The following is a 144179-nucleotide window of genomic DNA, read 5'->3' as shown; positions in this document are numbered from 1 at the left end:
CGTGTGCGTGTGTTTACACATTACTCGCATAAACACCCAGTACTATCACGTGAGCAGCCTGCAGGAATTGCCAGGGCCCATCTAGTTAAAACTAACCATAGCCGCTAGCCCCTCTGACTTCACCCATCTGTTCCAAGTCCTGGCTGTCCAAATTTCTCCTCTCCCCCACCCCAGTGCAGCTCACTTCCAGCCTGCGCCACTGAGCTCCCCAGGCCCGCGAGAGGAGCCTTTACTGTTCTCAGCCCGGAGTGCTGTGAAGGAGACAGAACGCGAGTTGGGGAGGAAGGTTGCTCAAGGGAAGAGGCTGAGGCCAGACTGCGCCATGGAGAGTCCTGGGTGTTTCACTGGAGAACCGGCTCCTTGGATCTGCTCTCCCTGGCACGGAGCAGGAGCGCTGGAGTCAAGGCAGGAGCTGGTGTGGAGCCAGGAGCTCCCTTTAGGGCCATCCCCAAACTCCCAATGGGGGATTTCTCCCCACACTTCTCAGGCCGTAGACAAGCCCTTACCTAGTGTAGAAAACTCATTGCTCTTCCCCTCGGCCATCAGCTGTGCCTGGCCCAATCAGCTGCTGCTGCGCTAGAGACACCTGAGCCAATCCTGATTCACCACACACTCCATAGCGCGAGAGACATCCCTACATCACAGCAGCTGTACTCCAGCATGGACTGCACAGCTGCGTCATGATGTGCCATGCTTCTCACCAGAGACCTGGAAGCCAACGTCTGGCACCCACCCAGCCTGTGAGTTGTGTGCCATTGTAGGGGGGGCTGGCGTTTAAACCACTACAAGCAAACAGCTAGTTCTGCAGACTCAGCGGAGCTTTCTTCTCCCACTCACCTCCTGATAGCCTGATGGGATATTAGATAGATGGTGATGTACAGTCACGTACCAGCTCTCAACACGTCTCAAATTGTAGCACTTGTATTTTAAATTAACCCACCCCAAATCCCCCTATCCCCCCAAACACCCCGCCACTGAAATACCTGGGGATAGGGGAGAGTGTACTTGCTGTATTATAGATATTCACATATCACGTGCATGCAAATCCCTGCCCACCCATCCCAGCGAGGACTGGGACATAGGGTTCTCAGCAGGAGTTTGGGGGGCAGCATCACTGACCAGTGGCACAGCCGAGAGCTCTGCACTCACTGAATGACTGCCCAGAAAGCCATTCCCCCCGCATTGCAGAAAGCCTCTTACACAAACGTCTCCCACTGGGATTATTTTACAACCCTGCACCTGGCACCTCCCTTGCCATGAGGCCAGCTGTATAGTGCTCATCTATGACTGAAGGAGATAGATGGCGCTCCCATTACCCATGATGCACCACAATCCCAGCCCCCAGCTCCCGATAACACATGGGCTTATCAATCTAAAGCTGGGACAATCTCATGCCCAGTGGCCCAGGCCTGTATCTTGCCCCACAACCTGGGTAATTCTGGGAGAGAACTGCCATGTTTGGAGGGCGGAGGAAACATCTGTCTGGCAGCCTAATTTATTTTTTTTTAAACTAGTGATTTGCAGCTTCTCCTGGGCTGGAGCCATTAGCTGGCAGCTTGGGGGAGTATCAGCAAGCAGAGGCCAGGTGCTCAAAGGTGCATGATAAATTCATTATTACATGGCTCAGGTTCAGCGCCGAGCCCCCCTTTCCTCCCCTCGCTCCCCACACTCAATATTCTTCAAAGTACCCCTGAAGCTACCGGGCACATACCAAACTCTGACAGTGGGAATCCAGTGAGTTTGTCGCTGCCACTCCCCTGCTCCTGTCTGTGCACAGCGAGCCTGATCCTGACGGGCTGTGTTCACCTGCAGCCCCAGTGTGGTCGGTCACCTGCAGCCCCAGCCACTCACCCCTCACAGGAGCTGGTCTCAGAGCCCCTGCTCCTACTCCCATTAATGCTGATGGCAAAACTGCCTTGATTTCCGCAGGAGCCGGACTGATTCCACAGCCAACACTCCCAGCGCTGTGCCTGGGAACCCCAGGGGCTGCAAAAGGATTAAATACAGCAGACAGTGAGCCACACACCAAAGGCCTTTTCTGTCCTACGGCTCTGCCACAGTAACCAGGCCTTGGACTTCCTTATCTCTGGCTAGAGGTGGCCTCCACTTCCCGGGGGCAGACACCTCGTGGGCTGGGTGCTAGGGCATCGCTAGCATAAACCACAGGGCTGTGATGAGCAAAGGGAACCGCCAGGGCGCTTAGGTAGGTGTGTGTGCGTGCAGAGGGGGGTACAGCACATTTAAAGCAATGCATCCCCATTTCTGCTGTGAATTTCAATTAACCCTCTAGCCTGTGCAGACGCTGCTCGCTCCTGCTTCATGCCTCTCTCCACGGACCAAGGGATGGAAGTGGGGTCAGGGCTGAGTGCAGTTCTGATGCCAGAATGCACCCAGGGTATCTGAACTATGGCCGTTTCTCCACATACTCTCAGCATGCTGTGCCTGTTCTCTCTCCTAAATGGGTCTGGGTGAGGTTCTCTGGCCTGCATTGTGCAGGTCACACTAGATTATCACAAGGGTGCTGTCTGGCCTGAGAATCTCGGAATGAATCTGTTTTTAACGAGCCTGCTCCCGGGGAACGCTGACGCTAGGTCATCAAGAATGCATCACAGCACCAAAGCCTGATGCACGAACATAGCACTATGACTTCCTATGTCACAGGCGTGAGCAGAGGGGGCACCGATAGCTGTGAGAGTGGCAAAGGAGATTCAGCTTCGAAAATGACCAGATACAGACGCTTAAACAGAAGGTATCTTTCTCCTTTGTCCCTGTGCAGAAGTCCTTGCTCAGTGATCTGTAAGTCACTCGCTTCATTAATAGCATGATGTGCAAGGCTACATACACACACACAGAGCAAATCTTGAAATCAGCACTAAGCCCCCAGAGAAAACCACAGAATCTCAGCTGTGGATCACACCTTACACCCAGAAAGCTCCCCAAATGCCTTACTAACATAGGGCCGAATCCTGCTCCCATCACAGTCAATGGCAAAACTCCCATTGACACAGCAAGGGGAGGATCTTGTGATATGTTACACAAAACAAAAACCAAAAAAATGCAACTAACGTGGGGATTTTGACCAGGGACGGAGCTTACCTTGCCAGGGAGCTGGAATTACTCCAAACTGGTATGTATTTCTAACAGTTCACTGTTCCCACACACGGGAAAAGGCCTCTTGTCCCCATGAGAGGCTTCACCATTGCAAGGGAAGGAATGCATGGCAGAAATCGTCCCTGTCCCCCATTTCAGGCCCCTCCCAAGAGGTGACACTTCAAGGGAAGAGACATCCAGCAGCCTAAATGTGAATTAGTTTGGGGTCACACTCCCGTCTCTCCCACCGTTCGCTTCCAGAAAGAACAGAGGAGAAGCAGTTAGAGCAGAAAATGGGGCACCAGGACTCCTGGGGCTGTTCTGAAAACTCTGCCAGTGACTCTTGAGGGGCCCCTGGCAAGACTCTTCCAGCCAAAGCGCCAGAAGCTGCCTCAGATTTGGAAGCTCAGCTGGAGACACCATGGCCTGGTTTTCACGGAGGTTGGGCACCTGCAGCTCCACATTATTCCCAGTGGAGTGGTGGGGGAAGAAAGCCAGGGCCACTTCATCTCAAGCTGGGCACCCAAAATAAACAAGGCATCAACAGCCACTTGAGAGAGCGCTGCTCTTGGCTCCTCTAGTTCTGCTAGTTCCTGCTGTGTCCTGTCCCCCAGGAGCTGGCCACATTCCCAGTCACTGAGCGCTCCAAAAAGTCTGGTGACGGGAAAGGAAACAACTCGCGCCATCCTACGTCAGTCCGTGCAGCTGGCTGAGGGGGCACATCCCTGTCCAGGAAGGACCAGGACTAAGTCAGCATGAAAGGAAGGACCAGAAACCACTGGCCTGGTCTATTCTGCCTTAGTGAGTCCAGTGACCAAGGACCATTATCACAACCTTCGCCTCCGCGTGCTGCACAGCACAGAGCATTACCCAAGGGCTGCTGGGAACAGGCGAGGAAGATAAAAACTAGAACTTCGGTTAAGGCCAAATTCAAGCCAGAGGTGGCGGCTGTGGTGCGGGTTTGGAAAGGGGTACATTATCCAAGGTCAGGGAGAGGCTGCACCATACAGCAGCAGCAAAGGTTCTTCCACCCCCAGGGATGTGAACAGAGAGAACCTGGACTAGGCCAGGGTGAGAGAGCCACCTACCCTAGTCACCACCCAAATCACACCAACCTGAAAGAGGAGCACTACTGAGACAACGCAGAAGGAAGCAGGGAGTTTCCAGCTCCTGGTTAAATCAAGGTCCCAGCCCTGTCTGCCTCATGATCCCCAGATTCTTGGGAACGGTACCCATTGCTCTAGTTGATCTGCTGCCTGGTTCATGGACAATTTTTAAATGACAATTAGCCGTCATTGTCCTAATGTGATAATTCCCACTGTCTTGCCCATCATATGTCAGCCTTCTTCCAGGGAAAGGTAAGCACCGACATTTGATGGGGAAGGGATGTCAGAAGTAATTGTCTTGAACGACTGCATGAGAAGCAGCAGGAAAAACACATCGGATGGAGAATTCCCACTAGGAAGCTTGAAAAAAATCCCAAAGAATGCAGAGTGTTTCTGAAAGTAATTGCTAGAATAATCATTGGTGTGTGCGACAAAGGAGAAGGGCAGCACCGTGGGGAATCAGGGCACAGCTCCCTTAATCCTTCAGCCATTAAACTAACTGGCTCATTGATGTAAGACACTCACTTTTGCAGCTGATGCAAAGAAGGCGGCTAGATTCTCCTGCTCTGGAACGCACACTGTTTACCAGCTGGCTCTTTTCCTTCCCAGCTCCGTGCCGACAGGCAGACTGGGACTAACCCACGTTTGAAAACCAATGGCACCAGCCCAGCGTGCGCACACTGTCTGCAATGGGGGGGCATGAATAATTGAAGGAAGTAGCCCGAAGAAGAACGAGGCAGTGCTGTTTGTGGAGGAGTGACAGGGACGTACAATGCAGTAGCAGCTCCCTGCTCGGGGGCAGGGCATAACTAGCTCAAAGCAAACCCTTTGTGGTGAGGGCACAGAGAGGGAGTTTGAAAGAGATTTCTTGAGAACAGCCTCTTTCAGCCAGGTGGGCTGGGATCACATTGCTCAGGCTTGCAATGCAGAGGAGGATGGGGGGACTAACCTTCCCACATAACCCTGTAAAGGAAGACATATTGTGTATATTGCCGTTAACACCTAGGAGCTGCAGTCACAGACCATTCATAACAAACCTCTCGGAAGCCTGCTGAGCATATGGTGCATTTTCATTCCAACACCCAGCTGATGCCTTCGGGGACAGGATTTAAATATTGCATCCCTAGAGCACATGTTCTGCTTCAAACTCTCAGCTGCAGACAGGGGCACTCAGGCTGCTGGTCCCTCCTCCAAAAGCCTCTTGTGCTTCCACTTAGGTCAAAGGCAGATGCACTTCTCAGAAGCCATTCCTCTCAATCCAAGAGGCTACACGGCCCCGGCTTGCACCCACCAAAGCAACAGGCACGTGGAGAATCAGGGCCGGAATTAAGACAAAGCACACCGGGATGTTGTTTTCTGGAGTAACCAGTTTGATGTGCCCCCTGAATTGCCTGATGCCTGGTTCCAGCCCTGTCCTGCCCTGCAGGATCACTTGTTCACTCCAGGGAGGCTTCCAGGGCTCTATTCTCCCCTCCTCTGCCGCTGCTTGGGGAAAGCTGTACCAGTGACTAATGAAATGATCAATCTCCAATCTGCTAAACAGCAATTTATCCAGGCTTACAGCACACACAGCTTTTATCAAATTGGTATTCACCTGCTGAACACAAATGGCTTATTATACATGACCCACTTATTCACTGCATTTCAGGATCCTTAATAAAGGTTCTGTTGTGATTAAGTGAGTTGCTGCGGATTTGCCCATGGTACAAAGCCCTGTAAGGAGGCTCTGAAATGCACTCACCCACTCCCATCTTTTTTCTTTACAGCAACCATTTCAGTGGCTAGTCATCTATTGCTGAATTTCTGCGGGAGCTAATGGAGGCAGATCTCTGTCTCTAGCACCCCCTTCTCACAGCACCAGGGGAAGGCCAGCAATCCCAGGAAATGCTCCTGGTTTCCCAGGCACTAGCACAAATGACAGATTAGTCCTGAAGTATGACAACACATTGCTGTTCATCCCTGTTAGACTGCAGGGCATGGTAAGGATACACTGCGCAGTAAGACAGTCCTTCTGCGCACCAGGCAGCCATGGAACGTGGCTCTTAAATAGACTGGAAGCGCCTCAGGGCAGGGACCAGCTTTCGCTCTGTGGGGTCCCGGTTCTGATGGAGGCTCCCATAACTAACCCAGGCTAATAGACCAGGCTACCATCACCTGATCTGTGAGCTCCTGGTTTTCCCCAGGAAAGGGTGAGGGATGTAACATGGGTATTCACCCACGAAAGCTCATGCTCCAAAACGTGTTAGTCTATAAGGTGCCACAGGATTCTCTGCTACATCCAGCTCCCTGGCTCCAACAGGGAGGAGAACCCAGAAGCGAGTGTCCCCTTCCCGCCTCCTCCAGTGAGGGATGTGCTCCTGGGAGCTACTTGGGAAGTTCTCATGGGAACCAGACACTAACTGTGGAGCTGTGCACAGAGGGGCTCCCCCATTTCCAGCTCCAGCACCAGCTCCTGGAACCAGGCCAGGGGAGGGAGGGTTTCCGGGTTGCTCTGCTTGGGAATCAGGCGCTTTTCGCTGGAGCGAGGGCAGGAAGGGGAGCGGGGAGGGGGCTTGCAGTGGCTCGTGGCTGTGTGAACACACGGTGCCAGGTGGCCAAGGGGACACGGATAATCGGACCCTCCGGGAGGGCTGGAAAGCGGCGGCGGCAGCTGAGCCCCGGAAACGAGTCACTAACTTTTCCTCGCTAAACTCCTGGCAGACCAGGGTCTCCCGCGAGCTCCCGCGCCGGCGGTCCCGGACCCGGGTCTCTCCGGGCTCGGCAGCTCCTGACCCCCAGCCGGGCTGCCCGGGAGCTCAGCCTGCCTCCGCCGGGGCTGTGCCCGGTCCCTGCCCAGCCCGGGACAGGCGGACCCGCTCCGCTCGCTGCTGCCCCGCGCCGGCGGCCGGGCGCGGTGCGCAGCACGCAGCGGGGAGCGCGACTCAGGCCGCCCCCGCACACGGCTCCGGAGCAGCCCCTGGCCGGCTGGCTGCGCCCCGAGCTCGCTTCGCAGCCGCAGCATCGGCTCGCCCAGCCGCGACTCAGCGCCACCCCGGGGAGAAGTTCCAAAGCCCGGCTGCCCCGGACTGCCCGCCCACCTGGCCTCCGCCCTGCCCCGTCCCTGCCCCAGCGCTGGTCCCGCCCGGCTCGGTCCTGCCCCTGCCGTCTCTGCCCTGCTCGGTCCGGCCCGGCTCGTCCCGGCCTGCCCGGCCCGGCTCGGTCCCGGCTCGGTCCTGCCCCTGCCGCCCTGCCCCTGCCGGTCTCTGCCCGGCTCGTCCCTGTCCTGGTCTCTGCCCGGCCCGGCTCGGTCCTGCCGGTCTCTCTCGGTCCCCTGCCCGCCCCGGCTCGGTCTCTGCCGGCCCCGGCTCGGTCCCTGCCCGGTTCTCTGCCGGTCCTGCCCGGCCCCGGCTCGGTCTTGCCCGCCCCTCCCGGTCCTGCCGGCCCGGCTCGTCCCTGCCCGGCCCCTCCCGCGCCTGCCCGGCCTGCCGGCTCGGTCCCTGCCGCTGCCCGGTCTCTGCCCCGTCCTGCCCGGTCCCTGCCCGCCCCGGCTCGTCCCTGCCGTCTCTCCCGCCTGCCCGCCCGGCTCGGTCCTGCCGGCCGCTCGTCCCTGCCCTGCCCGGTCCTGCGCCCTGCCCGTCCCTGCCCGGCCCGGCTCGGTCTGCCGGCCCTGCCGTTCCGCCGCCCGGCTCGTCCGCCCGGTCTCTGCCCGTCCCTGCCCGCCCCGGCTCGTCCCCTGCCGGTCTCTCTCGGCCCTGCCCGGTCCCTGCCCGGCCGGCCGGTCCTGCCCCTGCCCGGTCTCTGCGCCGGTCCCCTTGCCGCGTTTCCCTGCCCGGCCCCGGCTCGGTCCCTGCCCCTGCCCGCGTCCCTGCCCGGGTCCTGTCCGCCCGGCTCGGCTGCGCCCCTGCCCGGCTCCCCGTGCTCGCGTTCCCTGCCGGTCTCTGCTCGGTCTCCCGGCTGCCGCCCCGCCGTCTCCCGGTCCCTGCCCGCCCTGGCCCTGCCTGCCTCTCTTGCCGTCCCGCTCTCGTGCCCTGCCGGTCGCTGCGCTCGCGCCGCTGCGCCGGTGGGCGTTCCGGTGCCTGCGGGTCGCGCGCGCGCTGGCGGCGCGCTGCCGCCTGCCCGTGCTCGTCGCCCCCGGAGTTTCCCTGCCCCGGCCCCGCTCGTCCCGGCCCTGCCCGGTCTCTGCCCGGCCCCTGCTCGCGTCCCTGCCCCTCCGTCCTGCCCCGTCTCTCCCGGTCTCTGCCGGCCCCGCTCGTCCGCCCCTGCCCGGTCTGCCTGCCCTGCTCGGTCCTGCCCGGTCTCTTGCCCGCCCCGCTCGTCCCCTCCCGGCCCCTGCCCGGTCTCTGCCCGCCCGCTCGTCCCTGCCGCCTGCCGGTCCCTGCCGGTCTCGCCCGTCCCTGCCCGCCGCTCGGTCCCGGCCCTGCCCGTCTCTGCCTCCGCCTCCTGCCCGGTCGTCTGCCCGGCCCGCTCGTCCCGGCCCCGCCGTCTCGCCCGGCCCGGCTCGTCCCCCCTCCCGTTCCTGCCCGGTCTCTGCCGTCCCTGCCGCCCGCTCGGTCCCGGCCCCTGCCCGGTCTCTGCCCTGCTCGGTCCTGCCCGTCTCTGCCGCCCCGTCGGTCCCTCTCCCCCCGGTCCCTCCCGGTCTTGCACGGTCCCTGCCGCCCCGGTCACGTTGGCGCGGGGCCCGCCGGGGCGCCAGCTGGAGTAGAGCCCCAGTAGTTGAGGATCCCCAGGCTCAGCCCAGGGCCCCAGGTGCTTCGGCTCCGTCCGCCTGCCGCTACGTGGCTCGGCCCCTCCGCAGAGCCGCCGGGCGGTGCCGGGCTGCTCCGCGCTGCTCCGGAGACTGCGGACTCTTCCCTGCCGCGGAGGGATCCGCGCTCGGTGGCGGCGCCGCGGTCACCCAGAGCCTCCCCGGCCGGCGGAGATCCGAGCGCTTGAGTTTAGATCAAATGTTTTCCGGGGTCCATTGCCGCCGGGCCGAGCCGAGCCGAGCCGGCCGGGTCGGTCCCAGGCCCGGGTCCAAGGCCCCGGGGCCGCTGCCTGTGCGAGCCCGCTGCTGCCCGAGGGGGCGGTCTGGATTTACCCGCACACACCCGTGCTGGCCCAAGGGGTTCGGTGGCGGAGCCCCTGCGCTGCGCCGTGCACGGCGGGCAGGGCCCTTGCGCGTTCCTGTCTTCCGGGCGCGACCGGCCCCACGGAACCAGCACCGCGACAGCGCCCGCCCGCCCGCCTCCTCCCTGCCCCGGCCGCGCTGCGATTGCGTGAAGCACCGGGGCGCCGCGGGTCTGGAACCAGGACTCGGCCGGCCCGCCTGCCCCTTCGGACGGACCTCAGCCCCGCCGGGAGCTCCCCGGCCGAATCCGCGGTGCAGCAGCCCAGCCCCAGCCCAGGAACACACAGCGGGGGGCACCCCAGGGCCCCGGCCACGCGTGACAGCCTGGGGGCTAACCCTGCCCCTCCCCCCAAGCCCTGGCACTGAACTCCCTGGAGCCCAGGCGGCAGATCGGAGCCTCTGCCCCTCCAGGGCTCGGGGCAGGCCCCGGGGCTGGGACAATCTGGCTTTGTCCTAGGGTGACCTGGCAGCACCTGTGAGAAATCGGGACAGGGCCTGAGGGGTAATAGGAGCCCCTGTAAGAAAAAGCCCCAAATGTTGGGACTGTCCCTATAAAATCGGGACATCTGGTCACCCCACTTTGTAGCTCTGGAGTGGGGGTGATGTTATGAACTCTGACCCTTCATGCTGATGGCTGCCTTCCCTGTGTTCCTCCTGCCTCACCAGCGCTAAGGAGGGAACTGGCACCTGGGGATCTGCATCTAACTAGCCTGCTGGTAAAGATCAGCAACAAGTGACTGGCGCACAAACAGTGGCTGCAGCAGCTTTCCTAGGGGAGAGGGAAGAATAGAAAGAGGTGTTAGTGCAGGCCGATAAAAACAGAAATGGAGAAGTGAAAGGCGAGAGATGAGTCCTGAGTGAGGGGGAACCCTTTGACTGTGGTATGGGTCCAAATGGGGGGAAGCTGGCTGTACAGGACAAAGAGGAGATTCGCTCCTCCTGAGCGAGGAGTAAGGTCTCATAGAAGGGGGCTAGAAACCTGAGGAGACTGACCAAATCCCAAAGAACACTCAAGAGTGTTGAAGAATCCAAGGCAGAGAGTGGAGGCCTGTAGTTATTGTTTTGCCTAGATGAATATAAATCAGAAGGTAGGGAGTGTAGAAGATTGATACGGGAAGCAAAGGGACACAGAGAAATCTGCAGCCTGCAGCATTAAGAAAAATAAGGAATTATTAAAGTATTTTAGGAACAAAAAGAATCCTAGCAATTATATTGGTGCATTACAAGATGCAAATGGTAGAATTATCAATAATAATGCAGAAAAAGTAGATGTGTTCAATAAATATTTCTGTTCAGTATTGGGGGGTGGAGGGAACAGATGATGTAGTCGTATAACAACACTGGTTCTGTTCTACTAACATCTCAGGATGATCTTAAACAGCAGATTAAAAAAAATTAATGTTTAAAATTAAATATACACAAGTTAAGAGGGAAGGTACTGTACATCTGGGGTCAGGCTTGAGTTATGAGGGATTACAGGTATCGCTTACAAGGTGTGACGGAGCAGGAAGCAGGGTGGATTTGACCTGGAAATGTTGCAGGAGAGTTGCATTGGGGATGGGGGACTTCCCTTGAAGGAAGCTCCCTGAGCTGTAACCTGAGCCAGGAGGGAGGTTGGGAGAAGTGACACCTTCTGCCTGGGAGACTGAACAAAGGAGAGGAGCAGGGGGGAGGGGGAAGAGAGCTGCTGGAGGAGGTTTTGTTTTCAGGCCTGGGCTGGGAGGTGCAACACAGGGAACCCCAAGCTGGGGTCTAAGCTCCCTGAACCCCCCAGAAGGACTTGATTGAGGGGTTCTGGTTGTACCTACACGCTCCGCTTGGGACTGTGTTCCTGTCATCTAGTAAACCTTCTGTTTTAGCGGGTGGCTGAGAGTCACGGTGAATCTCAGGAAGAGGGGTGCAGGCCCTGACTCCCCCACACTCTGTCACACAAGGATCATGAGGTACATACATATCACATCACCACCACAGACCCAGATTGGAGTGCGGGAGTTTTTAAAGCGCTGGGATAAGTGGGCTCAGGTACGCCACCCCTGGAATGTAAGAAGAGTCCAAGTCAGTATTGGTGTAGTGAATAAGCACATGGGTGGGGTGCATCCCTCGGTTCCTACATTTTAAAATCAGCAGGGCTGGTTAACTTGCACTCAAGGGTTTAGAATATTTTAATGTATTTTCATGTTTCAAGCAATGGGGTTTGTGGTGCTCTCCTATGAACCAATTTGAGTCTCTCAATCCTTGGGAGGGGAAGTTCCCTGGGTGCCCAGTATAATACACAGACAGTCCCAATGAGAACGCTTTAGACTATCCCAAGAAGAGCATCAGACCTGCCTAGTTCTGTGCACTGCTTCGCATCACACTACCCAGGGCCCTCTCAGCATTATAGGCCTCAGGAAGCCATTCCACCCAGACGTCCTGGACTCCGAAACCTGCAAGCCTCAAGTTAGCCTCAAGTTAGCCTCAAGTCCTTATTTAGACTCCTAAATTAGCATCCTGCTTCATGGAGTCAGTGGGAACCGATTGATTCTCAGCACTTTCAAACATTTAGTCGCCCTTAAGTTGCCTACCTATGGATTTAGGAGCCTAATTTTAGGCGCTATGGGGTGAGAAGCTTGGCCAGAGGTTTTAGTTCCCTCTCTCGGCAGGGGTGTGCACTCACCCCCTCTCCACTCTCTCCCTTGTCCTTTTAACAGCTGCTGGGGGGTGGGAGCCAAATCCTGCCCTGGTTGCTGCAGCAAGGAGAAGCAGAGAAGTAGCTCCAGTCACTCTCGCCCCAAAATCCTGCTGCCAGGACACCCTGGATTCAGGGAGCACTTTGCTGCATGTGCACCACTATCCAGCAGTGCCAGAACAGGAGGGCCAGGGGGCAATTGCCCTCTGACTTTTTACCAGCCATATGGGTGAGCGACCAGAGGTGGGGAGATCTTGTGGAAGAGCAGAGCTTCTGGGGAAGAGGTGGTCCAAGGGCAGAGCCTCAGGGAGAAGGGGTGCTGCAGGGGCAGGGCCTTGGGGGGCAGGTTCAGGCACCAGTGGCCCCCCCACTGTTAGGGAGCCTTCTGCTGGCCCTGCCACTGCCTGCAAACTCAGCATTTGCTGCTGCTGCTGGTAACACAGGCACTAGTGCATTGGTTCTCAACCTTTTTTTCATTTGCAAATCCCTTTGGAAATTTCACATGGAGGTGCAGCCCCCTTTGGAAATCTATCGTCTGTAACTATAGCTGAAGTCTGTTCAGTCAGTTTGCAGACTCAGTCTGTCGTGGAGCCCTTAGACGTAGTCTGCGGCCCCCTGGTAGTCCACAGGCTGAGAACCACGCCACTAATGCACGAGGAGAACAAGAGCTCCTGTTCCAAGCACCAAACAGGTGGACCTGGGCTCTGCTACCTCGTTCCACTTTCTAATGCATTGTAGCAAGATCTGACTCTGCTGGGGAAAAGGCTCCTTATGGTCCCCAGTTCCCCCCCACCCCCCACCCCAGCCTGCTCAACAGCAAAGCACAGGCCAGGACCAAGTCCTTTCCGGGTGCTCAGCCACACCCACCAGAGCTAAGGGTACCAAAGGTTCCGTCAAAACCACATGTGCACACGCTGTTAACCTCCTTACTCCGCCAAGTAACGTTTTCCATGGTGGGGCTGTGCCTGAAGGAGAAATCATTCTGGGAAGTTTGAGATAAATTCCATTATCTGTTTTCCAGTGGCAGGGGAGGGAGAGAACGCTTCCAATTAGACTACCTTATTTTATCTCCCTGATTTTCTGGTTAAGTGACATGGCTCAATCTATTACAGTCAATACAGTAACACATAGAAACCGATACCCTCAAAGAGAGATTTTAAAACACTGCATCACTGGCGGCTGTTTGCAGGTAGCACCCACAGCTTTTTGTAAGAAAGGATTTCTCATAGAAATTTGAAAGTGTGTCACAAATCACAACTCCAGCAAGTTCCTCTTCATAACAAAAAGCTTAATAGGCTCTAATACAAGGCTGGAAGTATTCTCAATCTACTGTATATTACCAAGCAGCAATACTCTAAGTAAATCCTATTTTGATTATTTCATTATGGTATTTTATAGGAAGACAGACCCTTGAATGTACTTTCCCTCCCCCACAATGGAAAATGTATTATTTATAGTGAAATAAAAGAAGCGGCAGCATTAGACTCTGATAAAGACTAGGCAATAGCTCACACACCCGTTGGCTTTAGCCAGCGGGATGCTGCATGATCCCAGCCAGCACCGGGGTTCTATAAAACAGCAGTGCTAACGATTATTGTAACGATTAGCACAACGCATTGTAATCGTGCTGCCTGGGGACAGCAAGGGCACGATCCTGAAATCCTCACTGAGGTAAGGCTCCCATCAATAGCAGTGGCCGTGCTATATGAATAATGGCCGCGAGACTTGGCTCGTATATAATCTAAGGCCTGCATGAGTGAGAAGAGACACTTTGCACCGTGGCACTTTCTTGCTATAAAAGATGTTCAGGAAATGATTTAACACAATGGGTCCGATTCTGATCTCATTTACACGTATGTAAACAGGGCCACTCAGAGGATTCAGGGGACCTGGGGCAAAACAATTTCGGGGGCCCCTTCAATAAAAAAATTTGCAATACTCTAGAATACTATATTCTCATGGGGGCCCCTGCAGGGCCTGGGGCAATTGCTCCACTTACCCCCGCCCCCCAGGGCAGCCCTGCATGTAAATCTAGGAATAACTCCACTGACATCAACGGAGTTTTCCCAGAGTCCACCAGCGTTACAGATCAGAATCAGGCCCACTCAGAGGGCACGACCTATACCTTTTTAGAGCAGGTCGACAGAAGTTAACAAAAACACAAATAGGAGCCCACAGGCAACATATCACCTGTCTAAATACCAAGCTTCTTCTCTAAGTCACAGCTACTGTCTTCACTCCTCTGATGGTATCTGTGCACTGCACAGGAATCCAAATGACATTTCCTCTCTAGATAAACAGTCAGAATCAGATTATGTCAGGTATTGCTGAGAGATGACAGACACCCCCCACTCTTCAAAGAGATTCTTTAAATTGGACTTGAAAATACAACAGTATTTCTTCACCCTTCGCCAGAGGGATTTCTCCCACAGAAGTGGCAAAAGTATTTTTCATATTCTCACCCTGGAAGGCAGGGTCCCTGGAGGTCCAGCTGAAAAAAGTGCTAGATTACAGACCATGTAACTACTGACACTGTAATACCAACATGACAAATCAATAGGTTTAAAAACATTCTGCATTCTGCAATGTTTTCCAGCTGTCAGAATAAGTCTCCCATAAGGACAGAGCAGAGAGCATTGATCTCTACTCAGGTTCATTACTCCTCTAGGATTTGGGGAGTGGGGGACAGGAATAAAGAGCAATAATTGATCATCCTGACCAGGTTGTAGTTTTGTATTTGATGATGCTCAGACAGCTGGTTGCAGTTTAGAAGGTTCTTGCTTTGTAACATCAAAAGTGCAGCAGCAAAGGCGAAGCTTAAGGAGTTCCTGGTGGATAGGCTCTTGGAACCGCACAGCAGCCTGAGCAAGTTTAGGGAGATTTAAAGTTTTAAGCAGATTATGGCAAAACCTTGGGAGTCACTTGTCTCCTAACTTCAAGGGAGGCCTTGACTGTAGAAAAGTGAGGGCATCTCCGCTGCATCAGTCTCCTTGTGCAATTTTAAATCATTTCAATAGAATCCCACTTCAGTGGAGCATTTGCTGCACTTGACCAGATCACCGAATACGGCGGTGGAGGGCAGGTGTAGCGAAAGCAGAAGCCTGCCCCACGTGGGCAGAGATTCAGAAAACAGCGAGAATACTCCACAATCAAGTAACTAGCTGTGCAATGTGGCACATGGAGGAAAACTTCTCCCCAGTCTTGGCAAAACTCACTTTACAGTCAGAGACATGAGAACTGCTTGCCTTTAGCCAAGTACAACTGGAAGAAGAAACCAGCAGTGTGTAACAAGCATACGGCAGAGTTAGCTAAACCATGGCAGCGTGACCTAAAGCGATGGACCGGGGCTCAGGAGACCTGGTTCTGGTCCTAGCTCTTCTGCTGGCCTACTGGGTGCCCTTGGAAAAGCTACTTCATCACTTGGTGCCTCAGTTTCCCCATCTGTAAAATCTGGATAATTATGTTCACCTCTTTTGTAAAATACTTTGAGATCAAAAGTTGAGACATGCTTTACATGAGCTAGATATGATGATTATAATTACAGTAATGGATAAAGCCTCCCAGTAGGTGAACGTTCACCTCTTGAATACCAGTAGGAATCCTTGTCCTGAGGTACTGAGAGCCCAGTCCTGCCAGGTGTTCTCTCTTACGTGGCTGGTCGTACCTGCTGAGTGACATGCAGGGAGCATACATATTGATGGTCTGTCTTAGGAATCTGGATACTGACATCATATAAGCACAGTTAAATGGCTGGAATCTGCTAAGATCTTTTATTGCATAATCAAATATATTTAAATGATGCCACGAAGAAGCAATGAGAGCATAAATTTCCTCTTAAAGCTCGGAACATCTCCAGATGTAGAGCCCGAATTAAGTTCCATTTCCAGATGATTTTCTATCTCCACAGCATGATGATTAACGGATAATAAGTCTTCTGTGCAGCAGGGCAACCAGCCCTGCAGAAAGAGAAAGGGAAAATGCTGGACATCTTTGCACCATGTGCACGTGTAAAATTTCCCCTTTCCACCCTGATCATAACTCACCAGTGAATGGGACCAGGCCCTACCCCCGTTGCACCCGTACAGCCCTGCTGAAGCCAATGAGGTCACCCAGCTATGAATGAGAGCAGGATTTTCTCCTTTAACCCCATGCCTGTCTCAGCCAGACAGAGGTGACTGGCATTCACAGTGCAGATGGGATCCCTTTATCTGCACATTCTGTATTTTGTTTTTCAAACCTGTGGCCACTCTTTCAGGGCTGGTCATAGTGATAATGGAACACCCGCTGCAGCCTATTCTCAAGGCTGAAGCATTTCTTATTTCATTCAGTGACAGATTTCCCGCCCTCTTTCCAATTTTGCATGTGCAATGGATACTGCTTGCAAAGTGCTCATCTGCAAAATGGATGAATACCAATAATCATTTGCATATGCAAATTAGACAACCAAGCTCCCAGCTGCACAATTTTCATATGAAATTGAAAGCTTTGCATGTGTAGAACTGGTGTGCATCTGCTTCTGAGTACACATTTAGTTGTGCTTGCAAAAGTGAGCATACAAAATTGGAAGCTGAATTTGAAACAGTCTAAATATTTGGACATAAAATAGAAAACTTTTACATTTGGAATCATTTTACCTGCAACTGAACTCAACTATGAGTGGACAAGAAACAGAAGTTCTGTTTGGTGCAACACACAACAGCATCCTTTCACACCAGACAAAGCTGTGCTTGTGCTTCCAGCATCTTTCCCCCATTGCAGTCTGTCAAGCACTCACAGATTGTGCCCACTCTTGGTTCCGTGTGGTCCGTGGGGGGTGCCCCTTTCAGAGAGACAGACCTTCTCGGGGGTTCACTCTTTCCCCTGGTTAAGCCCCGCACCTCTCTGAGCCTTAGCACGTCTGTCTCTGCCATGGGCCCCCTCTCTGGAGTCCACTCGCTCTGGACCCCTGGGGCCTCTACCCTCCAAAGGGGACGATGCCCTCTCACCCCCTGCCCTGCTCTCTAGCCCGGAGTGACTCTCAGCCAGCGTAACACAGGAGATTTATTGAGCATTGAACACAGCACAGGAAACTCTCAGGGCCCCAGGCCTGGCCTCCCTCAGCACAACACATCCCAATCTCCCTGCATCCAGGTGGGCTCTGCCTGCTCCCCCTCTCCAGGGCTCTGGGCCTGCTCCCCCTCTCCAGCCCAGAGCCCCCCTGCTTCCCAGCTGGGCCTCTGATATTCCCAGCCCCAAACCCCCTCTGTCCATTGTCTTCTCTCCAGGTAAACAGGGTCGTAAACTGGATCACCTGGGCCTCCTCTCCCCTCTTCTGTCCTCTGGCCTCCTCTGGCTGGAACTGGCTGGTCAGGTCACCGGGGTCCTCTCTTCACAGCCCATTGTCCTTCCACTGGCCAGAACCGGCTGCGACTCCTGAGCTGGGCCTCCGGGTCACCAGGTCACTAGTTGCTGGGGTCTCCATCCTCCTGGCCCTCGGCTGGGGTCCCAAGTTCCCTCTCCGGTCCTCTGTACCGACAAACTCCCTCTCCCCTCACCTTGTTAAACCAGTAACACCCACGGACCCTGAGTCCCACTCCCGCTGCACGCAACCCACTGGAAACCAAGACAATCCCTCACTTTGTCACATTGTCAGTGTTGCTCAAAATTTCATTGCAGGAGGAAAACTGGAATCGCATCTTTACCAAGTAGCTGATTTATTTGTTATGCCTCTAAGTGCTGACAACAATTTTGAACCTTAAATTCAGATTTCAAAATAATTTATAAGTTAATGGAGAAAAAACAGAAGAAGAATTAGATGCCATGCGCTGGGCTCGACAATAAATAAAAACACGGAGCACCTTCCCAATGCTGTCCAAGTGCGGGGCCAGAACCTCAGCGAGCGTCGACCAGCGCAGCTCCATTTGCATGCGAGTAACTAGGGCTCGGGAGGGGTAGAGACTTCCATGCAGTCAGGCCACTCAGGTAGGCGCTCAGCAATCCTCAGCCGCCAGCTAACGATGTGAAAACAGCCCCCCGCCCCGCCCACAAGAGCGTTACCCTGACCAAGTCCTCACTGAATGCCTTGTTTGCACTGTACATCCCCAATACAGGCCCCTCCCGCAACCGTTACTCCCTGCCCAGCTCCGTCCTCCTCACGCCACTCACCCATCTGCAGTGGCAGTGGAAAGAGCAGGCTGAGGCCCAAACCTTTCACCCCCCAGCAGCCACCAATCATGGCTGGGTCTTTGATGCTGGGAATAACAGGTGTCAAATGCTGCCTATTGCCTTGTGATCCCGGCCCAGAGAGATGCTCTTTCCCTACCAGTGGCCTCAAGCCCCTGAAGATAAAGCTTTTAACGGTATGAAGAGGGCTCTCATTTAGAATTCAGCTACTAAAGTGGACCCAGGCCCTGTTAGCATGGGCTCAGGTTAGTTTCTGCCTCTCCACTCCATGCCCAGAATGGTGGATTGGTTCGTTCATTTTTTTCCTGGGCAGAATAAATACCATTCAGACTGACACTGGACCCGTTTCTAGTCCTTGTTTTGAATCTCGACAATCCCTGTTGGAAAGGTTCCTTCCACAGCTGAAGTGTGACAGTCGTGTGCTATTCGATTATTTGCCAAGACCCGTGCGCATCGCAGGAAGGCACATTACCACTATCTATAAATAAGATATTTTATTACACAAACAGGTTATGACAATGATAAGAGCACCATGGAGACAGCTTAGGGCTGATTTAAGTGATATCAGAAAATCAAAGGCGGGTTGTGTCGACACGTCTGGGTACTGCCAGACAAGTGAGCACAGTCCAAAGCACTCCTTGAAAAGTACAGGCGAGTAGGACCTGGGTCTGGGAGAACACAGATTCCAATGTCAGTCGGGGCGAGCACAGCCTCAGGAGGGGATGACGGTCTAGTGTTGAGAGTAGGGAATCAGAATATCAGGGTTGGAAGAGACCTCAGGAGGTATCTAGTCCAACCCCCTGCTCAATCCCCAACTAAATCATCCCAGCCAGGGCTTTGTCAAGCTGGGCCTTAAAAACCTCTAAGGAAGGAGATTCCACCACCTCCCTAGGTAACCCATTCCAGTGCTTCACCACCCTCCTAGTGAAACAGTGTTTCCTAATATCCAATCTGGACTTCCCTTACTGCAACTTGAGACCATTGCTTCTTGTTCTGTCATCTGCCATACATGAAAACGTGCAGGGCCGAAGGAAGTTGGTCTCTGTGTAAAGAACTGGACCAAACTTTTTGAGTTCTAGGGGAGTGAAAAGTCTCGTGTTGCTAGCTCATGCAAGAAGTGCCCATTATTCCTCGGGAGAGGGGGAGGGCTGCTCTCTAGAGTCATTCTGAGCTTTGAAAGGACCCAAGACCATTGTCCTGAGCCCTCACCACTAGTAGGTGACTGACAGAGAACTGAACGAAAAGAAATCCGTAAATCCTGCAGTATTTCTGCACCAAGACGAAGGATGGGCTTATAACTAAGGCCCTAGTCTGGGACTCGGGATATCACGGTTAAATTCTCTGCTCTATTACAGTGTCCTTTTGTGACCTTGGACAAGTCACTTTCTCTGAGCTTCATTTCCCATCTGCAGCATGTTGTTAATACTTCCCTACCTCAGAGTGCTGAGGCAAGAGAATCATGAACTCTGCAAAGTGCTCACACACTGCGGTGGTGGTGGAAACCAACCAGATAGAGGTACAGTTTCAGGTTGAAGGCCAGAGCCAGCAGATCCTTAAAGATTATGGCTTTGCTACGTGAACATTCACCAGGAAAAGAGGCAGCCAAATTAAAGCCTTCACAGCTGCCCTTTACCAACCAACTGAAAGTTCCTGGGTAGCTTGACAGAGACTGAGGTAAAGGGAGGATCACACACTGTCTTACCACTGATGGAGCACACTTCCACTCTGGGCATATGGGCTTCTCTAAGTCTCACAGATCTGACTGGAGCAGCCCACCTGCTGCGCACGATTATCCAAACCCTAGAACCCTCTGGACAAAGAAGCCTTGGTAAAAGAACCAGCATTTCTTTAGAAATGATTCAAGTTCATTTTCGGTCATTTAACTTCTTCCTCTTCTCCAAAACCCACTGTCAATTTCCCAGCAGACAAAGGGCTGTCACGGGGTATCAGTGTCATTTCTAGGATTGTTTCATATTCCAGATCAGGATTTTAATGGCCAAAAATCAAAACACAGAAGACTCTTCCCTCCCTCCCCACAGTGCCTTTTCTGGTTTATTTACTGCTGCTCATGATAAGAGTTCCTGCAAATAAGATCCCTTAGAAAAATCCCTGGTGTAAGTGCCTGTATTTGCACGTCAGAAGGTTTGGTTCTCAATTTTGACAGTGTCTCTTTGTATTTAGTGTTGCCTTGGTCCCTGTACAAGGATGCCAGAAAACATTCCTCAGTCATGATTTGCACTCACCTCGCCCCATTTAGAGATGCTAACAAGCTGTTAGGGCGAGCCAAGCCAGAGATACATCCGGACACCCAGTGAACACAGCTATTACTGTTCTGTGCACACCAAGGACCCCCGCACAGCTTCTGCTGGGTTCTCTCCTGCAAGGAAATCAGAAAGGTTATGTTGCTTGAATTTGAAGTCTTTCCAGGTACCATTATCTGGTCCTGTTGCTCTGTGAGAGATGTTCTAACCCAGCACTTATCAGATGCCAAGGTTGGCGGGAGACTCAAGGGGTTCCAAAGTTGGCTGCTTGCTTTCTGGGTTGCTCTCACATAGGAGCTGCACCCAGCCCCAGCAACGTTTGCATGCAGGACCTTATGGCTTCAGTTGCCTACTCCCAGGTCCTGCATCAGCTCCCATGGGAGCTGAGTCTGGCTAAGGATGGGTCTAAAGCCTGAGTGCAAATGAGGCAGAAAGAAAAAATTAACAGCAGGCTCCCCACAGCCGCCACAATGGGGATGCGGCCGGGAAGCAGTTACTCCTCCCCTCCCCCCAGTGTAATGACCTCTGTAGGTGTGGGGCACCACGCTGGGAACACTGATCTCATGTGACGCGGCACATTCGGAGTTGAATAGAAGTGTCCAGGGAGGTCGCACGCATCGGAAGGGTGGTGGATGTCAGCAGGCAGGCAGGGCTCTACAGGCGGCCACGCGGAGCTGGACTCGGGCCAAGATCAGCTCCCATCTCACACGTGCTGAGCCTCAGCCAGCGAACCCTCATCTGAATCTCCACCTCATTCACCCTGCGAGCAGGTCATGTCACTGCCATGGGGGAGCCAGGAGCTGGGGCCGGGACAGCACTGCGTCCCCGACGTCTGGACTAGTCCTCTCAGTGACCCTGAATGGACCGATGGCAAGAGGAGTCCTGCCTGCAGACGATCACCCACCCACGGCCACGTGTTGGGCTTTGCACAGGAAGAAGCAGTGCCCCTAGCTGGCGACTTCAGCAGAACCAACAGGCCCTCGCAGGTCAGCAGTATTGACGTTGACAGATCTCAGGGGATCTGACCTTCATCAGCGATCAGCCAGCACCAGCAGCCAGTTGGGTGCCAGGTCTGAAACCAGATCGCTGAGGGATGGGAAGCCTGGGGACTCCAGCACAGTCCAAGACTTGTTGCCAACGGAGTGAGATGAGACCCGGGTTGAAGTGGGAAGTGTATCAAGAACAGGCCCTAGAACCAGCCCTTATGATAGGTTCTTTGGGGACAGCTGGCATGGCGGGTGCTCCACCCCCGTGGAAAGAGGCAGGGACAATCTGTGCCAGCAGAGCCCTTGTTTCCCCTCAAGCTGTCAGCAGCCAGAAAAGAGGTGGATTTGGTTGAGCACCCCCAGACCCCCCTCCCCGAGAAGACTCTGACGCCCAAGAGGCAGGCAGTGCAGCTTGGAGCCGAGTGACAGGATGCACAAAGTACCATGAAGACTGCTTGCAGCAGGACAGACTCTGCCCCGTTAGCCTAGACTGACCAGGCCGCGCCACCTCTGGGTTACACCGCTCGGGCCTGTGGGTGGCAAAGGAAAGGACAAAATCCCCATAGCTCTCTGTGCTGTGAGATGGGATACATACCTGTCCCTGGCACGGGAGCCTTGGGGCAGTGCTCTGACATGGGCAGTTAAACCCTCTTGTAGTAATATGAGGCCCTGAAACAAACTCTTGTGTCAGAGGCCCAGTCTGAGGCCTGAAGCGTGAACCAAAGTACTTCCAGGCATTGCTAAGCAAAAGCTGGGCTGTGAGCCAGAGGCAGCCCCTACTCACAGAAGTTGGTGAGAAGAGGATTGCTAGAAGCAGGTGCATCCACACGTAAGTGCCAATAAAAGGAACTTGTGCCAAGATGACATCAGAACACTCCACAGAGATAATGAGGAACAGGCAGGTGCATCTAAAAGACAGAGTCAAAAGGACAGCAGGATGGACAGATTTGTTTGAAACAACATGATCAAAGGAGGAGACAGCCCCCAATGGGCCAAGGGGCTGTCAGCAGGGATGAGTAATCTGTCCTGTAACTGTATAAAAGTAGGTCCCGGACTGCGCGTCTTTGTCCAGCCTAGAGGGCAGGGGAAAGTCCCACCACTGACTGAACTGGTCCATTGCCGGGGGCACAGATACGTAGTACGTCCTGTACAGTCTACGGGAAACTATTACTGTGCTTCGTTTGACAATAAACCTGGCTTTGTACCTTACTAGAGTCTGTGGTCTTTGGGAGTCTCTCAGGGTTTGCTGTGTCAGCTACCCGCGCAGAGCTCGGACAGCACACAGAGGGAACACGCACGCAGCCGACTGTTCTCATCATCGAACAAGAGCAGAGCACCGCACCAGCTACTGACACCTCTTATCTGTCTAGTGATGGCCTCATTGCTGGTAAAGGGCTTTGAGCTCCCTGCTCTGCAAATGCAGATTCCTTCTCCCCGGAGCAGGAGGAGGCTGGAAGCTAGGCTGTGATAACTCCAGCCTTCCTTTCGCACGGGCATGCAGGGGCCCAAAGGGCTCTTCCCAAGCAGGCCCCAGTGGTGGGACAGGGAGGGCAGACAGCATGTTCTATTCCCCTGCCTTGAGTGCAATTTCACCAGCTCCAGGGCTACAGATCCCAACCCACCCACCCAACTCCATGGCCAGAGCACTCTGCGTGGGCACTGCTGTGTGTGACGCTGCCAACCTCTCATCCGGGAAGGGATTCAGAAGAACAAGGGCTACGGTGCTGGGAGGAAGCGGGGTGGGGGGAAGGGCATCGCACCAGCCGCAGAGGCCTCCTGCCCCTCTTCTGCTCTGAGTGTAAGTTCCCTCACCTCCCAAATCACACAAAGTGTCTCATCAATCATGTTCCCTCTAATTAACTTCCAATTTACCTCTTTAGTCAAGTCTGTTTACAATCAGAGACAAGAAAACATGACCCAGAGCGAGATGCAATAAATCGGTCTCTCTCCCTGCATGCTTCGCTGCTTCTATCTTATAAATCAGCTCCCAGCTGTGTGCTGAGCTTCTCTCACAGGGGGGTGGGGGGGACACCCAGCACCCCTGCCCCAGCCATCCTGTCTTGCCAGAGCTCCGCTCTCCTAGGCCCTCTTGTCAATTCTCCCACCTCCTGTACAGTCGAAAGGAACGTGAAAAGGGATTTTCTAATCCCCTGGCAGCAGCCAGAGAGCAGGACATGGAGCAGCAGCACCACAGTGAGTGCTGCATTCTGAATGCTGAGCATGCGGCAGCAAAGGCCCTGGATTCCGGACCAGATGAATCCACGTGCCATGGGCTAGCAGAGGCCCAGCTGCTTTGGACGGGAGCCCAGTGGATTTACGTTATGCTGTCCACAGGAGTGTGATGTGAAGGAAGGGGGGTGCGACAAGACACCAGTGCCAATAATGCTGAACCCATCTGTGCCAGGACGAGCACGTCAACAGGTGCTTCTAGCCAGGGTCCTGGGTGCCCATGTTGTAGCTTCCTACTCAGATTTGAACCTTAGCATTCATAAACTGAAAAGCTAGCATGAACCCTCTAAGCTTAATTACCGGCTTAGATCTGATATCGCTGCCACCAGCCAAGGATTCCAGGGCTTGGCTCCCTCTGGTCTCCCAAAACCTTCTCTGGGGGACCCCAAGACTCAAGAAAGCCGAGTCTTACCCAAAGGCAGATAACCCCTCCCCTTGTCTTCTCTTTACTTCCTCCCCAGGCTTCCCTCCGTGGGTTATCCTGGAAGATTACTGTACTAAACTCCTTGATTACAAAACAGAGAGGACAATTCACCTTCCCCCCCTCCTCCTCTTCCCCTGAGGCTGCACAGATTCACCCTCCGTAAATCTAACACAAAGAGAATTTCCCTTCCTTCGTTCCTTAGCCTACCCAGAGAAAACTCAAACAGGTCTTAAAAAGAAAGCTTTATATAAAAGAAAAGAAACACATAAACATAGTCTCTGTATCAGGTTGACAATACAGGGTCAATTTGCTTAAAAAAAAAATGAATAAACAACCTTATTCAAAAGAAAATACAGATTAACATCCAGAACTACACACATGTAAATACAAAAACAATATAAAACCAGATTGATCTATCATCCTGTAGCCTAACACTGGAAACAGAAGATTAGAACTTGAAGATTAGATAGAAAGATCCCTCTCATAGCCGAGAGACAGACAAGAGACACAGACCCAAACATTCCCTCCCTGAGCTTTTAAAAATCCGGTTTCCTGATTAGTCCTCTGGTCAGGTGTTTGGTTCCCTTTGTTAACCCTTTACAGGTAAAAGAAACATTAACCCTTAGCTATCTGTTTATGACAGCCCAGCACTGACTGCACAAAGCTATTAGAGTCGTTTCATTCCCTGGAGCCAGCACTGCCAGCCTGGCCTGGCCGGGCGCAAAGCACAGGGCTACGCAGCCCGCTCAGGTCCAGGCAGAGCAATGGCAGTCAGGAGACTCCAGGGTCTGTTCCCAGCTCCGCTGGGACCTTGGCCAAGTCCCAACCTCTCCATGCCTCAGCTTCCTTGTGTGCCAATGGGGGTTATTGCTCCCTGCAGTGCAGAAAGGTGGCAAGAGGTTGCTTCTTCGACAGCTGTGCTGCTCCTCTGTCCTGCACGCAAGGGACTGCCCTTCGCACACCCCTCCCAGAACCCGCCTCTGTCCAGGCTGGCTTCAGCCCAAACACCTACCCGAGTCTTGCCTCCGCTCCAGAGTGGGCTCAGGCTTATCTGCTCTGCACAGCATGGTGGCTAAGAGCTGCGCAGCTTCCCACTGATTTCTAACCCTGGAAAGAAATGGACCCTGCCCCCATCGCCTGGGTGGAGAATCTGAGGAAAGGGTTCTGGCTGCCAGGGCCAAGAGGGGGCTGCGCTGATCCCAGTATCTGTAGCCAGCCTGGGGGTGGGGAATTCCCTAGTGAAGGTGAAAAGGGGAAGCACAAGGACCAGGCAAGCACACTACAGGGGAAACCCCCACCCTACCCATCTCTTGCAGTCCTCCACCCCCAGCAACTTGTGACCAAGAGCCCCAGAGCTTCCTGCTTCGGGGGCCTTGGGTTATAAACTCAGTGTGGAACTAGGCAACCAAAACCCAGCACCTTTGCACCGTGGGAAGAGCAATGCTTGGCTCAGCTCCCTTTATTCTGATGCTCAATTAGCAGTCTCCGGCACTGCTGGGTGGTGATTGTGCAGCGTGTGTTGGTCAAACTCCAAGAGACCAGACTGGAGTCCAAAGGGGATTATCCTTAACATGGCATCAGAAGGCCACTGTTTTATCGGTGCTCCACGTGACCCCCGTGTCACAGCCAGAGCTCTATTTAGTGCTGTATGTGGGCAGGCGATGTTGTGGCTCAGTCCTACGCCCGGCCCCGGGGCTACCTGCACCAGCCACAGCGCTGCACTAGGGACAGTGCTAATCTTGCGATTCTAAAGCTCCCTTTACCTCCGGAATCCCAACGCATTTAACAAACTGCCCTGGGCAATGCAGCTTCCACCCAGCATGGAGCCTGCTCCAGAAAAGGAACTGGGACAGGATGCCTAGGCCCAGACACCAGCACAAGGCCCTACTTACACAACAAGTGGGTACAGAGCCTTCCACTAGGAAGAGAGAAAAGTCCATCTGCAGCCAGGTAACAGTAGACGGTGTTCTCATTCCACTGGACTTCACTGGCACGGCACACCGGAGACAAGAGTTGCCCAAATGCTCAATAAGGAGACAGGCCCTTCAGGTGTCTGTCACAGGTAGGTGAGAGCCACCCGTGCAGGGTGACATTTCTGATCCCAGCGCAGCTCGCACTCCTCATCACAGGCAGTTGTCTTGTCTCTGCTCTCTCTCTTCTCTCAGGGGCAGGTGCTGTTTCTCTCATGGCTTTTGGCTGAGAAGGCTTTTGGATGAGAAGTCTGCTGACTCTGGACAATCCGAGACATCGCTCTGACGCTCCTTCCTCGTTTTTGGGACTTCCATACCACACTGCTGGGGCACAGCCACCTCCAGCAGAGTGGTCTTGAAATGTCAGCCAAAGGCCCATAAACAAACGAGGCTCTTATCTCCTCTGTGAGAATAGGTTCTTCGTTGTCTGCTATGGCAGCACCCGCTGTGGGGCAGTTGATCTTCCCCTGCTTGGGACTTAAATTTAACCCCCTATTCATTCGTCACTATTAACATAATGCATTTAACACACACAGACCTGCTTGCCATTTAGTTTTCGCACAGCTACTGTTGCATTGCCCTCTGAACTTCAACCCAGGGTCAGCAGTCCCAGGCAAGTTCATGGGGACAAATCCCGTCTACAACTCAGTTTTTTTCATTAAGGAAGTTTACTATTAGCTCAACCCTTTAATCCTCCCCAATTATAACAATGCTATTTATCCACAGCTGCACAGACTCTTTGTGCCTGGCTTGCATCTCGAAGGCTTTCCCGTGCCACTGAACATTAGTGCAAAAGTGACCTGGCATGCAGCAGGAGCACTTTAAGCTGCAGAATTATCTTAATTAGTAATTTAGGGCAGAGGAGAAGGGATCTCACACTTTGCCCTGTGGTGAGGCGGAGTCACCTCCACAACCCACACACAGCAGCTTAGAGAGGGCTCTGGCATGTTGCCAGAGGGAACTCTCTTGGTTAGTCTATCATGGCCACTAGAAGTTGAAAGAAGCAAGTGCCCAAGTGCTGCAGGGGCAAATCCTTCAGGTGGAAAAGCTCAGCTTGCAGCAGGTCCCAAACTCAGACCACAATTTACTGCAGCTGTTTCTCTCCCACTGCAGCTCCCTTGCCTAATGAAAATTTAGTGCAGGTGGGAAGATGACTTCCCAGCTCCACAAGACTTATTTATTCACTGAAGATATATATGTGCTGGGTGGTTCTTCAGGCACAAATGCCAGCTAGCTGAAGAGAACCCAGCAATTAACCAGCAGGTACACACTGTTCTTCAGTGTATCTTGAGAAAGGAGCAAGGATCCTGTGACTTTATCTCCAAGGGGAATGGTGCCTAGTTGTTCCAGATTTAGGAACCTCTGACAGCCTCACTGGAGTCCCCAAAACTGCAGACACCCGGGGACATTTGTGCAAGATGGTTTCTCTCTGGTTTCCACCTTCCCAGAGTTTACGTGGGCTTTGCTGAGGCAATATAGCAATGTTGCTGCTCTTCCTAGCAGAGAAGGAGCATCATGTTGCACTAGAATCACTCCACTGTTTTAAGACGACCTGTACCAAGATAACAAGCTCTGTGCGAATACCTCAGTGACATCTGGACCACCCTTCTCATCTATCACAAGGAAGAGACACTCCAATGGCTTTGTGTGCAGATAAGCACTGGCATTTTAACTTTTATAATCCCCTCAGACATTTCTTTCACTGGGAAAAAGAGTGAATTTACTCCTTTCTTGAAGCCCAGATTGGCCTGTTTGTGCTTCAATTGACTTCTCAATCAGGCTGCTTCTGAATTGCCCTCTAAGCACAAGTCCCTGTGATGGTTTTATGGGTCAGATAAGGGTGCTCAGTGACAGGCTAACAGATCAGCAGACAATGCAGAAACAGGGTATTACAGCTCCGGAGGATTTAGGCTGGTATAAGTGGTGTGATAAGGCTCCAACCTACCCCTTGGTCTGGCCCTCGATTCACTATTCCAGCCAAGCTAGTGCAAGAACTAGGGGAGGGGGTGTGGAGGAGGAGGAAGGTGGCATAACACCTCCCCAGTTCTGGAGCTGGTTTGGCTCTGATGTAAGTCAGAGCAGCCTCAAGGCTGGTCTAATTTACCCTCTGCTGCTATAGTTGTCTAGAGGCTGTTGCAGCAGCTTGGAATAGGCAGAGCACCATGTGCTCCAGCCCCAGCTCCTCACTTCCCAAGCCACAACCCTGCACTTAAGGCTGCATGGGAAGGAGAGTGGGGGGCAGACTGAAGGCCATTTTGCTGCCTCTGCATCACCAAGAGGGGGATGCCCTCCCCCTCACACTCGCCTTAATCTCTAGCTGTCCTCGCTTCCAAGTGCCAGGTGCGCATCTGTCCCTGATCCTAAAACTGAGAGCAGCTTCTGTACCTCAGACAGCTACTAGGAGGCACACAAGGCAAAGCCTGAACACTGACCTGCGAATTCAGTTCCTCTGCACCTCACAGCTTTTCCTACCGATATTCACTCAAAAAAAAAAAAAAAATTCCCTTTGCCCATCCCCTCCTTTCATAAACATTCGCAGAAGGAATTCGCGGGCATGACTGACTGTGGAGACAGCCCTGGGAGCAAATGGAGAACGTGCACCAACAGGGGTTGTGAAACTGCAAACTCAAGTACTTGCATCAGACATCTGTTCTACAAGTGACTTTAATCTAGTCAAGGAACAGAAACCATATTTTGTGGCCAAGCTACAGCAAATATAGCTGGCTGCAAGAATCTGATACTGAGCTATCTGCAGACTGAAATGTATCTGGCAAATAGCTAATTAGGTCAAGAGAACGTTTCACAAAGAGAAAGGCTGTTTAATAAAACGGTCACTGCCAGTGTTCTCTAAGCTCCATTAACAGCAGCACTTCTGCAAACACTGCAGAGCAGAGCAGAGCAGAGCAGATAGCCCTTTGGTATCTCCCAGCCCTGGGTCTCCGCACTTGATGGCCCAGCCAAGGCCATGGGTTTGGACAGAGTTAACGGAAAACAAATATTAGATAGCTGTGAACTAAGGCCACTCCACAGCAGCGAGATTGGAAAGCTGCTCTCATTCCTGCCATAGACATGGACATGGACGAATCTTGCCCCTCTGGTAGGAAGCAGAGTTGACGTGCGACTGTGCACAGAACGTGTCCCTAGCTTGCACCCACAATTACTGTGATTAAAGCAGCAAAGAATCCTGTGGCACCTTATAGACTAACAGACGCTTTGGAGCATGAGCATTCGTGGGTGAATACCCACTTCGTCAGATGCATGTTAGTCTACAAGGTGCCACAGGATTCTTTGCTGCTTTTACAGATCCAGACTAACACGGCTACCCCTCTGATACTTGACACTGTGATTAAAGACACAACTTGGGTCACTGTGCACAGAAACAGCCAATTCTGTAATTTGTGCACACACCTCCCTTTTGTGTGAATGCAGCTGCAGTAACTGAGTGCAAATTATGTGCACAACTGTATATCTGAACTAACAACCTGCCTGTGTTCAATGCTTCACGTTACTCTTCTACTCAGTATATTCAAAACCATCTTTTTTTTTTTTTTTTTTTTAAAAAACATGTAGCTCTTAGTTTTTAGATTCCTTTCATCACTACTATCACATCCCACCTACTCCACCCAGCTCTTTTCCCATCCCCTACCCCCTTGTTTCTCTGGTGCAAAATGCAGTTTCATGAAGGACCAACATGGTTTCCAGCAGGTCATCTTCCAGTATGAAAGTCCAAAGGCCAGACGCCAGCAGGAATTCACTGTGGAAAGGGAAGAATTCCAGGGCACAGCACTGTCAAGAACTGAAGCCATCTCTGAAAGGATAAGATTAAAGATCCTCTTTTCTACAGGGGTCAAGGAGGAGGGAGGAAAACAGGCAGAACAGATCGTTTCCGCACCACAAATATGTTTTTGCAGCTTTGTGCAGCTGCTGCCACCACGACTCCCATGCTGATCCCTAAGTAATGGCATTCAATACACCTAGGCCAGTGGTGCCTCCTGAAGTCATGATTGAAGGAACCCTTAAAGCTTCCCTGACAAGGCCTTTTTTTGAGATAAAATACGAATGCTGTCAGCCTGCAAATCTCTCTCAATTAGGCACAGTCCAGCTTACTGGAGCTCTGCTGTTTTGTGAGGACCATCATTAACTCTAGCAGCGCAGAAAAGGAAGCAAGGATGCTCTCAGCAGGCTGCTATCCCAGCTGGGCGCCACTGCTCAAAGACACACTTGGGTTTGGCTGGCTGACATCTGGAATCACACTGCCAGTGATGGAGGGCGAGCGAGAAAAGGGCTTTGGTCAGTTTCTTTGCAACCCACCTGCCGTGACTCCCTTGAAAGGAACAGAGACCTGCACAGTGCGGCTGTGATAGTTTGCACCTGGGGTTCTCCTTCTCACCGGCACTGCATTCACAGATGTGAAGTCCCAGATCAATAGCTCAGGGGCCAGGGTTCTGTTTAGCCACAGAACAAGGGGGAAGAGTAGGCTGAAACAGGAGGGTGAGATGTGGAGGGGCACTGTTTACCCAACTCAGAGCAAGTGCACTCTCACGCTCCTCCGTTTCTCTTGGTTTAACCCCTACTACAGCCCAGATAGGGCTCTCTAAGCCTCCCTAGGAGAGGGGAATTCTGTTTCCATGGCCCAGGGAGTCTGGCAACAAGAGCGCCCAATCAGGGCCATTTATGGAAGCTTGTGTGCTGTGGAAATTGTCTGAGACCATCCCCCAAGCTGCTGAAATGTGGTAACATTCCTGACCAGTGTTCCCCTGGGCTGGATTTGACTCTGCTACCTGGAGGTGAGCGCTTCCCTACCAGGCCCCACCTCTACTCTGCTGTCAACCCCCTCAGGCTGTGCGCATGGGATTGCTTCTCAACAGTATGCAGGAGAGAGGCCACAGGATGAAGCTGCACTAGTGTCTGTGATGCTCTGAGGTCTCTTGGCAGAAAACATCAAACAAAAAAAATAAAAAAATTAACTTTAATGTCTCAGAAATCCCTATTAGAACTGGTTTAACCGAGAAGTCATTTCTGCTGGGCAGCCAGCGGCGGACAGGCTCAGTGTGCTGGCTGTGTCCTCGTTATGAGACGCACAGATTTCAAACCCAGAGGTCTCAGAAATTCTCCAACAGCTCCAGAATCCGCTTCTGCTCGCTCTCCCGAAATTCCTGGTTCTTTCCATCCCCGATGTTCTCTGCGTACTCTGCAGAAAAACAAAAACAAGCCCTGAGCAAGATGTGATGGCAGATAAGCCTCCCCTATTGCAGCGACACCACCACCGCAGAACCTAAACTTGTATCCTGGCCTGTGAACAACTCACTTCAATACCTGATGGAGAGTTAGCCAAGCAACGGTGATGGACTCCTTTTCCTGGTGATTAAAACTCTGCATGTTCAACATCTACCGACTCCTCATTCAAATATTTTTTTTGGAAAGGATGAGGCACTAGAATCAGTGCTCTTCTCCCTCATTCCTTAGCATGACGGACATCAGCAGGGAGACTAGAACTCTAGTTCAGATTACACTCCCAGCCTCATCATCTGGAGGGGAGACCGTTTAGGAATGTCCCCAAGCTGCATTCAAAGCCCTCTCATGAGATCTGGGTCAGAGCCAGAGGCAGTTCACCCTGCACCTTTACAAATTATTACAAAACAGAAGGCAGATTTGAGGCTGAAGACACGAGCATCTCAGTGACTCGATGCTGTCTGACTAGGAAGATGTTTTCCAGCCTCTCTGGCTCCTCTCATGCATCCCCTTCTTCCTGACCAAACAGAACAGCTTGTATTCAATGTCTGAATGGCAAAGCTGCAGAAGAAAGTTTGCTTTAATATTTATGTGTTCAGCATTGCTACACATTTCTGAGTTCCATCAAAGCCCTCATTATAAGAGCACTGAAAAGGCTGGGGACAGGGAGAAGCTAGTTGGTGTGGGAGCCTTCTCTCATGCACACTCACTGTCTCCACAAACAAAGCAGAGAGCTCTTTGCCAAGGCCTCCGGGATAAATTCGTTTAATATTCATAAACTGCTATCGTCTCTGCAACAAGAGATGCCCGGTGCCACCATGTTTTGCTGCTAGTCAGTCCATCTGACTGGCATCCTGGAGACAAGGAGGTGGGGCGAGCACCAGAGGACAGAGGGCTTTCCTGCACGAAGCAGATAACAGCCCCCCCCCCTCCCAACCCAACCCAACCCTTAACAGCCCAGATCCTGTTCCAGCTGCCCGGAGCTTGAACACAGTGAGGCTCAGGGCCATGCCCTCTCTCTGCTGCCAGGCTCTCAATCACATCCCGGCCTGGGGGTGCATCGGGAGCCCAGTGACAGCCCAGCCCACTCTTAACACTCCTCTCTTGGAAGAGACCAATGCCAGGTGCTGAGCTGGGGGGAGGGAGTTGCTTTCTCCAGGAAAAAGTACCCACGGAAGTAGCAGCGTGTAGCTCAGTATTCCTGAGTGCGTTCCACACACCGGCACCCTCCCCACAGGGAAATAAGCGGAGGCGCAGGTTCTGCCCCGAGCAGGCCATTTCGCTGGCCCTTGTGACTCTGAGTGCCTGAGAGATGTAGCAAGTGGCATGGCCTTTGTTCACGAGCAGCCGAAGGGGAACTCTGCACCTCATCTGAGTGCCAGGAGGGACTCCGTCCCCAAGTGTACTGCCCGGTGGTGGAGCCATGGGACAACACCAGGCTACTCAGATCCTCTCACTTCAAGCAGGAACCTGGGGCCATTTTCTGCAGAGCAGGAGGCACTAGCAGAGCTGGATCACAGCTCAGTTAGATATTAAGGGTTTGTTCAAGGAAAAAACACCTGCAGCACTTGCCTCAAGTGATGTAATAGCCACAGGGGTCACTGACAGCCATCCTTCCCCCCCACCCCCCGAGCCAGTGAAATCTCCCATGTGAGAACAAGTCACAGATTTTCTGTTTTTTGCCCAAAGCGCAGCATTTTTTCCTCCTAAGCATTTAGCTTTGTAAGACTAAGCCTCACAACGACTTGCTGGGAAATTGTTTATTAGGTCACTACCAGCTGATGACACGAAGTGAAAAAAACCAGATAAAAACCCAATGAGAATGGGGTTTAATGTATTTATTTAAATGGGGCGTGTGTGCGCCCGCCTCACCAGCGCTTCCTCAGAGCTGTACACACTGCTGCTGCTGTGCAAACAGAAAGTGCCTAAGATTGGCTTCTGCTTCATTAGCCAAAAGAAAAGACGATGGTTACAGAACAGTCCAAATCAACAGGGAAATATTTCCAGGTTTCTAAAAGGATATTGGAAACAGCAGAGAACATACACTGAGGGAACATGGGCCAAATTTTGTGCGGTTATAAAGCATTTGCCTTTTCTCTTTGGTTAAGCACAGAACAGGCTTTGGTTTAACTTTTAACACACATTCCTCCCTCCCAGCTATCTTACTAGTGGCCCATCACTGTAGAGTCTAGGTGCTTCTGATGCCTCATTCACCAATCAGGGCATCATTCGGAAACCACGGGAGGGTGCACGTGGGGGTGGGGGCAAAGGCATGACAAGGGGCAGAGGCAGGACAGAATGGCCCCTCTATGGGTCAGCAATCACCAGTCCATGTTCCTCCCTGTAAGGGCAAGTGTCCCTATTTATACAATTGTTCCTTGAGCAGAGATCAGCTTAAAAAATATCACCACCACCACGATTTAATACAGCACTTTTCATTAGTATGTCTCAAAGTGCTTTACAAAGAGTCATTAATTTCATTTTACAGATGGGGAAACTGAGGCATGGGCAGGGCAGTGACTCAGCAAGGTCACCCAGCGGGCCAGTGGCCAAGGCATAAACACAACCCAGGTCCCCTGTGTCCAAGTCCAGTGCTTTATCTACTAGGCCGAACTTCCATTCCAATATCTGCTCCCTCCCCGTCCAAGTACTCCTGAAGCCCTGAAGAGAATACTGATGCTCCAGCTGTAAGTGCGGCTGGATCTTCAGGAGAACAGGCCAGGGGACTGCCTGGTCAATCTGCAGAGATTCACTTATCCCCTGCCCACTCCTCCCCCACTGAAAAACCATGAGAGGAACAGAGGCCTACAGCTTCACTTGCATGATAAGCAATTTGCAGCAATCCCCAGGGAACCATCAGCTGCCAGAGAAACATGGAGAATAAGTAGGCCATAAAACCAAACTAAAAAGCAGGCACCTAATTAGCACGCAAAACCAGAAAATAAAAATGGAACAAGAGAGAAGCCCACGGAGTGGAAAGCAAGACTATGCATGAAGGGGCGATCCCAGACTGCGCCCAATCCGTGAGTGAGCCAGACACTGGCGGGGGGAAGGCTTCAGCAATGGCTCTATCCACAAGGGTGGTGCTGGAGTTACGCCACTTTGCAGTGTGGGATTCCTGCTCCTGCTGTGCCAAGTGCTGGAAATCCTCCCCCTCCTTGTCACTAGCCTCTCAAGGGGGACACGCAGGGCCAGTGTGCTGGGACTCCTCCCCCAGACTAAACCCAGTACTCCAACTGGCAGGCAGCTTCCCCAAGTTCATTCCTGGGGTAACTCCTGTTAAGTCAGTAGAGTGACACCAAGGATGAATTTGGCCCAAAGTGCACGACCTCTGACATCTAAACACCAGCCTGGAGCGCAGGTTAGCCCGTTATTCCTACATGTGCAGCTTCTGCACCACGGCTGCCAGCACCGCAGCAGCTATACAGTGTCCAGAGCCCCCAGGAAGAATACTCCTAAGGACCCTGGAGTCCCTAATCACCTCAATCTTTTCCCCATGGCACCAGTGCACTGCTCACCCTTGCCCTCCCCTCTGAACGGGTGGGGAGGGGTGTGAGAAGAAACAGCTGCTCTCTCTCAATTCCTGTCTGCACCGACACTGTCAGGTGGAATGGACAGGCCAACCGCTGTTCTTTGTTCTGGACTCAGAGCCAGGACAGCCCTGATCACTGTACTGACAGTGGTACAACTCACAGCCCCACATCACATTCGAGACATTCCTCCTTCCCTCAGAGGGAAGAGACTCATCCTCCAGCACCCATAGATACCAACCCAGCTCCTCAGGATCAGCCAGCCATGGCCGCACTGTACAATAAGGAATTGCAGCCTCGGCTGTCAGGGAATTTACAGATGTTTTAGCCAGCTCTTAACAGACCAGTCACCTGGAGTGGCAAGTCAGAGGGGGAACTTTACTGCAGGTGATCATCTCTACAGCCTGCCACATGTCTCTGCCCTCCTGCTCCTCAATCCAGATGACTATTTATGTTGGAGAAGAGATGGGATGGCCTGGAGCTGGGAGGGTAATGCCCAAATAAGCACTGCTTTTTTGCAAACACTACATTAAAGCTAGGACTGCAAATCACAACAGCTACATCTTAAAACTGAAGAGCGATACTTTAATGCCCTAATCCATATTCATCTGCTGCTAAGAACAAGACTAACATGCCATGGACACAGATATGCCACAGATGGTGCGGGGCGGGGCCATGGGAACAAAAGATGAGACTCTTCTAGAACTTTGCGAAGTCTGAACAAGCTCTATTCTTTTGATTTCAGGGAGAACGGCCCTGGGCAAAGGCACATGACTGGGGTACTACAAACCAGTGAGCAAGAGAAACTCACCCTTTATGATGTGTCGAACAATTTTGATGGAGCTGCCTCTCATGTTCAGAATCTGATGGACTCTCTGACGAATCTGGCAGGGAGAGAAGAGAGAACAGACATCATTCCCAGCACAGCTGCAGAGAGATCATGAATGTCTTATTTTCTTGGCGGAAGAGCAGAAATCCTGAGCGTTCTAAACTCCCATCTACGTTCAGAAGCCCACTTCTCTCAGTGCACAGCCAGGCAAGTTTTGAAACGCTCACCCAGTGGGTTTGCAAAAGGTGTGCCCACCCCCAGCCCACAAAGCTCCATATTCGTGTGCACAAAGGACCGTGGCATATGGTTTGAGACACCCCTAGCCAGAATGAGCTTCCGTGGGAATTCACAGGAGACCTAAGTGGTGCCTACATGAGACTTCTGGGAAATGGCACTACCTCCAATGGTAAGGCAGAGCACCAACATTTCCACCTTTGGGACTGCTGGCCCTACTCACAGCTGCTCTAGCTGATGTGGTGGTAACAATGCTGGTGTTCTTGGCCCATTAGTGCAGCCACAGTTGTTACCACTGGTGCAACTGTGATTGGAGCAGATTTCTTAAAAAAAAAAAAAAAAGTCTAGTGCAGAGAAATTCCTGTAGGGATGAGGAGCAGCGGAGGGGATTCAGAGCCCTGCGTGTCATGGCTGGAAGCCCATGGCTGAAGCAGGTGGTGCTTTACCTGGGGGACGTTGGCATTGCAGATCTCTGCCATGATGTAACAGATGAGCTGCAGAATGAAGAGACCAGCATCTAGGCGACGGAGGTAGAATTCATCCTCCATATCATCATTTATTATCTCCCCTCGGCGCACCATATCCTGAAGGATGGCACAAGGAGGTGTTATCAGCTGGATCAAGAGAGCACCCTACCCCCATATTGCTATACATGTAACAAAAGGTTCAAAGTATCTGGCATTTTTGTAATCTCACTATAGAGGGTTTATCTGCTTTGCCATACATTCCCAGCTTTCCCCCACTAGGAAATGGAGTCTCTGATCGAGCTTCTAGGATCTGATCCCTCTGCTTTCCCATACCCCAAACTCTCAAACTCAGCCACTGTGTCCACCATCCTCCTCCAGGCCAAGAATCTCTGACATTTCCCCATAAAATAGGCTGTGCGAAACTAGAAAAAACGTGGAGGTGGGTTCTTTAAACAAACATGGTCCCAATTCCATTCCATAGGATTTTCACACTTGCAAAAATTTGCCAATATACTCTTTCATTGGATATACTTTATGCATCAAAAACTGCAAGTTCTCATTTACTTCTCTTACAAAATTATAGTTCTCTTGAAAATGAATTTAATTTAACTCAATTCCATTCACTTTTTAGCAAACTTTCACCCTTTGTCTCTAAAATGTGCTCACCTGCAAAGGATCATGTTTTTGTTTTTCAGTAACAAGTTTATAAGTATTTCAAAGTCAGGCTGATTTCTGATTCCATGACAAAATGTGAAAAAAATCAATTTCAACTGTTTCCAGTTTTGATGTGAAAAATGTGCATAGTTCTCTCCTCAAGGTCCCTTTTTAGTGAAGGGCTGCTACCAATCCTCAACAGACTCAAAGCCCTGTCTATTGGAGCTCCAGGCTTCTGAGGCCACGTGAACAAGACAGAACCAAGCCTAGAGGTCCTACACAGTATGCAGATTCACCACCACTAAACTATTGGCTATTCCAGCTTCATTTACTGGGAACATTTATACAGCAGATCCTCAGCTGGTATAAATAATCATAGCTCCACTGGCTTTCGTGACAGTTGCACTCACTGAAGTTCTGCCAGTCTTGGGGCACTGTAGGTACAGTGACCTACAAGGGGTCGATGCAGAACAGCACATTAAGGAATGTTATCCAAAGCACTCATTTCAGCATGATTAGTTCCCATCAGGACAGGAAGAGCATCTGGCATAAGAGAAGTGTGAGGTTGGTTTGTTTGGTTTTTTTTGAAGGGGCCAGAGGAGGATCCTTTGGGAACCTCTCTCATCTCCTTTTACTCCTTCCACTCTGAAAGGTTCTACAGCATGGTGATTTCCTGTCCTACAGGGAAGACCACACAGAGCTTCCTTTCAAAGCAAGTCAGTGCCCCCTTCAGTCAATAGGGGTTACAGAGAGCAACCTGGGCACTATTTCTTCCGCTCTTCCCCAAGGCTAAGCATCTGGACCTGTAAGCAGACCTCGGCGGGCCCAGTGCTTGTGTGCTGAGCCGACAATAGATTGTCAGGCCCAGGCAATAGCAATATGTAGGGGAAGCTGCCAAAGGAAGTTCTCACTTTTCCTACACACAGGGTACGGAGGTTAAAGGAGGCAGCTGCCAGCATCTAGCCCATCTCCGTGGAAAGTCATCACACTGCTTAGAACATTTTCTCCAAGGATAACCCAGCAATAAACTCAGACAGTCCCTTTCTGGGAAAGGCCCACCAAACCCACCTCACAGATATGTGCCCTCCATTTTCAGAGACACCAGCTGTAGCTCCTGTCACGTGTGACCTTCCACAATCGTCACAGTGGAGGTTTTTTTTAGAAAATAAAGGAAGCAGCCTGTCAGGCCCTGCTAGCTCTCTGCAGCTTGTTTGATTTATTATGCAGTGGTCTGGCAGGTGGGCACAAACCAGCAGAGCAATATTTCCTCATTAGAGCCATCGCCAGCGAGTACACTCTACCTGCAACGCTCAGCAAGGAGAGCCTCCTGTGTGTCTCTGTGTGTGTGTGTGCTGCAGACAAAGATGCACACAAGGTCACAAGTGCCACAAGCTGATTTCGGCTACCAACTTTTTCTGGCTTTCTGAGCCTACCTCTGCAGTGCAATTACAGGCAGAGTCCCTTAGTAACCAGGAGGAGAATTAACCCTTCCCACCTCTGCAACAGACTCTTACATTACAAACTCCTGAGCACAGCGTCTGCTGGAGAGGACACCGACAGTGCTCAGGAGGTGTCCCTCAGCAGATGCCTCATGCATAGCCCCTCTAACACATCTATTGGGAAGCAGAGTGTGTGTCCTGGTGAGATATTTAACACCAGGCCAGCATCAGTGACTCAAGCTACCAGGGCCCTATAAAACCCTGTAAGGGGGGGGGGGAGGGAAGGGGGCACTAAGCCATCCATCCATCCATCCCACTCCTCCCCACTGCCCAAAATACTAACAATGCTAAGGGGTCTGTCCACAGGTTGAGCCCCTGCCCCGCGCTTAAGAGTTGTCCTCCGGGACCTCCTCTGCCCTAGCTCCTTTGTTGTCTCGGGGCTCCGAGAGAGACTCCCTCCCCCTTCAGTTCCTGGCTGGAGCTAACTGTGCCCACCTCTCAGACCAGCAGAGGCCTGATGTACACTTATAGATACTGCCGACATCTGTCAGTTAGGCGTGTGGTTTAAAAACTACCACACTCCCGACAGAGTTCTTTGCTAGACACGATTATAATGGCAGTAAGCGCTTACTTTGTTCAGGGAACAGGTATAAGCTACACCAGCAACAGAGCTCTTGCCAGTATAAGCTGGCTCTCCACGAGCAGGTTTGCCAGCCGAGCCCTACTGGCAAAGCCCTGCTAGCACAGACAAGAGCTTAATATTGGCACTGCATCTTAACACAGGGTTTCAGCATCTTAACCGAGTGCGACTGGAAACCCCCATCCTGCTTTCCTCTGCAGGGTCCCACCATCTGCTACCGTTAATCTTCTTCTTCAGATGGTCAAGGGCTCTTCTCAATGACTGCTCAACATGCCTGAGACACGGAACTAGGACAACTCAATGGATGCCTCAGAAACGGGGAAGGAAGACAAATCTCCCGACCAGCCATATGTGGGATGAAATAAGTCACTCCTCTCCGACAGATTCAGTGTGCGAGACTCAGAAAAGGCTTTAAAGGCGACTGGGTTATCGACAAAACAGGGATGCCCAAGTGGCAGAAAACCCTGGACTCTAGCAGTCCCAGGCAACTTTAACACACTCCACCTCTCTGAAGAATGGACACAGACATGGCTGTGCAGAGTTCAAGAGCAGGATGTTGCTGCCTGTGGAAAGGCTTCTGAATCTTATGCAAGCACTGAGTTTCCTCCCACTCAAGTTCAGGAGGTTGGCACTAGGACAGGCTTCCTGGCATCTTGCAAACACCTTCTGGAGAGCTCACCAGATGCCACCAGGCCTCACAGTCCGAGAGTGCTCGTGAAGGATGGCAGCACTGTGGAGTGGGATGTTACAGCTCTGTGTGCTGCATGCGAGTTGTCACTCACTGGCAACCCCACAAAGGAAAAACAACTATCCCTGAGCCCAACTAAAACAAGCCTGATCGGGAGATGGGCAGGAAGACCGACTCATGCAGTGACACGCCCATGCAGTATGAGGACCTCTGCGGCAGCCCCAGCAGGGACGGAGAACTTTCCAGATGTAAAGCTATGCTCTGAGGGCAGACTTCATTCCTGAGTTCAGGGGAGAATGCCCAAACTGTCCTGTTTCCCCTCTACACTTGCCCACCATGCCACAGGCACAAAGGGCCCCAATAGCAGACCCAAAACGGGTTCTCCTGTTTGAGATGGGGGGAGGGAGGCGTGGCAGTTACAGGGGGTCACAGACCTTGCTGGGGGCCTGGACACCTTGAAGTACAGCTCTTCAGGAGCTCACTGTGACCCAGGATGTAGGGGCTTTGTAGTGGGGAGAGCTTGTGGCTACACCATTGTGCAGCTTGCCCAGACATTTCCCCCCATATGGCAAGGGATGCTGCAGCTCCAGGCGTACTCCACCCCTGGGGCTGGAGAGCCATGGTTGCCAGTCAAATGCCTGGGATGCTCGGGGGGCGGACGACTTCTGACAGCCCGCCCACAGCTCCTATTAACTTCCCAGTACACCAACTGCCTATCTGACGCATACATAGTCTGTTAGGGACCGTGCTGGCCCTTTAAATGCTCTCAAAGTTCCATTCACAGCAGCTCCTCCATCCCCCCACAAGACCCCCCATGGCCTATCGCCCTCGACAGCACTTAATTCTTACACTGAGCACACAGTAATGGGTACGATTTGCAGACTGCCAGGGCTGCAGCCAGTTGTGGATTTACAGGGGTTCGACACCCCAGCCTTTACAGTCTCTTTGGGAACACCTCATTATTCAGTAGGCCCTCAGCACAGCTTTTTACAGGGTAAGCCACCTGGCAACACAATGTGGGTGTTCCCACTACAGTCGCATGACTCTGCACAGAGTCCAAGGAGTTCAGATTCCTGACAGAGATCTGGGCCTTTTAGGGAGCAATGCAGCCAGTGTCTGCAAGGAGGCAGAACAGGCTTTACAAAACAAGGCAGCGTTTATTAGCCACCTGGACTACAGCATAGGAGGGTCCAGGTTAGAATGGCAAAGCCAAGTGTAAGTCAGAGTACACCATAACAGAGTAATCTCCCTCACTCTTACGAGCCTCCTGTGTTTCATCAGTCTCTCAGTCACTCTCTGACCCACAATGTGCAGCAGCCACAGACTGTCTGGTCACTTCTGGATCCTTTGTCTTCGGTTGGAGCCACGCTCTGTTCATATGGTCAGCTTCCTTGGCTCCCAGTCGCTGAAAGCTACTGTTCAGTCATTGGAACGTCTGTTGTCGCTTCAGGACACGCCATTCACCTGTGCTGATTCCAGTTAGTTCTTGATAGCGTAACTGGCTCCAATCTAGGCAGGCGTACATGATATTCACCTGTTTACCCTCCCCATCCCGGAGAGAAATTAACCCCTTAGCACTCAGTGGGTAGGGATACAAAGTGAGAGCACAAACTGAGGCACACATTGTTCATGAAGGTATTGCAAAAATTCCCATATTCTCCACATAAAAGCAACTTCATTATTTCTCTTACGTACGTCGCTACCAAGAAGAAGTGATCTGGGGAGCAGCACTCAGCTATTTGCTTGACTGTGCAGGCAGCAGCAAAGATGATGCTCCTACCTTCCATAGCTATAACAGGCTCTGCCACACTGACAGTGAGGCAAAATTGCTGTGTACCAGCAAATTAAGCAGATACAACTCATGAGACACATCGCAGGGAGATACATACAGTACTAAGGTGCTATTTATTCTTTTAGTCTTTTTTAACCACAGCCCCCTTTAAATGTTAATCTATCTCGCAGTACAACACCAAATAGCCACCTTTCCACTTTGTGTCTCTCTGAGCCGTCAAATTGCTACCCTCCAAATGAGACTCAGATGCCATTTCTAATCTGCCACCAATACTCACTGAGATGCCCCCTGCTGATGTGAGAAGACAGCAAGAAGATGGGCTTCTGTGAAACTAAAATGAGCTCCTCTCATACTAATGAGGGAGGACTGACAGGCCTAGAGTGTCACGTGAAGACTCAAAAGCTACAGATGATGATGGATCTGCCACTACCATGTAGAGAGATCACATTTCTCCGCACAGCATGGCAAAGTGGGCTTAAGTGATGCTCCACACCCTTCTCCTCCCTTATATGGCAGTTCATATCTCTCATCCGAGGAGAGCTAGGACTGACAGTGCAGAACAGCGTGGGAGAGAACCAGTTCAGACTGTCACGAATGCCACTGCACCATTCTGAAGGTCTGCCTACACTTAAACTGCTGCAGCACCTCAGCGTAGACACTAACCACACCAAGAAGAGGGGTTCTTCCATCAGCACGGCTAATTCATCTCCCCGAGAGGCGGTAACTATAGAAGAATTCTTCCACAGGCCTCGCACTGTCTACACCTGGGGGTGGGGTAGGTCAGACTCAGTATAGTTACGTCTGTCAGGGCTGTTGATTTTTCACCCCCCTGAGAGATGTAACAATGCTGAGATAATTCCCAATGTAAACCAGCCCTGACCAGCCTAAGGAAAGCATAGAGCTAAAAGCCAGAACATTCTACATCACTTCAGGCATGGACATGAAAAGTGCTGTTAGGCCTTGGATCCTGCACTAATGTAGGCAGCTCATCCCCTCGTTCCCTTCATCCTGCCGTGTTGCGCAGGTTCACATGGGGAGAGGGGAAAGGCAAGGAAGGAGGATGTCTGCCACATTCCTGAGGTGATTTCATGACTGAGGCACTCAGCACATCCCGTGAGTTAGGTATCCACCAGCAACTCACTCACCATTAAATGCCTCATCCAGCCCAGCAAAAGAAAAGCCTGTGGGATGGAGAGCAGAGCACATGCCTGTAGGGTTGGCAGGAGCAGCCAACAGAGAAAGGGGGTGTAAATCAGTCACCAGGAGGATCAGGAATGACTAGGACTAAAGCGTAAAGATTTGCAATTTGCTCACAAATCACAGCAGCCCAATTGCACAGTGAACTGGAACAATGTCCAAAGCAAAAGGAGAGAGGAGAAGACAGATACTACTACAAAACACCAAAGACCTGGCATTCCATCCCTACATCCCAGCAGGACCTAGCTATGCTGCTGTGACCCACATGCACTAGGGGAGTCCTATAAGCCATCTAAACTGAGATTTAAAGGTGAAACGTTAAGCTAATGCATAAGCTAATGTTCTTTAACACATACTAAGGTGGCCAAGTGAAAGCCTAGACTTCTCCTATGGTCCCCACTAGAGTTTGAGTGTGTGTTAGCTAACACCACATCTTTTATCTTAGTTTGTACACTTCAGATTGTAAAGAAACAGCGTTAAGGGCCTTGGTAAATTCACTCAGAGTCCAAAAGGCACTGGAGGCCCCATACAGTGTTACCAAAGGAGAATGACTTGTTCCATGCAGCCTGTGTTCTTAAATAATATGCCAAAGATGCACTGAGCCGATTTCATGCATCCTGCCACCTCAGTGAAAACAGACACTCTGATCTCCCAGCTTCTCTCACACACTGATTTGCCATCATGTTCCTTGAAATGCAGGCTTGGGACTGATTTCCGGATGGGGTCACAGTTCCTACTGCAGGCAAAAGGGCAGGTCTACATCTAGGTCATGTCAAGGTGACAGCTGAGTGCTCAAACCTGCATACAGAAAGCAACTGCACTGTCCTGTGAAGTTTTCTTCATTTCTGCCTACATGCTGAGATGCATTTGTGCATCTGTAAACCGAGCGGCCAATCAGCAATAGCTGAAAAGCTCACGGTTTGCTACAATGCCTAGCATCTCCAGGGAATCAGTAAACATAAGGCTGCAGCTACAGTAAACTTTGGGAGCTAGAACTGGGAAGTGTGACAGGGCATTCAACATGACTTGTCTAGAGGACCCAGCAATCCCAGCAGTGGAGCTTATAAAGCTCACTTTAGCCTCTTGGCTTGTTCCTGAAGAAGCTCACAATACAGACAGCGAGACGACCAATCAACTGCATAACTTTAGCCAGATTCTGCAATCTGAATGCCCTCCAGGGAACATAGTTATACTGCTTATACTTTACATTAACCCCCCCTCATTATCTCTGGCCCTCAATTCAATTCCATGCAATTCAAACTGAACTCAAATGCCAGACTAATACAAATCCCCATTTAAGCTATCAAAATCTGTGGACACTGCTTCAGTTCTAGTTCAGTCCATCTTGTTCTTTCAAGGGTGGAATGACTTAACTGTAGCACAATTAGCATGTAATTTGTAAGTCATTATAGTGCAAAGTATCTGGTGAGAACATTTTACTGAATAAACCTGCTGAGCATAATTTTCTGTGGAACTAAAAAAAATATTAAACTGTCTCGCCTTTTTCTTCCCTTTTCAGAGCTCGCCGCAGTTACTGCTGCCTATAATTATATCTCCTTCTAGACAGAGCTAAGAGCCCAGGGGGTTCTGCACCTTTTCCTACAGCAGGGATTAAAAAGCTCGAGAGGGAACAAGACACTTCCCTCACAAGCCAAGGATTCGATATTTTCTAGGCTTTATTTCCTACTAAGCACTAAGACGCACTGGTGTTGGAAAAGGAAGTCCTCGGCTTCATATGGCTGTTGGGATGAATGCTGCTAACTCATCGCCTGATCACTTCCAACCCCGCAGAAAGTGCATAGCTCCACCATACTGATATGAAGCCAACTCTCATACTGGACCAAATTCTGCTCCACTAAGTCAGCCTCCAAAGCGCCCTGCATAATGTGGCTTTCATCCATCTACGAAAGAAGCAGATCGAAGTCTCACTCATCCCAGCCCAGGCAGTAATGAACCTGTTGGGGGACATTGAGCTGTAGATCCAGATTCTCTGGGAACAGGGCCCTTCATTGCAGGAGATCAATCAGAAGCATGAGTGAAGCTCTGCCTAGGAAGTTACCTAGAAGGTGAAGGCCAAGAGGGCTAAGCCTCTCTAAGCATGGAATCCTAGCAAAACCTGAGGGCAGCTCCCTTCATGCCCATCACCTTGGTGAAGGCCTCGGGCACTATGTTGACCCTGAGTGGCAGAGCGCAGTATTGAAGGGCCAAGCACCAATGTTAGATGGTTTGATGATTGGTGTACAGTAGGTATGTGCAGGTAGGTGCCCTGTGGGTATCAGCGTTAGGGAAGTCTCTATTCCTGTAGAAGTAGGCAAAGAGAGCAAACTCCTTGAGCCACATCAGAGCCGAATGGGGCCCCCAAACCAAAGCAAGCAGACATCTCCAAGCCTTTCCCAGTTCCCACTTCTGCAGTTTTTAGGGTCCAATGCTCTTGTTTTTTTCTAGGCATCCAGAAGGGAGACAACTTATTTCTGGGAACTAGAAGGAGAGCAGAAATTTATTCCATAACCCCCGTGAATAACCACTAATGCGCACTATGCCTGTGTTGACTGATCCCCCTGCCTCCCTGGAAAGTGAGAGGGACACAACAGGGCCATGAACTCAAACTGTCTCTACTCCCCTCTGATGGGGGCATTTGCTGGCAGAACCATCTTGAAATGGCCAACTGAAGGAAGATGCATCTCTAACCTCTATCTACTGTCCCTCAGCACCTGCTCCCAGTTATGTGTAAAGTTGCCTCCCCTTCGGAAGTTTCCGATAGAAGGGTGGAGCCCCAGTGCCCTTCTTGGGTTACTGCATGGCATGCTATACTTTTTGCCAAAATCCGCAGCTACCTTGAGCTGCCTTGTGAAGGAAAATGGCTGGAGAGGACTTTCTGGGAGGGGCTTCCAGGCTTCTGCTACTCAGTTATGGCCTTGGCAGCACAGAGAATGCATAGAGATTTATTATTACAGTACCATCTACAGATCCCAGCCAGGATTGGGACCTACTGTGCTAAGACGTGTAGGATCAACTTATTAATGTAATAGATTCCATACAGCGTAAAGCCAGAAGGGACCATTAGATCATTTAGTCTGATCTGTGTAATACAGGCCAGTCAGTTTCACCCAGACCCCCTACTCTGAGCCCAATGATTTCAGTTAAGACTAATGCATTGCAGTCCTCAAAAGACTAAACTTGTGTCCACAGGCAGAGAACAGGAGGGACCAAAGTGCCACCAGGGCCTGAGGTCTCTACACTGGCAGGGAATTGTTTCGGTGAGATGCCCACAAGAACCTAACAGGAGAACCACACTCACCGCGGCAAAGGAACCCAGAGTCCCAGCCAGTGTGACCAGGGAAGAAGGGGAGAAGATTCCTTTCCCACCTCAAATCTGGTGAGCAAGACACACAAGCCAGGCATCAAAGGATTCTCTGTATACCTCAGAGAACTGGTCCATGCTGACCTAAGCCCCATCTCCAACTTTGGCCAATCTTTGATGCTTCTGAAGAAAGTGAAAAACCCCCAGATTGCATCAAGGCAATCGTGCATATGGGGGTGGATTCTGTCCTGAGCCCCAGTATGAGATTTGGTTATAGTCATGGTCTTTACGCAGAGCTGCAAGGCTTATGAGCGTGTTCAGGATAATTCAGGTAATCCTGTTCTTCCCCTGGCCCAAAAAGCACAGGGATAAACAGGAGGATTCACAGAGTCACAAAATCCCAGGCTGAAGGGGCCACCATGACCATCCAGCCTGACCCCTGCAAATATACGCCATAAAACTTTTCCTAGAAGCTTACAGTATAAAATGTTGGTAAGATCTTTCATCTTGGGGACCTGGGGCTGCCCAGAGGAGCTTACAATACAGCTTTCAGACCAATTACTTTAGCATTAATGTGAGTGCTGCAGTTAGGACACCTCCTGGGCCTCTTCCCTGGTGCTCACCGTGGTGGAGCCAAAAAGGACATTGCTTCCAGTGGGACCTGCCTCGATGAGACGGAGGAAATTGGAGCTGCTGAGAGCATGCAGAGGGTGCTAAAAATCTGTTAGGTACTTAGAACATCAGAACGGCCAGACTGGGTCAGACCAAAGGTCTACCTAGCCCAGTATCCTGTCTGCCGACAGTGGCCAATGCCAGGTGCCCCATAGGGAATGAACAGAACAGGGAATCACCAAGTAATTCATCCCCTTTCTATGGCCTCCATCACCAGAGGATCTGAGCAAGTCACAATCTTTAATGGATTTAACTTCACAGCACCCCTGGGAGGCAGGACAGAGCTATTCTCCCCATAACACCGAGGAGAACAGAAGCCCAGAGAGATCAAACAACTTGCCCAGTGACACACATGATACATGTGACAGAGCAAAATTTGGACCCTGGTATCCCAAAGGCCAGACTAGCGCACTAACCACTGGACCATCTCTCATCTGGTGACCTACTGGCTCTGCTGCTGCTGCCTGCCACCCTTGAAGAGGTGCAAACTGGCACCCCTGGATGCAGAACACAGCCTATTGCACAGGGACGATCCGAAGCATCACTTAATACCCGTAAAGGCCTTTGCAATGCTGAGATGAAAGGTGCTGCAGAAGGTCGAAGGACATGGGGGACATTTCTGCTCTCTCCTAAACATCCCCAGAGCTAGGGGAGGCAGGGTAAGAAGTAACCATTTATTCTAGCCATTCCAAACTACGGGGAGCTGGCACGGGGGAGTGGCAAGAACACTGCAGGGAGGGTGCAGCCTTTCTAGCTGCACTTCGCTAACAGAGGATCTGAGCTGTAAGAGAGTCCTCTTTTCCCATGCCCCTAAAATAGGAAGTCAGGCAGCAAAGCCAGCTGGGCACAGCACAAGTGGAACAGATCTGTCACAAATGTGCTGAGCTCGGTGAATGCACAGGGCTTCCTAATGCCACTCATCTCTGAGTAGGAGAGGCCCAGTCCTGGAACAGCAGGGAGTGGGGCAAACCTCAAAGGTGAAATATTTATACCTTTGGCTGGGTCAATTCAGCCCCTCATCGTTACCATGTAAATGGAGCAAGTCCTGCGCAGTTTAACTACAGGTGCTGTCTGCTCTCCATGGATGCTGAGGAACTCTGGCACAGTCTCTAAGGGAAAGGTCCCCACTCAAACATCCCGGGCCCCAAGTTCCCCTCTCCCTTCATACCACATGCTGGCTGCCTGAGGGCTAAAGGGATTCTGCAGGTGTAATATTCATGGAATGCTTTGAGAACCTTTTGGATGAAAGACGAACTATAAAAGAGCAAACAGAGCTAGTGAGGGGAGGGAGGAGGCTCTAAGCAGCAGTTGCCCACACTCTGCTAGGCACCAGAGAGTGCCCTTAGCCTGAATCTTCAAGCTCTGAACCCCACCCACCAACACTGAAATGTACAGAATCAATCATTTCTTGCTGCGTTTGAACAGAAGCAATGGAGAGGGTGGGGAAGGAAGGGAAAACGCTGTTTTGCTGCAGGCCACTGTTCATTTGTGAAGCTGCAGCTGTCCATATGGGGCCTGAACGCTGGCAGCGGATGTGACTCAATTCATCACTCATCCCTCTGCCTTTTTGAGCAGTGAGGAAGCTGCTGAGCTCGAATGCCCTCAGAACGTTTGCCCGTGCCCAGTGAACTGGCCTTGGCATTGAGGAGACAGATGTTTGTCAGAGACTGGTGGGGGGTTTGCAGCCTGTGTCATGCAGAGTCAGCTCATGTGCTAGAGAGAGACACAGCCGTGATTACTCTCCCTCAGTGCTAATCAATTTCACACCCTGTTCAGTGCAGATACCCATAATCTTGTGGGAAGCGGGCCAAACTCACTAACAGCTCCGCAAGCTGCCTCCTGACTCCAACAGCTTGTCCTCTCGTTCAGGGAAGTCTGTATCAGCTTCAGTTCCAAGAAAATACGACCTGGTACCAAAGCTCATGTCATTCAGAATGATCCACTGTAGGTGCTTGGAGCAACCATCAGTCTTTGGCTGCAGCCCCATCTAATCTGGATAGAAGCTCCCTCACAGCTGATCAGGACTCTAAAGAGGCAGGAAGGAGGCCTTGAATATTACCATGTAATTGTCACACTGCATGTCACTTACTCCCCCCCCATCTGCCAGCCCCAGTAACGTTTCAGTCTAGTAAAAGTGACTGCAAAGAGAAACAGCTACTGCAGTCGTAGACTCAGGAATCACTGTACAGTGTGTGTGTGTGTGTGTGTACACATATATACGCACATACACAAATAAACAAACCCAAATATGTTAATCCAAAACACTTTACACCTAGCCCCTGTGCATGGTGGAAGCACAGCCAAGCTAGTTACACTTGTGTTAAAATGCGGTTGTTGCTACCAGGTCCTGCTATCAGCTTCCCTAGCCAGCGACAAGGATTTTCACCAAAGAACTTGGCTAGACAACTGTGCTGCATAGTGAGCGACCCAACCCAGTAGGCTGTAGCATGATTTTACAATATGGTTCTAACCTTGTTTCTCAGACAAAAATACCATCCCCTCCCTGCTCAAAGTAGTCATGCTGGGGCCTTGCTAGCAGTAGCTGTGTGAGCACTGTGAGGATGCCTATCTGGAGAAGGCTAATGAGGCAGGACAGAAGTGCTGCGTTACAGAGCTGGAAGCAAATGAAAACCACCAATCAAGACAGCTGTAGTTGAGCAGCAAAAGGTGGCTGCCATTTGAACAGTGTGGTGACAGTTAGAAGTTAGAGGGTAACAGGAAGGCAGGAAAGGCTGGGCACGTTTTAAGAGACAGGGGCCTCGTCTACACTACGCATTTATATCGAATTTAGCAGCGTTAAACCGATTTAACCTTGCACCTGTCCACACAACGAGGCCCTTTATATCGATATAAAGGGCTCTTTAAACCAGTTTCTGTACTCCTCCCCGACGAGAGGAGTAGCGCTGAAATCGGAATTGCCATGTTGGATGAGGACTAAAGTGGCCGCAAATTGATGGTATTGGCCTCCGGGCAGTATCCCACAGTGCACCAGTGACCGCTCTGGAAAGCCATCTGAACTCGGATGCACTGGCCAAGTAGACAGGAAAAGCCCCAAGAACTTTTGAATTTCATTTCCTGTTTGGAAAGCTCACCAGCAGAGGTGACCACGCAGAGTTCATCAGCACATGTAACAATGCAGTCTCCTGAGAATCGAAAAAGAGCACCAGCCTGGACCGCACGAGAGGTACTGGATCTGATCGCTATATGGGGAGAGGATTCAGTGCTAACAGAACTCCGCTTCCAAAGACGAAATGAAAAAACACATTTGAAAAAATTTCCAAGGCCATGATGGTGAGAGGCCACACCAGGGACTCAGTACAGTGCCGTGTGAAAGTTAAGGAGCTCAGACAAGCCTGCCAGAAAACCAAAGAAGCAAATGGAAGGTCCGGGGCAGGGCCGAAACATGATGCTTCTACGCCGAGCTGCATGCAATTCTAGGGGGTCCACCACCAGTTCCCACACCTGTCCCTGGATTCCGAGGGGGGTGGTAATCACAGCTATGGCTGAGGATACTGAGGACGGGGAAGATGAGGAGGAGGAAGAGAGGACGAGCTTGCAGAGAGCACACAGCACTCCATTCTCTCCAACAGCCAGGAGCTTTTTCTCACCCTCCCAAGCCACTAGCCCAGCAATGAAGCCATGGAAGCGACCTCTGGTGAGTGTACCTTTGTAAATATAAAACATGGTTTAAAAGCAAGCGTTTTTTTAATGATTAATTTGCCTTGAGGACTTTGGATGCATTTGTGGCCAGTACAGTTATTGGAAAAGTCTGTTAATGTCTGGGGATGGAGCGGAAATCCTCCAGGGACATCTCCATGAAGCTCTCCTGGTGGTACTCCAAAAGCCTTTGCAGAAGGTTTCTGGGCAGGGCAGCCTTATTCCGTCCTCCATGGTAGGACACTTGAACATGCCATGCATGTGGCAAGTAATCTGGTATCATTGCATGACAAAGTCTAGCTACGTATGGTCCCGGTGATTGCTGGCATTCAAGCAACATCCATTCTTTATCTCGCTGTATTATCCTCAGGAGAGTGATATCGTTCATGGTAACCTAGTTGAAATTCAGGAATTTAATTAAGGGGACAGACATGGCCATTCTTACTGGGCTGTTTGCCTGTTGCTTAAAAAAAATCCTTCCTTGCAGGTAGCCAAGCAGGGGCGGAGGGGATTGGCGCTGAGCTTTTTTGCGTTTGGCTAGCAGTGATCTTCCATGATACCAGCCACATGGTGCGGGGAGGGGTAAATCAATCATCCCATAGAATCGGATGGGGGCGTGGTTTCTGCTGCTGCTGCATATTAACAGGAACGAAGCAGCACTGAATAGGATTTGCTTGGTATTTGGGAAAGGAGGGCACTGTGTATATGAAGGCTGCAGAAGCCGAAAGACAAATGGCTTACCATGGGCACATGGAAGCTGAATTCTGCTGCCTGGACCTGCGCCTGTGAGATTTCTAACACCAGAGCCGCAGGCACTCAATATTAAGATGCAAAATGCGACCTTGTAGTGAAATCACATGTGCTATGTAAGATGAATGGTGTTGTTCACCGTGAAAGAGTATAAGCATTGTTCTGTACAATGTATCTTTTTAAATACTTCTCTCCCTTTTTTCCCTCCCTCATGCAGCTACAAATTTTTCAAGCCTCCCTACTCCATCCCGAAGGCTCTCTCAGATAAGGCGGCGGAAAAAGAAGATGCGAGACAAAATGTTCTTGGAAATCATGGAAATGACCTGCAATGAAACAGCTCATCTGAATGAGTGGAAGGATGTGGTATAAAATTACAGGATAGATGCCAGGAGGGACCAACATGAGGACAGGAGGGACGCTCGAGATGAGATGTGGCGGCAGGAAGATCAGAGGTGTAGGCAGGAAGATCAGCGGTGGCGGGATGCAACGCTGGGGCTGCTGCATGATCAAACTGACATCCTCCGACATCTGGTGGACCTTCAGGAACAGCGGCAGGGTCACAGAGTGCCGCTGCAGCCCCTGTGTAACCACCCTCACCACGTTCCATATCCTCCTCACCCAGACGTGTAAGAATGCATTGGAGGAAGCGCTTTGTTCACTGGCCCTCTCCACCCTGTGGACAGCCCAACCAAAAGGCTGTCATTACTTTGAAATTTTTTTTAGTGGCCTTTTCCTCCTCTTATCCTCCTCCCAACCACATCCGGGCTACCTTGTCAGTTCTCTCCCTCTTTTTATGATGAATTAATAAAAGAATACATGATTTTTAAACGATAGTGACTTATTTCCTTAGAAAGCAAGCTGAATTTCGAAGCAGGAAGGTGGTTGCTTACAGGGAATGAGTCAATCGGGGAGGGGAGGCGGGTTCATCAAGGGAAACAAACACAGCAGACAGACCATACCCTGCCCGTGATGAAATTCATTTTCAAAGCTTCTCTGATGCCGCACCGCTTCCGGGTGTGCTCTTCTAATCGCCCTGGTGTCTGGCTGCATGTAATCAGCAGCCAGTGATTGTCTCAGCCTCCCACTTGCCTAAAGGTCTCCCCCTACTCTCACAGGGATTAGGGAGCACACACAGCAAGCAGCAATAACAATGGACATTGATTTGGCTGAAGTCTGAGCGAGTCTAGTAATGTGCGCCAGCGCGCCTTATAACGGCCGTATGCACATTCTGCCACCATTCTGCACTTGCTCAGCCTGTAGCTGAACAACTCCTGACTACTGTCCAGGCTGCCTGTGTATGGCTTCATGAGCCATCGGCATCAAGGGGTAGGCTGGTCCCCAGGAAACTACAGGCATTTCAACATCTCCAACTGTTATTTTCTGGTCTGGGAAGTAATTCCCTTGCTGGAGCTGTTTAAACAGAGTAGTGTTCCTGAAGACGCGAGTGTCATGAACTCTTCCCAGCCATCCCACATGGATGCTGTGAAACGTCCTTGTGATCCACCAGTGCTTGCAGCACAACTGAAAGTACCCCTTGTGCGTTTAAAGTACTGGATGCCCTGGTGCTCCAGTGCCAAGATAGGGATATGGGTTCCATCTATCGCCCCACCAGAGTTAGGGAATCCCACTGCAGCAAAGCCATCCACTATGACCTGCACATTTCCCAGAGTCACTACCTTTCGTAGCAGCAGCTTAATGATTGCTTTGGCTACTAGTATCACAGCAGACCCCACGGTAGATTTTCCCACTCCAAATTGATTCCCGACTGACCAGTAGCTGTCTGGTGTTGCAAGCTTCCAGAGGGCTATTGCCACTCACTTCTCAACTGTGAAGGCTGCTCTCATCTTGGTATTCTGGCATTTCAGGGCAGAGGAAAGCAAGTCACAAAGTTCCATGAAAGTGCCCTTACGCATGTGAAAGTTTCGCAGCCACTGGGAATCGTCCCAAACCTGCAAAACTATGCGTTCCCACCAGTCTGTGCTTATTTCCCGGGCCCAAAATCGGCATTCAATGGCTAGAACCTGCCCCATTACCAGCAGGATCTCCAAAGCACAGGGGCCCGCGGTTTCAGAGAATTCTGTGTCCATGTCCTCATCACTCTTGTCGCCGCGCTGCTGTAGCCACCTCCTCTTCGCCTAGTTTTGCAGGTCCTGGTTCAGCACAGACTGCACTAGAATGTGCAAGATGTTTACAACGTCCACGACTGTGGTCTTGAGCTGAGCAGGGTCCATGCTTGCTGTGCTATGGCGTTTGCACAGTTCACCCAGGAAAAAAGGTGCGAAACAGTTGTCTGCTACTTTCACGGAGGGAGGGGTGAGGCTGTACCCAGAAACACCCGCGACAATGTTTTTGCCCCATCAGGCACTGGGATCTCAACCCAGAATTCCAAGGGGCGGGGGAGACTGCGGGAGCTATGGAATGGCTATCCACAGTGCAACGCTCTGGAAATCGACACTAGCGTCGGTACATGGAAGCACACCGCCGAATTAATGTGCTTACTGTGGCCGCCTGCACTCAACTTTATACAATCTGTTTTAAAAAACTAGTTTCTGTAAAATCGGAATAATCCCATAGTGTAGACGTACCTAGGGTTAATCTAAAGCACATAGGGAACTTTTAAAAATACAGTAGAAAACAAAGAAAGTGAGTTCAGGGACAGAGCTTTTGGTAAATGAAGACCTCTTCCCCCCCCCCCAAAGGAAACCATGGCGAGATAGGTCTCAAAGCGTAAGTCTCAGCACAGAAATGAAGGCTCAGTGCACAGCACTGGCTTGGCTAGCCAGGAATTCGTTGCTATGTTCGGCCCAGAAACAATATGCCTGCTCCCAGCAGACAGAACGCACTGAGCTCTCTCTCATTACCTGCACAGTATAAGAGCTAGTGACTGTGAGAGCAACACAAAGTAGCCCATGAGACACCAGAACAGGTGCCTGTCCGTTGAGTGGTGAATTGTGTTCCCAGAGCTCGGGGATCCACTGTGGTTTGGCCAGAATTCACCAATTTGGCTGCTGAACATCTATAGACAGGAACATCTGCTTCTTACACAGAGATTCACATCTTCCTTGCCCAACAGCAGCATGCGAGTCAACCCCTGTGTACAACCTTGTCCCAAAGGATACCTACCCCTGCAGGCAAGCAGGCATTCAGCTCTTTGCAAGAGAGTGGGTAGAAGGCAGCCAACTCAAAAACGTGTCATGTGCAGGACATTAAAACACCCCTCCCTGGCTGAGGGCTCAGAGTGGGAGGAAGAAGAGGAGTTGAGACACGGGCTGGCAACACAAAGAAGCAATACATACATGCTTTTCTCCTTCTATCTTCTTGTCAGCCACCTGCATTGCATCCAAGTATTTAAAATGCAGTTCCATCAGCCTATCAACCTGTGAGGGCAGGAGAGAGACAGACCTAAGCAAGAGAAAGGCCCACTCCACTCAGTATTCAGCCCTTCCTACTCCACTGTTCGTCCTCCCAGAAATCTCACAAAGCAGCTTGCAGCTCTGCCACTCCCAGGAGAGACACGGGAATGAGTGAACGCTGGACAGGTGAGTGCTTTGGATTGAAATGCCAGTGATCTCTACACCTTATCACAATGTGATCCAATCAGCTCCCACTAGAAGGTGGACAACCAGGCCATGAGCTTAGCCCACTTCTCTGATCTGTGCTCCTCCACTTTCCCCAGCTCCCTAAAGGCAGCTGCATAGACAGCAGATATAACAGCCCAGGGAAGGCACAGCCACAGGATGCCAGGTTGTGGGTTTTTACTTATTATGTGCTATGGAGGTTCCAGGGCAGCTGAGGAGGTGGTATCTGCTATTCAGCTTCCCGAGTTCATCAGTCATCTCCCTGGACTCAAGAGAGATGACTGATGAACCCTGGGAAGCTGGGTAGCAGATACTGGCTCCTCAGCCACCCTGGAACCTGCATGGCACATATAAAAAGCTCAGCGTTCTTCCGCTGGGTGGCTGGGAGGTCTCGGGAAGGGAGGCACACCACCTTTCCCATTCTCTGGCCAGCGCAGCTGGGGCAGCTTGGGCCAGCCTGGGGCTCAGGTGGGCTGGTTGGCATGACTAGGACTGTTTGGGCCAGTGCAGCTGGGGCTGGCCCAGGGTTCCTCCAGCATTGGAGGAGTGGGGGAGGGGGCTTGGGGTTCTGGCTGGCCCGGGGCTTCTCTGGCTGCAGAAGAGTTGGGGTGGAGGGCTCAGGGCCACAGCCATGTCAGGTGGAGGGGCACGTAGGGCCTCAGTGCAGAAGGGGTGGGGTGGGGGCTAGCCTCCCCATAGGGGAGGGTCCACCCACTAACCATTGGTAGCTGTCTGTCCAGCCAGGTTGTGACCACTCAGATCGCAGTTACACATTACAGGCTAATGCTGCCCTCTCTGTTGCACTGAATTAAGCAATTAAACAAGGCCTTTCAATATGAGAGACTTTCTGGAGTTTGGAGAACCAGTTATGGGGACAGCACGTGAACAGCATGTTGAGGGTTTATGGCTGTGTTCTGCACAGAGGGACCAAGATAATCCTTAAGGGTGGGGTGGGCTGTACACCGCACCAAGGCAGTACTGGGAATTCTCAGATGGTTGGTGGGTGGGTCTTGCTCAGGCCCACACTGATCACCATTTTCAGAGTCAGAAGGAATCTTTCCTCAGATTAGACTGACAAGGACCTTGGTTGTGTTGGGCGTGGGTCACTTGCTGGGATCAGCTGGGTATATCTTGCTGGGCCTTGGACGTTCGTGCACCTTCCTATTGTCCCCCCGAGGCACACAACAGTTTAGTCTCCTGAGGCCTGGCATGCTTTAGTCTAATCCAGGTTACTGCGACCAATACAGGGGGAACTGGGTGGGTTTTAGTGGCTGTGGAATGCAGGAAGTCAGATCAGATGACCTGATGGAAGTCAGATCAGATGACTGAATTTACAATTCCCATTGGAAGAACTGGTTTGCAAAAGCTGCTTCTTTGCAGATGGCTACCCTGGCTATCCATCAGCTGGTGGTACTTCAGGGAAAATCCATGCCCAAATGCCACTCCTGCTAAGTATGAAGCACTCCATGGATTAGGGGTGAGGGATACACGTGTGGAACATAAGAGCACAAGCCCACGTGCTGGCCAGCAGCTAGCACAAGTAACTAGCATATTCCCAAGTCTCACTGCTACTGGTAGGTTTTGGTTTTTTTCCACCCCCTGGAGACACAGCAACTTAGACCCACAGCCACTGAAATGCTGGCACTATGCCAGTTCTAACCATCTTCCCTTGCCCTGTTCTCCAACAGTGAGAACAGAGTTGGGCCTCCAGCGCACTAACCTTCTCGCTGTCGTTCTCCGTGAATTTATTCAGCAGCCGCGTTCTCTGCTGCCCTCTCAGATTCCGCAGCAGAGAGGCCAGGATGGAACAGACGTGCTCTGGTGGTGAAGAGAGAGAGTTGCACACAGGTCAGGAAAACCGGATCATTTCCTCGCTGGGACTAGGTGTAAAAGAGGCACAGCTGTGGTTCCAGCTGCAGGGGTTTCCTGCCCATGATCTGGAGTGTGGTTATAAAAGAATGGGGAAGCTGTTGCAAGAATGGGTCTCTAGGTGTCTCGTCTCTTCTCCCAGCTAGTTGAAAGCTGGAAAAACCTCTAGGACTTTATCAAATTTGTGTGTCACTTTGAACCTGTTTTGGAATCTTCTTGCTGTTAATTACAGCCCTGAAAAAAAAGGACGTTATAAAAATATAGCCCAAACCTGGTTCCGTTTAACTCCCCTGGCTGAGGTCTCTCTCAGCGGCTTTCACTCTCCTTCTGGCACTTCCTATCCTAGCTAATGGGATGGCGTTGCTGCTTCTTTCATGGCTAACAGCCATACTGGACCCAAACCAGGCTCCATTCAGAAGCTGGCACTGAGCGACCCTTACGTTACCAAGCAGGGAGCAGTTGTTAGAACAGCATAGCTCAAGAAAGGTAGAAGCATGCCAGAATACAGCCTCTGCAGAGATTTAATTGGCATTAGCTAGAGCAAAACCTTCAAACAAAGCTCTTATTTACAGAAAATCCTGTGTTCGGAATACAAATTCAGCACAACACACAAGGAAATAATGAACAAATAAATCTGCTCTACAGCCTTCTAGATTCTCCTTAAGGGTCAAAATTTTCACAGCCCAACCCTGGAACAGAATAAAATATTAACTGTGCAAAAACACAAGAGGCAACCCAAGTTCATGTTCAACCCCACTAAATTTCACAGTCTGAAGGGCAACTGAACTAAGTACCTCAAATTTGTCCTGATTCTTTTCTTGTGTGTAGCAGGTCACAGCTTCAAGGTGCTCTCTTTATGAATAGCTATGCCAATGTCCCACAACAAGATGCTGCTCTCCAAAGCCACAGGAAGAACAGGGTTTTCAGTGAGGGGAGAGAGCATAGCAAGCATCACATAATTTCTTTCATTCTTTACAAATTTCCTTCAGAAGCTCTTCCCTGTCAAATGTTACAGCAGAATCTCCTCTCCAGATCCTTGCTAACAAGACATGGCAGCAGTCTCACTGTCAGGGTCCAATTCTGCACAGCACTGGGCACCTTCCATGGGAGCTCAGGTCACTCAGCATCTCATGGGAAGGGAAAGCTCTGTTCTAGGCCTCTTTGCTTGCAGGATGTGTTGTGGCTCTCTAATGCTGGTTTTCAAGGCTTCCCAGGAGCTACAGGAAGTAGAAAAGGAAGACTCCCTGCTGGCCCCCATTCCCTTAGAAGGAACACCCATGGGGGAGAGGAATAGCTCAGTGGTTTGAGCATTGGCCTGCTAAACCCAGGGTTGAAAGTTCAGTCCTTGAGGGGGCCATTTAGGGATCTGGGACAAAAATCTGTCGGGGGGTTTGCTCCTGCTTTGAGCAGGGAGCCGGACTAGATACCTCCTGAGGTCCCTTCCAACCCTGACATTCTATGATATGCAGCCCCAATCTCGCTCTGGTCTCACACAGGGTCTGGTTTTCAGCCTGACCTTAACTGGACTTCCCTCTTTGTGCCCACAATTCACTTCATGCGAGTGTCTAACTACTCGGTATGTACCTGCCTGAAAGACAGGCTGCGCTTGCCCATGTTCTGGGGGCCGGACTAGATGACCTCTAGAGGTCCCTTCCAGTCCTACAATTCTGTGATAGAATCTAGGTTTTTCAATGTATTCCAAATTAAAACATCTCCATTCCTTTCTCGCCAAGTTCTCCAATTGTAACACTTTCGTCGGCTCCTCTGTCTTGCCCATTAAGACACTGACAGTGACAGACTGCTGTGCTGACAAGAGTCTGGATTCACATATATTTTGGGGTACAAAGGTGAGTGGATGAGGAGAGACAGATTCATGGGAGGCTGTGGAAACAATAGTAGTGAGGTACATGCCCTGCATCACCTCACTACAGGCCTGGTCACTGCAGGGGGTGAAAATCATTTGCAGAGTTTGTGCCAATGTCAGATATGGGGCAGTGCACCAAAGGGCAACATTTAAATAAGGGCAGATAGAAGCAAGCACAAAGCCACAGAGAAAAAGACAGCCTTCACCTTCTCTCCCTCACCGAATCATTTGTTATCACTTCCTGTCTTCCTGTATGCATTAAGCACAGACCTCAGGTTTCATACATTTCAATGTATTCTGAACTAGAACTTCTCAATGATGTCTTTGCTTTAATCCTGCTGATTAAGATTGATGAGAAACAGTGGCCGTAAAAATCTCCTCCACTGCCTCACTGACAGGAGGGGGAAAAGGGGTGTCAAGGTTTGTTATTTTCACAGACGAAAATGCAATATACAGAGAAGAGGGATCATCTTCTCATTGCCATCAAACCAGATTAACATGCACTTCCACAATTCTGCCTAGCCTGCAGCCAAGAGAAGCCTTGCTCAACTGTGCTGGTGTACAAAGAACAAAGGACATTTATCCGTTTGCATGGCGCTTTTACATAAACTGACAGCTCATCTTTTTCATTAAAAGGCTGCAGTCACCTAAGTAATCAGTGTGCCATGCCCCAATTTGGAGTCTGCCCCTTTGCACCACAGGTTATCTGCATGCCACATAAGGGCAGCAAAACCACCACAAAAAAAAAATAGATATACACAGTTTCACTTGCTACTAATAAACGTAGCTTTCTCAGGAACAGATTTCTGCTGGAGGTGGTATCAGTTTTTCATACACCAAGGAGACAGGGAGAGCTGCTGGCAGGAAGAGCAGAGGAGATAACAGGTTTATCTGGTGGCTGGCACTGTTCAGCTGCTCTGTCATTTCGACAGGATAAAATGGAGGTGAAGGATGGCCATGGATACATCAGTGCAGCCTGTGTGAATGCAGGCTCACTGCAGAGGGGCCTTCAGGATAGCAAGAGGCAACTACACCACACACACTATATCAAATGAGTTGTCCATGTAAAAAAAGGGATGACAAAAAACCCCAAATGCTATTGAGCCCATTTGTCCTTAAAATGAGGAGGATGACATTTAAAAAGTTGTAAATATCCTAGCAGCTTGTTCTGCTGGCTTGGAAGAAAGCCAGTGTTTCCAGTGTGCCAGAGTTCACCTGCTCTGTGTCAGAGAGGAGGCTATGAGGGGGCTGCCAGTGGAGTAAGAAGTTGCTTCACTCCCTGTTGTACCGGGGTGGCCTGATCTTTTCTAATATGAGGACCCCCTGTTCCCCAATCTTGCTCCCATGTACCAACCTCATTCTCTCCCGTGCATCACCTCCCTCTTTAGGATTTGTAGTCAGTAACTGAACACCGAGCCAATTCCTTCAGGAATACTGACAAGGTGGATTTGTCACGGATATGCCCTAGGGTCTGTCTACCTAGCTTCACTGATGTATAGGCCAGAAGGGACTAGTATGATTTTTTGTCCAACCTCCTCCACAGCACAGGCCATAGGACTTCACTCAGTGATTTCTGCATCAGGCCCATTATTTCAGGATGAGCTAGAGCACGTTTTTTAGAAACACATCCAGTCTGGATTTAAAGACTGTAAATGACAGACTCCACCACATCCCTTCATAGCTGGTCAATGGTTAGTTCCCTTTACTGTTAAAAATGTGATTTCCAGTTTGAATTTTTCTACTTTCAATGTCCAGTCGCTGGATCTTGTTGCTTTTGTCTGCTAGATTTAAGAGCCCTCTTATCAGCCCTCTCTTGTGCACGGTACTTGCACACAAGGACCAGGTCACCTGTTACCCTTCTCATTGATAACCTAAATAAGCTGATCTCTTCAAGTCATAAGACAGGTTTTCCCGACTTCCCGTCAATTCTTGCAGCTCTTCTCTGGGCTTTCCTTTTTTTAACGTATAGACACCGGGATTCCAGGAGTAGAGTAACCAACATGCAACTGAATGTCACCGCACTTCTCCTCCTCAAAATTCCTCCACTTAGACATCTACATATTAGCCACAGCACCTCCCCGCAAGCTCACAATCAGGTGGTTATGTATGAGGACCCCTCAGACTTTTTCAGTCACTGAATTTATGGAGAACCACAAGGACACTGAGTCATAAGAATGTTTCAGTGTTTATTCTTTGGGTACAGCATCTATCCTGTCCACTTCCTATAGCTTCCTCCACAGACACATGGATGTGAAGTCCTATTTCATGATACAATGCATGAACAAAAACTATGAGCCCAATCACACAAACACTTACTAGTGGGTGTAGTGTTTACTACTGGAAGCTGTCTCACTGACATTAATGGGCCCATTTTTAATAGTGAGCACTATGCCAGGTAGCACTAGCAGGATCTGGCCTTCTCTATTTAATCTCTCTTCCCAAATGATGGTAAAATTATTCTCCAAGTCTAAAATATTTCTGAGCCAAAAGGAGGAGTCTCCACTTGCTTGGCCTATTTCCAATGAACATGCTCTAATGCGCCCTACTGCCCAGTTAATAGCAGTACCTATGGGCAGCACAGGAACACAGCTAATTGAACTGCCATGGACAATTTTTGGCTTATTTAAACTGAAGCTGACATGAAGCTTGGCTGAATCCACTACTTAATTAAATCAAGATGCCTGCAGGAACAATGAGAAGTACTAGCCCAAACAGACCTGCATTTCTAGGCACCATAGGGCACACTCACAGCTTTCCAGGAACCTGCAGCACTATATATCACACACACCGACACATGTAAATGGGTGCATTTTCTCACACGGACTCAAAGCAGCAGCAGTTTCTAGTCATCAATAGAGGAACCTGCAGCTGATCAGCTTTGTCCTCATCCTACATCTACAGGCCATATTTTATCATTCCCTTGGTCACATATGGCCCTCAGACTGCACCTAATGCAGCTCAATCAACTCCATAAATACTGGCCCTGTTATGTGGAAGCTTTGTAAAATCTGAATGGAAAATGTTGGTCTGGGGGAGGGAAACAAGGTTTGAGGCCAAAGGTGTTACCTACCCTGATGCCCCACCCAGAACAAAGATAGGTATATCTCCATATAGTAAAACAATCACCTTCCAAGACAGGCCTAGATGCTTCTCTTTTGAAAAAGTGTCAAACCCAGACCCACAAAAGCCTGGTCTGCACTAGGGAAAAAAAGGGTGAGATCTTACCATTACTAGCCAACCCACGATAAACAACAAGAGGTAAAATCAGAATGAAGACAAGGCCTGTTAGTAGGCTGAGATAAATAGGAGGCTCACTTCTACTGTTTCCTTTGACCTGCTAACACATCAAAACTAGCCACTTTTTTTCCTAGTGTGGATGCAACCGATTCCCAAGAGTCTGCAAAGACATGCATGAGTGCAAAGCAGAGCTGGTCACCAAAAGCTTCTGCTTTGGACCCTTAGCCATACTCTATCCTAGGAGATAACGTTGTCTTCTCCAGTGTAATGGGCCAGATGTGATTAAACTGTTAAACTCCTAACCAATGCTATGACTTGCCTTTGTTTCTGAGCAACACACAAGGCTCTTAGGTCTTCCTTTGTTCTAGGTAGGTCACATACAGAACATGCTCCCCTACTGCACCAGAGATTCTTCTCTGTCCAATATCACTTTAGAACCTCACAGACCTCCCTACTCCTCCCTAGAGAAGATGGCCATGGAAGATTTAGGATGCAAGCAGTTCTTAAAATACCTAATTAGATCGATCTTGACTTCAGTAGTGGTGGGTTGGAATACAGATAAATCTAGTCCACGGCTGGCACTGGCAGCTGCAGCAGCAGGAGGTCCTGTCAAACCATGCCATTTTCCCCCCCCCTCTTTTTAAATTTCATTATAACGGACAGCTGGCTGGCAGGGCAGGGTGCTCGCAGACAGAGCCATGCACAGTGGAATACTGATGCAGATTAAACCAGCCTCATACCAAAGACAGAGAGCAGTACATTTTGGGGGTATCAAAGCGGTGACAGCACCCACTTGGTGGAAAGGGGAGAAGAAGGAAGGGGCAAGAGCCCGCCTAGCACAAATTCTGATGAACCAGTGGAGTAAGTTTAAGAGTTTTAAATAATTTAAAATCAAAATTAGAAAGATCTACAGGATACACCCTAGTTCAGCCACCAGTTATTGGACTCAGCGCAAGAATTACTGTGTGGAATTCTAGGGCATACGTTATATAGTCACAAGGAGTAAGACAATAATGATCCCTTCTAGTCTTAAGATTTATTCAATTATGGTTAATACTTTGCACTTATACAGAGCCCTCCAGCCATGATTCTGAAAATGGTACAAAGCTGAATTACCCCTCGGAACCCCAGCATGGAGGGGGGCATCACTCCGATTTTACTGATGGGCAAAGTGAGGCCACAGTCAGCTGTCCAGGGCACATGAAAGCCTGTGGCAAGACAGGATTAGAGCACCACACTAGGCAAAGTTCCCTTCAAACCCTTAGCAATGTTATTTTCCAGAACAATCTCTTTATTACAAGAACATTAAACAAAGTTTAAAACTAATTAAACCCTATTTTAAAAACACTAATTTAGTTTTAATGTTTTAAGACTCATTCACATAAGAGGATCTTGCTGTATTCTGAAAAGTTGGTGGTAAAATAATAAATTGGTGCAATTAATTTATTTAAACAGATTGATTTCTTTAGTAGGCATTCGTTTTGGCAGACCACTGTGTGAAAAATATTTTCTGCTGGCTCACAGATGATGTTCAGTTAGAAGAACTAATCTCTATCATGTCAGTTTTCTATATATTTTACCCTTTTCATGCCCTGGGAATTTAGTCACATAGCAGATACTCATTTTAAAGGGTGTTGTTACATTTCAGTGCACGTTACCATGGATCAAGAGAGCATTTTTAGTAACAGAGCTATTCCTCTAAAGGAAAACTAAAAAGCTGTGTCACTCTAATTCACCTTTTTATTATGGGGTAGACTGGCAAAATACACAAACTGCAGATACTTGGTAAATAGGAAAGCGCGTGAACTTCTTCCAAGGTTAGAAAATAAATTATTTTTAAATAAAACTGACATTTGGGGAAAGTGAAGGCAGTTAAATTTGGATGACTTGGTATGAACGTCCTCCCAGCTCATTACAATCTCTTGGCGTGCAAGGGAAAGATTGTTTTCTCTCAGGCTGGGCACACTAGCCAACATGTGGGTCTAAAGATTTGCTTCCCAAAGGCTACCTGATGATCCACAGAGAGGAGGCCCTTGCCTCTCATACCTGAATTTGTGTTCCCTTCATTTTAACCCACTGAGTGTATTCAGGAATTTTAAACCAGTAGATTGCTCCAGGAGCAACAGCCTAATAGCACAGTTTGAAGATCAGCAGACAGGCCTCTCAGCCCTATGGGATGCTAAGGTGCCCCATCAGACTCTTGGCTTTTTTGCCAGATGAATATGCTAACTATTTTATTCAGCTTTCTGAAATTTAGGAGGAGTGCTGCTTTTTTAAAATGTTAATGTTCTGTGCTCATATACCCAGGAAAAGAACATTTTATCCCATCTACCTAGCATTTAAAAATCCAGATGGTTGTCAACCTTCTTCATAGAATTACCAAAGTCTGCCACATTCCATTTTATTCCTCAGCTCCCTTATACTGTTCAGGTACTAGACATCACTATATCTTCCTCCCGGTCCGTCCACAGCGGTGGGGCAGTCAGTCCTCCTGCGATGACCCACTATCTGGAACAAAATTCCTGACCTTTCTTCACAATTTAAGACTCACTTTAGCATCTTCCTCTCCTTGGTTTATGATTCATAACCATCTTTATAACAAAACAATCAAACCCAAATCTCAGATTCAGTTTGCTTCTGATCCATCGGTTCCTTACAACCCTGTCTACAGCTGCTAGCTGTAGGGAATGCCATACTTACACATATTACTTGCATTTAGCTGTATAGATTAACAGTCTGTGAAAGGCCATTACCAACCCACATTGTATTGTAAATCATGCATGATATTCAGTCATCTACTGGGAGGCTCGTCTGGATTACACTTCTACAGGAATCATAATCCTTAAATCAAGAGGATTATGGCAAGTAGCTAATCCTAAAAAACAAACACAAAGTGTCTAGTGGAATTAAACTTCTTTTTCTGTAGAGCCCATTTCTCCTCCCTTTCCCTTCCTTCTGTCCTCAGTAATCTCAGACAATATGTAGAAGGGCTTGGTTAACTAGGTCCAAGAATATCAAGACCTTATCTGCTACAGGGCAAACTCTCAAAAACATTCGGTTTTAGATAACAAGTAGTGTGTTAAAGAAGCAGACAAGCATCAAACTAATATTTTTTATATATAGCGAGTAGACAGGGCGTCTCAAATAAAAAATTCTCCACTTCTTTGGGAGTAGGCAGATGCGTTCCATCTCCCGTCATACCTCAAATACTCATCCGGATACAAAAATCAGAGCACATGAGTACAGCAGTAGACAGGATTGCAGTGGCTTTTTTGCAATAAAAAAATTCGAAGTGTTCACTATGATTAAATATACTCAGAGTCCCTCCTTCACAGCCTGAAGATGACTACATATACTATTGTCTCCAGTTTTAGCAAGACAGAAGAAATTTGTTTTCATCAAAGGCAGTTTTGTTTGTATGCATAAGTATCAAAGATAATGCAAACAACAAGACTCTTGCTAATGTAACATCACCAGACTTAAAGTATTAACAAAATATCAAAATAGTAATAAAATAATCAAAAAGATAACAAAATACTTAAATTCATGCATGAAGACTAACAGTTTTGCCTCAGAAAAGTCTAAACTCAACACTATTCTGGTACCAAGACACACACATGTAATAGAGTTCATAGGACTAAGTTTTAAAGCAATCACAGGCCTTCGCCAAAACACAACATTAATGGCAAGACCGTTGGATGAGGCAATAGCTCCCAGAGATCAGTTGGATTACATTGTTGGTGTGTTACAGTTGAAGTTACACATGATTATGTCCCAGAAACCCAAGTTTTAAGATCCAGCGTATAACTCAGGAAAGCATATCCCATAACAGACTTCACTTTGGCCGAAAACTGGAGATTAGAACAGGAGTAAGTCCAGGATGGTCAGTTACACAATGTGGGTCAATCTTCGAAGTTTAAGTGATCCAACAGGGCTGAAGTACAAGGAGTCTCTCATCAGTAGGACCTATTTTCTACATAATGTATAAAAAACACACCTAACCCGAACTACGAACGAGACACCTTACAATACAAATCACCCATTAGGCACCATGTAATTTTTATTGGCATCAATACTATAGAAAATTAGAGACAAAAATGTAGGTATCCCAGTCACCAGAGTTGGCACCTTCATGCTAGTTTTTAAAGCGATAAATACATTATATGAAATGGTTCCTATAAAATTTAATTTGGACTATAAAATTTTCTGTAATTAATGAAAACTGGACAAGTTACTTTGACAAAATAATAAATACTCTAGTGAAAATTCCATAACCAAAAAAAGATTTTTTTAGCTATGAGGATCAACACTATTTCACACATGAACTCCTATGTGAAAAGCACATTCCTAGTGTACGCATCAAAGTCAAGAAAGTAGAGAAGCAGGATCCTCTCTCTGTCAAAGGTGCATGTGCAATGGCAGCACCTATCTACAGACAAATGGAACATAATGCCAGGTAGGTATGAGCTGACTGGACAAGTGCTACTGATGAATGTGTTTTGTACATTGTCCAGGGTAAACCATTTTAACAGGGTCATTATTTAAATGGTAATTAGGTTTAACATTCAGATGTTTGAAGAAAGATGTGAACAATGGCACTGTAAGGTGTGAACTGTCTAGCTGCAGTCTCAATTGCTCTCTAGTGGGTTTCTTTATAGCATGAAGGCCATCAAACTTCATTTTTAATGAAAATACAGATTTTGATTATGAAACTACAGTAGTTAACGCTAAGGAATTATTATGATGTTTGATTCTGACCTCTTTTCTAGTTTCCAGACAAAGTCAAAAGGTCCTTTCCACCTGAAAGTTTGCATGTGCAATTGCCTGCTGGAACAGAATCTCTCTCTTTTTGCAGCAAGGTGTCAGGCAGATGGGATGAACTGTTTATGAACAACATCATGAAAAGTGACTACTAGTACCTGTCTGTTGGAATCACTTTTTAATGCTTTTTTGAAGAATCAGGGCTTGGAACAACTCCATGTGTAGACAATTAATTGTTCCTGATTAAGTCCAGGTGTGGACACTCTTCCAGAGTGCTTTGTTCCTGTTTATCTTAACCCACTTTCAAATGCCGCTAAGCTAAACAGGAACAAGGCACTCTGATTCTGGAATAAAAGAGTCTACACATGGAGTTAATATCAGGAACAACTCCATGGGTAGACAAGCCCTCATCTCTCAGGAACTGAAGAACTCCAGTTGTGCTGCATTCACCAGTCCACCCAAAAACTAGTGCATAAGATTGTTTTCTTTAAGCTGTTTAGTTTCGTGTTATTTTAACAGACCCCCCCCCCCCATTATGTGCACCACTGTAACAGAAAACGACAATACGTAGGCATGCTGATACAGACATGAATGTGACTGGGTAGGACCAAAGCACATTTCACAGGCTTTAATGGGGCTATATCCTGAACCCCTCCTGGACCAACAGGGTTTCTAATGGAAATGCTGATAAATCTGCAGCTACACACAGCTACTGGACACTCCTATTAAAACATTCTTGGAGGCTACAAAGGAAGTATCTCTAATATCTACGTATTTAAAAAATGAGAGCTTAGTCAGGTTTTTGGACACATCTTTCTCTCTCTCTCTCTCTTTTTTTTTTTTTAATTAAAAAGCTGTTTCCATACATCCTCTAGTTTACCCTTTACGACCTCAGAGCTTGCCCTCAGTATTCAAAGGGAACACTGCAAAGCTTTATACTTTGCTACTACTGAATTTTCCTTTTTTGGATATACAAAACGCATTCACATGTCTAAAAGTGCATCGTATCATGTTTGTTTTACACTAATCTGATGCGTGAGCTTTCTCCATGGCAAGGATATCCCAGACTCTAGCATACCATGCTGAAACAGTAGTCAGATTCTTTTTTTCCCCCTCATTGAGCCAAGACAATCTTGCTTCTACTGTGTTTACTATTGAAAGAAACTGGGTAATTTTAATGGAACACTTAATGATTAGTCTATTTGTTCTCAAATTTTGGAACAGCAGTTACTGAAAAAGGAAAAATGTGATTGGGAGATAATCTTAGAATTATTTACTACATAATGTGACCCTTCAATGAACATTGCAAAATATCCATAGATACAATTCATGAGGAGCCCATAGACTGTCTCTTTCACACATCATAGGCAAAGCTTGCCATGTTCATTAACTCTGTGCTCCAAAGCCTAAAACAGAGAACTCTGAAGCACCATGAGGCCAAGACTTGAGGCAACGTGCCAGGGTGTCAAAGTATCAGGACAAGGACATTGAGATGCCAGTGCCATAATTATTTGTGTTACCACAGCACCGAGGAGCGCTAGTCATGGACCAGGACCCCATTGCGCTAGGCGCTGTACAAGCACAAAACCAAGACAGTCCCTGCCCCAGAGAGCCGACAATCTTAGCACGAGACGACAAGAGATGACAGGCTGATACAGTCAGATGGGGAGCACAAGGGAACAATGAGAGGATACTGATCAGTATGATGGGCAGTGGTCTCAGCAAACTAGAGGCCTAGCCATGGTAGGCACCACAGAAAAGGAGAGTTTTAAGGAACCACAGAACTAAAGTTCCCCCAGAGTCCCTGGGAGGTGGGAGCCTGGGGCATTGGTGGCACTGCCAGAGCAAGTGGTCACCCAAATAAAAACAAAGTAAAAGAAAACGCAGGTCTAACTGGAAGGGAGGGAGCAGAAGAGACCGCAGGAAGATGTGCCGAGAGGGAAGGTGACAAACACCTACACAGGTGCTGATAACATCAAGGACTGAAAGGGTCCAGTGGTGATAAAGTTCAGCTCCATGGTGGCATGTGGCAATGGGAGGGGAGATGGCTTGGGCTCTTACTCACTACCACTGTCTTTTCGGACCTTCAGCACTTGGGGAGTCCCACTCGGCTCACGCCACAGAGCTGAGAATCATCAAGGAGAACCCTGCACCTAGGGTCTCTCTCTCTCTCTGCCTGGAACAGTAGAGAGCTGAGGGGACAGAGAAGGACAGATGATAGATAGGTCTGAGAAAAGAAGTGGATTCAGAAACCACTCAGTAACACTGTTTCCAAACAGCAAGAAAAGCATCAAACACACATTTTAATCCTCGTTTAACAAAGTGCCCGTTAACAAACGGCTTAATGCCATTCTTTAAATTAAATACCATTTACTCCTCCCACTGCTCATTGGCTAAGCTTCCACAGCAAGGCAGAAAACTCCCCTTTACTATTTCCAAGCTCAGGAAAAACAAAATGGAGAGCACACACATTCTCTGTGTAACATGATTCACCAGGAGGTTTATTTTAGACCCTCAGATCCCTTGCAATACAGATACAACAGAATCCCCGCTCCAGGAAGTTTCCAAACCCGCTTGAGACAAGCTGCAGTGGGGATGAAGGGTTAGAAATGTAGAAAGGCTGGGTTAGAGGGTAAAGGACTCTGCAAAAGCCAGTGCACAGAGCAAGGAATTTCTCTCTTAAATAAATGTTTTAATTGGCTAATTTCTGAGGACATCACAGAGGAAGTGGGTTTTAGGGAAGAGAGGACAGTGGCCTTTGGATCAGCTCAGAGAGCTTGAAATAAAGCCCAGAGATGTTGCGGGAGAGGTAGACAAATGAGGTACCCAGGCTGTCACTGCTTGCAGAGGGATATGATAAGTGACTAAGATGGTTAAGTAGGGAAGGACAAAGTACCATAGGGCCTTGAAAGGGAGGAAAGGAAGCTTGGACTGGAGGTTGCGGAGAAAGAGGGACCAGAGTGATATGGCACCATGGTAGGCTATGAAGCAGCTCTTTGTATAAAAAGCAGTTCTGTCTGGGATGGGGGGCCCAGGGCATGTAGAAGGGGTGAGGTTATATGACAATCAGGATAGGAAGAGAGGACTGCTTTAACTACCTGGGCAGAAGGGAAAAAGGTCAGAGCTTAGAAATGTCGTGGAGAAACATGCACTGTGACTCGTAAGTGTTGAAGCAGATCCTGAATCTGCCCTAAGGGCCCTCCTCCAAAACCCAGCAACTCTGTGCACAGGAAGGCTTCTAAAACACACCTACATCCAGGAGAAAAGTAAATTAGGAGCCGGAGTTTACTCCAGTTTTCCCCCCCACTTGAAAGCACAGCAGAGCTTGAGCCAAAACCCAACTGTAATGCTTCCTGTCCCAAACTGAACCTGGTGACTGCAACATTCCTGACAATGTGCATCTTTCACCCCCACATCATCAGGGACACTCAAACCCACCTTTCCATCCTATTGTCAACTACGCTGCCAGGACTCTGCCATAAGCTCCTGGCTCTTTTCTAATGGAAGAGCAGCTCCTATTCCTACTCGCCTGTTTGATCAGCTGCCACAGCAGAAACTTTCACCTCTGACAAAAACTCCATGATTGGCACGTGCCAGCAGGCAGAAAGCCCTCAGAAACCAATACTTCTGAAATGCTGCCACTCCACTCCCAAGTGGGCACAAAGATTATGAGAACACCACTAACAAAACCATGTACTGCAGTGCCCTGAGCATGCCCCAGAACTGTCAACTCATCTCTGGACAAGCAGGGGAAACAATGGGGTGGCATGGCTCTGGGATAACAGAGCACAGGGAGGCACTGAGAATCAATCATGACACTAGGATCCCCTAAGACTAGCGTGTGCGCGTGTGACGTTCTATACCTTGGGGGAGCATACTGTAACCCCCATATTTCTTATTTTCATATAATCATAGAATATTAGGGTTGGAAGGGACCTCAGGAGGCCATCTAGTCCAAACCCCTGCTCAAACCAGGATCAATCCCCAGATAGATTTTTGCCCCCGACCCCTAAATGGTCCCCTCAAGGATTGAACTCACGACCCTGGGTTTAGCAGGCCAATGCTCAAGTCACTGAGCTATCCCCAAGCATGCTTTGTAAGATATCAGGGGAAAGGTTAGGATCTGCTGAAAGTCATTTCTCTCTCCATAGATGTGTATCATTAATGCATATGACGTTATGAGAATTGTGTTGTATGGTGGTCACTAAAACATGCTGTAAGTTGGGGAATCAGCCAGATATTCGCTCCCCAGAGGCAACAGCAAGGAAAGTAACCGACACCCAGGTTAAAACAACCAAGAGTCCAGTGGCACCTTGAAGACTAACAGATTTATTTGGGCATAAGCTTTTAGGGGGTAAAAAACCCACTTCAGCTGCAAGGAGTGAAAGTTACTGATATAGGCTTAAATATATTGACACATGAAGAGAAGAGAGGTACCTTACAAGTGGAGAACCAGTGTTGACAGGGCAAATTCAGTCAGGCTGGATGTGGTGCACTCCCAATAACTGATGAGGAGGTGTCAATACCAGAAGAGGGAAAATTGCTTTTGTAGTGAGCCAGCCAATCCCAGTTCCTATTCGAGCTCAAATTAATGGTGTTAAGTTTGCAAACGCCCAGGCAGGGTGTCAAACAACCCATCAACAGCCACTGTCCAGCAAGGGAGCTACAATGCAATGACTCACCTGAATGAGGCCACACCAGGGGAACTGCTCAACCTTGCTTGGAGAGACTCAGCAATGGCCCCCAGACATGCCTGGACTTGTGCTCCCCAAGCACATGGACTGAGGGTATAAAACAGACAGAGTGGACACATACTGGGCCCATCTCCTGCCCTCACCTATGCTGCAAGCAACCAAGACACTGAGAAGATGACAAGACTCCAACACAGGAGACTGGCCCAGGTTTAAAGAACAAACCTGTAAATTAAGGACTGCAATATCCAGTGGGGTGAGAAAAACTGCTTCATATAGTTGCTGCCCAGTCTACTAATGTTGAGAGTTCAGACTGTGTGCTTATATTTTATTTTATTATGGTAACCACTCTGACTTTCTGCCTATCACTTAAAATCTATCTTTTATAGTCAATAAATTTGTTTAATTGTTTATATTCACCAGTGAATTTGTATGAATTGTGGGGCAAATCTGCTCAGGTTTGCAAAGGCTGGTGTATGTCCACTCTCCAGTTAATAAATTTGCACTGCCCAGCTTGAGCAGTGCAAGATGGTATATTCCTGAGGTACAATGCTGGGGGGATTTGGCTCTGGTATCTTTCTCTGGTGATCCATGAGTGGCTCTGGGAGCATTCATGCCATAGAGCTGGGTGTGGGGCTCCACATGCTGTTGTGCTGAGCGATCACACCGCCTGGATGGGGCTGCTGCTGGTCACTAGCAAGGCATTGTGAGGGACAGCCCACGCTGGAGACAGTTCAGGGGGCACAGTGGTCCCACAGTCCCAGGCTGCACCCCGGGGATGCCATCACAGCATGGACACCAAGAAGATATTTCAGTATTCCCGTTCTCCTAGTGGCTCGCAGTGGCTATCCTCAAGCTGTATTTCCCCAAAGCATAGAACTGCTATTGGGTTGTATCACTGCTGGCAAAACATTTGGCAAGGCACAGGCACACGTACACGTACACATCAGGACAATGGCCCTGACAGATTCCAGGGGAACCCCATTAAACATCCCAATTAACTTAAATGGCTATAAACCCAATAACTCACCTGCCCAAGGATGCAAAACATAGAAAATTGGACTTATGGAAATAGGATTTTTAAAAAAAAAAAAAAAAAACTCTATAAAAATCATCTCTGGACTCTCATCTCTCTCCGTCCCTCATTTCTGCTGACCAATAATGATCTAGAATTATGTGAACAAGGAGCCCAATAACTGCCACTCCCCTTCCCCCAGAAGACAGAACCCTGCTTCACTTTACAATATAAATAATAATTAATAACCTAACCCTTTTGTAGGGTTTGCAGTACACTGGCTAATCCTCACAATACACCCATGAGGTAGGTAGCCAGGCATTGTTCACAGACTAAAGAGGAAGAAACTGAGACAAAAGTTAAGTGACTTTCCCAAACGCACAAATCAAATCAGTGGCACAGCCAGCAGACCCAGGTCTCCCTACTCCAAATCGCACAGCTTGGCATAGCGATTAAGGTTCCTCCATAAAGGGAATGAGGCAATCGTTATTTCCTCCTGGGAATAAGATTCCCAAACAGCCTCAAATCTATCATCTGAGTGTGTCACCAGATCCCTCTCTCCAGTTTTATTATGCAAATCCAAGTAACAATGTAAACGAGCATCTCTTCCTCACCATCATCTATGAAAACAAGGAACACGTATATAAATAGCTAACGGAACCTGAATTAGCCAACCTTCGTATAAATCATAACTAGCCCTGGCACTGATGCGTTGGCGGGCAAGTAAGCATCCTCCTCACATCAGAGACAAGCAGCTAGGAAAGCAGCAGCCACACCAGGCCTGCATTTCTTGTTTTGTTTTAGCATCTCCCTCTCCCAGTCCTGTTGTATTCAAGATGCAGAGCTCATCTCAACAGCTATTACAGCCCAAACATGCCTTCCAGGAGCTGTCTTGCCAAGCCATTGCCTTCCTTAATATAATGTTATCAAATTTCTAATGCTGGTGCTCTAAAGCAAATGTACTGTTACCAGCTCACTACTGGCACATTTTTCAGGAGGAAAACAGCTGCTCGTTGAATCTGTCGCTTTTCTTCCCTGCCATCCAGACTCTCTCTCAAACACAAACAAGCGCTGACTCCCCCCTACCCGGCTGCTTTTCAGCACTGCTATTCTGACCATGGTAAATACTCTACCTTGACTACAGATGGCTAATGTTAGTTCAGTACGGGGTCTGAGCCAGTACGAGGTAATGTAACAGTCTTGGAGGGGTCATGGTATTCTCCAAATCAAATTGAAAGAATGTCAAGCGCAATTAAATAAAGACAAAAACCAACAGCAAAAAATGAGTAAATACATCAGAAATAGGAAACCTGCCAACCAACCAGTGGGACCACTGGCTAATCGAAGGGCTGAAGGAGCACTCAAGGAAGACAAGCCCATTGTAGAGATGCTAAATGAATTCTTTGCATTGGTCTTCACTGCAGAGCTTGTGGGGGAGACACCCACCAAACCTGAGTGATTCTTTTTAGGTGACAAATCTGAGGAACTGTCCAAAACTGAAGTGCCAGTAGAGGTGGTTTTGGAACAAATTGACACATTAAACAGTAATAAACCACAGGACCAGAGGGTATTCACTCGAGTTCTGAAGGAAATCAAATATGAAATTGCAAAACTATTAACTATGGTATGTAACCTATCACTTTAGCAAGCCTCTGTACCAGATGATTGGAGGGTAGTTAATGTAACACCGATTTTTAAAAAAGGCTCCAGAAGCAATTACAGGTCAGTAAGCCTAACTTCAGTACCAGGCAAATTGATTGAAACTACAGTAAAGAACAGACACATCATTAAACACTATCTGTTAGGGAAGAGTCAACATGGCTTCCACAGAGGGAAATCATGTCTCACCAATCTATTAAAATTCTTTGAGAGTGTCAACAAACACATGGACAAGGGTGACCCAGTGGATGTAGTGCACTTGGACATTCAGAAAGCCTTTGACAAGGTCCTTCACCAAAGGCTCTTAAGCAAAGTAAGCTGTCATGGGATAAGAGGGAAAGTCCTCGTTAAAAACAGGATCAAATGTTAGGAACAAATGTTAGGAATAAATGGTAAGTGTTCATGTGGAGAGAGGAAAAGAGCAGGGTCTTCAAAAGATCTGTATGGGATCAGTACTGTTCAACATATTCATAAGCGATCTGGAAAAGGGGTAAACAGTGAGGTAACAAAATTTGCAGATGACATAAAATGATTCAATATAGTTAAGCCCTCAGCAGATTGCAAAGAGCTACAAAGGGATCTCACTAAACTGAGTGACTGAGCAATGAAATGGCAGATGAAATTCAATATTGATAAATGCAAAGTAATGCACACTGGAAAACATAATCCCAACTACACATACAAAATAATGGGGTCTAAATTAACTGTTACTACTCAAGGAAGAGTTCTTGGAGTCAGCACAGATAGCTCTCTGAAAACATCTGCTCAATTTGCACCAGCAGACAAAAAAGCCAACAATGTTAGGAAGCATTAGGAAAAGGATAGATAATAATACAGAAAATATCATAACGCCCCTAGATAAATCCATGGCATGCCACATCTTGAACATGGCATGCAGTTTTAGTTGCTCCATCTCAAAAAAGATATTAGAAATGGAACAAGTACAGAGAAGGGCAACCGAAATGATTAGGGGTATGGAACAGCTTGTGTATGAGGAGAGATTAAAAGGAGATTAAGGGGAGATATGCTAGAGGCCTATAAAATCGTAAATGATATGGAGAAAGAAATAGAGAAGGCTTATTTACCCCTTTGTGTAGCACAGGAACTAGGGGTCACACAACCAAATTAATCAGGAGCAGGTTTAAAAAAAGGAAAAGCAACTACTACTTCATATAATGCACAGTCAACCTGTGGAACTCATTGGCATAGGATGTTGTGAAGGCCAAAATTATAACCAGGTTTAAAAAAGAATTAGGTAAGTTCATGGAGGACAGGTCTTCAACTGCCAGAAGCTGGGACTGGACAACGGGATGGATCACTCGAAATAAGAGTTACCTATTTAAGATCCACTCATACTCCTCACCGGTTTTGCCAACCATTTGAATTCCCCTCCCCCGGAAAGTTCAGCTAGGAAATCTCTGGTACAAAGCCCAAGTATCATTGTCAGTATTTACAGGTCTCCCCCAGCAGCAGGGGGAGATTGGGCCAGACCCAGCTCAGGTTGCAGGGTCCCGGCGTACTGCAGTGAAGCATTCTGTAAAGCAGAGTCTCCCAGAGGAAAAAGGGAACAAAGAGAAGAACTTTAGCTGTTACTAGTTTATTTCTGCAATGCCTGACGTTTATTGAGTCACACTTCAACGCTCAGAGCCCTGAAAACACTGCTTTTGAGGGACATTTGTAGTTGCCTCATTACTCTTTTCAAAAGAGTTTTGCATCAAAGAGACAGATCTTCAAACAGCAGACACATGTACACAAATTCAATAATTTATTAACAGTCATACAGGAAATGGAACCACTATGAGGTGCCGGTACTGAAATACGCACAGCAGCTGTGTGAACAGCTAACACTGCACCAAAGTGACTGCACAGGCTGTCATGCATTTTATGCTGCTGAGAAGTAATGAAAGGGCTGGTGTTCTATTCTTTTCAGAAATTTACTTTCCCCTTCCACCTTGCACTGTAACAGGACAGATCTGGCTGAGTCCTACCTTCATGTTCCTTTTCAGTTGTTCCGATTTTTTTTATCTTCTTTGGAGACTTCATGAAGAGTGGGAAGATAGTCCTCAGACCCAGGATGTCAACAAACTTGTGACAGTTGTCTGTGCCCTCGGGTCCAATCATGGCATGGTCCAGTACCTTCAGAGCACTGTTGCGAGAGATCTTTTTTTCTCTGTGAAAAGAAAATACCCGTGTTCAGGATTGGAGTGATGCACAGAGCTATGGAGTAAAGCTTCATTTATAGAAGTTTGAAGAGGCTGTGTGAAAAGGAAAAATTAATATGGCAAAACCAAGTGAGAAGAGTCTATACACAAATTCCTCTAAGTGTCTTGTTTTGCGATAAGCAGAAGTGTTAGCTCCCTGGATCCCTCCCTTTCAAATCAACAATGAGGGCAAAACAGCCTTCATGCTCTTCTGCTACAACAAGAGCAGTCTACCTCCAGATTGTCTTACAAGATGCCACACAAAGAGCATGGTGTGCAGCACACGAAACCAGGTACTGTTACACCATAAGGACCAGGATTCAAATTTAGTGAGAGGTCAGCTGAGAGGACATGAGTAGAGTAACCTCTGTTGGGTTCCTGCTGGACAAGAGTCCGTATCATGAAAGCAAGGAAGGGTTCCTGACGACGTTAACAAAACCACCACTAAACCTGCTACATTCAGAGGCAAATGGAAAAGGCACCTCTTTGTGCAGGCTTTCCCACAGCAGTATGCTTGTTTTCACAGCCCCATCCGCAGGCTGGCTGATGGAGGGGGCAATTACCCAGGAGCCCCCGGCCGCTGCTAGCAGCACAGCAGCACTAAGGCAGGCTTCCTGCCCGCCCTCGCTCCGTGCCGCTCCCAGAATCGCCAGGACAGCCCCGCGGCCCCTGGGGAGGAGGTGTTTTCATGCACTGCCCCCACCCTGAGCACTGACTCCGCAGCTCCCATTGACCAGGAACTTCAGTCAATGGGAGCTGCGGGGGTACGCGGAGACCTCCTGGGCTCCCCACCTAGGATCTGCTGCCAGGGGGATGTGCCGGTCTCTTTCAGGAGCCACTCGAGGTAAGCGCTGATCCCCAGACTCCCTCCTGCATCCCAACATCCCCTACCCCATCCCAGAACCCACACCCAAACTCCCTCCCAGGGCCCACACCACACACCCAAACTCCTTCCTGGAGCCTGCACCCCACACCCCAAAACCCTGCCCCAGCCTGGTGAAAGTGAGTGAGGGTGGGGGAGAGCAAGCAATGGAGGGAGGGGGAATGGAGTGAGCAGAGGCGGGGCCTCAGAGAAGGGGTGGGGGCTCAGTGAAGGGGCAAGGCAAGTGCCTTTGAGTTTGCGTGATTAGACAGTTGGCAGCCCTACCGGGTGGGCATGGGAATGCCCTGGCTTTGCCAGAACAGCGTACCCAGCAGCACAGCCTGCAGCAAGCTTGACACCAGCCAGCACAGGTGCAGCACTGCCCAAATGTCAAGCGGACCCTGGACACAGCTTGTGCGTGCGTGGGGACCCACTGACTGGTCTGCCCCGGGGCCTAGAATTGCTGTTGGCGGGCCTGCCCATTCATCTGAAAAGACGACTGACCTGCTTCTTGGTGGCAGGGAAGAAAGAGAGAAAGAAACTGATTAACTATAGGGAGGCTCTCAAATACGCTAGAGATGAGGACCATAGGAATACTGGAAGAGACAGATGTACCACAACTGCACTTATAGGGTATTGAAAAATAAACTGCCTAGCACAAATTGACCCCCAAAAATAACAGAACTGTTAGATAGATTTTCTATGCAGAGTAATATTTAATAAGAGTCCAGTCCTCAAAGTGTTACGCTAGGCACCTTAGAATGTCCCCACAAGGTTATAAACCGGCCTCTCTCTCAGCAATGAAGGAGGCTTGAAAACTCTGAACACGTGCTGCACTCACCTGAGCTGGGAATCTGGCTCTCGCTATGATGAGATTTAAAAATTTTATTAAGATGATGTTTAAAAAAAAAGTGAACGGTACAGAGTTTAAGCAAAGAAGTTTCTGGTTATCAGGGAATAAGGTACAAGATTATTAAAGGCATGTTTCAGTGCCTGCATCTAGTATGTTCTGTTCATGCTAATCACCATGGAAACAGTTCAGAGCAGGAACCATAACTTGAGAGAATCTTCTGTTTCTTGGGGTTCCACACAGACCAAGTCAGCATTTAAATAATTAAAGAATAAACTTGAAGTTTCCCCCACAAGAGGTAGTGGAATCAATAATGGTTACCATTCCATAAAGCAACCTTTTTTGGCTAAAGCTGAATTAAGAGTCTTTACCACATATGCCAAGTTCCCAGTTTGGCCTTTCTATGACAACAGTTAACAACATCAATAGCAATGAACACACTACATCTGCTCCTGTTGGGGTGATGTTAAATGTAGCAGAGAAAACTCAGTCCCCTGAAATCATGTCTTGGAGGGAAGCAGAGGGATTTTCAGCTATTTGGTTTTAACAGGAATTTGTAATTTTAATGTTTGCAATTCACATTGTAGGCAGGTACCTCAGAAGTAGTATTTTAAATTCTATGCATCTCACATCAGCAACATGATTGACCACAATAGATTTGAGACATTTAACAAAATCTGTGAAACATGAACTGCGAAAGGAGCCATGGAAACGTTTAGCTAGCAGACCAAGTGGAACAGACAACACACGCAGGGACAATATAACCAAAAGAACAAAAGAATCCATGCAGCCCCTTCCAGCCCATGCTGCAGAACACTGAGAGGCTGGCAAGAATGCATACTCAGGGCCCAAGTCTGCATTCCCATCATACCCCAAACCACAACGAAACCTGACAATGCAGGATCAAGCCCTTAATTGGTAAAATTTTTACTGCTCTTAACCGGCACATACAAACAAACAGAGCAGACCATTAGTCCATCTAGTACAGTGGTCCCCAACATGGTGCCCATCATCAAGAGGCGTCGCTGCTGAAAATCAGCGGCATTTCAGCAGACACACCTCTTGAGGTTGCCGCTTCTCGGTGGCATTTCGGCGGATGCTTGTCCGTCGGCCACGGTCCTCGGTGGCTTGCCATCCGGTGCCTGCCAGACGAAAAGGGTTGAGGACCATTGATCTAGTATATTATCCTCTCTCTGACAGCAGCCAGGATCAGATGCTTCAGAGAAAGGTGCAAGAAACCCCATAGTAGATAATTACAGAATAATATGTCTACAGTGGAAGCTTCTTCCTAACCTCTGTGAATTAGTGGTTATCTTATACCTGAAGCTTGAAAGTATATAGCCTAACTAAAAAAAAAGTTACCCTGCCTAGTGTAACTGTGGATGTTTTCAAAATCCGTTAAATGTCATTTTTTATATATTCTGCTAAGACCTTGGCCTTACTCATGCTAGTTATGCATTAAATTAAAAAAAATATATAAATTGAGATCTGAGGGTTCAATCTTTTCCCTGCCTTATCTGTTACCTGCACACCCTTCCCACTTCAAACTCTCCCTTGCACTCTGAGTCAAAGTAACAAAAAGCTAAAAAATAAAGTCCTTTTTTTGGCTGAACAGCCTAAGAAACATTTTCAGAGGGAAGTAATTGCCTATTGATCAGCATTTAGGCAGGTTGCAAAGAGCTATTTCTGGAATATTCATTGGATTTAAGTTCAGGCTTTAGAGATCAATAGCTGTTTGACTGGACTGTCTAGGGTTGATTTTATTTGAAATATTTATTCTACTGGAGGGCAAGTAGTTTATCTTAGTCTCATCTGGGTTTACTGAAGTATCTTTTAGCTGATCACTAATTCAAACACAAGCAGATGTGCAGCCCACCAAATAGAGAGTGAGCTCAGTTTAAAAGAAGGACTAACTCACTACAATGCAGAGTCTCCCCATTGCACATAGCACCCTGTGGTTTATTCCTTTGTTGCTGTTCAACATAAGAGAAGTATCCTTTGTAAAGTCTATTTCTTTAAAAGGATAGTTGCTAAGGTTTTCCAGACCCCACATTAGCATAAATGTAAAGCCAATTATTATAAACCCTGTCTCTATACATCATCTTGTCTCTTATAAGTACGGTTTTCTAAAGTTATTCAGTCCATCCCAATCCATCGCATCCCAGTCATGCATCTCTCCCATTACATTACGCAGAGGTCAGAGTACACATTGTGCAGAGAAGACACCCCCCCGGTCCCTTGAGCTGTAGTGTTATTTTTAATGACAGCACTTACTGTCAGAGTAACAATCAACCTCCTGTGCACACCGCTTTCGGACAAAGGCACTGTATGCATCTACCAGGGCCACTGCATGTGCTTTACGTTCTCCTTTCTAAAAGGATTTCATGCTTCAAATTTGTATTTTCCTTGTGTACATCAAGAGAAATAAATAATCATGGTTTTTGTAAAGGGAAATCATGCATTACCAATCTACTAGAATTCTTTGGCGGGGGGCAGGGAGGGTCAAGCAGCATGTGGACAAGGGGGATCCAGTGAGTATGTTGTATATTAGTCACTTTGAGAATCATAGAACTGGAAGGGATCGAGAGGTCATCTAGTCCAGTCCCCTGCTACTCAAGGCAGGACTAAGTATTATCTAGATCATTCCTGACAGGTGTTTGTCTAACCTGCTCTTAAAAATCTCCAATGATGGAGACTCCACAACCTCCCAAGGCAATTTATTCCCGTGCTAAACTATCCTGTTAATAAGTTAGTAAGTTTTTCCTAATGTCCAACCTAAACCTCCCTTGCTGCATTTTAAGCCCATTGCTTCTTGTCCTATCCTCAGCTGTTAAGAAACAGTACAGCATGCTTGATGGACTAATGGACAGAGCCTGCGAGGCAAATGCTGGGTAAAATGTCTATGCTTAATGAAAAAAGATACAGCAAGAAGACTAATTCGGAGCTTTGAAGGGATCATTGGGAACACCAGCTCTAGTAAACAGACGAGAATGTTAAGAGCCATGAAAGATGCACCTTGAAAGAACTACAGACAAGCTCTGTGGAGCTGTGCACATGCAGACGCATTTGTCAGATTTTGTGCCTTGTACTGCTCACATACCCTTGTTTGTGCTGCAGAGTCAAAGAGGCTTTTGCACAGGTTAAGCAAAACCACAGTGAATTTCTTCAGAATAGAAATGTCTGTCATTCAAGCAATGGAAATCTCTGTGCACCCTCTTTGCTGCATTTGAAGGTGCGGGCATGCCCGCACCTTCAGTTAATAATCAAGGCAGATACACTTTATTCTTGCTACACAACAAAGATCCCTCTCAATATGCCCCTTAAGAACACGGTGGTCGCTTCTCTTCCAAGCCCTAACAGAGTTTTACAGCAAAAGTAATAAGCCTCGTGTCAAATGTTTTCAAGGAAGCTGACAACACAATTCTGGTTTTCTCTCTTTGTTGCCTTTTTAAGAGAACTGAACCTTTTTTGTCTCAAGGCAGCGCCTGGGATTCTACACTGCATAAAGTGCTTCCTGGCCTGCAGAAACCTGAACTGTGCTGGAAGAAAGACTAATTGAATGTGACATTTCTAAACCTTCTGTGGTGGCCACCATCTTGCTGATAAATTATCTCATTCGTGAGAGGCAGCCCACACCATAAACAAGGCTCCATGCATGGGCACAAGCTGCATCCTCAAGCAATTCTATCTCCTCTGGGTCTCACCTTGTCTTAGAACTCTCTCGTCTGTCTCTACTGCCCACAATTTCGGTCACGCTCAATCCTCTATTCTCCTGCTTCTTCCATAATTGTGTTTTGCAAATCTGTTTATCCCCACCTCTACAATATCAGCCATCTGCCCCTCTGCTGAAGTGCTCATCCAGGCCTCTGTCTCCTCCTGATCTGACTGGTGCAACTCCCATCTCAATGACCCCCCACGCCCCAGATACGGATCACAGACTTCAAGAGCAGAATACTGCCACCCATCTTCCCACACATACAAAGGGCGATGCCCACCACAGGCCTCTCTTTGAATACCACTGCTGGCTCCCCATTAATTCAGGGCTCAGTTCAAAACTGTCATCATTACTGAAACAGTTGCCTCATGTGCATTGGACTATTTCTTGTTTGCTCCCTCCTCTCATCAGCTACTCTTGCCATTGTCAGCACAAGAATTTTATCTGCAGTTCTTGCCATATGGAATAGCCTTCCTGTGTCACTCTGCTTTGATTCGCCAGGCCTTTTATTTGTAACTTTAACTATATTAACCCTGTGGAACATTTTAGCATCCATTTAGTTAAACAGAATAAAGATGTATCATCTAGAGGCACAGTATATAAAGTCTGAAAATCAATTTCAGCTCTGCTTTAATAAGAACATTTGCCCAGTTTTTGTTGAATGTGTCACTTAAGAATACATTAACTGAAGACATTCAGCACTGACTATGGTTTGCTATTTAATGGGAGAGTAGATGAAGGCTGTGCGTAGTCCCCAAGGGAAGTAAGAGAACAAGTTCACACAAGGTGCCAGTTTCCTTCGCTGGTGGATATATAGTCTTAAATCTCAGCATAAGTAACCCAGACCTGTTTTCATTCTTTTGTCATCCATGGGAATCACTTGGGTCACTTTATCTGCTAAGCTAACCATTCAGCTGAAGGACACCACACTGTCTGGCATCTCTGGATAGATGATCTCACTAATGGAGCAGTTACACCAGTGATACAGACCTGCTAACGTGCTTGGAAGCACTAGACAAAGAATGTAACATGCGCCTAGGAAATAGCCAGGAGTCAAGCCACAGAACATTCCTACATAGCTCTCCTCTCTCCCACACCAGGTGAACAAAACATGTTAGAACAACTTGGGACTTGTTAGACCTTGGGCAGGTGTAAAGGGGGGGGAATACATACACTTAACATTTCTTAAACTTCTTCAAACTTAAGCTAAAGAACACCCCCTGAAAAAACAAAAGACAACAAAGGAACCAGCTGCAGGAATATAAACAGCATGCAGTCAGAAGTCCAGGAACAGAGTGGGGGCAAGCCAGTTAATTGCACCCAATGCAGCATGTATGATTATCTGCCCTATCGGCAGATGGCATACAAGTGCATTCGGTGCAAGGTGTTCCTGGCCCTCAGAGACTGTATATGGGCTTTGGAGACCAGGGTGGCTGAACTGGAGGAGCATTTCAGAGAATGCTACCATAATATATGGAGCTATACCTATCTCACAGAGCCAGAAGGGACACCGAATGGTCATCGAGTCCAGCCCCCTGCCTTCACTAGCAGGATCAAGTACTGATTTTGCTCCAGATCCCTAAATGGCCCCCTCAACGACTGGACTCACAACCCTGGGTTTAGCAGGCCAGTGCTCAAACCACTGAGCTATCCCACTCCAGGGCAACCGTATGGTGACTTGCCTGCCTGGTGCGAAGGTTGCGGATCTCTTGGACGATAAGGCCATTATGGAGAAGCTAAATGAACTCTTTCCATTGGTCTTCATGCTTGAGGATGTTAGGGAGATTCCCAAACCTGACCCATTCCTTTTGGTGACAAATCTGAGGAACTGTTTCAGATTGAGGTATCATTAGAGGAGATTTTGGAACAAATTGATAAACTAAACAGTAATAAGTCATCAGGACCAGGTGGTTTTCACTCAAGAGTTCTGAAGGAACTCAAATGTGAAATTGCAGGACTACTAACTGTAGTCTGTAACCTATCATTTAAATCAGTTTCTGTACCAAATGACTGGAGGATAGCTAATGTGACACCACTTTTTAAAAAGGGCTCCAGAGGTGACCCCGGCAATTACAGGCCACTAAACCTGACTTCAGTACCAGGCAAACTGGTTGAAACTATAGTAAAGAACAAAATTGTCAGACATATAGATGAACATAATTTGTTGAGGAATAGTCAACATGGTTTTTGTAAAGGGAAATCATGCCACACCAATCTACTAGAGTTCTCTGAGGGGGTCAACAAGTATGTGGGACTATGGGGATCCAGTGGATATAGTGTACAGTAACTCATTGCTTAACGTTGTAGTTATGTTCCTGAAAAGTGCTACTTTAAGCGAAACAATGTTAAGCGAATCCAATTTTGCCATAAGAATTACTGTAACTGGGGGGGTTAGGTTCCAGGGAAATATTTTTCTCCAGACAAAAGACTATTACACACACATATGCACAGTATAAGTTTTAAACAATTTAATACTGTACACAGCAATGATGATTGTGAAGCTTGGTTGACGTGGTGGAATGGTGGAGTGGGAATATTTCTCAGGGAATGCCTTACTGCTAAATGATGAACTAGCACTTGGCTGAGCCCTCAAGGGTTAACAAGTTGTTAATGTAGCCTTACACTCTACACGGCAGCACGAATGGAGGGAGGGGAGACAGCATGGCAGAGAGAAACAGACACAGACCTTGTGTGTGAGAGATGTGCATTGCCCCTTTAAGTAAGCTGACCCCAGTTTAAGTACACTGCCTTTTTAAGTAGATCAGCAAGTTGAGACAGCAGCTGCTGACAGCAAGCTCCCTCCGTCCTGAGCCCTATCATGTCCCTACTCCCCTCTGCGTGTGTCATCAGCATGGACACTTGTCCTCCAGAATGGTGGTTGAAACATGAAGGGACCATATGAATCTTTAGCACATCTGACACATAAATACCTTGCAACGCCAGCTACAGAAGTGCCATGCAAATGCCTGTTCTCACTTTCAGGTGACATTGTAAACAAGAAGAGGGCAGCATTATCTCCTGCAAATGTAAACAAACTTATCTGTCTGAGTGATTGGCTAAACAAGAAGCAGGACTGAGTGGACTTATAGACTCTAAAGTTTTACACTGCATTAAAAAACAAAATCAATTTTTTTCTTTACATAATTCTATGTTTGTAAGTTCAACTTTCATGATAAAGAGATTGCACTGCAGTACTTGTATTAGGTGAACTGAAAAATATTTCTTTGGTTTTTTACAGTGCAAATATTTGCAATCAATAATAAATAAAGTGAGCACTGTACACTGTAAAATATTTAAATAAATGATATTCTATTATTGTTTCATCACATGATTAATAAAAAAATTGTGAATCACTTGACAGCCCTAAAAAAACCCATACCAAGAAGGTGTAAAGAAACATGCATTAGAAATGGGAATCAAAGGATATGTCCACAGCACAGAAAGAGTAAACTGAGTATGTTCAAGTTCTTTCATATTCTTTAAGAGAGAAGTAATTATTTAACTCTTAGTGAGAGGGTCGGACTCCCAGCCCATAGAAAGTGGAACAGAACAGACAGCAAGATGACAGCAATAAAAGCTCCCACTCGGTGCCTTTAACCTTGACCAACAGGAACCACTTTTAGTGAGCAGTTCGTTCTTCAGGCCCAGCTACTCACTGCTCCCTCTGAAATGTACAACAAGGAGACAAATCAATGCCCCATGTGATGGTGGTTTGGAGATGTGAACATCTGTCTAGAAGGAATCAGGCAGAACAACAACTCCCGTTGCCCAGTCAAACAGCCAGACGACAATGACTTCTGGCTGCTGCTGACCTGCACTGGATTTGAATAGTTCAAGGCTCTGCCCCACAAGCAATCCAGTCCCCTTTATCATTGACTAATGTGCAATCCAGAGCCCTGCTCAAGCTTTGATAAGTCCCACTTTTCCTCTTTCACCACTTCGGGTGAGGAACCATATTTCCAAAACTGCAACTCCTTTCCGAGACTGCAGCAACACCACAGATGTTGATGGCAGTTTAATTGTGCTTTGCCCTTCATTGCTCCTTTATGGCCACTAAAAAAAGAAAAAAGTATCAAGGGAAAAATTTTCCCCTCGTCATAACATTCCAACTAGGATCCTGGTGAAGAAGATGGTAAACATCGCAGTCCAAACAAGGGGAAAAAAAGCCATTAAAAATTCAAATGGTAATTCCCACCCACATGGCGCAAGTACTCCAGATATTTAGTTCCACAAGACTAGCTTAGCCACTTAGTATTAGAAACAACCTAGAGGCAGAGGGAGGCTTCCCCCTTGTCCTTGGCTTTGGAGCTTTTCTTTAATTAGCCTTAAGAAAACACAGCGTTCCTATCTGAACAATCCACATTTCTGGATATTTATTCAGCTCCCCATTGCTGCACATTACCCAGCCATACGCTGCAGGAATACATTTCTCATTGGCATTTGCTAGCAACCTCCACAGGCAGCTCAGCACACCTAGCAGAACTGAACAGATAGCCTACTCAACATGCAATTGTGAGGCTTGGGCAGAGTCCAAGTCAAGTCGGAGCAGATATGCTTCACCAGCAAAGAGGAGAGGAGGAGGAGGACTGGAGAGTTACGGTGTGACACAAAATGTGCATGGATAGGAAATGCACATTTATATTCATTTCCCAAAAGCAGTTTCACCTCAGCTTTCACAAAAACACCCTTACCAACCTGGTCAATCAATGTTGCGAGGATAACATCTGGATACAAAGAAAAGCACTCTGTTCAGAGGCCCCCACCACCTGTAGTCTGTTTTTGTTGGAGTCCAAATTCTTAGTAGGTTAGTGGATTGACCTATAGTGTTCTTTCACCTGGTTTTCCAGGACAGCATTATACTTGCATCTTCCAGCAGCTACTTTATCTCAGTAATGCCTCACTAGGGGAAGTTTCACCCAAAAAAATAAATTAAAAAATGACTTTTTTTTGCATAAAATTCAGAACAGGGATTGTTACACAGAACTATCAGGGACGGAGCATTATTTCAGTGAGATATTCAGATGTGAGAGAGGGGACTGGATGGACAAACAAGCACATTAAGAATCTCTGGCTAGCTCAAAGGGGAATATTGCGTTGGGACAAGGGGGTATCACCCAAAAATGAATGTGTCCTCCAGACTAGTAACTGGATGGATTACAGGTGCATTTAGCAACCAGCTGGCAGGGAGACACCACCCAATTTGTTTCACTAGTGGTTGTACTTGTTGACGCTGCTGGACAGAAGAGGCAGAGCATGAGGACAGAGGTGTCCGGACACAAGATGCATGTGTTGTTCTGGTTAAGTGTGAATGAGATCAAGTAGTCAGATATGTACCTGAGCATGAGGTTCATCAGCTGTAGCCCCTCCCCCTTCAGGAAGCGATCTCGGTTGGAGCTTAGCATTAGACAGGAACAGAGAGAGTCAAACAGGTTCTCCATCATTTCCTGCTCTTCTGCCGTGCTTGGATTGTGTCGTTTAAACACCTGCATGCCAAAGAGGGCAAAAAAATGTAAGCCCTTACTTGGTTGCATATGAACACTGACATCAAACACAAATTAACATCAAACACAAATTTCGCAGGGCAAAGCTTCAGAGTTTAACCTGTAAATTATAATTTTGCATAAGCCTGCAACTGTGATGGCAGCAACCACTCTCTCAGTGCATTACCCCCCACATCTCTGTGCTCCTCTCACTCCATTTGGCATGACTGACTGTTATTGCGATGGCCCAAATGGCTGCTAGTAAATGGGATGCAATCGAAAGCACAACAGGAGGGTGTGCTGGAAAAATGGAAACAGGTTGGTTACCTGACCTATAGTGCAGTGAGGATACAGCTGGTTACCAGAGGCACAACTGCGGCCGACTGTGTGCTCAGATGACCTCTTCTTTGTACTAGTTTGTGTGTAGTAACGAAATCTATGATCACTTCAAATAGCCAACCTACCACCACCCCACTAGCACCCCTCAATAGTCACTTATGCCATTCCTGACCTTCTCCCAACCAGCCTCTGCCCAACAATTCCACATAATTGTTAGTTTTTCCTATGATTTTTTCTTCTGCACCCCAAAGACAAAGCCTCCCCTGTTGTCACTAGTCTTTACTCCTGGTTTTTTGCTTAATTTCTTCCTCAACCCTTCTCTGTATGCAAGCCTCATTGATTACGATACAGCTGAACAGTCCTTGATAGTGAATACCAGAAGTAGTTGTTGAGTGAAGCAAATATAAGCCTGACCCTAGACCTTACCCACGCACGTCACCATCACTTCAATGAACAAAGTAGTAGTTAAGGATACAAAGCTGAGTAAACCCCCTTAAAAGGGCAAATAGGCAATGCAGTCTAGTGCACTGAGCAGAGGATGCCAGGAGCACCCGAGTTCTAATCCTCACTTTACCTCCAAGTCTTGATGTAGCTTTAGGTGAACCATTAACTTCTGTTGTGCCTCAGTACTCACATCTCTAAAATGGGGACAACCCCCACCTGTCTTGGAGGGTGAGCTCCCAGTGGAAGTTTCTAAAGTGCTATGAAAGTGCTAAGAGTGAGCATTATAATGCAACAATGTATACAAGCTGCCAAGACAGAACAATACCTAGCAGCTGTTCCACTCCTGCTACTATTTTTGCTCATCACTATTTTCAGCCCCAATCAGTGAGTCTCTCAATGGCAGACCAGAAGCATATGAATTACTCACAGATAACTGCTGAAGCAGCACATCGATCCCATCCAGCTCCCCAAGCAATTCCCTGTTGTCTAGAGGGGGAAAAAAAAAAAAAAAAGAGAGGAAAAAATGAAGGTAACTGTCAGATTTTACAGACATCTAACACTGATACATCAGCAAACAAAATCAATACTGCTTGACAGAGTACAAAAGCTGCAGAGAGAGAGAGAGAGAAAGCAAGGGGAAGTCAGAGGCAGAAGAGTGCTGTCATGATCTGAAACAAGCCTGGATCCTATCCTAACAGAATATCAATACCAGAGCTGCATCTCACCATCATTATTCTGGAGCAGAATGGCCAGCACCTCACTGCAGTACAGCTTATTGGCATCAAAAGGCATCTTTGCCTGTTGGAAAAAACAAGGATGAGAAACCCCTCAGGGGCACTGCTCTGGGTGTTTATTTTGATTTAGAGAACGTGCTAAGCAGATCACGCAACACATGAGCAACGATTAAAACAAAACACAAACAGCAATAATCTTATCTGAATCAGTGCCAAGAAAAAAAATTAATTCTTCTCACTGATTTAAAAACAAACAAACAATCAAATCAACTCTGATCCCTGCCGATATCCTCAGAAGCAAAAGCTTGCGTAAGCAAGTATGCCTGGCAGTGGGCTTGGAAAGTCTACAAACATGGCCTGCCACTGGGCGCATACAGGGAGAAATGTGTTATGACAGATTTTCTATACCCACTTACAGAAATAAAGATTATACATAGGTCTGTACACACGTATCCTCATCCCAGTGTGAACAACCTATACCCACCTCACCAGCAACTGAATTAGGGTCAACTGAATCACAGTAAAGCTACCCAGTGGCAAACACCGACCTCACACACCCGGACGAAGGCCTGAGATGCATCAAGCAGGGCAGCAAGCAAGACTTTGGCACTGCCCCGGCCCAGACTGTAGTGGGGCTTGGGGCTCAATCCCACACCTTGCACGAACACAGCAGTCACTCAGACCTGATGAAAGCGAACAGCCTGGAACTCTTTTCCTTGGAAGAAAGGCAAGACCCTTAGACTGGGATCACGAATCGTGCTCAACCTCCCAGTTTTACCTACCAAGCGGTTTCATTGGAGGGAACAGTTACCGACTGGCCAGTAACAGTTCAGAAGCACTAATGAGGGTCAGTTCACTAAAGGCATTTACAAAACAGGCAGCCTCCTTTAGGGCTTTTACTTTCCATTGCCTGGCCATTAATCTTCCCTTGTACACAGAGAAAAAATACTACCACAAAAAGGGTTAGGTTTAAAATAGTGTTTGTCACCAGCCACACACTGCCTGCCACACACGGCTACCTGCAGCTTCACTAAGGGAGCAGTCACCACGCAAGGTGTTGTCTGCACCAATCATCTCCGTCTGTTGCCACATTAGAGAGAATAAAAGACTACTATCTGGTGCCAATAACGAGCAGTAAGATGCACCAAGGGGCACCAATGTAGCGTTTCCACTAAGCCTTTTCCCCAGAAAGATCCCACAGCGCTCTATAGACTGCAGCTCTTCATACCAATCGTCTGCCAGCTCTGGAGATGGAGCATGGCAGCCACTCTGGGCCATCTGTAAGAGTAACCAACGAAATCGGGGCATTCCCACTCCCTGGTGAGACAGGCCCTAGGAAATAACAGTCTGTCTGACCCACGCTCCTGGGCAATACATACACTACACACTAGCAACCCAGTACAATTTTTATGAGGAAGTAAATATAATTTCTGCCCTTGAGGGCGTTTTGGTGGCCAGAATGCAAGTAATCAAGTTAGAAATCAGTCAGGAAACCAGAGTTCACATATCTTTACTCTTGTGAAAGAGCCAGGTCTCTTCAGAGATCTCTGGCCAGAGCCTTTGTCCAACATCTCCTCCTGAGGATGGGACCTCCAGCAGCAGAGCCCTTACCACATGTTGAGGCACTGGCCTAACACTCTTCTCCTGGAACCAGCACTATCTACTAACTCACCAACGCCACTTCTTGGGAAAAACAAGATTCTGCTTGCAGGTGCTGACTGGACGAAGACTTCCTATGCTTATCCCAGCCCACGACGTGGTTTTGGACCAGCAGGTCTGTTTGCATACAAAGGGATAACGCACTTGGCTCAAAAGAAGCCTGAATCCATTCGGGGAATAAATCAGCAGGATGCTCTGGAGGACTGTGATGCAACTCCACAGATTGAGGGCTCGCTCACTGACACACAAAAAAGGGAACCAAAGCCCACACAAAGCAAGGAAGGTATTTCCCATTCAACACTGAAGCAATGGGAGGGGGCAGGCGTGTGTCTGCGGGGGCAGAAACGTTCAAATCAGCCAAGTATTGCCAAAAGCAAAGGTCACTGAATGAAATTTCATTAGTGTGCACCTTCCCCCCAATGAAAGCTGTAAACAAAAGCAAATACTGCCTGACCACATTGCACTTACGCCCCGCAGAAATTAAAACATGTCAGAATGAAGACAATGCCTGCCTTCAGCACCAGGCTTGCCAGCCTGTCAGCAGTCACGTCTGGCTGCACTAACCAGGGGAATCCAAGTGGTGATTATTTTGCTTTCCTAAGTTTCTAAGTCTTTCAGCTGTCAGAGTAATTACATAGCAGAGAGGAGATCCGCATTTAGTACAAACCTGCCTGGAATACAATTAGCTTTACTTTTTTTTGTTTTGTTTGTTTTTAGCCAAAAGAAATGATGATCTTACCACCTGCAGTCAGAAATTATAGGTTACTTCTGCTAACAACTACGTAAGGGACACAGAGGAACATTTGCAGACTTATGCAACTGGTGGAATATATTCTGTGGTTCAGTTGTCTTTTGACTACTAAGGTGTTCTGGGGTGGAGGGGAGAGAGGAGGAGGTTCTCCACTGCTAGAGGTGCTAATTTTCGACCACCACAAAGGCAAGGACTTGACCACTAGCACATCCTCAGCATATGAATAGGGCTGTTAACTTACTGGCTGCAGCAGCATCCCCACAACCCCCTTTTTAAGGGAGACTCACCTGCTATTTCATACAGGATGTTTTTGTGCATTTGCCATTGTTTTCAATAGACTCTTCAAGGTTAACAACATCTCAGCATTCTCCTTGTGGGCATCCAAGCACTGAACCCTTCTTAAACTTACCCCAGCCCAAGGTGGGTCTTGGCCAAACACTCCTTGGCATGCAAAGGATTAAGTACTTGGCTCTTCCTTTGACATATTTATTTCCCCTTCCTACCCCCTACTGTTTTGGGGGGGAGGGGGTTGCGCAGAAGCAGCCAACAAAGCTGCCTTTTCTTTACTTGTCCACCAGCATTACCAGGAGGAACACGTGTGACTCAGAAGACAAGTGCTTGCTAGTGCATAACGACAGTGGAGAACATTAACATGTGGTACCAATGGTCTGGGCTTATTTATTGGCAACCGTGTAATCAAAACAAAACACAGATCCTTCTGATTAAGAGAACATTCCCCACCACATCCTAACAGTTGCACACAAGGGAGTGCGGAGCCTTAACAAGTGAAAATTACTAACATAGGCCCCGATCCTGCAATTGCGGACACAAGGGTGGACTACACCACCCACGCAGAGCCCTGTTGGTATCAATGGGGCTTCTTGCAGGCAGACGGGTTGACCTACATGGCTCTCATTGCAGGATCAGAGCCATATTTACCAAACAGAACACATGAGAAACAAACAGAAAAGCAAAGTCTCAGAAAACAAATTATTACAGACACTCTACCAGCCTGAGACTCAAATTGGAACACTTCCCCACAGACTCCCTAAGCCCCATGCACAGGTGCTAACATACAAAAGCATGTGCTTCTGATTTTTGGTGCTCCACAAAAAAATTCAAGAGGCACATTTTCCAGGCTGGAAGAGGGAAGGCTTGAAATCTATTGCACTCACAGGTGTTGGGAGTAGAAGGGAAGGAGAAATTGAAGGGACTGTGAAACCTGCATTAAATGGAAGAGTGAATACTAGCCCTGGGCCTTTGGTATTTATGCCGGTCACCACTTCAAGCGCAGCAGTTTCCAGGTCACTGGCTTGTTACTTATTATTGAAGGATGAAAGGGGAATAAACTCACCTTCAGTCTCTTGAGCAACCATTGCATGAGGCCCTGCTGTGCAGCTTCCGTACACATTTCTGGCCGGAACTCTGCCATGTTCTCAACAATCGCTGACAAAAAAGATACAGATCACAGCCTGAGTCCATTTTGTTTCCATGTGTGCTCCAGTCCCCTCCCAAATAGAGGCACCTCTCCCAGCTCCACACTGCTCAGTCAGTTTTAATGTCCTTCCAAGGGCTGCAGTTCTTGTTTCAAAGTTAGAGGTCTTATTTAAGCTACACTAGGTATAGGGCACTGTCTCAATTTTCTCATTTCCACGGTGATCCATCTCCAGACCATGTGTTACCAGCTCCTGCAGGGGGAGTCTGAAGAAGCTGTGAACTACCTTTCTCTCATCCCTACCCAGAGTTCCTGCACCATCCCATGCAGCAACTCCCGCTGGGAAAGGCTGAATTACAAACATTAGTTCCCACAGAGTGATGTGAACAAAACAAAGATTCCTACTTCCAGCCTCACGTTCCTCCAGTTCTCAGGAAGGATGCAGAGCCAGAAAAATGACAGCTTTAAATGAGTACCAAAAGTCCCTGACAGCACAGCTTTGCGTGTTCTGCAGATCAGATTTGAACTGGCCACAGAAGTGTGCATGTAAAAACAATGAAATGGAGCCCACCTAATGGATTACTCTAAAGAAAAAGAATTTTTCAGAGAACAGCCTCTCATTCGCTTTAAGCACTGTGCTTACAGAGAAACAATAATGAACATTTAAAATAAGCAAATACTGTACCTCAGTTGTTAACAAATTGTGGCCCCCAGAGACATGTGTGGATGGTCAGAACGTACTAACACTCCCTGTTTTCATTTGCATGAAGAGACAAACCAAAATATCTATTTATTTTCCTAATATGATTTGTTAAGAGCCATTGCTGTGGTTGCCAAAAGGATACTACATGACTCTAAGAGGGGAAGGTGATGACAGAATAGAAGCATTCTGCAAAAGAGTTACCATATTGCGCAAAAGTTTGAGGGCCCCTAAAGTAATGTTGTTACAGCAGTGGTTCTCAGCCAGGAGACGTGGACCCTGGAGGTACTCAGAGGTCTTCCGTAGGTACATCAACTCATCTACATATTTGCCTAGTTTTGCAACAGGCTACAGAAATAGAGATGTGCATGGATCCGCATCCGATCCGCGAAACGCAAACCTGGTCAGCAGATATCCACAGATATGCAGAGCTGTATACATAGAAAGCACTAGCCAAGTAAGTACAAACTAAAATTTCACACAGATAATGACTTGTTTATACTGCTCTCTCTGTTAGTGGTTTTCAAACTGCAGGTCGCAACCCAGTACTGGGTTGCGGAATGTAAGGCACTGGGTCATGCTGGCACTGGTCAGCATCACCGACCAGGCCATTAGAAGTCCCATTCGCGGTGCTGCCCAGCTAAGGCAGGCTAGTCCCTACCTGTTCCAGGGCGCAGTGCGGCATCAGAAGCGGCCAGCAGCAGGTCCAGCTCCTAGGCTGGGTGACCATGGAGCTCTGTGTGCTGCCCTCGCCCCGAGCTCCAGCTATGGAGCGGGGTGGGGGGCAGTGCCCATGGGTAAGAGCTGCGCGGAGCCACTTGTGTGCTTCTGCCTAGGAGCTGGACCTATGCTGGCCACTTCCGTGGCACAGTATGGTCTGAGGACAGGCAGGAAGCCTGCCTTAGCATCCCTGCTGTGCCGCTGACCGGGAGCTACCCTAGGTAAGCCTGCACCCCAATCCCCTGCCCCAGCCCTAAGCCCCACACAAACCCACAGCACCTTCCTGCACCCCAAACCCCTCATCCTCAGCCCCATCCCAAAGCCTGCACCCTGAGCCCAGAGCCCTGACCCCCTCCCACAGCCCAACTCTCTGCTCCAGTCCAGATCCCTCTCCTATACCCTGAACCCCTCATTCCCAGCCCCATCCTGCAGCCCTCACCCCCACACTCCAACCTTCTGCTCCAGCCCTGAGCCCCTCCCACACCCCAAACTCTTCATCGTCAGTTCCACTGGGTCATAGGCAGCAATTTTCTTCAACTGGGTCACCAGAAAAAAAGTTTGAAAACCACTGCTACATACTATACACTGAAATGTAAGTACACTATTTATTTTCCAATTGATTTATTTTAGAATGATATGGTAAAAATGAGAAAGTCATTTTTCAGTAATAGTGGCTGTTACACTTCTGTATTTTTATGTCTGATTTTGTAAGCAAGTAGATTTTAAGTGAGGCGAAGCTTGGGGGTACGTAAGACAAATCAGCCTCCTGAAAGGGGTACAGTTGTCTGGAAGGGCCGAGAGCCACTGTGTTATAGGGTATATTTCCTGGGCTCTAGATCAGGGGTTCTCAGAACAAGTTTTTTGGTGGCCTAAGGGCCTGAAACCCAAAGCCTGCTGAACACACACACTGGCCCCATGTGTTTGCTGAGGTGCTTCCCGGAGCCCACAGGAGGCTTCGTGATGCAGGCTGCTGATCCCCTAATGGTGGTGCCAGCAAACACCAAGGCAGCCAGGAGAAACAGCTGGGAGCTGCAGGGAGGGGCCACTGCTTTGCCCTCCTTCCCCCATCTCCACCCAGGACCGCAGAAAAATCTGCATTTGAGAAACACTGCTCTAGATGGTAACAAATTAATGGCACATTTATTCCTAAGAAACACAGCTGTGATAAATGAAGATACTCTTTTGGCAGACCACAGAAAAATACATTTAATATTTTAATACATGAAGAGGAAGAAGCCTCTTAAAATAATACAGCTTCCTGTAATGAAGTTATCCGTTGAACAGATTTATGCTTTATTACATGCGAGCTAAATGAAAAAACAGTATTACACGAAATTCACGCAAGGTCTTTTCTGCCCCCTGTGGTAGTTCAGAGACAGACTACATACACCCGCCCCTCTGTTGACTGTATCAGAAAGAGATACTGTACTGTAATATCCCCTTACCAAGCGTGTTATGGACTCCGTCAGCCTCCTCTTTTACACCTTCATCTAGGCGCTCTAAATTCTGGACCAGCAAGGCAACAACCTGGCCATCAACCTAAGGCATTGAGACCACATGGAGAAAAAAAGAGGATTGGGGTGGAGATGGGAGAGAAAGGGGGAGTGGGGGGGGAAAATCAATAAGCACAACAGAAATACGCCAGAAAACATGCCTCTGATCAGGAGACATGAACAATCGTGCTCTGAAATCTCAGAGCTAGCAAAGGATACACAAAGTAAATTCACCACTTCATTTTTCTTAATTAGACAATTTTTGTGTCAGATAAAACAAACATCTGGAGGAAAAATATGAACCTTTTCACAGTCTGTTATTCCCTAAATCACCCTGATTGATTTATAATCTCCCTGAATTTCAAAGTGTGAGACACATCAGCTGCCTGTCAGCTATAAAAGCAGCTCCCCTGGTTTCAACTGCTTGTTGATGGTTTATCTGGATTTTTTCCTTGGCTGTCAGAAAGCAGCTGAAACAATGCCTGTGAAGGCAGCATCACAACATAAGGGGACAGCAGTCACACTGAGGGAAGTCTTAGTTCTAGGTGCAGAAAGACAGGTTTAAAAAAGGATGGGTTTGGCTTCCATTAAGTGTGACATCACGTAGCCACCCTGGCCAGAGCCAACTGTAAATGATTAAAAATGAATGTGACTTTTATGGCAGTTTGGGGAAAGCCTTGGATGGCGTTCACTTGGGCACTGCTTTGCCTAGGATTGAAAGGTGTGATGTAAGCTCACCTTACCTAGCTCATTCTAACGCCTGCTAATGCTCCATCACAACAAGGTGAGTCGCACTTACGCATGGGCTGAGCTAAAGCCCAGGCTCTGTGCACCATACAGGAAGACATCCCCTGCCCCAGAGAGCTTACATACCTCAACACATCGGTACATTTCGGCATGCAACACCCATGTTAAGATCTCCACTCCCCATACATGGAGATGAAATGACATGTTCCAGGTCACAGAGCAAGTCAATAGCAGAAACGGAAATCCAGATTCTGGCGTTTCTGGATCCCAGCATTACTTTAGTCCTGCTACTAGCTAAAATCTAATGTGACAATCCTCAGTTTTAAATAGGAGAGTGGAAAATGCAAGCACAGTGTCTCCCCAATCACGAATCCCATTTGCTAACTGAAGTTTTCTATAAGTTCAGCGAGTGCAGTAACAGCAGGGTTTAGCTTGCTGTAGTAGGTAATGCAACAATCTCTAAGCAGGCCTCCCAGGGTGATGCCCACATCCTTAAAATAAAGGAGCCATCTAGATTCTAGAAGTAGATAGCTCGGGTTTTCTCATGACATGGCTGACCTGTTTCTTTCAAGTGAACAATCAAACCTGGCTATTGCGGACTGGTGACAAGAAACACACAGAAATAGCTTTTGTTCAATGTACTGCTTTCAGTGCATTGTATAGAAAGGATCCTCCCTATCAGCTCCCCTCTTCCATTTCATTCATCCAGCAACCCTTCTATGAAGGGATAGTAATTAAAAACAGCCCAGAGGCCAGCCAGAGGAACTCAGCTCAGGGCTACTGTAATTAACTTGTGGAAGGCAACATTACAGCAACTAGGCAAGAGGGATTGTAGGAGAAAATACAGCTGTCTTCTCACTCTGCTCCTCTAAAAAACCATAATCCCTAGCCGAGACCAAGCCAGAGTCTAGGTGTTTCACAAACACAGCAATTCACTTGGAGAAATGCCTGAAAGGAGAATGGACTCCATCTCTTGCATACTGTTACAAATAGTTCTAATGGCATCCCTTCCCTGCAATGTACTCCTGCTCACACTGAGAGCTTTCACCTTCTACTACAATGCTGTGAAAAAGAATATCCTGCCCAAACACCAGGAAAAGAGGGCATCCCACCAACATAGCAGATGAGAGGCACTCGGTACTGTTAACTAGACAGAGAGTTTCTTCACGAGGGAAAGTAAGACGTCAGTAGTAGTGCCTTTTCAACTGGTACATGACCACAACACGCAGTTGTTTTCTCTGTGGAATAAAGGGATAATTAAACTCTCTTCCACTCTTAGAATAAGTATGTGGCAGGATGAGTTTGTTGGATTATACATGAAGAATTTTGAGCATTTTCCTTGGTAGGATCATGCTGTTGTTAGTTGGCTTGAAGCAGGCAATATTGGGTGAACATCTATGGGCTGCATTATGCAGGAGGTCAGACTAGATGATCAAAATGGCCCTTCTGCGCTTTAAAAAAAAGTAATAAAAATCTCTGAACCAACTATGTCAGATTTCAATTTTCCCAGTATGAGTAGATCGGAGAACTGCCTTGCTTTGCAAGGGAAGCACAAGAGCGGGTATCAAGATCCTATTTAATTCAACATGACACTGTGCTGCTGTCACAGAACTGCCATCATTCTCCTGCTATAACAATACAGGAAGCACAGTAAGATATATCACAGAAAAACATGTCATCCCCACACAAAGCTAATTAAAAACAAGCTCTTCCTTTCAAAAATCAGGTGGTCTGGTGATGCAGAGGAGGAACTTGCCCCAAGAATTCGTTCATACCAGAAAAGAAACCCGTCATGGCTGTACTCACAGTATCTCAACGCCTTTCAAAAGAAAATGGATTATTCAAACAGACTAGGAGCAACACAGTTCTGCCCCGCACTGAGAACCACAGGCTAAGTTCCCTCTAAGCTGCACGGCTACATAGCAGGCTATCAAAGGCCGTGCAGGCGGGGAAGGGCTGCTTCCCCTGGCCCCAGCCCCCGAGCTGCCTCGGCCAGGGAAAGGCACCTGTCCCTCGGCCCAGGAGCTACCACAGCCAGAAAGGGCTGAGAGGAGTTCTCTCTCCCCACTGCAGCCCGAGGGAAGCCTGCACCCCACGCCCCTCATCCTGAGACTCACCCTAGAGCCCAAAAACCCAGACAGAGCCCTCATCCACCCCGCAGCCCAACCCTCTCCCCAGCACTGAGCTGCCTCCCACACTCCGAACCCCTCAGCTCCACCCCCACCATACATTACCTCCATATTGGTGCACATAACAAAATTCATTCCGCACATGGGTGTAAAATATTAGAGGGAACATTGATGCCACAGGTATAAAAAATCTAAAAACACATCCTTCCCCTCTGTAAGGTGGCCACTGATCAACCTAATCTGGAGCTACTGAAATTGCTACTTACTAGAGCATCAATGAGGACTTCAGCTCCGTCTTCACTCTCATGGAGCGTGTCTATGTCCGTCAGTTCTTGAAGCAGATCCACCACAGCTATGGACACATGTGGGAGATGTTAAGGATAACCAAAGTCATAATCAAGACCTCATTTATCTTCATACTTGGCACGTGAGCGTGATTGCTCACCGACTGCCGAGACTGGAATAGCAAGGAGCGTGTGACGAGCAGAGCACAGCAAAGCAACAGAAGAAGACCAAGCATAAGTGCAGGCACTGCTTTAGCAGTCCTTGTTTTCATAAGCACTAAAACTAACTGATTTTAGTAATTGGGAGTAATCCTGCAACATGATCATCTATTTGTTGTATTTGGCAATTTCACTGTTCCCCAACTGCCATTTGCTTTTTGTCAGTTTTAAACCAATTAAGTACTCCAGAGCTGGTTCAACTGGTTACCAGCCATTTTACATTGTAGCAATTGTTAAAACTCTAGTTAGGAGCACAGAAAAATGTAGCAACTTGATTTGTGTGCATTATCCTCCCATGATACCATCGCTAACTTGGCATAGCATGCACCCCATGAACAAGGCCGTAATATGACGATGGAATGATAACCGTTTTCTGCCTGGCCCAATTAGGACAGCATGCATCTATAACCATGCACCCCACAGGAAAATTGCAAAAATCCTGCCAGCCAATTTTAATTCATTAACACTGGGCTGTAACACACATGGTTCTTTTGATAGCTACACAGCTCTTCAGTACAGCCAGACGTATTGCCTCTCATTAGACCAACTTCCTATTCTCTCAGACACACTCATCAATCCTGCCCAATTCCCACTGGGACAGAACAAGAAATCCAGTTGTCATGATGTCCTACATAACAAGAATCTGAAGGATCTTTTTAAAATCCACAGGCTAATAAACTAGGCATTCATTTATGTAAGAATGGAAATGTATTTTTATATACTTCATTATTTAATAAGGTTACAGTCCTGACTTAAACAGACCCAGGAAATTCTGTAATATGACTGCCATTTCATTCCCATGTCAAACTGCTACATCCAGGCACTGCAGAATCCTCAGATCAGTAAGTGATAGTACCTACTTCACATGCAGCAGCACCCATGTAAGGGGGTGAGTTTGGCATGAGGAGATATACCTGCACCAGCTTTAATCTAGCTAGCACGGGCAACAACAGTACTGCAGATGGGGTGGGATGGACCTTGCTGAAGCCCATCCTGCCACGTCTACACAGCTACTGTTACCCATGCTAGCGAGACTGAGGCTAGCACAGGTATCATCTACCTGTGCTACAATCACACCTTCACTTGTAGAGTAGACCTACCCTTACTGAGGCGAGACTAGTTTTGCTGATACAAAAACACAGGTTACGCTTGTAAAACATCCAAGTCAGGCCTCTGCTCACCTAAACATATAAATACAGTTTTGAAGTGTTTAAGTGACTTAGGAGCCCAAGCCCCATTAAAAGCCAGTGACAGGTTCCTAGGTCACTTTTGAAACGGTCACCTATACATTTCCCACTAAAGACAACACCAAATTGCTAGTGCTAAAGAAACTGTAAAATCCTCTAGCCACGTTAGAAATGCACCATGGCACGTGCAGGATGTTTTCCCCCAGGCTACCTGTTTGATTGTGCTGCAGTCTCTCTAGTGGTCAGGATAGTGGAGCTTCTATGGCACTTCCATCCATGGAATCTCTACTGAGCCTGCCAACAAGGATGCCAGTTGTGCAGGTGAGTTCAGGACAAAGGAAAAGGCTTCTCTGGCTCTCCTGACTTTTGCTAATTTAAGTCACAGCCTAGTCATTATCTTTTACTCACATCTTTTGCACTAACTCAGTTGAACAGCTACCTAAACAGATCACCTGGGATTCATCCCCTCCCTGCATTAGCCCCTCCAAGGCACTAATCCAAATGAAGTGTGAAGAACCTGTCCTTTGGTGTAAACCTTATCCTGTTTAGTTTTAGTAAAGCCACCAGGAGACCTGAATGAAGAACCCTATTTCCTGCACGTCTAGGAGCTTCATTTCAATAGTTTTTGCATTTTTGGCTTGAGCAATAACCTAGCATACAGAGAGGTGCTACTGCAGCCTACAGTCTGCTTCCAACACATCTGAAGAGATTTCTACAAGCCTGTAACAAGAAATACGTCTTCTCCCAGGTTTACAGCTCGCAGGCCAAATTTCTGCCCCCAAACTAACTGACAAACAAGTTTTGACTCCTTTACCAAAAAAAAAAAAAAAAAAGGGGGCGGGGGGGAAGAGAAGCTAGCAGTGTAAATACTGACAAGCCCTTAACAAGTGATCCCAAGACACACCTTTTTATGGCTGAAAGGACAAAACAAGCTGTGTTCCCATATGCTCCAGTTCTTAAGGTCACCATGAACCAGCCCTCTGATCCCAGTCAAAATCCCCACAGTTTATGTTTTCCCTTAGAATGACAAATTCAAGATAACCTTTCAGTGCAGTGCACATTGTTCACAAAAAGCCTGAGGTCTCTGGTGAAAGTATAAAATATTAAACCATCATGTCCATGAAACTGGTTATGCATGGTAGGCATTTCCTGCTGTACAACAGTAAATTGTTAACAACCTTATACTTGAGAATAATTTCTATTACAGATCACAGATAAGACAGCAGCAGTGTTGGCTTTGCAGAGATCAGCATTCTAGCAGACCAAGGTTATGTTAGATGCAAGTTAAAATAGTCAACCCTGTAAATAGCGCTCTCTGATGAAAACTGCAATGTCATGAGATTTTAAAAATATGTTTTTATAATATCACTATATCCATTTGCAAAGATTGTATCATTTTTTTAAAAAAATATAGTGCCTTAAATGCAAGAAAAAAATTGCTAAAAAGAGAAAAATGACATCCTTAAATCACAAAATAATAAATATTTAGCATTTTTACAGCACTTTTAACCTGGGAATCTCAAAGGGCCTAAGAAAAATGTCAGGCATTATCATCTGCTTTTTCACAAATGGAAAAAAGGACGCGGAGAGATTGGAAGTGACTTGCCCAGCGAGCCACTGGAAGAAACCCCTGGTCTCATCTCCCAATCCAGTGCCCTACCCTTGGATCAGGCCGCCTCATTAGTTCACTAATGCTGGTTCAAACACAGTACATGCAGCCTCCCTCCGGAATGGAAGAGGGGGAAGCCATTACATGATTTTAAGTTAGGTTAAACTAGTCTTTGCCTCTCATGCACATCACTGGTAAGCCAAGTTTCTTGTGTCAGTCTGCTTCTAAGCTGAAGGTCAGATGTCCTGGCAACAAAAGGAATTAGTGCAGTTATGGTGCTTCTGTTCAGGACAGACAAACCACTGGTACACAGCAGACACAGGCCAAAACTGAGGTTCCCTGGTAGAACCTTTGGGGAACAAGGACTGGAATAAATAGCATGAATGGATGCAAGCTAGCATTCAGGTGCCATATCCTCAGCAGCATTCGTAAAGGAAAGTGCATTGCATGCTTGTCTGTGATTAGCCCTCCATTTTATATGAGTGCCCAAACAAAACCTTTAAAAATGAAATTAAGGCTAATTCCTCAAATGAGATGACATGTACATTAACAGCTCGGCAGGGGAAAATAAGGACACTGAAAGGTTCAGGAGAGAGAGCAGCTGAGTAAAGAAAGGTTTCAGGTGAACAAAAGATGATGAAAATTTAAAGCGGTGGGAGGGAAGAGAAAAAATATCTAGCAGTTGTGACAAAGTTCCTCCTTTACCTTGGTGGGTCCTGCACTTATTGGCAGATTTGCTCACCTCAGCAATCTTCCTCTCTGGTGGAACCCAGAGTCTGGGTCAACTCCTCCTGCGTCTGATCAGGAGTTGCAAGGTTTGGGGGGAACCCAGGCCCGCCCTCTACTCCGGGTTCCAGCCCAGGGCCCTGTGGATTGCAGCTGTCTATAGTGCCTCCTGTAACAGCTGCATGACAGCTACAACTCCCTGGGCTACTTCCCCATAGCCTCTTCCAAACACCTTCTTTTCCTCACCACAGGACCTTCCTCCTTGGTGTTCTGTAATTCTCATCTTCCAGTAGCTCAGCCTCATCCTCCTTGCTGCCTCTTGGCTTCCCAGCTCCTCATACGCACTTCCCTCCTTTTTTTTTTTTATGGCTCCTTCCCCACCTGACTGGAGTGAGCTCCCTTTTTAAACCAGTGCCCTGACTAGCTGGGGTCTGCGTTGATGGCTTGTAGGTGTTCTAATCAATGTGCTATCCCATGCCTTTCTAGAAAGATCTTAATTGGCCCCAGGTGCCTTGATTAACCTGGAGCAACTGCCATTTTGTTACCATGGTACTAGGGATTTGTTTAGCCTGGGGCTAACATACCTGTTCCTCAGTACTTTACTGTAGCCATCTGGCCTTGCCCCATCACACAGTTTGTGTGAAAATGGAGCACAAGAGATTGCGGAGGTGCCTGCAGAAAGCCTTACCCCTGGGAGACGCGTTCTAACACTGGAAGGATATCTGTATTATCATGTCCAAGCAGCCCTAGGAGAGACTGTACAGCGTTCAGCTCCACCAGCAGGTGGTAAAGATCAGGCATGGTCGCAATCACATGCATTTCCTGAATGATGTCATTTAAATCCAGCTCAGACTCCATGAACCTGTGGATAGAAGCAGGGCAAAATTGGTCAGTGGGAATACACGTGCATCAGCTATTCTCACAGTAGAACACAGACCTTCCCAACACTGAGAACAAAGCAGCCACACAACCCATCAACCAAGACTCATTCATCCAGGCATCACAGTGCCACAGTATTTCCAATTCTGCGCCCCCAGAGTTTCCTACAGGTGAAAGTAACTGAAAGGACTTACCGGTATGCTGGAGTCCTGAGTGGTGGTGTGACCTCAACCAGAAGAGGTGTGGTCTTTAAAGACTGCAGAGGCAGCTGGGAGCTCCGGGGCTGTGGGGCAAAATAAAGGGCCCGGGGCTCGCCGAAGAGGCAGGAGCACCGGGCCTTTTAAATCCCAGCCCGAGCCCGGCTGCTGGGCTCCAGTGGGGATTTAAGGGCCCAGAGGCTCCAGTCGCAGTGGGGAGCCCCAGGCCCTTTAAATCACTGCTGGGGAAGCCGGTCCAGTCCAGCACTGCGTACAAGCTGTTGCCGGTACACGTATCAGACCATACCAGCTTACTTTCACCTCTGGGGAGCTCCCAGGTGGAGTTCTTAACTACAGCACAACATTCCTGTGAAATCTAAGTTGTGCAAAGGAGATGTGCCCCTGGGGCAGGGAGTTAGCATTGTTTACAAACAGAGGCAAGGTGATTAAGATAAGAAAGAGCTGGTGATTAAATGAAGGGTATGGAAGCTTAGCTTGTAAAAGAGGAATCCCTCAGTGGAGGGAGGAGAAGGAGGAGGGGTTGTTTTAGAGAGAAGAGGGGATTCAGAAAAAATACAGGTTTCAGAGGGGTATCTGTGTTATTCTGCATCAGCAAAAACAATGAGGAGTCCTTGTGGCACCTTAGAGACTAACACATTTATTTGGGCATAAGATTTCGTGGGCTAAACACTATTTCATCAGATGCATGGAGTGGAACATACAGTAGGCAGGTATACATGAAAAGATGGGAGTTGCCTTATCAAGTGGGGGGTCAGTGCTAACGAGACAATTCAATTAAAGTGGAAGTGGGCTATTCTCAGCAATAGAATACAGCAAAGCATTGAGCCTAGGTTACATTCAGAAAAGGGGGTCTAATATTTATTAAATCCTCTCTCTTTTTTTTTCACATAGGAATCAGATACAGTGCTCTTATCAGCTAATTTCTAAGTTATAATCTGCAAAAACAAACAAACAAACAAACAAACCTAGCGTTTTCAGGTGCCTAAGTAGCCCTTGGAATCACAGTTAAAGTTGCCCCCTGGCCACCAAAATCTGAAATAGCGCCCCTGCTATTCTGCTCACATCATCACCAAGTCAGTCACTGGATTCAGAACTCACTGCAAAAAATTTGTCCCTCATTTTGTCATATCACTGCACATGGGCCCCGAAAGCATTTTATGATATGGCATTCCTGCCCTCTCTAATTTATGTATATCAGTTTAAAAGAGTAAGTGTGCAGGCTAGTTCCTGCATAGAGAATTCTTCTGCTGACTCATCTTAATGTTAACGTGCGTGGGTTATATTAGCTCCAGTAAGGGTATGTAGCAGGGTGGATCCCTGCTCCGGCCCTGAAGGGGTTAAAAACAGCCCAGGGAAGGGGCCAGGGCTGGAGAAAGCAGCCTTTTAGGTTGGGCTGATTGGGGAAGTGGCTGCAGCTGGGGCCACGCCCCAAACTGAGCCACAGGCCCTTATAAAAGGGCAGAGAAGCCAGGAGCCCAAGAGTCTCTCTCTGTGTTCAGAGGGAGAAGGGCCTGGCTGCTGCAAGGGACCAGATCAGACACCCAGGGTAAAGCAGGGCTGGGGAAGGCAGCGGAGCTGGGGAGCCCCTGCCTGGAAAGCCCCAGGCTGCAGCCTAGGAGTAGGCTGAGAGGTACTAGGGTTGCAGGGTGCAACCCAGGGGTAGGCCAAGGCAGCAGGTCCAACCCCTTTGCCGATGATGAGAGGATAATACTGCAGTCTGCCCCAGGGCGTGGGGCTAGCTAATGACTGGGCAGTTGCCAAGACCCTGAGGCAAAGTGGGGATAGAGTGGGGGGGTTCCCAGGAGGGGGAAACCCTTAAGAGAAAGGGGTTACTGCCAGGGGGAAGAACCCCACAGAGAAGGAGGCACCAGGGTCCAGGGAGGGACACGGCGCCAGTAGCGGAAGCCAGAAGGCGGATCACCGGCCTGCAGAGGGCGCTCCGAGCTGTGTATGTGAGCTGATTCCCTGAAGCAACCAGCAGGAGGCGCCGCGGGGGTGAGTTCGCCCCGTTACAGGGTACAAGAGGACTTGGGTGTCTGTCTGAGACAGGGAGAATAGGGGCAGGGACAGAGACCTAGCTCCAGCCAGCTTAGGAGAAAACAGGCAGAAAGTTTACTTTAAGTTAAATAAAGGCAATCCCCAGAAAATGAGTACGCTTGAATCAGACCCAGCATCCCTGTACTGGTGTGAGGAAAGGGGTGGGGATGTCACTTGCTTACACTGAACTTCTCTCCTCTTGCTTCAAATTCAGAAAGAAGGGTTTTGTAAACGGGCCGAGTCTTTTCTTCTCACTTTAAGCAAGCTCTGACCTTCAGAAGGGATTGTCTTGGGGGTATTAGACTCCCAGATGTGTGACTCATCAGCCAGGAGAAAGGGTCAAGCTAGAGGGCAACAACATAGTACCAACACTGCCTGTTAAAACTAGAACTCAGACTTGCAAAAGGGACATGGATTCAGCCTGACGTATGACAGAATATTTCTTTTGCTTCACACTATCAGAACTCCCTTCCCGCTTCATGTGGCAGAGCGCATATCAGCAGGGCTTGCAAAGTTCAGGACTGCGAGAAAAGCAGCAAAAACTAATGAGTAGCGACTGCAGCCACAGACACACAAAGATTTCAATCCAAGAGCCTTGGACTAACTGGGAGGGAGCTCCCTGTGTTCAAACAACTGCAGTTCTGAGAACAAATACTTCATAGGAAGAGTCAGATTATCAACAGATTTGAACCATTCATTTTGCTCAGTGTAATCTTTTGAAAGTTCCCATATTGTGAAGCAGGATTCCCTTCACATACACACTTGGTAGTACAGTTACACGATTTGGCTGTGCGGAGCGTATCAAAAATTATGAAAAAAATGGATCCATTTAGGATACACCCTTAAATTCGTGGTCATCCTTTCACCTTCTGAAATGCCTGGCACCTGCATTTATTAGGTAAACAGAGCACTCTTTAGACTTTGGGGCTGGCAAGGTTAGAAATCAAGGAAAGGAAGGAGCATCAAAGTGTGGAGAAACTGAGGGGAAAGTATTAACAATGAGGAGAGATCGGTGAAAAAAAGGGGACAACAAGGAAAGGCCAAATTCAAAAAGAAAAGAAAGACGTGCTTTGAAGAAAAAGTTTTAGAGGGACAGTAGAAATGGGTGAAGAATTATAGGATGGGAGCTGAACATACTGAGAGGCACAAGACATCAGTATAGACAGGAAAGTGAAGAAGTGGGAGAGAGCAACAAATGAAACAGTACGTGTTACAGGAAGTCTCCCTGAGAGCATTCTGTAAAACTCTGATAATGGCGGTCTGGACATTCTAGCCCAAGTCCATCTGACTTTCCAGGCAACAGACAACAAGACCATCTGCTCCTAGGGGACCAGCTGGGCACTCAGCACTTTTCAAAACTAGGTCTTTATTGGGGTGTTTAAAAAAGACCTTGCAAGCCTTACTTTAAGTCCCATTTTTTAAATCTTTGCCCAAAAATAGAATACAAACTAGAATTTTAAAACGGTGGATTTTAAATAATCTAAGATATTATTAGTAACACAGCAAGGAATTTAACATATTTTTAAATAAAATTCAGCCTGTCCTCCTCTTATTCACAGCATAGCCACTACCAGCATGAGTCTCAGCAATTCCAATTTTTAAATTAAAAATGTTGATTTCTGTGATGCTGCACTCTATATGATTTTATGAAAATATGCTTATGAGTGTAAATATAATGTAACTGGATTATGCTTCATGGAAAAGGTCTCTTGTAAGTTATCATTACAAAGCTTATAATCCACTGAGTGTGATCATCCTATTTGTATGAATGTTTCATTCTTGTATCTGAAACTAGAAATATGAAATATAACTCTGAGGGCCTATCGTAATTATGCAAAGCATGGGCCATTAATGGTGGTTTGGAATCTTGATGGCTCCCATCAACCAGGACAATTGTTTTCTTACTGTATTAGGCACAGACTTGCATGTTCTATTTTATTTTGCTTGGTAATTCACGTTATTCTGTCTGCTATTACTTGGAATTACTTAAATCCTGCTTTCTGTATTTAATAATATCACTTTTTACTTATTAATTAACCCAGACTATGTATTAATACCTGAGGGGCAGGGGCAAACAGCCGTGCATGGCTCTCTATCAGTGTTATAGAGGGCGAACAATTTATGAGTTTACTCCGTATAAGCTTTATACAGGGAAAACGAATTTATTTGGGGTTTGGATCCCACTGGGAGCTGGGCATCTGAGAGTTAAAGACAGGAACACTTCTTAAGCTGGTTTCAGTTAAGCCTACAGCTGTTAGGGGACGTGGTTCAGACCTGGGTCTGGGTTTGCAGCAGGCTAGCGGGTTTGGCTCAAACCAGGCAGGGCACTGAAGCTCCAAGCTGCCAGGGCAGGAAAACAGGGGCAGGAGTAGTCTTGGTACATCAGTTGGCAGCTCCCAAGGGGGTTTCTGTGATCCAGCCCGTCACAATTTCAAACACAATTTACAGGTCATACCTGGCAATAACTGTCTTTAATCACATGATCTTTCACACAACTGAACCTGCATCTCTGATGAAGAGATTAACTTTGGGCTCAAGCAAGGAGGGAAGGCTCACAGTGGGTGAGACAGAGGGACTGCACATGACCTTACTTTTCTGGATTATCTGGGAACTTGATCCGCAGCTCTTGGTTTTTGTAAGACCTCTTCTCAAAAGTGAGAATCATCTTCTTCACCGAACTTTCATCCAGAGGCTCATCCTAGCCAAACAAAACAAATATTGCTTAGCTTTCAGAAATGGACGCAACACCAGCCTGGCAATAAGTAAGAGTAACCAACAAACTGAGCGAGTCCTGGATACAGCTGTGATATAACAGTAACCAGGAGCAAATGGCAATCAGAAGAGAACTCACCAAAAGTCTCACTGCAGAAGGCCGACATAACCCTAGTGTGAGCCACATTTTCAGATTAAGCAAGTCCAGTTAGCAAAATGTCTCCATGAGACCCACAGAGAATGTCTGCATAAACAAGTGCATCTACTCAGTAAATAAAAAAGCTATTTAATGGAACTGACATGAACTAAGCTACCAGTCAGGGGACTTAGATTCTTAAGGGATTTTTAAATTCTAGCACCTTGGGATATGGGAAAAACAGAATGCTTGGATGATATTCTTGTTGCTGGAGACTGGGAACTTGCACACTACATGATTCCCAGGATTCTAGCCAATCAACAGAGCTGTTGCTTGATCCATTCATCCTCCAGGTCAAACACTAAGGAAATCCCACATTATCTGTCTCACCATCAACCACAGCAGCAGTAGCAATAGCTCAACATCAGAAAGTGGAGGGAGATTTCAGAGATGATTAGAAATGCTGCATACAAAGGACAATGATATTTTACAAACCCACATGATTCCACTGTGGCAAATGTCACTTGTTTTTCATCAAACATAACACAGTTACTTCCTGCTGTCTATCTCCTGGATTTATAACAACCCGTTTGTTAGACTTATACAATGATCTTTTCCCTGCCCCTTAACAGAAGGGCCAGTCCCAGACTGCGTCTCTGTCTCCAAGACTTGAAATCATTTACCCTTGATAGCTGTGTGACAGAGACGGCAATATCCTGCAAAATCCTTGAAAGACCTTTATTAAGTTTATGTATCACTGCGGGCTGGGATTGTATGTAACCTCTCTAGTGGGGAGACATAAGAACTGGGAGTATGGACTTTTGGGACAATAGGGGTTAAGTGGATTTCCAGAGGAATACCAAGTTAATGCAAATTACCCAACACAGTTATGCCTTTTGAAGCTACCGAGTATTTATTACAAAAGTCCAAGATCAAAGGCCCAAGCTGTATAAAGAAAGGACTGAACTGCTCAGCCTTTGTTCTGGTTCTAAGGCAGGTGAACTTGTAGCCATGGGGAAAAGCCAGCTGTGGGTCTGGAAGGACTAAAACCTACTGAAGCCCTAGGATGGAGTTGGTGTAATCTCTGGTAAGATTTTTAGCATGTCTGTACGAACTTACATTGGTTTTTATCTGTTTCTCAGTAACGTTTTTACCTTAAGATTAAACATGCAGTGTGACAGCTTATACCTGTGAGCAATACACTGGTCATTGCCTTCAGAGAGAAAGCACAGTGCAGGAGCCAGTTGCCAAGGATATCACAGTGCAATACTGGGAACTGTGCAGCATTAAAACTTCAGATCAAAAGGGAATGAGGCCCAGGTGAGGTGACAGCTAGGAGCCAGAAGACTTTAAGTGAGTGCCCTTGGTGAAAGCAGGTGCAGTTGCCCTGAAACTGTGCCAAGCTGCTACCCTAATCCTGTGGCCCAAGTCCTTCCCCCTACAGAAGGTGGTTTGCTTCTCTGCTGCTGCTGCTGCAGAGCTAGCAAGAGAAGAAGGGTGGGTGAAGCTATGAGGCTGAGAGTACCTATGAAACTAATGGATTTAGAAAATGAATAAGAACCCAGAAGCTACTTCTGGTCACAAATTTTAGAAATAGACTCAAGTAGTTTACACCTAAAACAGAGACTTTATATTTTGAAAGTTTTTTCCAAGTCTTCTTAGGATCTTTTGTTCATTATTTCAGAAGCCCCTTTTTAAAATGAGTGTATTCCCAGAAGGGTTAGAAATGGAAACAATAGCCCTGTGATGTTCCGAGCCCCAGGAATTAAAAATGACCAGTTAGTTTCAGCATCCAAGCAGACAGAAATGTAAATCTTAGGTAAATGATTGTGTCATTCATTTTCATATTTTCCATTGTTAAAGTGATTAAGAAAACAGTCTCCTTTTTTCCTCCAAATATTTGTACTGCAGAGTAGGCTGATAGGTAGGTACAATTAGGACTATCAATAGAATTTATGGTATTGAAAGTGTCTTCCTTAAAGGGGGGACAGTTTTGGGCCCAGACAACCTTAAAGCACCTATATTTTTCTCATTAAACTTATGGAAAAGGCTCTGATTTGAATAGAGGCGACTACATCTCAGGCAGCCCATCCCCACAGAACACTGGAGATTTACCTCCTCGTCTTCCTCTTCTCCCTCCTTGTCAACCATCTGAAGAAGTTTTTTTTTCTCATCATCAGTTTCTTCCAGTGCAGCAGCTTCCTCTTCCCGGTGGCGACTGCGCTCCCGTGCACTGGCTTGTTTCCGCCGTGCTTTGATATCCTCATCTTCATCATCACGGGGCCTTTTTGTCCCTCTGTTGGGCTGAGGTAAGAGAAAGAAGAGGAAATGAAGCAAGTGAGCCAAGAACTTTTGCCTCCCTTTATCTCAGAGCCCCAGAGACAAAGCTTATTTATTTTAAGCACAGCTAATTAGATTTGCTTACAATACGTTTACCAACTTTGAAAATTGAAATAGAGATTACTTTAGTGATGTTTAATATCATATAAATAGATGACTAGTACCACCAAGAGCTGTGTCAACCTTCTTCCCTACATTGGCTCATAAACATCCATCAGGACATCACATCCTTATCATGCAAAACCCCTGGAACTTCAAATCCAAGCAGGATTTACTGACCAAGCTGACTAGGGAATGGTTCTGTGAAATGGATAAATTTTCACTTGGGAACCAAGGACTTGTATCACTTGTGAGCCAACTCTCAGATGACCCCAGGGTCTAGAGGTGAATTCACTGAATTTCCAATACTGCACCCTCGTCTTCTGACTCACCTTGGTGAAGACCGAATTCTGAATTATTAGCAGAATCAGGCTCATCATTTTTGCACACCCAGGGCAGTATTAGGCCTGTATACTGCAGTTCAGCAGAGGCAGGACATGGGAACTACATGCGCACAGTATGATTGCAACTGCCTGTTATTTTCACCTGCCGTTCCCATTCACTAGGCAAAATTAAAGTGGACCCACAGAGGAAAAAAAGGGCATAGTACTTTTTCTTCTTCAGGGTGGACAGAAAAAGCCTGAAAAGTTCTTGGGTTGGGATTTTAAGGAAAAAAAATTTACTTCTCCCCCCTTAAGAGATAGGAATGTTAAGTCCTGTCTCCTCTGCCTTTCGCTGGAAGGAAAGGGAGATGGAATGAGAGCTCTCAGCCCTATATTGAAGGGCAGCAGCTGATTCTTTCACAAAAATCTTTTCTGCCAACTGTTTAACAGGTGTCTATGTAAACTAGGTATTAATTTAAAGAAAAATAACTAAAAATTCCTCTCCTTTGCCAGCTGCTCAGGTTTTGGTTCCTTGATATTTGTGATACGATAACCCTACTAGTCTATCTTTCTCCTATAGTTTTCCACCTAACTTTCTATTGTACAAAGCAGATCTTTTCTCTGAAAAATCCTCTTTGGCCTTCTTAAGAGATCAAAAACACAACTCTCTCCTTTGCTGTTCCTTTATCTACAATCTCAAAATCACAGCTCACTTCCACAAAGGTAGCAGCTACTGTTTCAATGCAATCAGGACTATTCCTGACTTTGAGAATGGAGAATTGTAAATAAATAAATGAAAAAAAAAAATCTTTGGAGAAGAAAAAGTGGAAGTGTCACTCTCTTGCCAGGTCCCATAAGAGCACAGGCTTCCAAGTGGGAATTTGCAGCTCCACAGCATGTTGGGAACCGTAGCCCCCAGGAGGCACTAATTCTTTCAGGCTCATAAGGCAAGACCCTGCTGTGATTTTGATTAAAATGCGTATACTGCTGCAGACCAGCTACGGCACTGTCTCAGTGCAAAATCCAAAGAGCATTTCATTTATTTTCAGAGATTCCGTAGAGTTTAAGGACCATCACATCATCTACTCTGATCTCTTGTATACATCACAGGCCGTTCCATTTCATCCAGACACCCATGACTTTAGTTAACCTAAGCATTTCAGTCCACAGGAGACCAAACTATTGTGTCCACTGGCAGAGAACACGAGAGTCCAAGGTGCCACCAATGGCCAAGGCCCAATGACAGGGAATTGTTTAGCTGAGATACCGACAGGATCCTAGCAGGCAAACCACACTCACTGCTGCAGGTGAAGGCAAAAAAAACCCTAAAACAAACCAACATCCCAGCCAATGTGATTTAGTTGGAAGGGAGGGGGATGTTCCCCATCCCAAATCTGGCAACCAGTTTGACTCTGAACATATACAGAAGTCACACTAGCCTGGTATCAAAGAAAGAGGCCACCCCATCCAGTTTCCCATCTCCAACTGTGGCTAATCTTTGATGCCTCAGAGGAAGACAAAACCCCAGAATGCATCTGGCCAACTGTGCATCTGGGGAGGGAATAGGTGAGGGGATCCCTCCTGATCCCTGCAGGTGAGTGGGATGAAATGAAGCATGAGATTTGAGTATAGTCACTGTCCTAACGTAGTGCTGAAAATGTTAGGAGCACATTAAGGGACAATGCAGCAATCCTGTTCTTCCCAAGGCCCGGAAGGACAGGAATAAACAGGGGAATTCGTAGGATCCAAGGCCAGAAGGGACCTCCATGACCATCAAGCCCAGAAACACACACAGGCCACAGAATTTTTCCCAAGAGCTGGATTAAAACATACCTTCTAGAAAGGTAACGAATTTCACCCTAAAGACTCCAAGCAATGGCGAGTCCACCACCTCTCCGATAAGCTGCTCCAATATTTAGTTTCCCTCACTACTACTTTTTTTAATTAAATCAAAGACAGGTAACTGAAAACTTGGCTGTCCACATTATGCAAAAGAGACTGGAAGTTGTGACCATGTGCAAAGTGCAAATGGAACAACAGGCGCAACACAGTTTTTTAATGGACATAAAAGCAGCATAGTTAGGGGCACTTGCTGCTGAAGATGCCATCTTTAGGAGGAGACTTACAATTAAGTTCCTGTGTGCATATCATCATGAGAAATGGCTTGGCACTATGAGTCCTAAGCCCTGGTCTCTTGCCAGATTCATTCAAACTTGGTTAACTATATTCTGTCTGCCTACACTTTCCCTTGTGTTTCAACTGGATATAGCATGGTTCTTTGCTTCTTATCCCAAGACAGTAGCATCTGTCTTGTGCAGTTCTACTGCACACTCTTAAGCACCCGTTGAGGTCCATTGCAGAAATGGCAGTATTTCAGTGCCTGGTGCAGTAATGTATGTATACATTGTGAAACACTTCAGGATCCTTTGCACTGAAAAATGCTATTTATTGCTAAAAAGTGTGCTCCTTACATGCCTTCTGGGCACATTAACAACTTAGAATACCCCACAGGTCAACTTTGAAACGATGTATTGTTTGCAGCAGCCAGCAATTTAAACACTCCCCTACCAATTAGCAACACTTTTGTCTAAAACAAAAATAAAAATGTTCTTCCAGTTAACACCCTCTCAGGGAAAAGTATTGGTAAACACATATGCCTTCCCTGCTGCCCTGAAAGGCAGACCATGCTCCTGTTCCACAAACAGCGAGTTCCAGAGACAAGGATGTTCTACTGACTCCAGCCTGCTGCCGCCCACCGTTCAAACCCAAAAACTATCAGGAGAAACGGCTCAAGTCGTCCAAACATTTCTCTAAAATGATTTCCACTGGAAACACAGAACTGAATTAGTGCTACAAAAGCCAATAAAGAGTTAAAGAAAAATCCAACATTTTCCTTGGCTGTTCCCTGTGTATCCAGACACTTTCCAACCTAGACTCCAGGTTCTCATTTCTCTTTCCTTCTTATTTTTTAAATTAAAAAGCAATGAGACCGTAGCTGTAATGAAGGGCAAATGGGTTGTCGGATGCAAACTAATGTACCATAGCAAGAGGCTACATCACCAGAACGAATTCTAAATTAAAATTGCACCAAAAAAACAACTCCAGTTCCTCTAAGCATGCAATCTAGATCATCAGTATTTACAAGCTGTTTCGACCTCAATTATACTATTTTTTTTTTTGGAGGAGGGGGGTGTTCTGTAATATGCAGTAACAGAGTTATTATGATAAATTATGAAAATGCCTGAAGTGTAATTATTAATGCCACCAACACATTTGCAACAGAATGTAATTGAATTCTCAGACAAACTTTGTTAAGCAGGAGCTAAGGTTTAAAGGATCACAAAAAAAAAAAAGGAAAGAAAACCTTACAAGAACATTGCACTTATCAAACAAGCATAATGAATAACCAAGTACATTCAGGGTAAAGATAACATGCCTGGATTTCTGTTCATTTAAAAGTATAAAGAGAGAGTTAAGGTACCCAAACAACCTTAATTCTGCCCCTATAGCACACACTCAACATCATCTTAAAAGTTTCTCTCAAAATTATATGGCTTTTTAAAACCATTTTTAAATGCTTACGGCAGAATGTGTGGGAGGCAGCAGAACACTTCACACCAGTCTTATACAACACAGGGTAGTGAGTCTTGGGGGTGCCAGCAAGCCTGTAAATAACGTATATTTTGAAGAGCCTACAACATTTCCATATGCCCAGTTCCAGCTGTGCTCATTTTCATAGTTCTACCCTGTGATGTCAACTACTCAAGAAACACCTTCTAATTCTAACACAGGGAACTACAGGAGAACTTAGGTATGCAACAATGTGGAAATGATTTACTATTTATGCTGCTGTAGTGCCTTGGGGCTTCAATCAAGTGACAGCCCCGTTGCGCCAGGCACTGTACAAATATGCAATAAATGACATTTCCTGCCCCAGAAAGCTAACAATCTAAAATTAAGTTGACAAGGTAGGTGAGGTAATTTCTTCAACTGGACCAACTTCTGTGGGTGAGAAAGACAGGCTTTCGAGCTTACGCAGAGCTCTTCCTCAGGTCTGGGACATGTACTTCGAGAGTCACAGTTAAATACAAGGCGGAACAGACTGTTTAGCATATGACGTTAATACGTATTTCAAGGGGCACGCCGAGGGCATTTCCCAGACCTGAAGAAGAGCTCTGTATAAGGTTGAAAGTTTGTCTCTCCTACCAACAGAAGTTGGTCCAATAAAAAGACATTACCTCAACCACCTGGGCCTCTCTAATATCCTGGGACTGACAAGGCTACAACACCACTGCATAAAATTAAATTATACTTTACACTTACAGATAACTAGATAGATACAAATGTATGATTTTTAGATTAAAAAACAAATTTCTGTATTTAAAACTTAAAATCAGATTTTGTAAATACGTTTTTCTTCTTCAGGAAGAACCATCTGACTCTGCTGGGTCGTAGGGTGAAATTTATATTCATAAAATGCTGTCAAATGCAAAAAGTAAACAAACTGATGGGAAAAAACAAAGCCTTTCTCTCTACTCTCTTTCAGTTATAGTTTTTTTAGGTGTAATTTGCTACACTAGTAGCAAATTAAAAATGACCAAATGTAAAGTTTTAAGATAATGCATCCTGGAACGGGAATTTTTTGTTCTCACATGTGGATTTAAGGGCTCGCCTACATGAGGAGTTATTCCACAACAGCTGTTCCTGATTAACCTTGTGCATGGACACTCTTATTCTGTAAAAAGCAACAGAGAGTCCTGTGGCACCTTTAAAACTAACAGACGTATTGGAGCATAAGCTTTTGTGGGTGAATACCCACTTCATCACCCACAAAAGCTTATGCTCCAATACGTCTGTTAGTCTTAAAGGTGCCACCGGACACTCTGTTGCTTTTTACAGATCCAAACTAACACGGCTACCCCCTGATACTCTTATTCTGGAATAAGCACGTCTACCCATGGAGTTAGTCAGGAATAATTAATCTGCTTTAAATTTACATCTTACCTCTTTCCGGATTTACCCTCGTGTTGGCAAGTCCTAACTCAAGGTCTGTCCTTGGATCCAGTATCAAAAGAGAAAGAGCTCTGCCTATGGGTTGAGATGGTGAAGCTCAGTGGTTTGAGCACTGGCCTGCTAAACCCAGGGTTGTGAGCTCAATCCCTTGAGGGCCACTGAGGGATCAGGGGCAAAAATTTGCCTGCGGATTGGTCCTGCTTTCAGCAGGGGGTTGGACTAGATGACGCCCTGAAGTCCCTTCCAACCCTGATATTCTATGAGTCTATCAAAAAAGATGTGTCCTAAATCAGTGAATAATCAATCAAACTAGAGGGCACCTGCCTTACCTTCCCCTGTGCAGGGAATCATCCATCACTAACAAAATGGTGTATCCCACAGAAATCTGGGAACACATTTTAAGCCCTGACTGCTTCCTCAATGAATCAGGAAGATTTAAAGAAACCTGGCTAACTTACTTATTTCAATAATACAGAGACCTGCTTTGCATGATGCAGAGGCATAGTAACTTTGTTACTATGGAGCTCAGAAATCATTTATTAAAGACATCTGAAAGGAACCTTCTCCAGCGATCGAGCTCCCTTTGTGAGCAAAACTCAGCCACTTGCAACCAGCTCGAAAGAGCCATCAGGAAAAACTATCCATTAGTTGTCAATTTAGAATAACTTCTGAAAACGAGTCCCAAAACTCCAGCCATCTCTTTCCAAGAATCTCAATCCTGTTTGTAACACCTGTGTTAAACCAGACACACTCAATCTCACTTCTCATTGCCATAACTCAAAAAAGATGAGCAATTTTAGGTAATGTGAAATCTAAATATTAAAAAAACAAAACAACTAAACAACCAAGTATAAGAAAAATTCATAAATACTTCCCCAGAGCTGCGAGTCACACAAGCCAGCAAATACATAGGGAAGGGAACCTGTGCACTTCAGCCACATGGATGCAGGAAGTCTTAATTCTCCTTTAACTCCTTTCCTCTCCCCTTTCCTGCACTGGGTGCAAAAGTCATAAAAGGCAGCTTGCTACTGCTTAAGGGGCACAAAAAGGAAAAAGTTGTGAAGTCATAAAAATCTGAAGATTCCTCCCTCCCCGCAGATTGACACTGGCCAGCAAGAGCAGAAAAAAATTAAGGTGATGACCCCTGGTAAATATTTGCAAGGAAAGGGGATAAAAATTGATCATACCACATCCAATAAGTCCTGCACTTGTCTGCCTTTGTTTCATGCTGGGGAATGATTCAGAGATGAATGAAGATATGCCAGTTACTGAAAGACTATACCACAAACAGCTGCCAAAAACTAGAAGGCTAGCCTTTAACAGACACCACAGTCTTGCCGTAAGAAACCCATCTCTACCATCAAGATCAAGTTAATAACCAAGGCACACATGCACAGACAGTGGCAGAACATGCACTGGCAAGAACAGGTTTAAAGGAACTTGTAGCATTGCTAAGACCCATCCACACAGTCAGCTGCACAATTCCCAATACTTTTCCATCTTGCATGGTATCAAAGCCTGAAAGAACACCACCCTCCTTTGTGCTCAGCAGAGCAACCTGAAAGTTCCCAAAGAATCACCTCTCGCAATATAAGATCTGAACTGTGTCCCAAAATAACTAAATTCAAATATGCTATTCTGAAACTCCTGCTGACTCTCTCATCAAAAGTTGGGTCATTCAGCTTAAGACCAGAAGCCAGTGGTCAATTCAATCCTTGGCCTCTCTTCTCAGGGTAGGTCTATTGCAATTAGATACTCATGGCTGGCCAATGCCAGCTGACTCAGGCTAAGGGGTTTTCAGTTGCAGTGTAGACATTTGGGCTCAGACTGGAGCCCAGGCTCTGGGACCCTACAAGGTGGGAGGGTCCCAGAGACTGGGCTGCAGCCCAAGCCCACATGTCTACACCACAATTAAACAGCCCCTTGGCCTGAGCCTGATTCAGTTTGCACAGGCCATGCATGGATTTTTAACTGCAGTATAGCTATACCTTGAGACTGCAAAATGGAAGCCTGTTATAGTGGTTTTTGTGAGACATAGATACAATCGTTAGCCATGCATATGAGAACCAGCAACTCACTTCACATAGGCAAGCAAGTCATAAGACAGGATAGGAAGTGATGCTTATTTCAGTTTTGTATTATTTTGCTCTGGTTTGTTTTTCCCAGGCCTTTTACAAGCTTTCCAGTCTACAGGAGGGGAAGGAGACCGCACATGGAAAGGCAGAGTTCAGGGTCATGTTTCAAGTTCATTATCTTAGCTTCAGGGCATTCATTCCTGATGAACTGGGCAATGATGAACCTTGCAAGCATTTCAAACATACGATGGCAGGTGCTATGGACAGGGCCAGCTCCAGGGTTTTTGCTGCCCGAAGTGGCGGGAAAAAAAATAAATGCCGCAGTCATGATTGGCGGCAGCTCCACCGCGCTGCTTTCTTCTTTGGCAGTAGGTCCTTCCCTCCGAGAGGGACCTGCCGTTGAATTGCTGCCGAAGAGCCCGATGTGCCGCCCCCTCCCCTTGGCTGCCCAAAGCACCTGCTTACTGAGCTGGTGCCTGGAGCCAGCCCTGGCTACGGACTACTACTTTAACTAGAGAGAATGACCAGAGTTGAAGTTACTGGGAACAGCTTATCAGTTGCAGGAGATGCACTGGGTTAATAAGGTTGTAAATATTCACCAAGTCCACGGCTTCTCAAGCTGCATTAATTGTCTTCAGCTTCACCTGCATTCATTACCCAGCAAATGTATGGTAAGCGATCTGTACACCATCATGCACCTACACTAATTGAGACAGATCCCACTGTGAGTCAAGCTTAGCAAATTTAACAAGAGCTACAGTTTAAGAACATAACTCCAGCCAGTGCAGCCAAGCTTTACATTGATTCCTGCTTTCACTATTTCCTTTTATTTCACAAACGCAGTCTATCTAAAACCAAAGCAGTTTGTAATTTCTACATACAGCAGGGAAATCCGCATCTGAGCAGGATTAAAAACATCTGCCCTTCTCCTCTCCACTGATAACTGAAAGAGATGTCTGGAAATCACTGGAGTTGGCTCTGTAATTGGAAATTACCACTCTAATTGGAAACCAAACACAGAGGGTATGGGCACAGCATTTCTGGGCAAAACAGCAGCAATATTTAATCATTGGTTTAGACCATCTGCAACTATTTTGCAGAAGCGCATAAAGTTTATGGATTCCTGAGCTCTGTATAAACAGCCAGGTGCTGGAGTCAGTTTAATTGTATTCTCTGCTGCAAGAAATTCCTTTTTCCATTTTGGCCAGCACTTGGTGCAGAATTGGAGGCATAGCGTCTGAAATCTTCCATGCCAAATTTGGCACTGAGGGAGCACAGCTTCTTGATTAAGTAGGGACACATATTAACTGTTCAGAGAGGAGAAATCTGAAACAATATAGGGAAAGCAATAAAGGTTTGTGATGGGGAAAGCAGAGAAGACCAGGGGACTTTGCAGAAAGGCCACAATAGCACAGGATTTTAATTATGTGGCTTTTTATCTGGTAGAGAAAAAGTGCAGATACTCTCAATAATCATGTGCTAGGAGGCACCTCTGGAGCAGGGATTATCCAACATGATCAAGATGGTTTATCCCACTAAAAACTTAAGAATGGCTATACCAGGTCAGACCAAAGGTCCATCTAGCCCAGCATCCTGTCTTCCAACAGTGGCCAATGCTAGGTGCCCCAGAGGGAAGGAACAGAACAGGTAATCAAGTGATACATTTCTTGTCACCCATTCCCAGCTTCTGGCAAACAGAGGCTAGGAACACCATTCCTGCCCATTCTGGCTAACAGACATTGATGGACCTATCCTCCATGAATTTTTCTAGCTCTTTTTTGAACTCTGTTATAGTCTTGGCCTTCACAACATGCTCTGGCAAGAAGTTCCACAGGCTGACTGAGCGTTGTGTGAAAAAAATACTTCCTTTTTTCTTTTAAACCTGCTGCCTATTAATTTCATTTGGTGACTGTCATAAGTAGATAGGTAAGGGTTAATTTTCTTTTACCTGTAAAGGGTGAACAAAGGGAGACCAGAGAGGGGGTCCCCCAAGGAAAGGTTTGGGGAACCCGAGAGGGGGCCGAAACCCTGGAAAAACTTCGGATGGTGGCAGCGATATCAGATCCAAGCTGGTAAAAGCTTGGGGAAGTTCATAGTAAGCACCCAGATTTTGGACGCTAAGGTCCAGATTTGAGACAGACGCTTATCACAGTGACCCCTAGTTCTTGTGTTATGAGAAAGAGTAAATAATGCTTCCTTATTTGCTTTCTCCACACCAATCATGATTTTATAGACCTCTATCATATCCCCCCTTAGTCATCTCTTTTCCAAGCTGAAAAGTCCTAGGCTTATTAATCTCTCCTCAAATGGCAGTCGTTCCATACCACTAATCATTTTGTTGCCCTTTTCTGAACCTTTTCCAAGTCCAATATCTTTTTTGAGACCAAAACTGCACGCAGTATTCAAGATGTGGTTGTACCATGGATTTACATAGAGGCAATATGATATTGTCTGTCTTGTTGTCTATCCCTTTCTTAAGGATTCCCAACATTCTGTTCACTTTTTTGACTGCCGTGGTACATTGAGTGGATGTTTTCAAGGAACTATCCACAACGACTCCAAGATCTCTTTCTTGAGTTGTGTCAGCTAATTTAGACCCCATCGTTTTATACACATAGTTGGGATTATGTTTTCCAATATGCATTACTTTGCATTTATCAACACTAAATTTCCATCTGCCATTTTGCTGCCCAGTTACCCAGTTTTGAGAGATCCTTTTGTAGTTCTTCGCAGTCTGCCTGGAACTTAACTATCTTGAGTAGTTTTGTATCATCTGCAAATTTTGCCACCTCACTGTTTACCCTTTTTCCAGATCATTTATGAATCTGTTGACTAGAACTGGGCCCAGTACAGACCCCTCCGGGACACCACTATTTACCTCTCTCCATTCTGAGAAATGACCATTTATTCCTACCCTTTGTTTCTTATCTTTTAACCAGTTGCTGATCCATGAGAGGACCTTCCCTCTTATCCCATGACAGCTCACTTTGCTTAAGAACCTTTGCCGAGGGACTTGTCAAAGACTTTCTGAAAATCTAAACACAAGATATCCACTGGATCCCCCTTCTTCACATGCTTGTTGACCCTCTCAAAGAATTCTATGTTTCGGCTACCAGTCCAATAACAGAAGCATCCCTCCCTTAACCCCCAACCTAGGTTTCACTGAAAGCTGCAGGATATAATAATTTTTCATTTTTTTTTTAAAAAGTACCCACAAGTAGAGAATAGGTTGCTGGCAAGACCAGCAGCCAAACCCATGAGAACTGAGAGGAAGAGAGGATTTCTTCATACCCTGCCTCCCAAGAATCCTTCAAAAATTATCCATAGCCCTGTAGTAGAAAGACCATTTCCCTGGGAAATAGGAATTCAAGAGGTTTAGAGAAATCAGAGATTATATCAAATATTTCAAGTAGATGTGAGCACGCCCTCCCCGCCAGAGTGGAATAGAATCAAACAGGGACTTATCTTTCATTTTGAAACAAGAAAAACATGAGGAATAAATCGTCCTTTCCAGAAGAGCTGCTGAAATAAGCGAACTGAATGAAATATAGTGCAACTTTGTATTTTATAACATCTTACATACAAACAAATTGTGCCACAAAATACTTAGAAATAAATAACAGAGCCTGAGAAAAATGAGAAAGTAGAAACCAGTGAAAAATGAATGTTTTCACTTGGGACTGGAAATTGGATGGAAAGTTGGTAAAATGGAGAGATACAAGAGCAATCGAGGGAAAGGGTCTCATATCAAAAGCAGCAAGATTAGTACTGTCAGTCAGTAGACAGATGGCTGGATGGATAGGAAGGGGAAGATCTGAGACACAGGAAGAGCAAGTCCACAAAGAGTTTTAGAAAGGAAAGATGTGCTGAACTTGATCTGGAGCAACCGGACCCCCATGGAGCTGTCAGAGGATGAGGTCGCATTTTGTTGACAATGCGAGAAGGTAAGCAGCACTCTGCAGCTTCCATGCCAGAGTGAGCTGAAGACACAGAGGAGGAATTAACACAGCAGGATCCCTTCCACATCCTTCCAGAATAACTCACTCATGTGGAAAAGAAAACACAGAAACTCCCTAAAGTCAATGGAAGTTTTTCCTCTCCACCTCAAAGTAATGGTACTTCAGAAATTTAAACACACCCTAACTAATGGCAGGTTTCACAGTAGCAGCCGTGTTAGTCTGTATCCGCAAAAAGAACAGGAGTACTTGTGGCACCTTAGAGACCAACAAATGTATTTGAGCATAAGCTTTCATGGGCTAGAACCCACTTCATCAGATGCATAGAATGGAACACACAGAAAGATGATATTTATACAAAGAGAACATGAAAAGGCGGGAGTAGCCATGCCAACTGTAAGAGACCAATCAATTGAGATGAGCTATCATCAGCCAGAGAAAGAAAAAAAATCTTTGAAGTGATAATCTAATTGTATCTATTTCCCCATGTTAAAATATCCTCACACCTTCTATGGGTCATCTTGATTATCACTTCAAAGGTTTTTATTCTCTCTCCGGCTGATGATAGCTCATCTCAATTGATTGGCCTCTTACAGTTGGCATGGCTACTCCCATCTTTTCATGATCTCTGCATGTATAAATATCTTGCGTGTTCCATTCTCTGCATCCGATGAAATGGGTTTTAGCCCACAAAAGCTTATGCTCAAATACATTTGTTAGTATCTAAGGTGCCACAAGTACTCCTGTTCTTTCTCCTAACTAATAGGCTGCCTGTATCACAGGCAATAAACAGAGCATATTCACAAGTGCTCTCTCCCCTAGAGAGAGATATCCCAAGGTTATAACAAATCCCACTTCCAGACAGTTCTAAGGACTGCAGAAATAATCTACCTGAACAGGAGTTTTATACTTACGTATACGTTGGCTAATACATTAAAGTGTCTTTTGGTTTCATACTGTACTGAACTATAAGGCAAAGAACTAGTTTGCTCAAGAACGAATCTCCAAGTCCTTAGTAGCATAAGAGGGATCCCAACATTATAAATCACCATACAAGGTCTCATTCAGTTGCCAACAGGACAGTATTCCAGGCTCACTATGGTCAGGGGAAATAAGTGGTTTGCTACATTTGACTAGAAAAAGTTCAAACATTCTCTGATAAGGCTCTCATGGTTGTAGGCCAACAAGAGAACAAACTTCATGAAATAATACACACTACTCAAGAGGAGGGAAACTGGGTTTAAAAGGATCCAGATAAAATGCACTCAAAAGTGACTTGTGCAACATAATGGCTGACAGTAATGAAGAAGGCTGTGAAATGAGTATAGGCTCTATTCAGGAAAAGGATTTAGGACAACTGTGAACAATAACTTAAAGCCACATTTTCAACAGTTAAGAAAGCAAGAACAATTGGAGATGTGAACAGAGTACCAATGTGTTCCAGCGGTCACCCAACCTACCGAGTAAAGCTTGAGGCACCATATTTCAGGAATTAGAAGACACCCACAGGAAAGCAGCATCGGATGCCAGGGACAACAGACACAATATTAGGAAATTTTATTCATATTTGTTGGACAAGAGATTAGACACCTCCACACATCCACTTCTAAAGTTGAGGGCTATGAGAAGGTAGATGAACACTATTCAAGAGAATAATATAGTAGACTAAGAACCAAAAGGTCACAAACTATACATAAGAAAAGACCTGATGCCAAGGTTAGATAAATAAACAAATGGAGATATCCTGCCTCCCAGAACTGGAAGGGACCTTGAAAGGTCATTAAGTCTAGCCCCCTGCCTTCCCTAGGAGGACCAAGTACTGATTTTGCCCCAGATCCCTAAGTGGCCCCCTCAAGGACTGAACTCATAACCCTGGATTTAACAGGCCAATGCTCAAAGCACTGAGCTATCCCTCCCCCCAGTGAGGGAAATTTTATTAGTAAGAATAGTCAGGAGGATTATCAGATTAAGACTTTTAAAAAACAGGTATCGCCTGTGTCACAAACTGCACCACAACATTTTAGAAATCTAATGTTCTGTTCAGCACTAATGTTGACATTTACTTTTTGCATTTCATTCAGCTGGAATAACAAAAATAGACTTGTCAGTTTTACTTTCCTGCTACAATATTTGAGGAGAAACACTACAGAAAAAAATTTAGATAGATTGTGATTAAAACCAATTTCAAAAAAGTGTGAAGACATTGACATTGATCTTGTAAGTTTTCTGCCTAAGGTGACCTAACAGTCAGCTAATGTGTGGGACAGCCCAAAGGCCCAGACAGAGCCTGCCCTATGGGGACACAGAAACAACCATTAGACAGTAATAGAAAGACACACAGGATGGATGACACTGACAGGCAGGCGGAAAGATTCCCATAGGTCCCATGGTCTCCTTCCTTCCCAAGCCATTACAAACCCTATATATGGGGGGAAAGGCCACTCCGCGGATCCCGGAACTTCACTAGCTGCCACCAGCAATGGGGATGGCTCTTAGGGACCGGCTACTGGCCCTGCCCGGACCGCAGCAAGACAAGAGGCGATTTAAGACGAAGTGGTGGCAAAGATTCTGCGGAAAGCGAGGATGCTGCTGCTGCTGCTGCTGCTGCTGGGGGAAGGAGCCAAAAGCACAGGCCACCCTCCGGCCTCCCGTGATAACCCTTCACGCCCACCCGCGCGGCTCCAGCAGCTGCAGCCCTGTTCGGCCGGAGGCGGCGCTCGGCAGCCGAGGATGCTGCTGCTGCTGCTGCTGCTGCTGGGGGAAGGAGCCAAAAGCACAGGCCACCCTCCGGCCTCCCGTGATAACCCTTCACGCCCACCCGCGCGGCTCCAGCAGCTGCAGCCCTGTTCGGCCGGAGGCGGCGCTCGGCAGCCGGCCCCTGGAGCCGCTAGTGTTTCAGGCACACTGGGGTGCGGCAATCGCTGTGGCCAGAAGGAAGAGAACAGGTGGGCACTGGGGTGCGGCCATGCTGGCAGAGGGGGCAGGGTGGGGGCCGTGCTGGGCAGAGGGGGCGGGTGGGCACTGGGGCACGAGGCGCATGCGGGCAGAGGGGGCAGTGGGGCGGGGCCGTCTGGGCAGAGGGGGCGTGGGGCATGGGGCGGGCTGTGCTGCAGAGGGGCGGTGGCACTGGTCAGACTGTGCTGGGCAAGGTGGACGGCCATGGGGCACAGGGAGGTGCCATGGGCGGCAGCGGCAAGGGGGCAGGTGGGGCACTGGGGTGCGGCCATGGCTGGGAGGGGAGCGGTGGGGCCGGGGCGAGGCCATGTGGCAGACGGGAGGGCGGGCGGGCCAAGTGGGCGGTCATGGGCCTGAGAGGGGGGCGGGGGCACTGTGTGGCATGGGCACTGGGGAGGGCCATGCTGGGGCAGAGGGGCGGAAGTGGGCGGCGGGGCCGTGCTGGCAGTACGGGCGGGTGGGGCACATGGGGCGGGGCTGTGCTTGGGCAGAGGGGGCAACTGGGCGGGGCCGTGGTGGGCAGAAGGGGGCAGGTGGGGCTGTGCTGTGTTAGCAGCGTCCTGCTTTGCCCTGCCCTGTCTGGGGGGAGGGGGGCCACAAGAGCTAGCTCTTTGCACCCCTCCCCACAACACATGCTAATAATGGAGCCTGGTCCCTGAGCCATTTCTGATTCAGCTTCTGCCTGGTGCTCGCTGGGCTCCCTGATTGCCCGAGCACAGGCGGCGCAGCCCTGTTGGACAGAGGGGGCAGAGCCAGGGCGGGGGCCTAGGACTAGATTCTCACAGGGATTTCAGTACTGCAGCGGCTCGCTGCCAGCCACCCAGCAGCCCTGTGGCACTCTTAGCCCTGAGGAAGGCACCCAGGCTCCCCCTGCTAGGCGGGGGAAGAGGTGGACACCTAAGAAACAGATTCATGGACACCAGCAAGCTGCATGGAGAGCTGCCAAAGCCAGCCAGGGTGAAATGCAGGGCCAAGCGCCAGCCCTAGGGCCCATGTTCACAGGGGCATCGGGATTCCCAGCCACAAACCCTCTCCTGGAGTCAGCCCATTCCTGTGCAGGGAGCCAATAGACAATGGTCAAGGAACTTTCCAAGGAATCTGGGACACTTGTTCTGCCTGATTTGGTGGAGATTTGAACTCGGGTCTCTTAGGTATGTTTTCACTGCAGTTAGACACCCAGGATGGCCCATGCCAGCTGACTCGCATTCACAGGGCTCAGGCTAAGGGGCTGTTTAACTGTGGCGTAGACCTTCTGGCTGCAGCATCCTGGCTGGAGCCCCAGCTTGAACACAAGCCTGCACAGGTACACTGCATTAAACAGCCCCTTAACCTTAGCTGGCATGGGCCAGCCACAAGTTTTTAATCCAGTGTACACACCCTTACAGCCCAAGGGAGTGCCCTGACCACCAGCCCATTGGGTCTCCCACAAGATTGCCTATTGAATCTGGTCCATTTTGTGTAAAGAATTAAACACTGATTGAGAGAGAAGGGAGGGGTGAGAGATAGACACTCTATAGCCCAATGATCTGGGTATTCACAGGGGAGACTTGGGCTCGAGTCCCAGCTCCAATGAATATTTAGTTATTTATCCAACACTTTAGCAGGACAGATTGCATAAGGTCTTCACCAGCCTTGCCAGTAGTCGTGGTCAGGACACTTCCTGGGATGGTGAAGAACCAGGTTTGATTCCTCAGCCTGCCTCAGTTAGAGTAGGAATTGAATTCCCTCCTCCCAAGAAAATGTCTGAGATGGCTTACCCCCAGCTGCCTTTTGCACAGGTTAGGCGTATTCTGAGCAATGCTATCAGATCAGAGAAGAGAGGGAGAGGAATGCCCAATGTGAGAATCCGGCCAGGGTTTAGGCCTGAGCTGGGGTGCTGAGTATCTCAGTGACCTCAGGACTTAGGTGACTTTGCAAGGGCTCAGCAGTGGAGTTGGGTGGCAGCCAAGCCGTGGTTTTGTGAGGATCAGTGGTGTCCAATGTTGGATTTAGGCATCTAAATCTTTTTGTGAATCCAGCACCCCTGATTGTCAGAAGTGCTGCGCATCCCCCCTCCACCTGAATTCAAAAAAGACTGGAGATGTAGCTCTGGCGACAATCAGGCCTTCACAGACTTGCCTGAGGGTGCCCAACAAGTCTGCTGCAGAGCTACCATCCTTGTGCAGAAAACAGATCAACATCTGCATGGAGGAGATGTGTCAAATCCCACTGGTTACCGAGGTCATGACAGTCAGTTTTGCTTTTCAGTTGAATATGAAGCAATGACTAGCAGCATTTGTTGACTTTTAAAAAAAGGAATGATGAAAACAGAGAGCCAACTGTCCAAAATCTGATCAAATATATTTTAGCTGTTCTTTAAAAATCAGCTTTGAGGTAAAAATGCGTGTAGCATAACGATAGCAGCTATTGCAGTTATCTCAGCAGCTGTCTACTCTAAGGACAGTCATGAAATTAAAAATATATATAACATTTTCTAAGAAAGAAGCCCCTACCATCCCTGTTGTTTCAATAAAGTCTAGGAGACAGCAGTCACGACAAAATTAACTCAACAAATCTGCACTCTAAAGAAGAGACTAGTAAAGGATAATTATTGGATCCTTTACCTTTCTTTTATTGGGTATTCAGATATTCTCCAGCTGTGAAGACATAACACAGTCATTCTGTGAGTATTGACATATACTTGTGAGCATGATACAGTTATTGGAAAGCTTGACAAGTGATGCTAACAAATAAGACAGAGTTGCAAAATAAATAAAGTACATAAAGAGGTAAGAGCCAACCCTCAGTGTACAGACAGGAGCATAAACCTGGCATCCATAGGAACCTCAGACAACATTCACTTTTGTATTCAAAGTGACATTATGTTTTGTTGCTCTGACTTCCCTTGTGTCCCCTTTTGTTGTGTTTGTTCCTGTTGAATGATAATATCTGCCTAAAATGATGTTTTTCCTTTCCCTGTGTAATAATACTTTGGGCATGTAGTTCACCCAGAGATCTCACCGTGGTTTACACACAGAGATTACCTTACAGAGGGGCTGTGGGATTTAAAGTGTTGACCCATATCCTGCAGAGACTTACACGCTTGGACATTAAGGGGAAGTGTGTGAAGCCCAGCACATGGGTAGATCTTTGCACACTCAGAGCCTTCCTATGCCCATCTTGCAGATGGGGAAAGTGAGGCAGAGAGAGGTTGTTACTAATTCATAAACTGCAAATGGCAGCTCTGCTAATAGTTTGCATTTAGACAGCGCTTGCCAGCTCCCAAGTACTCCAGACACAAACTGTTTCATCCTGGCAGAAACCACTGAGAAAAAGGTGGGTAAGTTGCATCATTCTGATGTTACAGATTGGGAAACAGGAAGGAAAGAGAGGCCACAGCAGGAGTCAGTCTCAGAGACTGGATTAGGACCCAGGCTTTTTGGGGGGCCCAAACCCCACCTGTTTGTAGACCCTCTGTCTCCGAGAGATTCTGCTTCTCTCCCACCCGCTTTTCAAAATAACCAGGGGGCTTGCTTGCCATTGGTTCCCTAATACTAAGGTCTCTGAAGTGTGCTGGGAAGAATGGAAAGGCAGAGGGTGAAACAAGCATAGGACAATGCAAGTGTCGGTGAAGCAACTATCGTCAGCTACTAGAGCCTCTCTTGGCCATGTTCCCATCTCACACTCTGCCTGGCCTCATAAGGCTCAAAAACAACCTTATTGCTGTCTGCAAAACTGAATTCTGTCCAAGCTGCCGCAGGGCAGGATTCAATAACGCAGTGTTTTTATCCAATAAAAGGAGCTGGCACATGGGAACAAAATATCAAATTAAAAACAAATACAGAAACAAAACTGAGGAAGAAGAAATGCCAGGGGAATGTAGGGCTGGAGGAGAGCAATGTGCCCTTGGTCCTGGGTTCTGAACGGGAGCCTGGTCTGGATACCAGAAGGGGGAGGCCAAATGCACTGAGAAGTAGAAGCATATTTCATGCTCAAGGGAAGGAGTGTTGATTCCCAGGCTCATGACTGAGAGCTTCCAAAGGAGCACAACCATGGACCAATCCATCCTTGGTACAAATCCCCTAAAGACAATGGGGTTACTCCAGAAATTATATTGGCCCCACTTCTGTAACAAGTAGGTCAGCTGCCAGAAGAAAGGCAGGATGTCTAGTAGTTAGACCAGAGGACTGGGAGCCAGGAGACCTGGTTCTATTCCTGCCTCTCACTGGTTTGCTGTGTGGCCTTGGGCATGGAGATAATGCTATGCACCCACCTGTACAGAAGCACTTTGAAATCCTCGGCTGAAAGGCATGGTAGAAGTACCAAGTACAATTCAACTAAAGGCTTGGGGGAGCAGGGCCTCTGCTGTCTACCCCTGAAAACGCAGCGAGTCAGAAGCTCTCTGCATAGCCTAATGTCTCTCAGTGGGGGATGCACGGTGTGTGGTTTGCTTGCAGAAAGAAGCTGCTTCCCCAGTGTTACAGAGTCTCGGGGTTCCAGCCCTGCACCCCTCTTCCTGGGACCCACAGTGACTTTTATCCTGCCAGTAAAACAGAAGGTTTATTGGACAACAGGAACACAGGTTACAGCAGAGCTTGCAGGCACAGTTAGGACCCCTCCACTGAGTCCTTCTGGGGGTTCAGGGTGCTTGGATCCCAGCTAGGATCCCCTGAATTCCGCCCACAGCCCCAAACCCAAACTGACCTGCCTTTCCTCCCGCCGGCCGCCCCCTTTGTTTTCTTCCCCTCCGCCCAGGTGCCCCCCCTCCCCCCTGCCGGGTCGGGTTACAGCCTGAGCACCTGTCCATCACCTAAAGTCCTCCCCTGCTTTCCCGTTCCCCACACAGACAGTCCCTACTCCATCACACCCAGACAAAGGGAAATGCCAAGTCTCCTCAGGGACTCAGCTTCATACACCTCCCACCCTGGTACCAGCCCCAGTGACTTAGGCCCTGATCCTGCAAGCGGCTCCCCACAGGCAGAACTCCATGCCCATGCAGAGCAGCTTGCAGGATAAGGGCTTTGATTTGTCACCAGCAGCTAAACAGCAGAGTCATGGGCACACAAACAGGCCAAGAACCAGAGCCAAAGGGATGAAAAACGCCTCCTGCCATTAAGGCACCAGGTCTTCCATGGGGAAGGAATGAAAGGAACTAGGATTAGTTCTCTTGGAGGTGAGGGACTAAACAGCACTGCTGTTACAGCAGCAGCATAGACCAGACAGAGCCTGCGAGCAGGCGCGTGGCAAGCTCAGAACTGCTCAGCTGTGGAAGGGACCTGCCTTCCAGTCCAGCGCTGGCTCTTCTCTTGCCAGAGAGCAGGAATAGTGTCAAACGGTGCCAGAAATTTTGCATAGCAGACACACACCCTGCCGGCCAGGGACTAGGCTGAGCCACCCCTCACTTGCTTTCCTTGTGCAAGTTTACAGGCAAGTCTGCAGAGATGAAGACTCGAGGGGTGACATGGTGGCCCCTCCGGAAGGCAATGGGAGTTTTGCCATGATTTCAGTGGGGCTGGGACTGCACCCAAAGATTGCAGCCTTCGTGAGACAGTGAGCCGTGTGGGGGTGAGAAGAGCCCCAACATGCAACGGCTGTTCCGCCTATTCCACCACTGAATGTCACTTATTTACGTTAGGACATCCCACAGCTACCAAGAAAACACCGAAAGGTGCTGGCGACTCGCATTACTTCCCTGGAATCTCCTCCCTCCACCACATGGATCTTCCCAGAAACTCATTTTTCACCTGCAATGTAGATCAGCAAGCGAACGAAGTCGATCTGGGACATGCATTCAGCCCCGGCATTTGGTCGTCCATCACTCAGCCGACAAGAGCTTGCTTCCCACAGATAAAGTTATGACAAGCATCTCCAGCCTAGCCTCTCAGCTGTTGCATCCATGTTTCCATCATCTCAGATATTATAAGCAATCAGCTGAGCAGGGCCTCTGACAACACATCAGGAGTGTCAAAGCTGCTGCTCTGGGAGCCAGAAGTGAAGGGGAAAGGCTTCATCATGGTACCTATAAACACACACCAGACCATTCAGTGTAGCGGCTGCAGGCTTGGCGCCTTTCACAGCTTGGCAAAAGTGTGGTTGGCTTTTGCTGCGCTCTGCCTTTAAACATCTGGTCCAAAAGACTCCCCTAGGGACACTCCTCTCCCCTCACTTCAGCACTACAGGAGACAAGCTGAGGACTGAATGAGACCTCGCAGGGTCCTAGAGCCTGGGCTGCAAGCAGAGCCTGAAGGTTCACACTGCAATTGAACAGCCCAGAAAGCCCCAGTCAGCTGGCACAGGCCAGCCGCGGGTGTTGAACTACAGTGTAGACACACCCTTTGTTCTGGTTTTTGCACTAACCCTAACAAGAGCTTTTGTTGCTTCCTCCAGCAGCACTGGGACAGCGCAGGCTCCTCCCGGAGACGGTGCAGAAATGCAGCTTCTGCAACAGATACACGGGACTGATTCTCCCTGCCCCGCCCCTCACGTTGTCACTCACCCTGTGCTAAGTGAGTGTAATATGCTACCAAGTCCAAACAGTTCAGAACAAAGCTGCACCACTGGGCTGTCTGCACGCTGCTGTCGATCAGCGCCGAGATACCTTTGAGTCTCTCTGTCACCTACCCACTGTCAGATGTCGCTTCCTCCCCTCCCCTACATTCTAGGGACTCTGTTATTCCTCTAGAGCAGAAGACAATCTAGGTCAGCACATGCAGCGATACCTTGGCCACCGAGTCCTAGCAGGGCTTGCACTGGAAGAGAGCAGCAATGACTCTGGGGAGGGCCCTGGCCTGGGAGTCAAGAGACCTGACTTCTATTCCTGGCTCTGCCACTGACTTGCTATGTGACCTTGGGAAAGTCACTGCCCCTCTCTGGGCCTCTGTCTCCCCTCCCACCTGCTGTCTGCTTAGATTGTGAGCTCCTCAGGGCAGGGCCTGGCTCTCACTGGTGGTCGTGCAGCGCCTGGCACAGTGTGCTCCCTAGTCGCAGCTGGGGTTTCTAGCTGGTGCCATAACACCAACAGTGAGTTAACAGCAATAACAAATACAGTCCTGAAAACCCAGGGGAAGCCTGGGCATTGCACCACACCCAAGGAGATACCGTGTAGCCATTAAACTGCCAGCAGGAAGTGTTCTGTGTAAATTGTTCCACTGGGACACAAGGAAGAGTCACTGGAAGTGAGGAGTGTTTGACAGAGGTTTGTGTTCCCTTTTGCGTATAAATTATTTATCATTTCCTCTCCCTCTGCCGACTTCTCGCTTTCATTTTGGTTGTACGCAGCCTCTCTCATTAGAGCAGTGGCAGATACAGCTGTTGTATGTGGGGAGAGGAAGTGCCGTCTAGTGATTAGACTGACATGGGAGCAGAGGGTCAAAAGATTGGACTTGTGTTGGTAGCAGCCTTGGAGCTATCCGCTGCCTCTAGTTCCTGATATTCCTCATTCCCCTTTTCCCTCAGCAGCTGCTTTTTTGCAATGGAAAGAGGGAGAAAAAAGGAAAATTACCATCAAGGGACAACAGAATCCAGGGCGTGAGACAGGCTCAGTAAACACCAGTCCCCAAGCAGCTGTCAGCACAAAGTAGGCGGAGTGGAGGGGGTGCTTTCAAAGCCACCCCCTTCCACTGGGAGGAATGTGCCAGAGAAGGGGATTCAGCCATGTCTGAGCCAGATTGTGAGGATTACAAGAGGAGGCAGCTGGATCCATTATTAATAAGAATGAGCCAGAGAGAGGTGGGGGGATGGAAACAGGACAGGAGAACACAGGCATTTCCCAGCCAGTCATAGCTCTAGATGAGAGAGGAAATTGTGTGGGTTAGAGGTTCAGAGACAGCCCCGTTCCTGGGCGCCAGGATCAGACACACACATGCTCATGCCTGGGCTCCTGACTCCCAGGGTAGCCTCACCCACTTCAGGGCCAAAGGCTGGTTGCTGCAGCGAAGCTAGAGCAGTAACCACCACTCAGCTTCCTTCCCTGCAGCAGACCCTGAGGGCCAGGACTGCTAGGGCAGCTCCTGCCTGGGGCTGTCCCATGCGACACAGAGAGGCTGGCGGTTCAGAGATGGCCCCTGCTTTGGAACAATTTCTTAAAAGGAAAAAAGAAACAAACCGCGATCAGGATGATTTCCCATCAGTGCAACAGAAGCGCCACTAAAAAACCAAGAGTTTTTCTATTCAGCCCGGCTGTCACACGGTGCATCACACTGCTGGCAGGGGGCAAGGGAGACGCCCCAGGGGGAGCCACAAAGAGATGAACACACAGAGGAGGAGAATCCCTTTTTAATTTTATTCCTAGTTCACTTTTCAATCCAGATGCCTCAAGATCTAATTCCGAATAAATAATTGTACTGAGTAACCCAGGTCCCCCGGTGATTAACTAAACACTCGGAGGCTCACTGAAATTGAATTAGTGCTGTGCACTCAGCCATTATTACCCTCCCCACATCATGAATATTAATGAGGGGTTATTAAGAAATGTAAATGATGCCTCGGGGGTTGGGAGCAAAGGGGGGATTTCAGGGAGTTGTGGGCTGATATGACAAACCATTAGGAAAACAGCCTGATTGAAGCCACTTTTGAATGATGTCAGATCTTGCTCTTTCCCGGGTGCGGTAATGTTTCCGGATGTGTTCATGTTTATTACAATGCGAAAAGGGAACAAGTTATAATTGGAATGTAAAATTAGCATTTGCAAAGCAGTAAATCTGCAGCAACTAAGAAATGTTTTGATGGAGTGTGGCAGTGGGGCGGGGGGGCTGGTCTGAGGAGAGTCTCTCTCTCCCGCTAGCTCTGGGTCTGCTTCAGAAGAGCTCTCAGTATGTTTTTCTGATCAGGCAAAAGCAACATAAACAATTTTTCCTGAGCAAGAAGTGCTGCACAGTGGAGAAGAAGCAAGTTTCCAGCAAGATGGTCTCTGTGCACGTACCCAGCCCCTGATCCCATCCAGCTGCACCCTCTTCCACAGAGAATCTCAAACCACTTTGCAAACAGGAGTCAGTGAAGGCTCCCACCAGGCATTAGTGCCCCTGTTCGGGAGAGGAGCAAGCAGGCTGAGAAGCTAAGTGGCTTGCGCACCTGTAGCCAGGCAGGACTAGGACACAGGGGCCCTGCCTCCCAGTCCTGCTTCGACCCCTGCGCCTCGCTAACTTGCCCTTTCACTGGAGGGCACTTTTAGGCCAAAATGTTTGAAAGTGGCCACTCCTTTTGCCTGTTTGCCTGTGCCCAGTGCAAGCTGCTTTGGATTTCTCCAACTGGGACCCAAAATTCGAAGTCACTTAGGCCACAGCCAACATGCTCCATTCTGCTGCACCCACCCTGAGCTCTCTCTCCTCCCGGGAACCCTGAGAACAGTCGACAGGGACTGCTGGCCTGACTCCCCTGTCACTGCCACCAGCCTCACCCCGTCAGCCACCCCCCCAGTCAGTCCCCACCGGATCTCATCCACCACTGTTCCCACAGGAACAGACCCACAAGGGCCCAGGGGACTTACCCCAACCTCAGTGCCGCAGTGCCCCATACAGATGTCCCACTTCCCAGGACTCACACAGATGGGAGAGGTTCTGCAGAAGGGAATTCATTCCTGCACTGAGCCCCATACAGTCCTTCCCTGGACATCCCCCGGGCCTAGCTTCCATGGGGCTGAGAAGGGAGTTAATTTCCTGTGTCCGACCTCCCCTGAACTGCTCTCAAACTATGCCAGCCCCATCTGCAAGAGATCACGCCTGCCTAGAGGCTGGCACGACTGTATCAAGGTTCACAGCCCAGCCTATTGGGCCTGCTGCTGTCTCTGTAAGAGTGAATTTACCGCTGGTGACAGGTGTTGGCTTGGCTGGCCCGGGAGCATCAGCTACAAACAAAACCCTCTGCTCGCCTGCAAAGCTGGGCTGGCTCCTTTCCCATTAGCCCCCCTACAGTCCTGAGCCCTGAGCCCTGACTTTTAGGGAGGAAAGGCAACTTCTTCCCTCCTTGGTCACTGTGCCAAGACTGCCGGCAAAGGGGTCAGGCAGTTTTAGACATGGGGTGGAGACCTTCCCAGATCAAGGCCACCAGTGGACGTTATGTTGCCCCCATGGCTGGGACACCTTGGGGCCTAAAAGATGCAATGTCCCAGCTGAGTTCCATCTAGGAACAATAGTCATATCCTATGCCAGAGGCCAGGGAAAGCAGAAGTCAGCTATTCCAGCGGGATTCTCCATTGCTTTCAGTGGGAGCAATGAAGTGCTCAATACTTTTGGAAACCTGCCCTCTCCAACAGGTGCCTAAGTGGGCACTGAGCTCTTTGGCCAGGTCGCTATAACTGACTTCCTTAGAACCCCCTGGCAAGCCAGGGAATTATTTACTAGCCAGAAAGGGCTCTGCCTTCGGGTAGGAGGCAGCAGCTTCATTTTCCCTGTCAGCTCCATCCTGTTCCTGCTTATAGTTCAGCATGGTTGGCCATGAAAGAGTGAATGTGATAAAACTCATGCATTTTAACAGGTTTCTGCAAGTTACTCCCCGCTCCATGGAATAAAAGCTGACAGGTGCAGTTGAGTTAATCAGAGTGGATAATAGAGGGAAAGAAAGAAATCTCAGACCAAATTGCTGGAGGAAAAAAAAAAAGAAGAAATCATGAGACTGAGCTCAAAAGTATCCAATTAATTTGTGATGAAACTTAAAGGACCAGCATCCTCCTTTCTGAAAACCCAGCACTGGCAAGAGAGTTTACGGTCAGTCGCAAGAAGAACGAACGGAATAGGCATGGTCAGAACCCCAGATGCAATGAGTCTGCAGAGATTTGGCTGGCTCCTTTGCTGGGTAAATGGGCCACTCCCAAATCAGTGGTTTTGAGGATCTAATCTCAGCAGCCCACCTCTCCCCCCATGCACAAAGCAACCCCCAAGTCACAAACAGGCAGAGGCCATTACTAGGGACACAAGCTGAAAACACAGCAGCACAAACTGTCTCTGTCTCCCCCTCCGACCACGACTTTGAGATTTCACCTATAACCTGCCATGCAGAACTCAACTGCCCCAACCCCAGCCACTCTTCTAGCCCTCCCAGGGCACCTCTGCAAGAGGAGAGGAAAATTGAGCTGAAGTTAACCACTTAATCACCAGCTAGTGCCCCTGCTGCACCTGCCACATCCACGTCTTTGGGGCACAGGCTGGTCCAAAGCAAAGGGTGCACAATGGCTGTAGAAGCCAAAGCAAACCCTTCCAACATGACTGTTGTTAAGGTGGCAGCTCCCAGCCCCTCCTCCTGTGGTGTGGACTCTGCTCAGTGACGAGGTCTAAAACACCCCGGCCCTTATCTCAGTTGTATTCGACCCTACTGCCTGTCTGAAAGGGGAGTGAGTTTCTAGGGGGTCTGACTACTTCCAACCCTGCCCCAGCTCCTGTGCATAGAAGACCATTGGGTTCTGACTAGAGCCTAGTGAACGACTGGTGTAAAATCCCAATCCCTGGGAGACTCCCCTAGCTTGGGGCTTCCTTACAGACTTGCATCCAACGGAGTGGGGATTCACCCATGAAAGCTCATGCTCTAATATGTCTGTTAGTCTATAAGGTGCCACAGGACTCTTTGCTGCTCTTACAGATCCAGACTAACATGGCTACCCCTTTGATACTTACAGACTTGACACTCTGCCCAGGTGCACTGGACAGTTCGTTAGCTTCGTGAGCCCATTGACAAACTGATCCAACCTGGACCAATTCCACACTTCCCATTGGAACCAGCAGCTTCACAAGGGCTGGGTGCAAAACCAGATGAAACTCACCCCATTTGAGCTTCGCTTTGAACTTTTGGGGTTCATTTGATCTCAGAACTTGGGACGGTCCCAAGTCACAACATCCCAAGCTGGGCTGACCTTCTTCACAGTTCAGGGCGGCTGGTTCTGGGGCTGAAGGGCCAACCTGGAGGGCAGCTACAAAACACGAACTCACCGACAGTCTGAGAACAAAGCATAGCTAGCAGAATCCTGTGCTCAGCGACCCCGAGTAAAGCCAGAATCTCTCTCTGCTTGAAGATGAAGGTGCTCTGGACTCACTAACATAACCAAGCAGAGAACCAGGCCCCAGGTTTGGTAAGCTGCATAGAGAGAAACCAAAGGAAACGTTCATACAACCATTGTGAACCCAAACTGCTGGTCCCTCCCAGGCCCAGTCAGAGCCAGCACCTCAGGGTCAGGGCACTAGAAACGAGCAGCTTCTTCCAAGTGGCTTGGGGGTGACTGGTTCTCCCAGGATCTGCCCTGCCAGGCCTGCAGGGACAGGAGGTTTACAGAGCCCTGCATGTGAAGAGGAGGTGGTGGTACCTTTTCTGCCCTGACCCCATGCTCCTGCCCTTGGCACAGCACACATCCTGGGGCTTTCCCCGAGGAGAATTTGGTTTTGGAAGATCAAACATTAACTGTCTGGTAAACGTCAGCTACACGCAGGCCTTTGGAAACCCAGCCTCTCGGGCATGGGGGGAAGGAGAGGTGTCCCTTCAGGTCAGGCCGGGGTCTGCTGGCAGAACAGTCTGGAGCATGCATTGGGACAAGCAAGGCAAGCAGAGTACAGGGTAAGCCCTGCTGCTCACAGCTGGGCTACAGGGATGGTCTTAGTGGCCTTGGAGGAGTCTCGGGTTTGCAGTTCTATTAAAATAACAGACGATTCTTTCTCTCTGTGGCTATCAATGGCCTATCCATAATGAGCACTAAACCCATCACTTAAATGTCTTTTAGGAGGCTGGGCTATCAGACAAGTTAAAAAATGTGCATTTAATGTAGTCAAGCCCCATTACAGCGGGCGATGGAAATCTGCTGGCATTATTGCAGTTTTATCACTGATAAATCAGACGGCCCAGGAAGGCAAATGCATATTGGAGTTTGTTAGTATTCAGGTCTTTGCACACTGATAGCTTCATAATTCCAGACTCGCCTCTTAATTGCACCCGTAAGTGTTAAAATTACTGAAGGGTAAAATGCAAATATGCTGTAACCTTTCCGGAGTCACCCCCAGAACCGCCACGCGGGGCTCTGCAGAGAGAGGGTTTCATTTTTTCCCTCTTTTATAATTGCTAATAGAGCTGTGAGGTGATACCACTGCAAGGCCCTCATTGCGGGAGAGAACAAACCCTCTGTTATTGCATGTGATGCCACAAATGGGAAGGAGAAAAACAGCAAAGGGCTTGCTCCTTAATCCTCTAGCCAGGGCTGACTGGGCTGCGAAAGCTGCCATCCCCGTCTGGCCGGAGCCTGATCTGGCTTCGGGGGACACGGAGCACAATCCAGCTCTGAGAATCCTGCCATGGAAGGTGGAGAGCCCAGGACCCTGCCTGAGCACACAGGCCTTGGGGTCCAATTTGCAAAAGCATCAGAGTGATTTAGGAGTCCAAATTTCCAAAATTAACTAAGACCTGATTTACACTAAGTTGGTTTAACTACGTAGATCAGGTGTGAAAAATCCACACCCTGAGCGCAGCAGTTAAACTGACCTAAGTCCCCATGCAGACAACGCTTGCTATCGCCTCTTGGGGAGGTGGAGTCCCTGTGCTGGTGGGAGAGTCCTGCTTATCGGCATAGGCAGCGTCTACACTGAAGTACTGCAGCAGCGCAGCTGTAGCATTCTAGGTCTGGACAAGCCCTAAGGCACTTAGGAGCTAAAATCTCACTGCAAGTCAATGGGAATTAGGCTGCTACGGTCTGGTCTACACTAGACTGGCCAAACCAGACAGTCTCTACACAAAAGAACAAATGGACACAAATCAGAAGTCAAGAACTATAACATAAGAACAGCCGTACCCGGTCAAACCAAAGGTCCATCCAGCCCAGTGTCCTGTCTTCCGACAGTGGCCAATGCCAGGTGCGCCAGAGGGAGTGAACCTAACAGGCAACGATCACGTGATCTCTCTCCTGCCATCCATCTCCATCCTCTGACAAACAATCAAAAACCAGTCGGAGAAAAGTTCAACCTCCCTGGTCACTCAATTACAGACCTCAAAGTCACAATATTACAACAAAAAAACTTCAAAAACAGGCTCCAATGAGAAACGGCAGAATTGGAATTAATTTGCAAACTGGACACCATTAAATTAGGCTTGAATAAAGACTGGGAGTGGATGGGTCATTACACAAACCTATCTCCCCATGCTAATTTTTCCCCGTACTGTTACTCACACCTTCTTGTCAGCGGTTGGAAATGGGCCATCCTGATTAGCATTACAAATGTTTTTTTTCCTCTGCTGCTAATAGCTCACCTAATAGGTCACCTTAATTAAATACCCTTGTTACAGTTGGTATGGCAACACCCATTGTTTCATGTTCTATGTGTGTATATATATCTTCCTACTGTATCTTCCACTCCATGCATCCGATGAAGTGGGTTCTAGCCCACAAAAGCTTATGCTCAAATAAATGTGTTAGTCTCTAAGGTGCCACAAGGACTCCTGTGTCCTATTCTTTTTGCTGGTATACCTACGTCATTCAGGGTTGTCTGAGACAGTTATACCGATTAAGCTCCTGTGTAGACAGAGCTATGCTCCCCTGCCCTGAACGTAACTCTCTCCTGTCGGCTTAGAACATCTTGACTGGTGCAGATGCGCCAATGCAGCGTTTTAAGTGGGGGGGACCTGCCCCGAGTCTCTCGGGCCTTGTCCACCTGAGAAGGTTTTTTCCATGTACCCTAAGGTGCAGTGGCATTATCCTGATATCATGCTGCATTTGCTAGAAGGGGCCTTTTTCAGCTGTCACTTGGGAGGGCGGTGAGCTGAAAAAAGCCATTTACACACGGGAACAGGAGCGGTGGTGTATTCATTTAGATGGGCCAATCACTGTCCAGCATTAAGCAAAGTCCAGGGTTTGGATACAGAGACCTCAGTCTGCTCAGCACCATGGCAAACACCTCAGTAAAATTCCTTTTAACCTTTTATTAAAGCTACAGAGGAGAAGGGAAAACAGCTGAAGCCTTTGAAGCGTTAAGCATTAAATAAGGCTTTTGTTTTAACCCCATCCCTTGGGCCCTGTTCCTGTAGCTGGGAAGGGTTTTAGAAGGAAACTCTTTGTCTGACCATCTTTAGCTGGTATCAGCACAGAGCCTGGGGCAGAAGGAAAGAGGGTCCTCGTGCTCTTCTCAGCTGACAGAATGGGCCACAGGGGCTCTTGCATCTGGGGTGCATGTTAGGGCCCTATACTGGGAGCAAGGCCAGCCAGGGCAGCCCATTGCTTCTGCTCAGCCTTCCTGTGCTGGGTCCGGCCCTGGCACGCCCAGCCCTCGAGGCCAGTTTGGGAGATCCAGGTGTTTGCTTGCGCTAGATATGCCCTCCCTAGGGGTATACATCCTGCAGCCAGTGCTCGCTGCCTGGCCCCAGAGAGGATGGGGGGTGGGGGGGCAGGTTAAAGGAGCAATTAAGGAGACACTGTCCCACTCGAAGGGGCTGGTTGTGACTCAGGAGCAAGTATCTGCCCCCCCTGCCCTCCCTTGGGCTGAGGGTTTCAGTGTATTCTTCCCGCCAGCTTCAGTGTCACATCTTCAGATGAAAGGTCAGTTCCCAGCCAGAGAGCCGCAGCAGGTCAGGAGAAGCCAGGCACTGCACAGCAATTGCCGGCAGGGGGCAGGAATGCCCACCGAGGCTGATGCCTTAGCCTGTGCACACCCACCCACTGCAGCCCCCAGCATGCCCCGCTCCTCCCAGTCTGACCCCCGGCACAGGCAGGGAGGAGCAGGGGTAGAATTAAGGTTAATGAGGTTTTTATGAACCTGCAGTTCCACGCTGGGAGAGGAGAGAGGATTGGAGTCCCAGCTAATTAAAGGGAGCTGACCTGTGAAATCCGCGCGCCCAGTGCAGGCGGGCTGGAAGGTGTCAGCAAAGAACAGTGGGGAGGGCGAGGAGCAGAGAGAACAAGGTGGGGAGGGGAGGGTGCTCAGGGAGGAAAGGGAAGGGAAAGCGAGAGAGGCTGAGGGAGGGAGAAGAAAGAAGAGAAGAGCTGTGAGGGGGGCAGGGAAAAGGGGGGGACAGCAGAACAGCCATGTGGGGCCATGGCGCTCCCCCCGCTGCAGAGCAGCCCCTCACTTGCCCAGGAGCCGCCCAGAGAGTCTGCAGAAAGGGCATCGCAGCATCTCCCCAGGACCGGCTAGCAGGGGGGACAGCAGCCTGGGGTACAACGAAGTGCTGCCCAGGAACCAGGGTGGCAGATAGGGATGGGAAATCCCACTGTGCTGGTAACAAGGCCCCCTGGACACCACCCCTAGCTATGCCTGCCCCACGCTGTCCTGCCAGGGCAGCCAGGGAAAGAGGGTCACACCAGAGGCAGTGCTGTGTTGTTGGGGAGCCAGGGAACCAGTGCTAGGCCCTAATGGCCACAAGGAAAGGGAACATCTGGTGCCCCAGGAGGTTTCATGCTGAGGCAGCTGGGGCCTGGCCCCAGGCCGTGCTGCAGCAGGAGTGCTGAGAGTCAGGACGCTGGGCTGCAGCATTGTCTGAGCCTAGTCCCCCGCCTGCCCCCCTGGGGCACTCATCAGGCTGCCCTGAAGGGATCCAGCTGCTGGGGTCTGAACTGAGCTGAGGCCCTGCCCAGCTTGGGGGCTCCAGGCTCTTGGGGTGCAGTTGTGTTTAGCATCCTCTCCTGAGAGCTGAGACCTCACAGTCCAGCTGCCCCTGGTCCAGTGCCGAGCCTCAGGCAATCCCACAGCTTAAACACCCCCACTCCCTGAACCCTAGCCATGGGGACACTCTGGTCACAGGTCAACTCTTGGAGAGCATGGGGTAGGCACAGCTCATCACACTTAGACTTCACACAGGATCCTAACTGCCATTGCTCTGTGCCTGATAGCACAAGAAACAGATCTGCACAAAAATATAAACCTTTTCCCTATTCCCCTGCCTCGGCCTCTGTATCCCCCAGAGCATTTGGTGGGCTGGGCTCCGGGTCCGCTGGGGGTGTCCAGGCCTTCTGCTACAGCTCCCAGTTTGACTTCTGAACCCCGCAGCCATGCTCTCTCCCTCGGCCAGTTTGTCTTCACCTTGGCTGGTCCCACAGCTAAGCCAGGCCCCATCTGCTACAAAAGCCAGCTCGTCTCTTCCCTGCCTGCCCAAAGCTTCCTGTGTGGCTTTCTCCCTCTTCCCCAGGAGTCCTCTTAAAACCCTGCTTTGCGTGTCTGTTGGGGAATTTTCCATGCCCTCTCATGAGAGGCTGGTGAGCACTGGTTCTCCCAGCATCAGCCACCTCCTTCGCCTACCAGCTGAGTAATCAGGTGCAGTTGTTAAGGGTACCTGCTCTACGATGTCCCTCATCTAGTGGACAGGTGCTACCAGCCCATGGTGGATTCCACGTTTACACAGAGGCAATCCATGGTCCAGCCGTGTTAATAGCAACCACTTCACGGTAGCAACCAGAATTCAGAACTGGCACCGAGCGAGCCCTCAAATGGCCGTGAGCTGTACCTGGTCCCTACGCAGCAGAGCACCCAGCGCAATCCCTACCTGGGAGCGCTAGGAGGAGCTAGGGAAAGGGTGGTTAGTGAGGGTGGAAGTTTACAGCTGTCCTGTGTTAATTGCATTGTGCTGGGAGCTGCACACACCCAGAACAGCACAATGGTCCCTGCCACAGTCGGAGGAAGGGCTGTGACCCCTCCGGTCTCAGGGCACGAGCTGACCCTGAGCCAACAGGGAGAGATGGCCCTGCTGGGCAGGTGACACCTTAAGGAGATATTTGGGGGTTCTTTCACCTTCCTCCAAGACAGTTGACTCTGGCCACTCTCCGAGAGCAGGCCTGGGCTGAGACAACCTGCCAGTCACTACACTCCAGCATCAGCTGAGAGGATGGTGCGTTTACATGGGTTTGCTGAAGCAACCAACCCAGTTTAATCCTCCCAGCTCCATCCTTCCTCCTGCACCACGCAGTCAGTGCCCCCTGGCACCTGGCTATAGTGCAGACTGCCATGGTCTGGGGACTCTGCCCCTCCACCAGGGGCTGAGTGACACAGAACCGAACCAAAGAGGGCCCAGCACAAAGGGAGGCTGGGGATGAGAGAGGGGAAAGGGGATGAATCTGGAGAGACGCACCTAGAGGAAGTGGGGTTTCGATGCTGCCCATTCTCACTGGCAGTTTGGTTCCCTGGCACCGCTGCTCTGAAGTGGGGCCTTATTTAGAACTCTCCTTCCCTGATTTAAACTCCACAAAGAGTGACAATCAAATTGAAAGATTTCTCCAGAAAGCCAGCCTGGGGGGAAATCATTGGCGAGGCCACTGGAGAGTTCCCAACAGTGACTTTTAAATTAAAGGGGAAAAGAATTTCTTTAATTTGGTTGCGTACTTGGGATGCAGCTCACTGGACGTGTTATTAACCAGCTCTGCAAATGCTCCTGGAATTCACTCGCCCTCCAAAATACCAATTGATCTGGTAGGCAGTTTCCCCTCATGTTCTGAAGATGGTTTTCCTAAGGGAAAGAGTTGAAATTACAGTCCTATTCTGGCCACTTCCTGCATATGGACGTGTGTGTGTGCAGAGCCGCACGTTCTAGGCTGCCTGTACCCACAGCTGCCCATGTGCATACAGTAGAGATGGCACGAGCCAGGGAATGAGCTCTCAGACCAGACAGGAGCACCAGGTCTGAGCCCAGCCAGAGCTGGAGGGAGGTTTGTATTCAGATCTGAACTCTCTGTCCATTTCAGCCCTATGTGTTCAGATGTGCACACAGTTCATACCTGTAGATATGTTTGCATGCCTGCACCTGCACAGGGACATGCAGAGGACAGGCGTGTTGTCAGTGCTTGCGTGTGAGCAGCAGGCCTGGGGGAACCTACTTTTGGAGCCTTGCAGACTCTTTTGCATGAACAACGTTTGCACAAGTTGTTCCAGATAATGAAGCATTTCCCCTCACAAAGCTAGTTCACCAGGTCACGGACAGCCTGGCTCCACTGGAGAGACTGAGAAGCCCCCTCAGCTATGGGGACACAAGCAGGTGCCCTTTGGCCTTGTGCCCAGGAACTGGGAATTCAGTGTCATTGTCCTTCCCAGGTCTCTCCCACTCACTGCCCAGCTTCCGTCCCCCTTCAGCTCTCTACTTTCCCCTCCCAACACGAGGCCCTGCTCTGCTCAGCCCCTCCCTGCACTGGCACCCCAGAATGAGTCAGAAAGGGAGCAGCCAGGGTGGAAAGAGAACTCCCCCCTCCTTTCCCTGCCTGCCCCCCCACCCTGGGCCCCCAGAGCTCTTTGAACTGGGCTGTCACTTCTCATCCCTTTGACGTGCTCCTGGCTCTGTCTAGCAAGGAGTAAAATCTTCCTTTGCAAATGAAAGAGCTGATGGTCGTCAGGTTAAAGAGAACTGAGCTGCCAGGGAGGCTGGACCTGTGCGCAGTGGGACACATCCCACAGCTGCCTTTCCGTGGGCAGGGGGGGAGGCATTATCGGAAGAAGTTCAGCTGCTTAGGGGGTGAGTAAAGGTCCCTGGGTCACCAGTTCAATTCTAGCCCAGTTCCAGA

General features: G+C 48.2%; 1 protein-coding gene across 1 annotated transcript; it reads right to left on the bottom strand.

Annotated features, from left to right (window-relative positions):
- Positions 1-30937: 30937 nt before the first annotated feature.
- Positions 30938-110307, bottom strand: CTNNBL1 (catenin beta like 1). The gene is made up of 15 exons (XM_032762425.2): positions 110120-110307; positions 107748-107854; positions 102745-102884; positions 98264-98361; positions 95074-95167; positions 92128-92219; positions 88355-88427; positions 88057-88115; positions 86701-86849; positions 75727-75908; positions 56363-56460; positions 54361-54441; positions 36254-36391; positions 35556-35628; positions 30938-31173 (listed from the first exon to the last, which is right to left on the bottom strand). The coding sequence occupies exons 1-15, from the start codon at positions 110153-110155 to the stop codon at positions 31085-31087; spliced, it is 1509 nt and encodes a 502-aa protein (XP_032618316.2). The 5' UTR covers positions 110156-110307; the 3' UTR covers positions 30938-31084.
- Positions 110308-144179: the final 33872 nt, after the last annotated feature.

The sequence above is a fragment of the Chelonoidis abingdonii genome, chromosome 14 (genome assembly GCF_003597395.2).
Source record: "Chelonoidis abingdonii isolate Lonesome George chromosome 14, CheloAbing_2.0, whole genome shotgun sequence".
Lineage (NCBI taxonomy): Eukaryota > Metazoa > Chordata > Testudines > Testudinidae > Chelonoidis > Chelonoidis abingdonii.
This window is presented reverse-complemented; position numbering and strand designations above follow the sequence as displayed.

Bases quoted from the DNA above. Each gene is read 5' to 3' on its own strand.
- CTNNBL1 (XM_032762425.2), bottom strand. From the start codon at position 110,155: ATGGTTGACAAGGAGGGAGAAGAGGAAGACGAGGAG. The intron at 107,855-110,119 runs GTAAATCTCCAG...TTGTTTGGCTAG, and splicing joins GAGAAGAGGAAGACGAGGAG to GATGAGCCTCTGGATGAAAG. The intron at 102,885-107,747 runs GTAAGGTCATGT...TTCTATCCACAG, and splicing joins TTCCCAGATAATCCAGAAAA to GTTCATGGAGTCTGAGCTGG.